General features: G+C 33.4%; 12 protein-coding genes, 1 non-coding gene and 1 pseudogene across 29 annotated transcripts; 7 read left to right on the top strand and 7 right to left on the bottom strand.

Moving 5' to 3' along the window:
- The first annotated feature begins 6,492 nt into the window (after positions 1–6,492).
- LOC110632014 (coatomer subunit beta'-2) lies at positions 6,493–23,899 on the top strand. 4 transcript variants are annotated; one of them, XM_058148893.1, is made up of 25 exons: positions 6,493–6,736; positions 7,317–7,337; positions 7,451–7,512; positions 7,665–7,719; positions 8,797–8,833; positions 8,946–9,271; positions 9,368–9,499; positions 9,602–9,750; positions 10,340–10,408; positions 11,244–11,394; positions 11,506–11,571; positions 12,155–12,343; positions 12,431–12,571; positions 12,668–12,742; positions 12,864–13,040; positions 13,148–13,239; positions 13,316–13,432; positions 13,874–13,988; positions 14,060–14,131; positions 14,548–14,744; positions 14,827–14,920; positions 21,381–21,487; positions 21,744–21,867; positions 22,024–22,241; positions 23,634–23,899. In XM_058148893.1, exons 1-24 carry the CDS (start codon positions 6,734–6,736, stop codon positions 22,195–22,197), a joined length of 2,745 nt encoding a protein of 914 aa, XP_058004876.1. In that variant the 5' UTR covers positions 6,493–6,733; the 3' UTR covers positions 22,198–22,241; positions 23,634–23,899. The 4 variants fall into 4 exon arrangements, 3 of the variants coding, with proteins under 3 accessions (XP_058004876.1, XP_058004877.1, XP_058004875.1); XM_058148894.1 differs by lacking the exon at positions 23,634–23,899 and adding an exon at positions 23,091–23,576 and having other exon boundaries at positions 22,024–22,165; XM_058148892.1 differs by lacking the exon at positions 23,634–23,899 and adding an exon at positions 23,091–23,576.
- Positions 23,900–24,992: 1,093 nt separating this feature from the next.
- Positions 24,993–28,782, top strand: LOC110631986 (nuclear pore complex protein NUP50A). The gene is made up of 2 exons (XM_058148891.1): positions 24,993–25,221; positions 27,127–28,782. Exon 2 carries the CDS (start codon positions 27,190–27,192, stop codon positions 28,483–28,485), a length of 1,296 nt encoding a protein of 431 aa, XP_058004874.1. The 5' UTR covers positions 24,993–25,221; positions 27,127–27,189; the 3' UTR covers positions 28,486–28,782.
- Positions 28,783–32,200: 3,418 nt separating this feature from the next.
- Positions 32,201–53,500, bottom strand: LOC110631990 (uncharacterized). Its single transcript, XM_021780060.2, has 16 exons — positions 53,343–53,500; positions 52,190–52,404; positions 51,476–51,612; positions 51,281–51,391; positions 51,067–51,168; positions 50,781–50,889; positions 50,503–50,703; positions 49,727–49,895; positions 49,480–49,561; positions 49,297–49,390; positions 48,726–48,822; positions 48,503–48,596; positions 36,200–36,272; positions 33,976–34,149; positions 33,761–33,883; positions 32,201–32,535 (listed from the first exon to the last, which is right to left on the bottom strand). Exons 1-16 carry the CDS (start codon positions 53,353–53,355, stop codon positions 32,365–32,367), a joined length of 1,965 nt encoding a protein of 654 aa, XP_021635752.2. The 5' UTR covers positions 53,356–53,500; the 3' UTR covers positions 32,201–32,364.
- An 8,587-nt stretch (positions 53,501–62,087) lies between these two features.
- On the top strand, positions 62,088–68,384 carry LOC110631972 (protein MLN51 homolog). Its single transcript, XM_021780027.2, has 11 exons — positions 62,088–63,106; positions 64,347–64,449; positions 64,546–65,590; positions 65,947–66,061; positions 66,451–66,573; positions 67,041–67,102; positions 67,211–67,253; positions 67,362–67,438; positions 67,516–67,594; positions 67,841–67,929; positions 68,023–68,384. The coding sequence occupies exons 1-8, from the start codon at positions 62,565–62,567 to the stop codon at positions 67,402–67,404; spliced, it is 2,076 nt and encodes a 691-aa protein (XP_021635719.2). The 5' UTR covers positions 62,088–62,564; the 3' UTR covers positions 67,405–67,438; positions 67,516–67,594; positions 67,841–67,929; positions 68,023–68,384.
- A 5,981-nt stretch (positions 68,385–74,365) lies between these two features.
- Positions 74,366–80,159, top strand: LOC110631988 (uncharacterized). Its single transcript, XM_058148890.1, has 5 exons — positions 74,366–74,519; positions 75,429–76,530; positions 77,821–78,683; positions 79,392–79,448; positions 79,687–80,159. Exons 2-5 carry the CDS (start codon positions 75,531–75,533, stop codon positions 79,930–79,932), a joined length of 2,166 nt encoding a protein of 721 aa, XP_058004873.1. The 5' UTR covers positions 74,366–74,519; positions 75,429–75,530; the 3' UTR covers positions 79,933–80,159.
- A 1,313-nt stretch (positions 80,160–81,472) lies between these two features.
- Positions 81,473–82,947, bottom strand: LOC110632028 (F-box/kelch-repeat protein At1g80440). Its single transcript, XM_021780118.2, has one exon. It carries the CDS (start codon positions 82,690–82,692, stop codon positions 81,628–81,630), a length of 1,065 nt encoding a protein of 354 aa, XP_021635810.2. The 5' UTR covers positions 82,693–82,947; the 3' UTR covers positions 81,473–81,627.
- A 6,666-nt stretch (positions 82,948–89,613) lies between these two features.
- On the bottom strand, positions 89,614–98,459 carry LOC110631991 (centromere protein C). 12 transcript variants are annotated; one of them, XM_021780063.2, is made up of 13 exons: positions 98,211–98,459; positions 97,202–97,407; positions 97,018–97,106; positions 96,820–96,922; positions 96,178–96,410; positions 95,247–96,040; positions 95,051–95,150; positions 93,693–93,802; positions 92,278–92,389; positions 91,751–91,857; positions 90,831–90,909; positions 90,603–90,710; positions 89,614–90,120 (listed from the first exon to the last, which is right to left on the bottom strand). In XM_021780063.2, the coding sequence occupies exons 1-13, from the start codon at positions 98,346–98,348 to the stop codon at positions 89,993–89,995; spliced, it is 2,307 nt and encodes a 768-aa protein (XP_021635755.2). In that variant the 5' UTR covers positions 98,349–98,459; the 3' UTR covers positions 89,614–89,992. The 12 variants fall into 12 exon arrangements, with proteins under 12 accessions (XP_021635755.2, XP_058004870.1, XP_021635759.2 ...); XM_058148887.1 differs by having other exon boundaries at positions 90,831–90,906; positions 91,751–91,848; XM_021780067.2 differs by having other exon boundaries at positions 92,278–92,386.
- A 1,971-nt stretch (positions 98,460–100,430) lies between these two features.
- On the bottom strand, positions 100,431–100,512 carry TRNAS-AGA (transfer RNA serine (anticodon AGA)). Its single transcript has one exon. It is a non-coding gene; the product is annotated as a tRNA-Ser (tRNA).
- A 125-nt stretch (positions 100,513–100,637) lies between these two features.
- On the top strand, positions 100,638–105,755 carry LOC110631970 (DNA-repair protein XRCC1-like). Of its 2 annotated transcripts, none has more exons than XM_058148880.1 (8): positions 100,638–100,750; positions 101,349–101,647; positions 101,727–101,915; positions 102,552–102,663; positions 103,501–103,586; positions 103,788–103,898; positions 104,393–104,479; positions 105,326–105,755. In XM_058148880.1, exons 2-8 carry the CDS (start codon positions 101,420–101,422, stop codon positions 105,662–105,664), a joined length of 1,152 nt encoding a protein of 383 aa, XP_058004863.1. In that variant the 5' UTR covers positions 100,638–100,750; positions 101,349–101,419; the 3' UTR covers positions 105,665–105,755. The 2 variants fall into 2 exon arrangements, with proteins under 2 accessions (XP_058004863.1, XP_058004862.1); XM_058148879.1 differs by having other exon boundaries at positions 101,304–101,647.
- A 1,574-nt stretch (positions 105,756–107,329) lies between these two features.
- LOC110631982 (N-terminal acetyltransferase A complex auxiliary subunit NAA15) lies at positions 107,330–124,463 on the top strand. 2 transcript variants are annotated; one of them, XM_058148877.1, is made up of 26 exons: positions 107,330–107,547; positions 109,166–109,244; positions 110,621–110,703; positions 110,809–110,958; positions 111,488–111,603; positions 111,867–111,972; positions 113,340–113,411; positions 113,482–113,597; positions 113,879–114,011; positions 114,629–114,706; positions 114,792–114,845; positions 114,942–115,036; positions 116,908–116,962; positions 117,037–117,132; positions 117,346–117,474; positions 117,596–117,678; positions 117,771–118,001; positions 119,212–119,344; positions 119,427–119,534; positions 119,667–119,798; positions 121,095–121,151; positions 121,323–121,420; positions 121,553–121,611; positions 121,704–121,815; positions 121,969–122,069; positions 123,690–124,463. In XM_058148877.1, exons 1-26 carry the CDS (start codon positions 107,497–107,499, stop codon positions 123,890–123,892), a joined length of 2,730 nt encoding a protein of 909 aa, XP_058004860.1. In that variant the 5' UTR covers positions 107,330–107,496; the 3' UTR covers positions 123,893–124,463. The 2 variants fall into 2 exon arrangements, with proteins under 2 accessions (XP_058004860.1, XP_058004861.1); XM_058148878.1 differs by having other exon boundaries at positions 107,331–107,547; positions 114,966–115,036.
- Positions 124,464–125,103: 640 nt separating this feature from the next.
- Positions 125,104–128,992, bottom strand: LOC110632008 (E3 ubiquitin-protein ligase At1g63170). Its single transcript, XM_021780087.2, is given in 5 exon segments — positions 125,104–125,391; positions 125,394–125,544; positions 125,786–126,074; positions 126,150–126,275; positions 127,167–128,992. Coding segments are annotated over 5 exon segments (1,278 nt in total). The 5' UTR covers positions 127,823–128,992; the 3' UTR covers positions 125,104–125,335.
- A 1,319-nt stretch (positions 128,993–130,311) lies between these two features.
- LOC110631997 (palmitoyl-acyl carrier protein thioesterase, chloroplastic-like) lies at positions 130,312–131,998 on the top strand (annotated as a pseudogene).
- A 2,195-nt stretch (positions 131,999–134,193) lies between these two features.
- LOC110631967 (senescence-specific cysteine protease SAG39-like) lies at positions 134,194–135,534 on the bottom strand. Its single transcript, XM_021780021.2, has 2 exons — positions 135,098–135,534; positions 134,194–134,988 (listed from the first exon to the last, which is right to left on the bottom strand). Exons 1-2 carry the CDS (start codon positions 135,531–135,533, stop codon positions 134,396–134,398), a joined length of 1,029 nt encoding a protein of 342 aa, XP_021635713.2. The 5' UTR covers position 135,534; the 3' UTR covers positions 134,194–134,395.
- Positions 135,535–137,001: 1,467 nt separating this feature from the next.
- Positions 137,002–138,410, bottom strand: LOC110631968 (senescence-specific cysteine protease SAG39-like). Its single transcript, XM_021780022.2, has 2 exons — positions 137,908–138,410; positions 137,002–137,761 (listed from the first exon to the last, which is right to left on the bottom strand). The coding sequence occupies exons 1-2, from the start codon at positions 138,341–138,343 to the stop codon at positions 137,169–137,171; spliced, it is 1,029 nt and encodes a 342-aa protein (XP_021635714.1). The 5' UTR covers positions 138,344–138,410; the 3' UTR covers positions 137,002–137,168.
- Between the last annotated feature and the right edge of the window lie 4,295 nt (positions 138,411–142,705).

Raw genomic sequence — 142,705 nt, 5'->3', positions numbered from 1 at the left:
CACCAGGTATGTGGAAATACACATTTTCGTTCCTGCAGTCTAAAGTGGCATAATGAGTTGCCAACTAATCCATTCCCAAAATTACATCAAAATCCATTACTGGTAGAGGAACCAAGTCTGCTGGGAGGATTCTTCCATCTACTACTACTGGACTACCCGGAAAAATCATATTTATATCTATGTTGTCACTAAGCGGGGTAGCTATAGACAAAGGGCATTCTAAAGTGGTAGGGTTCCTACCCAATCTCATGGCAAACACTGAAGAGACAAATGAGTGCGTAGCACCCGGTTCTATCAAAACACGAGCCTCATAGGAACTGACTAGAAGAATACCTGCCACAACTACATTGGAAGCCTGAGCATCCCGGTGGGTCAGGGTGAAAACCCGAGCTTGACCCCTACCCTGCATTGCAGAACCCTGATATTGACTTCTACCTCCTGATCTACCTCTAAATCTATGTCCTCCTTATCCTCGGCCCTATTGGTCACTGAGCTGACTGCCTGCCATGCTAGAAGCACTAGGATATAACTGACGAAGAACATTTGCAAAAGAACCCTGTGACCCCATCTGTGGCTCGCTGAACACTGGACATTCTCTAGCAAAGTGACCCAGCTGGCCACATCGGAAATATACTCCTGAACCCATCATACAAGGTTCTGAATGTCCTATTCCACACTATGTGCAAGGTGCAAAGGAGGATCCTAAACCAGACCCAACACTGCTATAACCCAAACTGTGACCACTACTGGATTCGTATCCTGGTCTGAATCCTCAAGATTTGTGTTTAAAACCACCCTTCTTGTTGCTTCTACCTCTTCCTCTGTAGTGACCTTGGTCGCCACTATCCATAGTACCCGTGTAGGGAACACCTGAAGAACCTTTTGCTCTATTCTTCTTTGCCCTTCCACTGTCATCTCCTGTGTAGCTAATCTCAATCTGTCGTGCTTGATCAACTACCATATCAAAAAACTGATCAGACATCATGGCTAGGTTTGCATACCTCCTGTCCAACCCCTTTAGGAACCTTTTTACCTTCATACTTTTTGTAGCCACTGCTGTAGGGGCATACCTACTCAGTTCTAAAAATTTTGTAGCATATTCATCTACATATCTGCCATTCTGCCTTAAGGCCTCAAAGGCCCACTACTTTTGATCTCTGAAACTTTCTGGCACAAACCTGTTGATAAACAGTTCCACAAACTGGGTCTGAGACAACCCCTCAATACGAGGTAGTACGTAGTTTGTCATCCACTATCTTGGCAGTTGCCCCAATACATGCTGCACACATCCTATAAGCCACCTATCAATCAACTGCAACTCCATGCCTGCCTATTTGCAGGAATCCAAAAACTGATGGGCATCGTCTGACACATCATAAGTACCAGGCACCAACTTCTTGAAAATAATTATTTGTTTGTAAGGTTCCCCTCTTGGTGCGGTAGACTGCTGCTGTTGGGGAGGGTGGACCATATACTGTGCCATCATTTCGATGGTTCTCTGCAATCCGGCTAAGGTAGCTACCATTGGGTCCATTGGACCCTGAGCCATAAAAGACTGATCCTGAACTGGTGGCAACTGCTCTTCTACTTGAGCAGCTCTAGGCCTCTTACCCCGCCTCCTCGGGCAGGCACCTCATCCTGTGCCGATACCTCGTCAGGCACATCCGGTTCTGGTGCAATGGTAGATCTTCTACTTCTACCCATTTTTCCTGAAATTCAGCATTATTAGCCCACAAAATTTCAAAACGGCATGTTACACAGCTCTATAGACTTATATTTACACACAATTATATAAAGAAGAAACTAGAAGCAAAGATGACAATGCAAGACGAATGTGGACCTTATTCTCTGCATGTGACTCCTATTAGACTCTTCTCAACACCTTAGACAAATATTTCCCTATGAATCTGGAGCCTAAGCTCTGATACCACTTTGTCACGACCCAACCTATGGGCCGGACCGGCACTAGGACCTGAGCCATCCTAAAGCCCCCGAGGCCCGTAGTAAGTCTAACTATTCCTCAACCCAACTCTAAGGCTCATTTGGGCCCAATTTCAAGAATTCAACCGGACAGAGTCTGGCCATAAAATGGACCATTTAATGGAGAGTTTTTGACTCGCCCGACCTGTAAACACAATATATAATAAATTGGGGAGCTCAGCTCACCCTCCACATAATCAAATGGTCATAACTCAAATGGGAGCTTAGCTCCCTCATCCAATCTCATCATGCATACAGTTAATAATTTTACAAGTTCAACATAACTTTTATAATACAGGCCCAAAATAAAATAAGTGCTTCTAACACATGCGGAGTTTAAAAATTTAACTCAATTGTACAAAATACATTAAATACTATCAATGGACCTGCGAAGAAGAAGAGTAGGTTAGCCACAACAAATAATCCTCCTGTAGCCTGAAAAAATAGATAAACAGGAGTGAGCGTTTGACTCAGAGAGTAAAATATCAATTTTAACCATAATCTCTATAGCTATCTAAAGCTAATGCACTCTGTGGAGTGAAATGCAACATCGTCAAAATTTTCATATCATAACAGCAAAAATGTAATTTGGAGCACTCACACACCCAACACTGTCAAACAATACATATGTGGGAGCTAATCCCCTATACAGCCCTCTTAATCCAACCTATGCCAGCGGTGTTTCTCAAGCCGGAATTTCGCTTAATAAACCAAATGCGGAGTCCCAGTGAATGTCTCTCAAGTCGTGTCTATCCCGAAGTACCGAGTCCCAGCGAGTGTCTCTCAAGTCGTGTCTACCCGTCCTGTCCATATCCAATACCATACCACAAATACGCCACTCACACACACTGCTCCAAATTACCACAAACAACATCCATGGCACTTCAACAATTATGAATACAATATAAAATGTGCCTAGTGTTTAACTACATAGATACATATTTATAAGTGATGCATGGGCATATTTAAACATATAATAATATCGAAATTATAATTAAAATTAATATTTTACTCACAGACTTAACCGAAGTCACTGTGGCGGCTGGGCGGAGGAGGAAGGCTAACTTGGCTCACCTGACAATTTTATTACAATTATTTAATAAATTTGACTCAATACAAACTAAGAAAAGACCAAAGATGTCCTGAGTCGTGTTGAAAATCCGGCAGAGTATCCCCTATACCTAGGACCTACCCAACTTGCAAAAGGGCTTAAAACGCACTTCTATATCCACAAACCACATACTTACAACTCAATCACATCACACAGCGCCTCCTGGACCCATCCAAATAGTCAACAATCACAATATGAAAAATTACAGTTTAGTTCTTATAATTAACCTTTTTGAAAAAACTACCCAAATGAGCTCTAAAAATTCTAAAACTTTGCCCCGCGGTCTTTAGCAATATTACTAAGCTAATGCAAAAGGAATTATAATTTTCTAAGCTAGCACGAATATTCTATGGATTTTTAATTCAATTCAAGCACTAGATAATTAAGAAAAAGTAAGGTTCGGGTTTACCTATGCTGATTCTGACCCTGGGAACCCGCTCGGGACGTCTGACAAAGGTGGGGTAGCCAAAATTTTGACCTAATTCTAAGACTTTTTCGATAGCCTGTCTGCCTGGCTCGAAATTTACAGACCTGGACAACCTTTGAATTTCCACGAATTGAAGGTACCTACATGAAGCGCACAACACGGGGGTTAGTGTATAATTTTTACGGAATTTTCTAAACTCATTTAGTGCTCGAAAAAACACTACGAAGTTTCGCAGGACCCACCAAAAATAGTATCGAAAAATTTTGAAATTGGTATTGCCGCGAACTCTCAAAGAGTGGAGCGCTCTGGTACTTTTGGTTTTCTTGTGGGGTTCACGGTTTGCGAGAAAAATAGCCCAAAAGTCGAAATGGGCTAAAACTTTCCGGACAAAAATTGGGCAAACCGCTCGATAGATTTTGGTGTTCCTGGTGTCTATGGAAAAGTCTCGAGGTGTAGAAGAGTTTTGACACAAGACCCGATCTAATCGGTGACCGGATCAGCCGGATTTTGGCTGGAAAGGAGAAACGCCGCGCTGCTTGAATGGGAGGTTTCGCGCGACTTTTCTGGCAGCCTGGAGCATTGGCCGGCGGGGTGGAGGGGCTGGGGCAGCGAGCCGGTGAGTGGGGAGAGCTGGGGTGGCGGCGGTGCGATGTGAGGAGGTGAGAGGAGAGAGATAATGTAACGATCGGGCTCCAACCACTAGAGGAATTATCCGCTTTGGCCGTAAGCCTCACGGTTTTGTCCCATAGGTGGAATGGAGAACTTCCCAGGAGGTCACCCATCCTGGGATTTCTCTCAAGCGAGCACGCTTAACCCTGGAGTTATTCCAACTCTCCAGGCCATTCCACCAAAAGGTGCCTCTAGTGATTAGTTCCCCCATCTTATATATCATTACTTTTTGAACCCAAGACCATCTCCGTGCTTTGCCGATGTGGGATTTGCCTAAGGGACCTTTCTCCCCCCCCTTTCAGGACTCAGCGTCCTCGCTGAGGTTTGCCCCACCATCGCCCAAGAGGACACGCGGGTGGCTCTGATACCAATTGTAACGATCGGGTTCCAACCACTTGAGGAATTGTCTGCTTTGGCCGTAAGCCTCACGGTTTTGTCCCATAGGTGGAATGGAGAACTTTCAAAGAGGTCACCCATTCTAGGATTTCTCTCAAGCGAGCACGCTTAACCCTGGAGTTCTTCCAACTCTCCAGGCCATTCCACTAAAAGGTGCCTCTAGTGATTAATTCCCCCATCTTATATATCATTACTTTTTGAACCCAAGACTATCTCCGTGCTTTGCCAATGTGAGATTTGCCTAAGAACTGTGAAGCTTACGACCAAAGCAGACAATTCCTCTAATGGTTAGAGCCCGATCATTACAATTGGTATCAGAGCCGCTTGTGTGTTCTCTTGGGCGATGGTGGGGCAAATCTCAGCGAGGACGCTGAGTCTTGAAAGGGGGGGGGGGGGAAAGGTCCCTTAGGCAAATCTTATATTGGCAAAGCACGGAGATGGTCTTGGGTTCAAAAAGTAATGATATATAAAATGGGAGAAATAATTACTAAAGGCGCCTTTTGGTGGAATGGCCTGGAGATTTGGAAGAACTTCAGAGTTAAACGTGCTCGCTTAAGAGAAATCCTAGGATGGGTGATCTCCTGGGAAGTTCTCCATTCCACCTATGGGACAAAATCGTGAGGCTTATGGCCAAAGTGGACAATTCCTCTAGTGGTTGGAGCCCGATTGTTACAAAAAATAGGAGAGGAAGGAGGAGTATCGGGCGCGCGGGCGACTAAGGAAGAAGAAAAAAAATGGCAGGTCCGATTCGACCGGTCCGATCCGGTTCGGTTCGATTCTGCCAGTCCGATTCAGGATACAAAATTTTGAATTTTTACTCTGCCTTGGGTTCGAAAACGAGGCCCAAAAATTTCGAAAAAATTCTAGAATACTTAGAAAAATTCTTAGAGTCCAAATATATTTTTAGTTTTGCCACGTGGTCTTTAAATTAATTTTTAAAAATCATCAAAGTTTTATATTTTCGAAAAATCGAACCCGATTTCTAAAATCCGAAAAATTTTAAATAATTTCCTAAAATTTAAATAAAATAAAATATTAATATTTACCCATAAAATAATAAATTTAAAAATTAAGAATGTTACATTAACAAAACTAATTATTTAATCTATATATTTCAAAGATTTAGTATTTAATATCTGTATCTTATTTCTATTAAATTTTTCGATTCATCTATCAAAAAAATTTTGTTAGTTAATAAATGTCAATTAAGTTGCTATTTTATCCTTATATTTTAGAAAAATTAACTAGTTGATACATGTATTTTAAAAGATACATTTTCAAAAATATATTCATAAATGAAAAGATAATTTTTATTGTATGAAGACTAAATTTGAATATGCATTTTCTAAAAATTATTCAAGTATTTTCATTTAATTTCTTATGTATTATTTTTATATTTTTTATATTAAAAAATATTTTTTTTAATTATCACATTGATTTTTTAGAGATTTAGAAAAATTGATTAAACTTTTTACATAAATAATTTATACCATTTTCTATAAAAAGTTGAAAGAGAAATAAGGGTTTAAGTATAAAAAAATAACCAAAAAACTAAAGAATTAATCAAACTAAATTATAAGATTAGTTGTATTTTTTAAAATACATTAATAAATTAATTAGTTTCATTAATATAAAAATTAAATAATAATTTAAATAATATTAAAAAATTAAATAATTTAACGGATTAAAATTATAAATTTTAAATAATTAATTTCGTCTTTTTCTTAAAAGGAAGCAAATTAATTAAAAAACTTAAAAAAAGAAAAGTTTTGTCCAGCCATGAACGGCCCCAAAGCTCCAGCCTGGCAGACACCTCATTGCCACAGCCACTCCTCTTTCCATGCTGAGGTTGTTCACCAGACCTCCCTAACAAAATCTAATCTGCTCAATCGCCATATCATCAATAACAGCAGGCATCGATCTTATTGTATGACAGCATCCACTACATTCCTACCCAGGCAGTGGCACTTCCGTAATTCTGTCCCTTAATTACAAAGCATTTCTCTCTCGCTTTCTCTCGCACATTAACAAGAGGTCTTGCGAATACAAAGCCAAAGACCCTCCTCTGATCTTCCTTCCCTCGCTCTGTCTCTCTCTCTCCCTCTATCATTCTTTAACACCGGGATCTCTAGCTCTTACGATTTGCAAAAATGGTGAGTTCATGATCTACTGTCGTTTCCTTATGCACTTCCAGTATGAGTTGTAGTATGATTTAGATCTGGTTGGAATCTGCATTGATTTGATACTGTGGCATAGTTGTGAATCTAATTGTAAGGGTTTATAACCTCTAATCACGTAATTGGGCGCTGCTTTTGGTTTATTGAATTCAATGGGTGTCTGCGGAATCAGTTACTCTCTGAATGGTTGAGGAGAATGCTCTTTCGTTTCTTAGCAACCAAGCAGAGTGTGAAGGATTTGATACACCTAAGATCTGGTGTTTGTTGCGCGCGAATTTAAATTTGGCTGTTTGTTAAGCAAACTTTACTTTTATTGAATGTCGATAGTTTGAGTGAATTGGGAGGTACGTTTGGTTGCTGAGAAAGTAAATGAATATTTGGAATCTGGTAATGGTTTTGGTTTTTACTAGCTGTTTAGAGATTCCAGATTTTGTTACACTTCCGCTAGTTTTCTCAGACGCCAAATGGTGATTTTGTTTATGGACTAATTTGAGATCTGGAGTTTGATTTGGAACTGATGGTTTTTTCTTTGCCTTGGTTTTGTTTTGTGTAACAGCCTCTCAGACTTGAAATAAAGGTATTGTTATTCATTTTCTTTGATTTGGTTTCATTTTGTTTGGCAGATCTCATTACTCGTTGTGGTTGTTCCTAACTTTTGTGTGTGATATTCTTGTTTGACATTTCAATTAGAGGAAACTTGCTCAAAGATCAGAAAGAGTAAAATCTGTGGATCTACATCCTACTGAACCATGGTAAACTATACGTTTCTTTTATAGGTTTTCTTTACTTGAATTTTCTGTTGCTTGGGAGCATATGATAATTTATGGGATAAAAAACCTTGAGAAGAGAGAGTTGGTGAAGATTTTTAGTATTGAAATGCTATTTGTTATGATTTTTACTGCAGGATTCTAGTGAGTTTGTATTCAGGGACTGTTTGTATTTGGAACTACCAGTCACAGGTATGCACGTTAACAATGTTAATTCCTAAGAGAGGAAAGGGGATCTTGCATTAGTATATTATGAAGATTTTGTATGATATTCTCTTGCATTGTTTGCATTGCGATGAAAAAAAATTGTGCATAAGTTTAAATTCCTGGATTGAAATTTTCAAGTTTCATGAGTTTTATCATTGATGTGAAAAGTGACTTCAATTAGCAATGAGCTTTATTGTTGTCTCAAGAGCACTTTTGCCATATGAGTGTGGAAGTAGGCCAGTATTTCTATTGGAAAATAGGTTCCAAGTCCATGCCCCGAGTGCTTATTACTTCTTGGGTTTTAATTGCTATCTTATTAGGTTCAGCCAGAGTGTTAATAATTCTCAGATCTTAGTGTTTGCTTTTTGTTTTACAAAGAAGAGAAGCTAGGAAGGAATATGGTACTATGTTTTAATGAGTGTTGTAGCATGTTGCTGTGTAATTAGGTTAGTTACCATGTCATAACGTTTTAAATTGTTTGGTATTGGAACTGTTTTTCCCAGTTGAAACAGCGGTGATGAATGAGGAGTAGGAAATTGTATTGCAGAATGAGAGAAATGATAGTTTTGTAATGTATTGCAAATAAGTTGCATTTCTGTAATTGGTATCCTTTACCCAAATGTGAAAGCGGTTATTATTTTGAATTGGTCATCAAGTGGTCATCATTTGAATTGGTATTCTATAATGAGAAGTGATGATGAGTTAGGCTTAGGAAAATTTGAGGCCTTTTAATGGCACTCTCATGTGTCTTTAATCTTGCCACCCTGTCTTTGATCCCCCTCAATAATTTTATGATTCTTGATGATGAAGTGAGAGAACTAAGATCATGTAGTGGCATATCTTTATTTGCTCCACACCTAAAAATTGTGAGAGCCCAACAAAGTCTTTTTCTGCTGTATACCAAGGAAAGAAGATTGTCATATCAGAATAAGAAATATTAATGTTTGTTTGTGGGAGTTATCCTTATTAAAACCTTTTGGAGCTATTCTTTCTTTCTTTCTCCAAGAAAAGATTCAAGATTTTGGATTTCTTCTAACTTACCTCTTCTTGATCCTCTTCTAGACCATGGCAAAATCTTTTGAGGTCACTGAGTTACCAGGTATAGATATTCTAATCTATATGAGACCACCTTTTGTACTTCTCTTTCAGTAGAATTTTCTTCCTGTTAAAATGTTTTCCATGATCTAAAGTGCATGGTATCTGTTTTGCAGTTAGGTCAGCAAAGTTTATTGCACGAAAGCAATGGGTTGTTGCTGGAGCTGATGACATGTTTATTCGCGTATACAACTACAATACAATGGATAAGATTAAAGTGTTTGAGGCGCATACAGATTACATCAGATGTGTGGCTGTCCATCCTACCCTTCCATATGTGCTGTCATCATCTGATGATATGCTCATAAAGCTTTGGGATTGGGAGAAAGGTTGGGTATGCACTCAGATATTTGAGGGACATTCCCATTATGTGATGCAAGTGACATTTAATCCAAAAGATACAAATACTTTTGCGAGTGCATCCCTTGATCACACCATAAAGGTATAAAGGTTGTTTTCTGTTGGTAACTTTCTGGAAAACCATTTTCTGCATCAACTGGCATGCTTATTATCTTTTATTCCTTTTTTCCATTGATAGATTTGGAATCTTGGCTCACCCGACCCAAATTTTACACTGGATGCCCATCAGAAAGGAGTAAATTGTGTTGATTACTTTACTGGTGGTGATAAACCTTATCTAATCTCAGGTTCTGATGATCACACTGCTAAGGTTGGCCTTCAACTTTTTATTTCTTTAGTTATATAATGATTTTTTGATTTTATATAATTTCCTTGATTTTGGAATGTCAATAAATAATTCCTGTATGAACAGGTGTGGGATTATCAGACCAAAAGTTGTGTCCAGACACTAGAAGGCCACACTCACAATGTTTCTGCAGTATGTTTTCATCCCGAACTTCCTATAATAATAACAGGTTCTGAGGATGGGACAGTTCGCATATGGCATTCAACAACTTACAGGTAACCTTAGTTCTGCAAACATGTTAGTTTTTATTGTTTATGTGCTCATAGACTTACCCCTTTTCTTTGTCATAAAATGAAACTAGAATTTTAACTTTTACAGCCTATTCCAGTATCAGATCTCTTTTCAGAGTTTTTTTTGGCATTTCCAGAAGACTTAACAAACAGTTTATGTAGAAATTATTGGACCAATTATGTTTTCCAGGGTCATATGTATCTGAATTTCTGGTTCATAAGCTAGTCAACTAGCTCCAGGATTTAACGATCAACTTCACATTTTATCCTGCCATAATTTCGAATCTCAGTTGAAGGTTCAGTTTTGCACTCAGCTATTCAAGGTGATAAAGGGCCAAATCAGGGTGCACTTTTGACGAGCAATCATTAATGAATCTAGGATCCAGACATTTTTTTTTTTTTAAAGAACACCAAAGTCATCTATTCCGTTTATAGTTTTTTCGTTACCTTATTTGTCTTTTGTGTAAACCTGCCCTTTTTCTTAATCCTTGTAATATGTATAATTGTTTGAGTTATGGATTTTTTTTCTTACACTTGATTTTTAGACCTTGAGATGTGTTTCATTGTCTTGCAGGCTTGAGAACACATTGAATTATGGTCTTGAAAGAGTCTGGGCCATTGGATACATGAGAGGCTCACGCCGGTAAGTGTCTTGCAGATGCCTGCCACTACAATTACTGCACTAATGGTGGTTTTTATTGTTGTGGTGTTGTTATTCGCTTGACCCATTGTCTATTTCTAAATCTCTTAATTATATTAGTCCTCTAGTAATAGTTATTAGATATTATTGTCAATTGTTATTGTTGTTAACTTGTTATTCCTTCAATCTCTTTTTTTGTACTTGGGAAATGCCTTAATTACATTCCATATTCTTTATTGGGTATCCCAATGGCCAAAATCTTATTGATGGCTGAAATTTCAAAAATTGATTTTGCATTTTTGTTGCAAGCAAACTGCTAAATGTAGTTGGTAAACAAATTAACAAAATACTCCATTGAGTAAAAGCTGGACTAGCTGGACTTGACTAAGTAAATTGGTTTTCAAATAATATGCTTTCCACAGAGCATATGCATTCCAAAGTGGACTCAAATTAGCATACTAAGGATTTGTTGTGTGTGCTTTTTCTTTTGTTGCTGCTGTTTTTATCTTAAGTTGGAAATCCTAGGATAAATTTATTATTAGATATATGCTACAGTCGTTTAGACTTTGGATAGATCGACATGGTCTCCTTTTTTTTTTATAATTTTCAAATCTATCACTTATTTATTAAAAGCATGTAAAAATTCAAAGTATCTTAAATTACGCCCCTTCTGTCCCCTTCATTAAATGAAAATCCATCTAGTTGAGGCAAGTTTGTAGGTGATCAAATATGATCATTGTGCAAAAGTGATTGGATAGCTTTTTAATTATACATTTTTCTCTTTGTTTATTGTTTACTATTGGCTAAATGGAGGATGGTTGTAAATCTTGCTGTGCAGTGTTGTGATTGGTTACGATGAAGGAACCATTATGGTCAAAATTGGCCGAGAAGAACCCGTAGCTAGTATGGATAACAGTGGGAAGATTATATGGGCCAAGCATAATGAAATTCAAACTGTTAACATTAAGAGCGTGGGAGCAGATTTTGAGGTCTGTACTCTACTAAACCATTTCCTGCTTTGCTACGTGGCATCAAACCTTAAAATTAAGGGTTTTATCATATATGACACATTAAAATTTTTCTTGGTTTCTGTGCTTTAGGTTACTGATGGAGAAAGATTGCCTTTGGCTGTCAAGGAGTTGGGAACATGTGATCTTTATCCACAAGTAAGTAAGAATTTTCTGGTCTCATTTTCATGCTCCATGCCTAGCAATCCCTCATGGTAATTGGGGCTACGTCTTTTGAGGCCACAATTAATGTTGTGCATCTCAACGAGTTTCATGGTAGCCTATTTGTGTGAAAGTCTTTACTTTGAAAGAGTTATTATTTTTCTAAGTTTAAGCCAGTTCTGCTTTTGTGGAGGTTTTGATTAGATACTCATATTTGTTTTTCTCCCTAAGGAGGAAAATATCAGTGAACTATAACTCATTCTGGATGAATGATAGATGGAATAAAAATATGTCCCTTGCATACTTTTCTTGTTTCCTATTTATTGATCAGACTATTCTGTTTAAGTTTTTAGTTTACCTTTTTCTGATATATTTAATTTTGGGGGAACCCCGTAACTTTTGGCGAGTCCATGTTATTCTAAATCAATTCATGACCACCGTTTTTCATATTCTAATTGAGTTGATTTCGGGTCTGTGTTATGGATTTAGCTATGAACCTTGTTTTTTTTTGGAGTAATAGTCTGTCGAGAACTTCAGACAGTTACTAAGTGATTTGTGTTTTATTTCATTTTGTCCCCAGAGTTTAAAGCACAATCCCAATGGGAGATTTGTTGTTGTCTGTGGAGATGGTGAGTACATCATATATACAGCTTTAGCCTGGAGAAACAGATCATTTGGTTCAGCATTGGAATTTGTTTGGTCGTCGGATGGTGAATATGCTGTTAGAGAAAGTACCTCAAAGATCAAAATTTTCAGTAAAAATTTCCAGGTCTTTACACATGATTCTAGTTATTTAGATTAATACATTCTATCCTGTGTGGAAAGTATGGAGTTAAATGAAGGTGGTTTATTTCAGGAAAAGAGGAGTGTCCGACCAACATTTTCTGCTGAGCATATTTATGGAGGGACTTTGTTGGCAATGTGTGCAAATGACTTCATTTGTTTTTATGATTGGGCTGAATGCAGGTTGATTAGGCGAATTGATGTTACTGTCAAAGTAAGAACAAATATTCTTTAACATCTTGAATTTATTGTTTTAGTTAAAATGCTCGCTCATTGAATAGATTTTGTTACTTGTTTCCAAATATTTCAGAATCTTTATTGGGCTGATAGTGGTGATTTGGTGGCAATTGCTAGTGATACGTCATTCTACATCCTCAAATACAACGTGAGTTCCATACTAGAATTTTCTTTTTATTTTTTATTTTTTATTTTTTTTATTTATGGATTGTTCTTGCGCTTCACTGAATGCATACTTTATATAACTATATTGATGTTTAATGTTACAGCGCGACCTAGTTTCATCTTATTTAGATAGTGGAAGACCTGTTGATGAACAAGGTGTTGAGGATGCCTTTGAGCTTCTCCATGAAACCAATGAACGTGTCAGGACTGGCTTATGGGTTGGGGATTGCTTTATATACAACAACTCTTCCTGGAGACTTAACTATTGTGTTGGAGGAGAGGTATTTTGTTTGCTTCATCCTTTGTCTAAATGTTTTTATATACCTAGGTATTAGCTCATTTGTTGGATTTGGTGGTGCTGCCTTGCTAACTGATGCTTTTGATTTAGGTAACCACCATGTATCATTTGGACCGCCCAATGTACTTGTTGGGATATCTTGCTAATCAGAGTCGGGTGTATCTAATAGACAAAGAATTCAAGTAGGTGGTTGCTGGGTATCAGTTTTTGGAAGTTTGACGAGCCATGCTTAATTATGAACCTTTTTCTGTCATGCAGTGTTATGGGGTACACTCTACTTCTTAGCTTAATTGAGTACAAGACTCTAGTGATGCGTGGGGACCTGGATAGAGCCAATGAAATTTTACCTTTAATTCCTAAAGAGCATCATAATAGGTAACCTTTTCCCAATTGTAAAATAATGGCAAATGGATGTTTTCCTTTGTTTTTTTAAAGAGTGAGTGTGATTGTACGGGGTGATCGTTGGAAATCACTCCCTATATATTTGTTTGGTTGATTTCTGGTATAAATACAGCATGCTTGGGTAATATTCCATAGAAAATTTTGACTATATTACTTGGTTGATTTCATTTTGACTATATTACTTTAAGCTCTTTCTTAAGTTTCCTTTGTGATTTTGAGTCCTAAACTTTAGCTTTTCTACTGATTTGAGTGAAGTATTGCACAAGTTTCACATATTAGTCTATTGTTATCTTGGAACTTTAGAATCACAGTATGCTTGATATATTGTTACTTGAGTATGAAGCAGTGAAGTTTGGATTTTGATTTTTATTTATTTATTTTTTGTATTATTTGCTTTTGACTTTTGATTGCTAGTGTGGCTCGTTTCTTGGAATCACGAGGTATGATAGAGGATGCTTTGGAGGTAGCTACAGATCCTGATTACAAATTTGAGCTAGCTATACAGCTTGGCAGATTGGAGATTGCAAAGGTAATTTCACGGATTGCTATTTTGGTGTGGTGGGAGTACATGTAATCATTCACATCTTTTTTTTTTTTTAGGAAATTGCCACTGAAGTGCAGAGTGAGTCAAAGTGGAAGCAGTTGGGAGAATTAGCTATGTCTACTGGAAAGGTATTATATTTATTGATCTTTTAATTATGTGATTGGACCATGGCCCTTGCTACAGTAAATCATATTCTCATTGCTTTTCCTAGTTATGCTGGGGTGGCAACATGAATTTGTGAAATGTGCTCTTTTCCCTGTCTTTGAAGTTAAAATCTTCTCTTTTAAATTCTAAAGTTCATTGAAATAAATGATGAACATTTATTATTAGTATTGGATTATACACAGTTTTTTTGATTTAAGCATGTTAAAAGTGGTGCTGTGGTTCTTATATTTGATGTTAGATTCTGGTGAATTTTATTTTGTAATTTTCCCATTTGTTGCTTATTTTATTCCCTAGATCCAATTTCAGGAATCATTCTTGTGTACATATTTTCACTTATTTTTAATTTTATAATATCTTATTCTTTGTTTTGTAATCACAGTTAGAAATGGCTGAGGAATGTATGAAGCGCGCAACAGACTTGAGTGGTTTGTTGCTTTTATATTCTTCTTTAGGAGATGCTGAAGGGATGTCAAAACTTGCATCGCTTGCAAAAGAGCAAGGGAAGAACAATGTTGCATTCCTTTGTTTGTTTATGTTGGGCAAATTGGAAGATTGCCTCCAGCTTTTGGTGGAAAGGTTTGTTCTTTCATTTACTTTCACATGGGAAAACAGAGATAGATGTGATTGTAATTGTAGATACTAAAGCATCTTCCTGCAGTAATCGAATACCTGAGGCCGCTTTGATGGCACGATCCTATCTTCCAAGCAAGGTTTCAGAGATTGTAGCAATTTGGAGAAAAGATCTCAACAAGGTATCTTCGCATTCAAGTTTGGTTTAGTTATAACGCCTTCAGGTTACCAGATCTTGTGATGTGATCCTCTTTTCCTCTTTTCTCTAATTCTATCAAAGTAAGGCGTTTCTCCTATTGCTTGTTGAATGGTATTACTGCATGTTTAATTACTTGATGTAGAACAAAAGGAAAGAATCAAAAATAAAGAAAAACTCGAGGACCAATTCTTGAAAAAAAGAGAACTAATTCTCAAGATATTATTAAGCTTATAGAAATTGTCATAGCAAAACTTCTAATAATGAACAACCTAGGTCTTATTTATAGAATTAGGAATCCCAATCACATTAGGATTTTAGAACCCTAATTCAATCCTAATTAGGAATTGAAGAATTCCAATTTAATTAGGAACCTAATCTTATTAGGATACACAATCATAAAATCTTTGAAATTTTTATTTTCTATATTTTTTCCTAAAGTAGGTGCTCCTAAAATCTTTAGAAGCATATTTTGCATCATTCCTTCTTGGTTGAAAAGAACTCGACTCTATAGAGTTGACTTGCAAATAAGCATCCAAGAGAGAAGGATCTAGGGTTTGGAATTCCTCTTGTGTGATCCAAGTAACATCAGAATCAGGATGGCCTTGCCACTGGACAAGAAATCTACGAAATCCACCTTGTGAGGAAGTAACGAACTCATCATCAAGCATGGTGTCAATGATATCTCTAGGGTAAGGAAGTGATGGCGACTTTGGCACAAGCTGACCTGCAGAAACACTAGAAGGCAAAATAGGAGGCTCAAAGGTACCTCAATAAGGTGACAAGTCCTTCACATTGAAAACAAGACTAATATTCATGTCTTTAGGTAAGTCAAGTAAATATGCATTAGATCCAAGATTTTGGAAAACGGAGAAAGGGCCAATGGCTCGAGCATGAAGTTTCTTTAGAGAATTTTTAGGAAATCTTTTAGGGCGAATACGAACCATGACATAATCACTAACATTGAATTCGTTATTTCTATGATGCACATTAGCAACAAGTTTGTAACTTTCATTACTTAAAGTAATCTTTCGCCTAATCTCAGCATGCAAATCATGAATACGTTGATCAAAAGATTCAGCAGGTAGTGAAACATGAATATCAGGTGGAAGAGGAACAAGGTCAACTGGGTTACGGGGAGAATAGCCATGAACAATCTCAAAAGGGCTTTTACCTGTGGAGCGATATATTGAATTGTTATAGGTAAACTCCCCAATAAAAGGAACTAAATCCCAATTACCTTGCTTTTCTCCTACAAGACACCTAAGCAAATAATCCAAGCTACGATTCACAACTTCAATTTAACCATCTGTTTGAAGATGGAAAGCTGAAGAAAATTTTAATTTAGTGCCAAACAATTTCCAAAGTGTCTTCCACAAGTAACTTACAAACTTAACATCCCGATCAGACACTATAGAAGAAGGTAAACCATGCAATTTGACAACTTTCCTAAAGAACAATGCAACTACAGGTGAAGCATCATATGTTTTGTTACATGGAATGAAATGCGTCATTTTAGAAAACCTATCCACAACTACTAAGATAGAATCATGCCTTCGAGTTGTTTTAGGTAACCCCAGAACAAAATCCATACTCACATATTTCCAAAGGGTATGTGGAACATGGAGAGGAGTGTACAAATCTGTGTTATGTTTCTTAGCCTTAGCTAACTAACAAGTGAGACATTGTGAGACAATCCTAGCAACATCTCTCTTTAATTAAGGCCAATGGAACATATCCTTAACAAGAGCAATGGTCTTATCTTTTCCTAAATGTCCTACTAGCCCACCTACATGTAATTCCAATACTAAAAATTCTCTAAGTGAAGTACGAGGAGTGCTCAATTTAGTGGCCTTAAATAAATAACCATCATGAATAACAAAATTAACAAAATCACGACGATTACTTGTATTCACTTCTTGAAAAATAAGACCAAAATCAAGACAAGTATCATAATCATCTTTCATTCTTTCAAATCTAATGACATGTGCACTCATTTCATGAAGAACAATTGCTATACAACTAAGTGCATCAGCTGCTTTGTTCTCAACAGCAGAACAATGTTTAAGAACAAGGGCATACTCATTAAGAAACTCAACCCACCTAGCATTTCTAGAATTCAATTTCTTTTATGAGTTCAAATACCTCAATGCTTAGTGGTTAGAAAACAAAACAAACTCTTATGACAATAAATAATATCGCCAATGATGAAGAGACTAAACTATAACATAAAACTCCCTATCATAAGTGGAATACTTTTGTTTAGCCTCACTTAGTTTTTCACTAAAGTATGCTATAGGATGACCTTGACTCAAGACAACTCCAATGCTAACACCTGAAGCATCACAAAAGCAACTTCAAAAACTTTATCAAAATTAGGATGCCCTAAAGAACATATCCTTAACAAGAGCAATGGTCTTATCTTTTCCTAAATGTCCTACTAGCCCACCTACATGTAATTCCAATACTAAAAATTCTCTAAGTGAAGTACGAGGAGTGCACAATTTAGTGGCCTTAAATAAATAACCATCATGAATAACAAAATTAACAAAATCACGACGATTACTTGTATTCACTTCTTGAAAAATAAGACCAAAATCAAGACAAGTATCATAATCATCTTTCATTCTTTCAAATCTAATGACATGTGCACTCATTTCATGAAGAACAATTGCCATACAACTAAGTGCATCAGCTGCTTTGTTCTCAACGGCAGAACAATGTTTAAGAACAAGGGCATACTCATTAAGAAACTCAACCCACCTAGCATTTCTAGAATTCAATTTCTTTTATGAGTTCAAATACCTCAATGCTTAGTGGTTAGAAAACAAAACAAACTCTTATGACAATAAATAATATCGCCAATGATGAAGAGACTAAACTATAACATAAAACTCCCTATCATAAGTGGAATACTTTTGTTTAGCCTCACTTAGTTTTTCACTAAAGTATGCTATAGGATGACCTTGACTCAAGACAACTCCAATGCTAACACCTGAAGCATCACAAAAGCAACTTCAAAAACTTTATCAAAATTAGGATGCCCTAAAACAAGTGCTTCAATTGTTTTCAACTTAATTTCATCAAAGGCTTTAGCAGCAGCTTTAGTCCAATTAAACTCACCTTTCTTAAGACAATCAGTAATAGGAGCTATGATTGAACTAAATCCTCTAATGAACCTTCTATAAAAAGTAGCCAATCCATGAAAACTACGTACCTTAGGGTGGAGACCATTCTCTAATGACTCTTACTTTTTCAGGATCAACTGCTATACCTAGTGCAAACATAGAAAAACCTAAGAAAAACATTTTAGATTGCATAAAAGAACACTTCTTAAGGTTAATATACAATTTTGCTTCCTTAAGAGTCTCAAATACCTGTCGAAGATAATTCAAATGCTCTTCTTTAGATTTACTATAGATCAAAATATCATCAAAATAAACTACCAAAAACTTACCAATGAAAGATTGTAAAACATGATTCATAACGCATAAAAGTACTAGGTGCATTAGATAATCCAAAAGGCATCACTAACCATTTATACAATCCTTCTTTTTAAAAGCATTTTTCCATTCATCACCTGGTCTAATCTTGATTTGATGATACCCACTATGCAAGTCAATTTTAGAGAACACTCAAGATCCTGCAAACAAGTCCAATATATCCTCAAGTCTAGGAATTGAGAACCTATATTTAATAGTGATCTTGTTTATGGCTCTACTATCCACACACATTCTCTAGGAACCATCTTTATTACTATTAAGAGTGTAGGAACATCCCTTTGTCAAAAGTTCTTCAACTTGCCTATTTAACTTAGCTCACTCCATGGGGTTCATCCTATAATGAGGAAGGAGAATTAATTAGGAATAACAATCATAGTCTAAAATTACTGAAAAATAGAAAATTAACTCTACGTATAGAGCTTACAGCCTTAATCAAATTAGGAATAGAAATCCAACTTTAATTAGGAATACTAAATAAGATAAATTAGGAAATAATAGACCTAATAATAATAAAATTCCTAAACAATAAAAACTCTTCAAATTTTCTAATTCTATAATAATTAAAATTCCTAAATAAAATTCTATGTTTCCTATTCTGCATTATTCTCCCCTGGTTGAAGAAAACTCTACCTTGAGTTCTAAAGTGTTGAAGGATCAAGAATCAAGTAAGCAGAACACACAGTACGATCTTCTTGGATAGTAGTTTTGTATTCTTAGAAAGATTTGGGCTGATAAAATCAATTAAAACAACTGTTGAAATGCTCTTTAACACAATAGGATCTTCAATTTTCATTGATATCTCCATAGAATCTTCTTCATTCCCCCAATATATCTTGCTCAAGCTTTGGTTGAGTAGTTTTATCAATTTCTTACTTTGGAAAAGGCTCTTCAACATGTGAATGCTCAAGACTTGAATATTTGGATTCTTCAATCTCATGCTCTTCAACCTTTGTTTCTCTAGGTTGCTTTTTTTGTTCGTCGTTCTCATCTTTAAGCTGCTCGTCAAATTTTTCCTCTTGTTCATCTTCAATGTCAAGCTTCTTTTCTTGATTTACAATTTGAATTTCTTTTTTAAGTTCTTGCACAGCTACCGATAACTTATTAAGCTCTTTGTTTGATAACTCATCAACTTGTACTTCTATTTTTGATAACTAATCAAGCTGTGTTTTCAATTTTTTCACACTTGAAATAACAAGTTCTTTCTTGAATTCTTCAAGCTCTCTTTCCTTAATTTGTAAGAATTGTGGTAAATTTTCAAATTCCCTTTCTTTATCTAGTAAAATTTGTCTAACTTCTCGATATTCACCATGTAAGAAAGAACACCTTTCATGATCACATCTATAACTATGGTTATCTATCCAATGACATAGAAATAGTAATTGACCCTTATGAAATCCAATGTCATAATTAATTTCTTTGAGAACATTTTTGTAGTAATTAATCTCCTCTTCTAGCCTTTCAATATAAGTTTTTATAGCATTTGAAGTAAGAAAACATACCTTACTTGAAGAAAAAAAAAAAACTCAAAATTCAGCTTTTAAGAATTGTTTTTGCTGAAAACGAGCTACAAAATCAAATGCAGGATGTCGAACTTAGCAAGGAAAGGAACTCTTAAAATTTTGCTGATGTGGCATTAATGACGTGGTAGTGATGGTAAGTGATGTGGCGTTGAAGTGATAAGCTAATGTGGCTATCTGATGTAGGTTGTTGCTGGGGCCAAATCCATTACTTGTAGGCTCACAATAGAGCTGGGTGAGCTTGTTGGCTGTGGAAGCTGATCCAAATACTCGATCCATTGGGTTAAAGCTCTAGGGGCATCAGACTAAAGTTCTGACAATGCGAAGAGACAGATTGGCTGACGGCGAGTTGTTGGGTTCTTTTGGTTTTTGAATTTTTTTTTCAATAGACAGTGAAATAATGCAGAAATTAAAAGCAAACGGAAAAAAAAGGAAGGTGGCATTTTTGGGGGATGCGTGTTTGCTCTCTTTCTCGAAGGCTTGGGACAGATTGAAAGTTTCAAGTTTTGCTAGGAACAAGCGACAATAGGATTCAAGGGCCAGTGGAGTTGATTGAAGTTTAGCTCTAATACCAAAATTGACGTAGAACAAAAGGAAAGAATCAAAAACAAAGAAAATCAAGGACTAATCATTAAAGAAAAGAGAACTAATTCTCAAGATATTATTAAGCTTATAGAAATTGTCATAACAAAACTTCTAATAATGAAAAACCTAGGTTTTATTTATAGAATTAGGAATCCCAAAATTGATTGAAGTTTAGCTCTAATACCAAAATTGACGTAGAACAAAAGGAAAGAATCAAAAACAAAGAAAATCAAGGACTAATCATTAAAGAAAAGAGAACTAATTCTCAAGATATTATTAAGGTTATAGAAATTGTCATAACAAAACTTCTAATAATGAAAAACCTAGGTTTTATTTGTAGAATTAGGAATCCCAATCACTTTAGAATTTTAGAACCCTAATTCAATCCTAATTAGGAATTGAAGAATCCCAATTTAATTAGGAACCTAATCTAATTAGGATATACAATCATAAAATCTCTAAAATTTTTATTTTCTATATTTTTTTCCCTAAAGTAGATACTCCTAAAATCTTTAGAAGTATATTCTGCATCTTGAATGCTTGAGCAGAATAACAAAATCTTCAACATCTTCGAACTATTTTTCTTTCTATAACTCTAGTTATGGAATAAATCTCGGATGTTCAGCTAATTTATTTGCCTTCTTTTGGTAATGCTTATCCACCATTCTGTCACTGTAATAGAAGTGTTCAGTTAAGAATGTGACATGCATTCTGGGAGCTGTAATTTTAAGCACTCTACCAGTGTAAAAACTGAGAGCATTAATAAAACTTGTTTATACTTGTTAATTTTTTATGCCGATATTGCTTTGAGTTTCTCACTGCAATTAATGTCGTTTTACAGGTTAACCCAAAAGCTGCAGAATCTTTGGCTGATCCTGATGAGTATCCAAATATGTTTGATGATTGGCAAGTGGCTCTAGCTGTTGAATCTAAAGTTACAGAGACAAGGTATTGATGTGGATTCATATTTTTATGTCCATCAGTTAGGCACACAGGTTTACTTAATGTATATGATGAATAACCAAATAACTTCAGCTGAACAAAACCCCCTCTGTTTCTTTTCATGTTCAAATTTTCTTCCTTTAGATCATTGGTTAATCGTAACTGTAGAACTTGCTAGCTGAACACATAATTTGGATTAAGATGTTATCTTTGTATGGTGCTTTGATTTACTTTATTAATTTCTCTGATAATTGCTTTGAAGGGGTGTATATCCTCCTGCAGAGGAGTACATCGGCCATGCTGATAAATCTCAAATGACCCTTGTTGAGGCTTTCAGAAAATTGCAAGTAGAAGAACCTCTTGAAAATGGAGACTATGATCATGAGGTATATATATATATACATAGCTTGGCTTCCAGTTATTGAAAGTATGTTTAGTTTACTGTATGGATGATGTATGATGTGCACAACGAAATGAATATAGTCTACTTTAACGTGACTGTAGCTTTTGAGGAGTTCAAGGCTGTGTCTTTCTCTTCACAGGCTGCAGAACAAAATGGAGATGAGCAGATAAATGAGGAACATAATGGAGAAGAAGGGAGCCAAGAGGAGGCTGTTGTGGTGGATGCTGATTCTACAGATGGTGCAGTTCTTGTCAACGGAAACGAGGCTGAGGAAGAGTGGGGTATGAATAATGAAGGAACCCCGTCAGCCTAAAAGCAGTTGGTTGGGGCACTGTGAAAATCCAAATTTTGTCTCTGGTGATTAATTGATTCTAAAGTGCTATCTCTAACACATTTTCACAAGTTATTTTTAGTACCACCACCACCACTACTACCACCACCTATTGTTAACAGCTATTTTCCCATGTGCTATTGATGGTAGGGACAGGCACATATGCTGTCAAAACAAATTAAAAATCTTAGTAGTCGGAGGTATTAATTTCAACTAACGACCAGGTCTTATGGGACCTGGTCACCATTAACACCTGTCTGGAGGCTGAACTTGGATAATTTTAGGTTTTTATTTGTTTACTGTTTTATTTGTCCTTCAATTTGAAGTATTAAATCATCGAAACTCACATTCAAGTATCCGCTAAGTGTTTTAGGTTTAAGTGAAAGGTCATGGTAACTATTGTTCCATTGGATTGAACATCTCATACTTGAGACTTTATTTTACAAGTTTAATAGTTTTTTAGAAGCATTGGATCAGGTAACCCCTTGCTGTTAGATTTTGACTATTGAATTGTTGTCAACTTCGTACAATCTCAATATTCTATCAACTCTGTTCACAGCCAAAGAAATATGCTCTTTAGCAGCTTGTGTCTGTCATTGCAGAATGTTTGAATTTTTTATTGTGTCAAACTTGAAACTTGATTTTTAATTTGTCCTAAATAAAACAAAATAAAAGTAAATAGAACCAGAAATGAAAATAAAATGTTTGTCCTCAGTCATCCTGGATATTTTAATTCTTTGAATAAATATAGTTTGAGACTGACAGTGATTGTTTACTTAGCCTAAAAATTGTTTACTTAGCCTAAAAATCTTTGCAATTACATTTGTTTTATAATATCTTGCTTCTTACATTCTACGCCTCACTTTTGTTGGCAGTGCTTACACCACATCACTAGGTCCACTTCAAGACAATTGGCTCCCGCTGTATTAGTCCCTTACTCAAAAGTGAGAAAAGCTTCCTTAGATAGGGTGGCTAGGTTTGGGTAGTGACGAGCACAATTTGAATTGAGCATCAGTGAATGCAACCACTCTGTATTTGTTGGAAAATACTGGAGAAATTCAACAGGAAGTGTGACATTCCCGGACGTTGGACATTGTGACCGTCATATATAATTGAAATTTTGTATACCATTAGGTGTGACTTTTGATGATTATGCCATAAGCCCCATTTGTACCTGAGGTGTTTATTTTATTTTATTTTATTGTACAATTAGCCATAAACCTCCACATACTTGGGTGCACACAAAAAATAGGGTTGTCATTTATTTTTTTATTGAGCATTTTAAATATGGATGGAATTTATTACTTTATTTTCGCTTGATGTTCATTATATGGTGAAATATTGTAGAATTTGATTGAAAAGCTGCGGTTTTTGAATGATTTTCCCCTCTTTTCCTCTCCTTTTATTTTTGTGTGCAGAAACCGGGTTTCTGCTGGAGGCTAGAAAGAGGTTATATAGGGACCAATTGTCTCTTTCCTGGTGGTTTGGCTTTGTGGTGCGTTGATTATGCTTTGCTACTTGAGATATGGTAATGAATGCTTCGATTGTGGTGCACTGCATAGTATATAACTTTGAATTTTGCCATGGATGTTGAAATTGTACTGATAAGGTGTATACTTATTAACTTTGGATGTGGGCTATGCACTATTATAATCGTGAATTGAAAATTGCATTTTCTTAGCAAGGTCAATGTGTTGACGGAGCCAGTCTTTGAAATATAAGCTGTTCCTTGCAATGCTATGAGCGGGATTAATTGTTGAATTGTGCTAGATATTGATTGTAGGTCTTTGATTCGCTAGGACTTTAAACTCTGTATGTCAATGAAACGGGAACTATCTTGGATCTAGTAAAATAAATTTTAAAAGTTGAAAGGTGATTGCAAGATGAATGAGTTGTCCGTCAAAACAAAAGCGTGAAAAGTCATATTCGAGTAAAAGTTGGTACGAAAAAAGTGTACAAATAAATTGGTTAATTGTGCATCGATTTTAAAATAAATATGTAGTTTAGAAATTATTAATTTTGAGCTTCTTTTAGAATTATTAATTTTGAGCTTATAATAGCTATTTTTGTGATTTTAATAAAATTGAAGTGATTCTGGTTTATTAGAAGTTCCCCCCGACGGCTTTCAACTTTTATGCACATTCTCGCATCAGAATAAATTGGGCTGTGCGACAAGGAACTGTAAGAACATGTGCTGTCTTTTCATTATTGGGCCTTTTCACGCTGTGAACGGCCTTCTGCGGCCTGTACGGGCATGTTTACAAATAGTTATTATTGTGATTCTCTCTTATATTTTCTTTAAGAAAGCGAGTACTAAGTATAATTTCTTTTCTAAATTTTCATTCAAGAGAGAAAACTAAATCCCAGATTACCATATACAAAAATTTAGTAGGAAGCATCATTTCGACTGCATGGTAATAATGAGATATATTTCTCATTCGACTATTCGAATATAAAAATTATAAAATTTTGTTAAGTCATTTCATTTTTTAATAAAATAATGTTGCTTTATAATAAAACCAAATTATAATGAAATACATCATAAACAAATATCTATTAATAAGATAAAAAAAATATATGGAGTTCAAAAAATCAATAGCCTATTAATAATTAATTTTTCTGAAAAAACAAAACCAAAGGTCCAAAGGACACTCCATAGTCATACAAATATGACTCGAAGGCCCAAACCAATCATTAGGCCCAAGGACACACGTGTTGAGATTTACGCAAATTCCATTTTCAGGTCACTATCCAATTGTCATTGCAGCACCCTATACACGTGCCTTTGTGCTTTGCTCATTGAGCTGAAAAGCAAAGCGCGAAACCCTTAGCAGTGCTCTCTGTAATCCATACACCCCATTCCCTCAAAAATCCCAAAAATTAAATAATGAAATAAACTATTCCTAATAATAACAAGAACCATTTTATCTTTGGATCTCTCTCATCACCTCCCCCTTCCTCTTCCTCTCTTTCTAGGGTTTTGCTTCAGCTCGTCTTTGGCTCCCTGTAAGTCCTAAATCCACTTTGATTCTATACTTTCTATGTCTATTTTGTTCAATTGCATCTTTATTTTCTTCTTAGGGATGATTTTTTCTATTCGTTTCTTAATGTTTTGTGTATTAATGGGTCATGCGTGTAAGGTACTTTGGCGTTGGGAATTTGTTCTTTTTTGTTCATATGCTTTGTTTCCTACTTCCTGAAACTGTTCATTTAGCTTAGATAATTAGGATTTATTTGCTTTTGCATTCTTTGGTTTCTAGGGGAAAATGTTGGAAGAATTGAAGGCAACTGAGAAGGTTATGAAATTTTATGCATTATTTTTTATGTGGTTTTGGATAGCAAATGAAGGAAGCACTTATTTCAAATAATTTTGTTTTAAACCCCTCTGGGTGATGAACCATGAGATTTTAACAAGTGTTCTCATTTTTAGGGTTTCAAATTATTTCCAGGAAAATTCAGTGTGTTTGTTAGTCTTTTGTTTTTCTTTTTCTTTTGGTATCTCTGGGAGTTACTGCTATTTCTCTTTTATACTTGGAATTAATAGCAGTTGAGGGCTTCTCCTTCCCTCCCTTCCTCTTTTCTTTTTCCCGTCGTCTTGTTTTGTATTATTTTGATTCTGATGCTCACTTTTGGTGAACATATTTTACAACCTCCCCCTTTTCTGCTAGATGGCTGCCTCTTCTTTTAAATATGAGATTATTATCTAATGTTGAGCTGCTTTTTTTGGCTGCATATTTCTGATATTCCTTGGGTTTTCCATCATCATTTGAGATCCCCTCCTTTCTTTTTTTTTTTTTTTAAAAAAAAAACACTATCTATGGGTGTTGGGGAAACTAGTTAAATCTGGGCCATTGATGAATTTTACACATCTAATGTCAAGATAAAGAGGAAGAGCGATGAGACATAAGGATTTAGCGGCTTATATATTTGGAAGAATAATGTGGAAGGTGTAGCATAACATGGCTTGGAGGATATTTCATAGGTGTTCGATGGCCTAATTAATGTTATTGATATTTGGGTCAATATTTTCTTTTTAATTTTTACCAGCTAGACTTGAACTGAAAAAGAGAGTTCCGACTGTGCTATAAAGAGATAATCCTTGGTTGAGTGTAATAAATGGACAACGTATTGAAAGCAAAATTTTACCAACTTTTACCTGGTTCTGTTTTTTTGGGATGGAAAATCAATAAGAAATTGCTAGGCATAAATTCTTGAGAGGCCATCTCAGTTTTCCTGTTGCGTGTGATGTTCATAATTAGAATTTTAGAGCATGGCTTACATCCCCTGACAAGGAGAAGCAAGAATATTGGGTTACATTCAGGAGTTAAATTATGGTATTTGCTTTCTATGATCTTTGTTACAGGTTGTATCTTCAAAATAAAACAGAATTTTTCTTTAATGATCGATTGGTGTGAACATCAACAATTCAAAAGCCATTTCTACTCCTTGAAAGATTTTGATTGACCAATATATCGGCATCTGACAAGAGTTGCTGCTTTTAGCTTCTCTGATTTCTAGTAATCCAGTGTTACTCACTAAGAGTTTTAGTCAGTTGATGTACTAGAATTTGATATGCCGTGTGCTTGGAAGATTTCATTCCATTTTATTTTAATTACCTTGAAAATACAGACGTAGTTTTTCTCATATATATTTGAATATCACTTGCTTTAGAAAAAGAAGATTGCTTTAAGACTTCTTTCAAAGAGACCATGTTGATTCTTTTCCTATGATGGAACATTTTAGGGGATTACATCATACATATTTAGTCTACAGCATTTTGTAGGCATTCTCAGCACTCTTCACCAATGTTTCCTCTTTCCTTTATACAGAAAACTGTTAGTTATCAAAAGATGAGCTTGTTTTCATATTGGTAATCATGTATTTGAGAATGTAAGTTCTATGGGTATGCAGATATCACATTTACTCCATCTCGTTGGGACAAGTGGTCAAAAAGTTTTTTGAGTTTGTTCATCAATGGGTGATGCAGAACATGCACTTCCACCTTCAAAGAAGAGAGCTGCTGGAAGGGAGATCTCAAGAGACAACCCTGGTCTTGATGATGAGGAAGATTCTGCAGAGCAAGAGACTGGAACTTTCAAGAAGGCAAGTGATGAGGTGCTGGCTAGCAGACGAATTGTGAAAGTTCGCCGCAATCAGACCTCATCAACCCCTTCATCTAATCCATTTGCTGGGATTCAGCTGGTCCCTCCTACTGAACCAACAACAACCCCTGCTGTGGCAACAGCTGAAGTAGTTGCTGCTAGTGAGAAAGTTTCAGAAGATGGGAAAACTGATGCTGGTGAAGAAACTGAAGGGCGTAAAGATGAGACTGGTAAGGAGTCAGAAAGCAAGGTTGAAGAGCCAGTAGCTGAAACTGCTGCAAAGGTGGAGATCACGGAGGATAAGGAGAATAATAATGTAGTCAATGAGGCAACTGAATCCAAGGTTGATAATGAAAAGCCAGCAGAAGATGATAAGACTGAGAATGAAAAAGCAGTGGGTGGAGAAGAGACAGAGAGTAAAAAAGCAGCAGAAGGTGACAAGACTGAAAGTGAAGTGAAGGATAATGGTAGTGAAAACATAGATCCAAGTTCTGAAAGCACACGTTTGAGTTCATTCCAACAGCTTTCAAGTAGCCAAAACGCTTTCACAGGACTTGCTGGAACTGGGTTTTCCACTTCTACATTCACCTTTGGTTCGAGCACTGGTACCGGTTCTCTGTTTGGGCAGAAAAATGACCAGCCTTCATTTGGTTTTGGTCTTTCTAATAATGGTAGTTCTTCAATCTTCAACACAACAGGGTCTTCTGCTGTCTCAAAGAATGAGGGAACTGGTTTTCCATCTATGCATGAGGTTCCAGTTGAGACAGGAGAAGAGAATGAGAAAGTAGTTTTCTCTGCTGATTCAATTTTATTCGAGTTTTTTAATGGTGCCTGGAAGGAGCGCGGAAAGGGGGAACTCAAGGTGAATGTCTCTACTGCTGGGACAGAAAGAGCCAGACTCCTTATGAGAGCTAGGGGTAATTACAGGTTAATTCTGAATGCAAGTCTTTACCCTGACATGAAGCTCACAAACATGGACAAGCGAGGTGTCACTTTTGCTTGCATGAATAGTACTGGTGAAAGTAAGGATGGTCTTTCTACATTTGCACTGAAGTTCAAGGATGCCTCCATAGTAGAAGAGTTCCGAGCAGCTGTTGCAGCAAATAAAGTTAAAACGGCTACAGATCTAAAGACACCAGAGAATTCACCCAAGGCTTCGGATGAGTGAGAGGATCGCTGCATCAATACACAGAATTCTTGTCCTTGGGCTGCTGTTTCCTTTTCTTTGCGGCAAAAGAGAAGAGCCTTGTTTTGGAGTCATGCTTGAGCCTATGTAGCAGATCCTTTTTTATTATTTAACTTCAGTCTAGCCCTCAGGAGAATGTTATTAGTTTTATTTTGGGTCAATCCCAGGTTCGGACTGCATAATTTGTAGCTCAAGAGAGTTGGAATGTTTGACAATTTTATAGTTGCTCCCTTTAATAAGGGATATATATAATATCAAATTGCATAAGTTGCATGTTGATATTATCGCATCATAGCTTACCTTACATATCTTGTGTGCAAAGTTGTTTACAATGGGGTCTTATGCTCTGCATATGACACTAATTTCAATAACATCTGAATGCTTTCTTTTGCATTGATGAATTATGGTTGTTTTAATTATATATGTCCTGGCGTGGTTTGATTGATATTTTCAGTTGTATGGAGGCGCCATAGTTGTGCAGTTGTAATTGTAAAGGGACAAGGAAAGGGGGAGCATTCCTTGTGTAAAGACAATGCCTTGTTGGATGATTAATGATTATTGAGGTTGATGTGCTCCTCACCTATGTTGTTATTATTATTATCTAAAATAATTAGGATTTGCAGTTAAAATGCCTTAATCTGCGGAAGCTTCTAGGCTTGAGTGAGAACAATCACCTCTTTAATTCTACAGTTGTTTTAGGCTTGTTTAGTGCTTTAAAATGAACCGGTTAATTCAATTTGATTTTAAATTTAATTTAAAATTAATTAAATTAATTTTAAATTGAACCAATCAATTTATTCAAACCGTGCATTTCTCCCTTCTATAAAATCTGAGTACCATTGAATCGGAAAGGGAGGCCTGCTTTATTCACGCGCGCTATTATTTTGTCTCAAGTCCCCTGGCCGCCTCTAGCTATAGGATTCAGTCCCCCTAAAGAAAATGGATGCGTTCTGGAAAAAACATATATATATATTCTATTTTGTGACTTTTCTCCCAAAATTTTATATTCTAAGCTCTATCATAATTTTATAGCCTTTTGGGAATATATCCCCATATTTTTCTGTGATAAGAATTCCAAATAGACAGTAAATATCAAAATTTTAAATTACCTTATTTTATTATGAGATAAATGCAATATTATATTAGTGAATGACAGTTATATTATTTCAATTTAATAATTCAATCATAGTAAAGAATTGTAAGATTGTGGGAGTAAGGGATAAATTCTTGTAGTATAAACGATCATTCCCACTAGTATTTTAAAATTAAAATCTAGACAACAATCTAGAGGTGTTAATTCAAGGAATAAGACAACTCAAAAGTAAATATGCAATTGAGACGGGTTTTTTTTTTCATAAAATAGAAGAGAGAATTTTTACTAAATGAAAATAAAATAAAAATTTAAGTGTAAAATTTTATATTACTATAATTTTGTATAAAAAATTTAAAATAAATTATTTATATAAAATATAATAGTAATTATTTTAATTTGAAGGAACTAACAAAATATTTAAATTGGACATTTGAAGGAAAGCATGCTCCACTTAATAGTAATTTATCACTGTTCAATTTCATAGTCTTTCTATATCTTCATGAAGAGAAAATTTGTATTTCCTATTATTGTACTCTTATCTAAATAATAAAATAAAATACTTAACAATTGAGAAAAAAAATTATCACAATTGAGAAAATAACAAATTTTTAGGAGGAGAAAATATCAAATTCTTAGAAAAGATAAGAAAATAAATCCTTCCAAATGAGAAAATAAAACTTAAATGTATCACTAAGAATAGTCTAAGGATAAAAAATTTTGTTCTAAAATAATATAGATATGACATTATTAAGAACATTACAAGATAAATATTTAAAAAAAAAAAAAACTCAAAAAGGAAAAGAAGAAAAATTTTTATTAGTAAAAATACTCACCGGTGCTTACTCCAAAAAGTTTATAAAGTAAAGGAGAAAATGAAAGAGGTAGAGAATTTATGGATAATTTTGTCAAAAAAAAAAAAAAAGCACTTGACTAATGTTTGTAGTTGATCATTAAATTTATCTAGATTTTATGTTTGCTTTTATTGCCTCCAAGTGATTGTGTCTGTTATAAGACATTGACGTATTCTTATTTTACTAAATGTATGTTGGTCACCATTTCAATTATGAAATAGAATGCAACAATTATTTTACTTTAAATTCAATATATATTTTTTGTTTCCTTATATATATATATATATATATATATATATATATATATATATATATATATATTATGGAGGATGATGAGTCTGAAAGACCAAGAGGCCGCATTTTGAAGACCAGGAAGACCAAGCTTCCTTCATAATAGGTAACGAAAATGAAGTTTTATATCAATAAGAGGTGGTATATTATTTACGATTGGAGGGGAATTACTTTATAATTCAAAATAAATTTTTATAAAAAAAAAATAAAATTAAAAATTTATGTTTTTATTTAAAGTACATTACTTTCATTTTTCAAAAAATTTAAATTGATTTTTAACTAAAAATAAAAAAAAATCACTTTTTTTTTTAAATTTCATTGATTCTTATGAAAAAAATTAACTAAAAAGTAGAAATTTACTTTTTTATAACTTTTTTTGTTTTAAAAAAATTAATAATTAAGTATAACATTTACAATATTATTATAATATTATATCATATATAAAAAATTAAATTATAAATATGTATAACGAGAATTATAACATCTCATATATATTATAAAAAAATTAATTAATAATAATAAATATATTTAATGAAATTTAGTGTTACAACAGTTAAAAAAACTGAATTATATATTCATGGTTAATTTGATTCAAGATTGGTCTTTTTATTAGGCTCTGAAGACTTGTATTTCAAGCATTACCAAATCAAATTCCTTTTGCTTACCAATGTACTTTTTGGTGGGATTCTAAAACATATGTACAATCAACATTTGGGTTATATTATAAGGCAGAGTGCTACCATAAATAAGGCAAATGAATAAATGTACTCTTGCCCATAAAAAAATAATTAAAAATGAAAAAAGATAATTCTCCCTCAAATAGCCCCACATTCCATAGAACATTTGAGATTTGAGGTTATCCTAAAAATAAATTAGTGCATATCTATAATATTGAACTTAGGGCTACCAACTCTATCTATAAATGTAGCATTGTGCTAGTGAACTAATCCAAGGGTGAAACAAGAAAATAGGTTCTAGCAGATGTGAAATTTAGAATTTTCATTGTTGTATGAATAGAAAATGCACATATTCACATATGCTTCTGTAATTTTTAATTTATTTTGTTGCGTTAAACGATTATCAAAATTTATATATACTTTTAAACTCTTTTAATAATGATAATAACAATAATAATAAGCTTTAAAACAGTCATTTGAATATTCTAAAATTTTCCTTGAGAGTTATACACTTGCAGTCTCAATTAAACATAATGATATACTTAAATTAACATAGAAAACGTGATGAATTCGTCGTAATTGACCTTCTGAATCAAAAGTTTATACATTATTATCACAATAAATTTGGATCACTAAGTTTAAGGAGAGAAATCAATATTGTTCGTTAATAGACGACCAATAAACCAGAATAAGTGGAGAGAGAAAAAAAAAATACAACCATAATGAACAACAATTCCCTGCACATAATTATATATATATATATATATACACACACACACACTCTCTTTAATAACAAGAACAATTTCATAATTTCTTCAAAAACAAAATTTCATAATTAAGAGTAATTTTGTAACTGTGTGTGCAACTATTTCATCTTTTGGGAATAAAAAAAGATTGTATAAACAAACATATGACTACAAACCAAGTGAACTTGCTGGGAACGTAACGACTATTCGTGGATTGGTCGGCAAGTGTTGAAAATCTCGCCTCTCATCACATCAATTGGCATGTGCTCAAGTGTGTAACGTTCAGGACCTAGATACACGCCCGTCTTCTCCAATAGAGAAAGCCCTTTATCTCTTCCATATCTTGAAGTGTAAAACTTCAGGTATTCAATGTCCTAATAGGGTAGGGGCGTCCATCAAAACATGAAACATGGATCACAGACCAAGCTAACAACACTAAATAACAAAGATAAAAAAAGAAATTGCTGGCATCAACAAATTTAACAAACATAACGAATATGAGATTCAAATTGTACTGCAAATAATATTTGACTAATTGTCCAAAAACCAAAGTGTAAATGAAAATACACACATACATCCAAGTTATTGATTGTGACAACTTGTTGAAAACTGCAAAGGAAAATGTACCTAAAAAAATAGTTAAATTTGGGACTCAAAATCCTAAGAGTAGATTTAGAAGAGACTTTTTCCTAATTTAAGTAAAATAAATATCTCTCAATAGGATGAAAAATTATTTCCTAGATAGACTAAAACTCTTATTGTGTTATTCCTAAATTGAGTCGGATTCCTAATTAGATTAAGATTAAAAGGACTAATATTATAAATAGAAAAATTATGAAGAGTTTATTTAGCTCTTGCCTATAGAAAGAGGTTTTTGCCTATTATGAAGAAGGGCACTTGCCCATTACAATCTCATGAAGGGAGAGGTTTCGGCCTAAAATAAAATTAAAAAAAAAGACATAATTCAAGAGGATAATATTATTGTCCATTGCAGTCCCATATAAGAAAACATGTTTCGGCCTAAGGTAGAGAAAGGATAAAAATTCAAAGAGGAGGAATTTCTGTCAATTAATAAAAAGAAAGGATAAAGAGTTTAAGAGGAAGAAACTCTTATACTAATTATTGAGGACACCGCCTGTGGTGTATATTGTACTTAAAATAATAAGTATATTTGATTATGTCCAAAGAATATTAAGGGTAACTAACAAATGTATTTATTATAAGCAATTATATAATGAGAGTTCTTTTAGGTGCAATTAGATTAATAGATAGATAGGTAATTGTTGATTTATTTATTGATAGTGTAAGATAACATGTCCGTGAATGTAGCCTTATGTTGAGAAGGTGAACTACGAAAATATTGATATTTTATGTATTTATTTATTTGTAGATTGCATGCTTCCACGGTACAACACAAAAAAAAAATAAAAAAAAATAAAAAAAAAAAACTAAATTGTTCTTGTGTACAATGAGAACATGCATGCAAATGAAGCATTTTGGTGGAGACTTGAAATCTATGAGAACTAGTAATGCATTCATGGCAAGAGCAAACCATGTAGTACTCTTACTATAAACAAAAGAATTTAAAATTTGCCTCACCTGTAAGCCACTAAGAATGCGCTCTAGTCTAAGTGAAGCAACTGGTTGACTGGAAGATGAAAACACCTCACCAGGATAGAACAAAACCCCATCACCAGGAGGTAGACCGCGCCTAAATCTTATCTGCTCACAAACACAAACTTCATTACCAAAAATAAATAAATAGATACAAGAAACATTCAAATTTGTAAAGGAATCAGAGGCCTGGTAAGTACCTCTGCACTAGGAACTGTAGCCTTCTCGTAGCAGTTGGCACCCCAATATAGAAACCCAGTTCCACCTTCTTTCCATACACGCCACATTACAGCACGATGCTGAGTACCACGCATCCCTAGATGCCAATTAGGATGAGGATCAGAGGGGCCCATACACACATATGTCCACCATTCCTGCAGGATTAATAAGCTCAATTCCTTTGATGTAACCATTAATTGTGCTTAAAATCAGTAAATACATCCAAATTCTAAAACATGTAACTTTCTCTAACACTATGTTTGGATAAATTTTAGGAAATGATGAAAATAAAATAAGAAAAATATTTTTTATTTTTTATTCTTTATTTTCCCTCCTTGTGTTTGGATGAGTGAAAAATAAGGAAGGGAAAGTAAAAGTTGACACTAAAGTCTAGTTTTTTTTTTTCTTTGATTTCTTATTTTCTCTCCAATTTGGAGAGAAAATAACTAGATGAAAATAAGATTTATTTTTCCTTCCCTCCTTTATTGGCCTTCTCTTATCCAAACAAAAAAAAAATGTCTTTTCAAAATTATTTTCTCCTACTTATTTTCCTTCCTCTCCCTTTTTCACCTATCCAAACATAGTGTAAAAAAGTAAGAATCAGATTGAATTACAGAATTATATCCGTCAGAATATAATATGAATCAATACCATAAAAACTGAAACTCTATTCAGAATATTTCTTTATCTTTTTTAATTACTATTATCAAGAAACCACTCATCCTAAAAGTTTAAGCTTTTAAATGAGAATTCTAAGAATAGTTATATATCTCTCTATTACACCACCACAAGCGAAAGCTCACTAGGCTTAAAGTGTGAACAAGCACAGACCTACTAAGTTTAAGCTTTTAGGTTGAGTGGTTTCTTGATATAGTGTCAGAACCTCTCAAACCCAAAGGTCTAGATTCGAATCTCAACCACTCAACCTAAAACCTAGATGAAGATTTTAAACATAGTTTTATGTCTCTCTGTTAACCATAAAGGATTAATATTTCTAAATAAAACAGCAAACCAAAATATACACAATATTATGCACATCAGAATTAGTAGTTAGGATCCATCAAATATCAGATTCAATAATTATTTTACTATTTTCTAACCGAGTAACTATTGAACTACAAGAACAATATAAATTCAGAAGAGTAAAGCGATCATTGGCCAAAAGGCAACAACAACAGGATCATAGTTATTAAAGGCGCGCCTCAGGCGCCCCTCAGACTGAAGACTCACAAGGCTCCAGTCCTAGCGCCTCTATAGGAGAAAGGCGGGCTACATTTACCAGGCCCTCGCCTTATGTGCCTAGGCATGCACCTTGTTCTAGGCGCAAGGCTAGAAAGACGCGCCTTTTTTATTTCTACATTTAGCGAGTACTTCCATTGACAAAAAGCACTACCACCCAACTCGAAATTTATTGATCTAGAAGTTTTCAAAATTAGTATCGTTGGTGATAACTAGTCACTAAAATCTCAACTAACATACTCAGGATTACAAAGCTCTCATATTTTCATTATCAACAATACTACTTATTATCTTTTTCAAAAAAAAAAGTTAATACTTCTTTAGTTCTTAAAGGTAAGGGAAATGATGAATATATTGATTTTGAAGATGAATATTAAGAGGATGAAGCTGTAGAAAAAGATGAAGAAGATATGGTTACTTTATAATTTCTTAACTTTAGTTATGAAAGATTAAAAGACTATTAAAGTTTTAATAATTTAGTACTTGAATGTTTATTGGTTATTATTATTTTTAGTTTTATGTTATTTAAAGTTTAATGGAATATTCATATTTATTTTACTCTTTTTTTTTTTTTTTTTGTGCCTCATCTCACTCAAGCATGCGCCTAGGCTGCAAGACCCCTTGGCGCCTTAGTGCGCCTTGAGCCTTTAATAACTATGAACAGGATCATCCATAAAGTGGTCAATTCTCAAAATGCTAGACCAGATGTATCACTTTGCTTAATGACAAGCTCTACGGATACTAACTCATCCTCAAACATCAAAATGAAATGTTTCAGGCCTTATATACCAGGAGCAGATGATAGAACAAACATCTAGCAGTCTACAATTCATTGAAAGCTGAACTTCAGAAACAGTTAAATCCAAAATATATCATTTACTTGATCACTATAGACCAGAAGATATTTTGTAGTTTGAAGTTTGAACAAATTTCTTCAAAGGGGCAACAGCCTTAAGTAAATATTACCTCACCGTTCTCTGGCTGCAATTCAGAGATAATATCCTTGACCAGATCCTCCCGATTACCAAGCACCCACTCACTGGGAAAAAATTTAAAAAAAAAAAAAAAAAAACAAATTAAATAACATTTTGGTGAAATGTCTGCAAGTCATGTAAACAAGCCCCCCATAAGTTCAATTTAAGCACTACAACCATGGATTTAAATTGGGTGTTTGCATTCGTAGTCACAGTTGTAGGTAATGGAAACAAGTCTATAAGGACCATCACATAAAGGTAATGGCTTATCGTCATACAATTTTTTTTTTTTTTTAAATTGCAAAGTTCATGAAATTAATAGATATTTAAAAATATAACTAAATCTAAGATACGCAAATAAATACATCAAACAAAGATATTAATTCCATCATTAGCATTAATCAATTTGAAACTAAAATATCTAAGTAGCTATTAAAGAACTAACCTTATCACCACCAAATGAGTGTCTAGAAGGTTTTTAATTATCTTGACTTTAATTTTGAGAGCTTTGATCATCAAACCCCAATAAAGCCTAAAACTTTATTTGATGTTATTTTCCAACTACTAAAATAATTATGAAAATAGCTAAAAATTAGAAGGGGGAAAAAAAGACAATCTTTAGATCGAGCAAACTAATATTTCATACTATAAATTTCATAAACAACCTAACACAACCGTAATTTTCTTCAACAAATGATCAAAAACATCCCCAACAAAAACAAATAACTCACCCTTAGCAAAATATGGATGTAGAAGTGTGATTAATTATTGTCTTTCACTTCAAAAAACCTTCACTAATTGATGATCTTAGCTCAAGAAATGCGGATTTGTAAAAGATGAAAATTTGAGAGAAACAGAAGGTAAAGTGTAGAAACCAAAGAAAAAATTAAAAAAAAAAAAAGCTATCTGCCTCTCTGCTCCAAAATAGAAAGGACTTTGTGTTCACGTGACTAACGGCCGTTACCCATCACTTAACAGCCCATAATAACCATTAGCAATACTTTTTTTTCCCAATTAGTTAACATAACAATAACACCCCTTAAAAACTTGTATTTAACGGCTGTTACATTATGTAATGTCCGTTATTTAAGACCATGGCTACAACTGAAACTAGTGTAATGTACAGATTGATATAAATTCCTATGATCAAGGAATCCCTAGAATAGGCATGTACAAATTGATGTAAATCCCTATAATCAAAGAATCCATTGATTACTGAAATTGTATAATTCTTCCCTAAAAGGGACTTTAATTGTATATATATACAATTATAACTTAAGAGGATTAAATAAAGCTAATTTTTCCTCGAAATCTCATTTCTTTCTTCTTCTCTATTTCTCTAAATTCTCATGGCATCAGAGCCTAAAAAGGCCTGATTTTGTCTTCTACTGTTCTTTTTTTTTGTCCCTGTTAATTTAAAAAAAAATGCCTAAAAAAGGTAACACTTCCTCATACTCTGTCACTCTGATTGGGGCTGCCTCTAATGAGTATCTACAGCACCATGCAACAAAATAGCAGACATTGTCCTAATCTACTGCCGTCTAACATGGTAACACATTTGCTCATTTGACACAATCTTCATCTAATGAGTCATGGATTTTTGATTCTGGAGCCTCAGATCATATTTTTGGCAACCAAACTCTTTTACCTATTCTTAATTTTTTTTTCAGACTTTGCTGATATTATCCTACCTAATGGATCAAAAACTATAGTTAACGGAATAGGTAAGGCTCACCCTCTTCCTTCCTTACTTTTAAATTCAGTTTTATTTGCGCCTAAATGTCCATATAATTTGATATCCATTAGCTAGTTAACTAAACAACTAAACTGTATTCTGTTCTTATGCAGGACCGAGCTACTGGAAAAATGATTGATGTAGGCCGTGAGTTACAAGGACTATATTATCTCCCCAACTCAAAGTCTCCAATTGCCTTTACTTCTAATGCCACTCCTGATCTTCTTAATAATCGTCTGGGTCACCCAAATATCTCCAAACTCCAGAAACTAGTTCCTTCTCTTTCCCACTTATCCTCTTTAAATTATGAGTCTTGCCAACTAGGCAAAAAAACTCATTCTTCTTTTCCCAAAAAATTAATAATCGGGCTACATCCATGTTTGACATTGTTCATTCAGATATATAGAGTCCAAGTCGAGTCAGTTCACATCTAGGTTTTTATTATTTTGTCACCTTTATTAATGACGATTCTTGTTGTACTTGATTATTTTTAATGAAGAATCGTTCTGAGTTATTTTCTATCTTTTAAAAATTTTATGCTGAGACACGTACTCAATTTGATATTTCTATTAAAGTGTTGCAAAGTGATAATGCACGAGAATATTTTTCTCTTCCTTTTCAAACTGTTATGGAAAGTCAATCACTATATTATTTCTTTGTATATTCTGTATTCTGTATTCCTATTTAGGATTTCTCATTTACGATTTCTTCCTAATTAGTAGAATACAATTATAAGAATCAATTGTATATATATAACCGTATACAGATTAATTGAAATCAAGGAGAATCATCTCTTTCTACATGGTATCAGAGTAGGTCATCTATCTAGGGTGACTATTTGTTCTCACCACCCAGCTCAGGAGAGACCTTGGCCGCCGACCGGCCGTTTCGACTCCAATCAACATCACCAGCGTCGCCTCAACTCCCTCATTCTACCACTATGTGCGGTTGCCTGATCCAGTATACCATTAAAGGACTTCTGAGGTTTGGCTCTCAGATCCTATTTTGGTATTTACTTGATTTGTGATTTTGGGTTATTTTGCTGTTGCAAGCACTTTGGATTAACATTTCGATTAGTTTTCTCTGTCTCAACAAATGGCAGAAAATAAGAATGTTATTTCTTATGTGATTCCGGTGATGACTAAGATCACGGAACACAAACTTAATGGTTCGAATTACTTGGAGTGGAGTAAGACTATTAGGGTCTATTTGCGTAGCATTGATAAGGATGATCACCTTACTAAAGATCCACCTACGGATGATACACGACAAACTTGGCTAAGGGAGGATGCTCGGTTGTTTTTGCAGCTTCGGAACTCGATTCACAATGAGGTAATTAGTTTAATTAATCATTGTGAATTTGTTAAGGAATTGATGGATTACTTAGATTTTCTGTATTCTGGTAAAGGGAATATCTCCCGTATTTATGATGTTTGTAAGGCATTCTACCGTGGTGAGAAAAAGGATAAGTCTCTCACGGCTTATTTTATGGATTTTAAACGGGTATATAAGGAACTTAATGTATTGTTACCTTTTAATCCTGATGTGAAAGTTCAGCAGGCCCAACGAGAGCAACTGGCTGTTATGAGTTTTCTTGCAGGCCTCCCTTCAGAGTATGAGACTGCTAAATCTCAGATTCTCTCCAGTTCTGAGATTTCCTCTTTGCATGAAACGTTCACACGGGTCCTTCGTACATAGAGTACCCAATCTTCACAGCTTGCCAGTAGTGCTCTTATTAGCCGTAATCCAAATAATAAAAGAGGAAGTAGAGGAGGAATTACAGGCAACAGAAGTAATCAGCGTAATGGAGAGGCTAGTTCTAATCAGGACTCAAGAGGAGTCATTTGTTATTATTGCCATGAGCTTGGCCATACAAAATATAATTGTCTGCAACTTCAGAGGAAAAATCAGCGATCACAGATGGCAAATATGGCAGCAGAGAATTCTACAGTATCTTCCTCTGAGAAAACTATTTTGGTATCTGCAGAGGATTTTGCCTGATTTTCCCAAAGATCGTGCATCTCTAAAGCCTACTAGTTTCCTCACATCGCGATCGAGTCGTAAATCTATTACATGCCTTGTATCTTCCTCATCCAAATGGGTTATTGATTCAGTGCATGCGATCACATGACAGGTAATTCTAGTCTTCTATCTGCTTTTCAGTCTAATCTCACTTCCTCTACTGTTACTTTAGCTGATGGTTCTACTTCTTGTGTCATGGGTTCTGAAACTGCGAACCTGTCTTCATCAATTTCTTTGTCAACTGTTTTGTGTCTACCAAAATTCTCTTTTAATCTACTTTCTGTTAGTAAACTTACTCGTACCTTAAATTGTTCTGTTTCCTTTTTTCCTAACCAGTGTTTGTTTCAGGATCTTACAACGAAGCAGATTATTGGTAGAGGACGTGAGTCAGGTGGTCTCTACATTCTGAAAAATCATGTACCACGGTCGTTTGTTTGCTCCAGTACCTTAACACCTCTTGAAGCTCATTGTAGATTGGGTCATCCTTCTTTGTCAACCATGAAAAAGCTATGTCCTCAGTTTCAGTCTTTATCAGTACTAGAATAAAAGTCGTGTCAGTTTGCAAAACATCATCATTTGCCTTCTGTGTCTAGAGTCAATAAACGGGCTTCATCCCCTTTTGAGTTAGTTCATTCTGATGTTTGGAGTCCTTGTTCTGTTACTTCTAAAACTGGATTTCGTTATTTTGTTACTTTGTTGATGATTACTCTCGTGTTATCTGGTTATATTTAATGAAGAATCGTTCTGAGTTGTTTTCTATCTTTGTGCCTTTTGTAATGAAATCAAAACTCAATTTAATATTTCTGTGCGCATATTAAGAAGTGACAATGCCAAAGAATACTTTTCAGCACAATTTCAGTCTTATATGACACAAAATGGCATTCTTCATCAGTCTCCCTATGTGGATACACCATCCCAAAATAGTGTGGCCGAAAGAAAAAATCAGCATCTTCTTGAGGTAACTCGTGCTCTTCTTTTTCAGATGAAAGTTCCTAAACACTTTTGGGCGGATGCAATTTCTACGGCATGTTTTTTTATCAATCGTATGTCGTCTTCTGTCCTTAATGGGAATATTCCTTATACTGCTTTGTTTCCTACCAAATCTTTGTTCCCTGTTGAACCCCGTATTTTTTGTTGTACCTGTTTTGTGCGTGATTTTCATCCACAAGTTACTAAATTGGATCCAAAGTCTCTCAAATGTGTCTTTCCCGGCTGCAAAAAGGGTACTACTGTTTCTCTCCTACTCTTAATCGTTATCTTGTTTCTACAGATGTCACATTTTTTGAGTCCACTCCATTTTTTCCTCGATCATCTGTGTATGAGAGTCAGGGAGAGGAGGATGATCTCTTAATATATACTGTCCAACCAATGTCTAGTCCTTTCCAACAGCCTGTTCCTTCTGTCTCTAGACCTACTCGACCTCCCGTTGTTCATGTTTATTCCAGAAGATTGGAGATTCTTGACTCAGATCCTCCACCAGGCACCAGCTACTTCGTTGGGAGATCCTGTACCTCAGATTGATCATGATTCTGATCTAGACTTACCCATTGCTCTTCGTAAAGGTAAACGTTCATGTACTTACCCTATCTCTTCTTTTGTTTCTTATAATCAATCGTCTTCTTGTTCTCGATGTTTTGTTACTTCTTTAGACTGTTCCTATCCCTAATACTGTTAGTGAGGCACTGTCTCATCTTGGCTGGTGTGCTACTATGAAAGAGGAAATGGAGGCTTTAGGTGCTAATGGTACATGGGAACTGTTGCCTTTGCCCACTGGTAAGAAAGCTATTGATTGCAAATGAGTATTTGCAGTAAAGGTAAATCCTAATGGTTCTGTGGCTAGGTTAAAGCACGCCTTGTAGCAAAAGGATATGTTCAGACATATGGGATTGATTACTCTGACACTTTTTCTCCTGTAGCTAAACTTACTTCTGTTCGCTTGTTTATCTCTTTAGCAGCTACATATGATTGGCCCCTGCACCAATTAGATATCAAGAATGTTTTCCTTCATAGTGATCTTTAGGAGGAGGTGTATATGGAGCAACCACCTGGGTTTGTCGCTCAAGGGGAGTTTGGTAAAGTTTTTAGGCTTCGGAAGTCTCTTTATGGCTTGAAACAAAGTCCTAAGGCCTGGTTTGGGAGATTCAGTGAAGCAGTACAGGAATTTGGTATGCAAAAGAGTAAGTGTGATCACTCAGTATTTTATAGGCAATCTGAGGCTGGTCTAATTCTCCTGGTAGTCTATGTGGATAACATTGTCATCACTGGGAGTGACTCTGCAGGTATTTCATCTCTTAAAACCTTCCTCCAAACCCAGTTTCAGACCAAAGACTTGGGATTGTTAAAGTATTTCTTGGGTATTGAAGTTATGAGAAGTAATAAGGGTATTTTCTTGTCTCAAAGAAAATATGTCCTCAATTTATTGACAGAGACAGGAAAATTAGGTGCTAAGCCTTGTAGTGCAACAATGACTCTAAATTTGCAACTGTTAGCAGGGGATAGTGAGTTGTTTGAAGATCCAGAAAGATACAGGAGATTGGTAGGAAAATTGAACTAACTTACAGTCACTCGTCCTGAAATTGCTTATGCCGTTAGTGTGGTAAGTCAGTTTATGTCTTCCCCAACTGTTGCTCATTGGGAAGCCTTGGGATAAATCTTGTGTTATCTGAAGGGCACTCCAGGAAGAGGTTTGTTATATGGTAATCATGGGCATTTGAATGTTGAATGTTTTTCAGATGCTGACTGGGCTGGATCTAAGGTTGATAGGAGGCCAACTACTGGATATTGCGTTTTTGTTGGAGGAAATTTGTTATCTTGGAGAAGCAAGAAGCAGAGTGTAGTTTCTCGATCTAGTGCTGAATCTGAATACAGAGCCATGGCACAATCAGTATGTGAGGTAATGTGGATACTTCAATTACTAGATAAGACAAGTTTTAAGACCTGCCTGCCTGCGAAATTGTGGTGTGATAATCAAGCTGCTCTCCATATTGCTTCTAATTCGGTGTTTCATGAGCAGACCAAACATATTGAGATTGATTGTCACTTTGTTCGTGAAAAGATTCAACAACAGATCATCTCAACATGACACATCAAAACTGGATAGCAGTTAGGAGATATTTTCACAAAAGCTCTGAATGGAGCTAGGATTGACTACATTTGTAACAAGTTAGGCATGATTAACATCTATGCTCCAACTTGAGAGGGAGTTTTATGGAAAGTCAATCACTATATTATTTCTTCGTATATTCTGTATTCTGTATTCCTATTTAGGATTTCTTATTTAGGATTTCTTCCTAATTAGTAGAACACAATTATAAGAATCAATTGTATATATATACACCCATGTACAGATTAATTGAAATCAAGGAGAATCACCTCTTTCTACACAAACCTTTATGTCTTCTCAAGGTATCATTCATCAGTCTTCTTGCGCCCATGCTCCTCAACAAAATGGTGTAGCTAAGCATAAAAATAGACATCTAATTGAAACAGCTCGTACTTTGCTCCGTCATCATCATGTATCTCTTTGTTTTTTGGGGAATGCTATCCTTACTACTTGCTATTTGATTAGTCGTATGCCTCTTATTTTGTAGCATCAGAGTCCTCGTTCAGTTCTCTATACAGATCAAAATCTTTTTCCTCTTTCATTGCGTGTATTTGGTTGTACCAGTTTTGTTCACAGCCTCATCCCAAGAAAAGACAAACTTTAACCAAAATCTATCAAATGTATTTTCCTAGGATACTCTCGTCTTCAAGAAAGCTACAAATGCTATGATCCAACTACCAATAAATATCTCGTTTCAACAGATGTAACCTTTTTCGAGACTTCTCCATATTTTTCACCAAATACCATTAACCACACTTCCATTTCCACAGCTATTCCTATTCCTATTCTTCCTGATCAAAAGTCCTCTCCTCCACTTCGGGTTTACTCAAGACGACCTCAATCAAATCCTCTGCCTACTAACCCAATTGATGTTTCTTCTTATGATACAGGTCCACACACTATTTCCAGTGACTCATTGCCTGCTCCAACACCATCTCCTGCACCAGTCGAGCCCATAACAAATGATGCTACCCTTCCTATTGCCCTTCAAAAAGGTACTTGATCCTCTCACAATCCTCATCCCATTTATAATTTCTTGAGTTATCATCATTTTTCACCTTCACATCAAGCTTTTGTTACTAATTTATCCACTGTCCCAATACCTAAGACTGTGGTAGAAGCAATGTCTCATGATGGTTCGCGGCAAGCTATGATTGAGGAAATGGCTACTCTTCATGATAATGGTACTTAGGAGATAGTTCCCTTACCACATGGCAAAACTACAGTTAGATGTCGTTGGGTGTTTACAGTAAAGGTAGGACCAGATGGGAAAATTGAACGTCTCAAAACTCGACTGGTTGCCAAGACTATATGCTCAGATATTTGGCCTTGATTATGGTGATAATTTTTCTCCTATAGTGAAGATTGCTTCTATTCGTCTTCTTATCTCTATGGCTGCCATATTTCATTGGCCTCTTCAGCAGTTGGACATTAAAAATGCCTTCTTACATGGCAAACTTGCTAAAGAAGTATATATAGAGCAACCACCAGGATTTGTTGCTCAGGGGGAGTTTGGATTAGTATGTTGGTCTCTTTATGGTTTGAAATAATCCCGAGAGCATGGTTTGGTCAATTTAGTACTGCTATTCAACAATTTGGGATGCATCAAAGTGAAGCAAATCATTCAGTTTTCTATCGACATTCTTCTCATGGCAATTGTATTTATTTAATAGTTTATATTGATGATATTGTCATATCAGGCAATGATCATGAAGGCATTGCCCGAATTAAATAGCACTTGACCAGTCATTTCCAAACCAAAGATTTGGGAAAGTTGAAATATTTTCTAGGCATTGAGGTAGCTCAATCTAGCAGCGGTATTGTTGTTTCACAAAGAAAATATACATTGGATATATTGAAGGAAACTGGCATGCTAGAATGTAAACTTGTTAATACTCCCATGGACCCAAATGTTAAGCTTGTTCCTAGACAGAGGAAGGCTCTGAAAGATCCTGGTTAGCATCGAAGACTTGTTGGAAAGTTAAATTATCTCACAATCACTCGACCAGATACTCTTTCGCAATAAGTGTGGTTAGCCAGTTCCTATAAGCTCCTTGTGATAGTCACTGGAACAAAGTAGTTTGAATTCTCAAGTATATTAAATGAGCCTCAGGACAGGGTCTGTCATATGAAGATTGGGGACATAAACAAATTGTAAGGTATTTTGATGTAGACTAGGCAGGATCTCTTTCAAATAAAAGATCAACTTCGAGTATTGCGTTCTAATTGGAGGGAATCTAATATCTTGGAAGTAAGAAACAAGATGTAATGACCAGGTCAAGTGCAGAAGTAGAGTATCGAGCTATGGCTTTGGCTACATGCGAGCTTATATGGTTAAAGCAACTTCTACAAGAGTTAAAATGTGGAGATGATGGACAAATGAAGCTGATTTGTGACAATCAAACTACACTAAATATGCTTCTAATCCTGTGTTTCATGAGAAGACAAAGCACATAGAGATAGTTGTCATTTTATTAAACAAAAGATAGAATCTGAATGTATTGCAATTAGTTTTGTCAGTTCAAATCACGAGTTAGCAAACATTCTCACTAAATCTCTCCGAAGGCCTAGAATTGAGTATATTTGTAACAAGCTAGGAGCATACAATATGTAAGCTTTAGCTTGAGGAGGAGTGTTAGAATAGGAAAGTACAAATTAATGTAAATCCCCATAATCAAGGAATCCCTAGAATAGGAATGTAGAGATTAATGTAAATCCCTATAATCAAGGAATCCCTTGATTACTAAAATTGTGTAATTCTTTCCTAAAAGGGACTCTAATTATATATTTATATAGTCATAGCTTGAAAGGATTAAATAAAGCTAATTTTTCCTCAAAATCTCCTTTTCTTTCTTCTTCTCTATTTCTCTAAATTCTCAACTAGTTAAAAGAAAGCCAAATGCAATTTTAGTAAGATGTCTGAACGGTGTTGATAAGCCAAATATAGCATAAAAACTAGGGTAAATTACAATCAAGTTTCTTATTTTACAGGTTTACTTATGATTATACATTAGGACAATTTTTGAATCTATTGGTAAACAAAATTGTTGAAATAACTAAAAATTATTGTACTAACAAATTTTTTTATCATGCTACACCATCAATTGTTAATTCTTGAATTTATTTGTTATACTCAACTCAACTCAACTAAGCCTTCATCCCAAAAATTTGGGATCGGCTATATGGATTCGCTTTCTCCACCCTAAATGATTTTGGGTTAAATCCTCAGAAATGTGTAATGCTTCTAGGTCATGTTGTACTACTCTCCTCCAAGTCAATTTAGGTCTACCCTTTTTTTTCTTTCTATCCTCTAACCTAATGTGCTCTACTTGTCTAACTGGAGCCTCCGTATGTCTACGCTTCACATGACCAAACCACCTCAATCTCCCTTCTCTCAACTTATCTTCAATTGGCACTACTCCTACCTTTTCTCTAATACTCTAATTACGGACTTTATCTAGCCTAGTATGGCCACTCATCCACCTTAACATTCTCATCTCTGCAACTCTTATCTTAGACGCATACGACTCTTTCAGTGCTCAACACTTACTACCATATAACATAGCCGATCGTATGGCTGTACGGTAAAATTTTCCTTTCAACTTATTGGGAATCTTACGATCACATAAAACTCCCATGGCACGTCTCCACTTCAACCATCCGGCTTTAATCCTATGACTAACATCCTCCTCACATCCCCCATCTACTGGAAGGACTAAGCCTAGATATTTAAAATGATTACTTTGGAACAGTACCACTCCATTCAAACTAACTCCTTCCCTATCATCAGTTTGGCCTTCACTGAACTTACAATGCATTTATTCTGTCTTCGTTCTACTTAACTTAAAACCCTTTGACTCTAGAGTACTTCTCCAAAACTCTAGCTTTCTATTGACTCCTTCTCGTGTCTCATCTATCAGAACAATATCATCCGCAAACATCATGCACCAAGGAATACTCTCTTGTATATATTTCGTCAATTCATCTAAAACTAATGTAAAAAAGTAAGGGCTTATGGCTGATCCTTAGTGTAATCCAATTGAGATCGGAAAATCTCGTGTCCCCTCCCACTGTGTACACAATAGTAGTTGCTCATTCATACATATCTTTCAACACTTGTATGTACCTAATAGATACCCTCTTTTGTTCTAACATATTCCATAAGACATCTCTTGGAACACTATCATAAGCCTTCTCCAAATCAATAAAAACCATGTGTAGATCTTTCTTCACATCTCTATATTTCTCCATCAAGCTTCTAATGAGAAAGATCGCTTCCATAGTTGAACGACCAGGCATGAAACCAAATTGATTGAGAGAGATAGAAGTATCATGACGTAGTCGATGCTCCACAACTCTCTCCCACAACTTCATAGTATGGCTCATGAGTTTAATTCCCCTATAGTTTGAGCAACTCTGTATGTCTCCCTTATTTTTAAAAATAGGTACTAAAATGCTCATCCTCCATTCATCAGGCATTTTCTTTGAGTTTAGAATCTTATTATATAATTTAGTTAACCATACCACTCCCATATCTCCCAAACACTTCCACACTTCAATTGATATTTCATCGGGTCTACAGGCTTTACCCACTTTCATTCTCTTAAGTGCTTCCTTTACTTCTAAAGATCTAATCCTTTTAGTATAATTCACATTCTTTTCTATTGTTCTATAATCTATATTCACGCTATTACCATTTTGACTATTATTAAAGAGAACATTAAAATAATTTCTCCATCTTTCTTTAATGTCCTCATCTTTCACCAACACTTTTCCTTCTTTATCCTTAATGCACCTAACTTAATTGAAATCTTGACATTTCCTTTCTCTCCTCCTTGCTAATCTATAAATATCTTTCTCCCCTTCTTTCGTTCCAAGTTTCTCATATAACTTTTCAAAGGCCTGTGTTCTTGCTTGACTAACTGCCTTTTTTGCCTCTTTCTTTGCTATCTTGTACTGTTCATATGCCTCATTATTATCACATTTAGTTAATTTCTTATACCATTCCCTTTTTCTCTTCACTGCCTTTTGTACTTCCTCATTCCACCACCATCTCTCTTTTGAGGGTGGTCCATGTCCTCTATACTCGAAAGGAAAACCTCAAGGAATTGGATGTAATTTACCCTAAAGCAAGCTTCATAAAGGTACCAGCACAACTATCAATATGACAATAAGATGTTATCGTTTGCTAGTTGTGTGAGTTACAAATTGTTGTAACATAGCGCTCTCATGATTATCCAAAGAGAAGAAAATAGATTATTTAAGGGCTTATAATGTGGATAACTGATGCTCTCTTGATTAGTTAAAACAAAAAAGCAGCCATGATTCATTTAGAACATTATAACCCCCTCTTCACCAGAACCATATAAACACACCAAAAAAAAGAACAGAAGAAGAAAAAAGGGGGCATGCAACAAAGCCATCAACAGCAATACCTTGTACAGTAAATTTGAGTGTGAGGGCGTAGGAACTTTGGAACTTTTACAAACGCCTCAAAAGGTGTAGGTGCAAGTGGTGCATCACTAGGTCCTACATTAAAGAAAAGAAACGTGTGAAAACATCACCATGATAAGCTAATGGCTGAACAAATCCATGAAAAGATAGAACGACAGCACAGCACACAGCCAGTAAATGAATCAGGGAGGAAGTGAAGCATACCACAATAATAAGTAGTTAAAACACGGGCATCAGGAGCATAAGCATGGATCTCACTGGCCATGTTGCGGACTGAGTCATATTGCTCCAAATTCAATGGCTGCCATAACGTAAATTGGTATTAGATAAATTGGATATGAAGATTACCATAATGGAAATCAATGCAACAGTTAAAGAATTAAAATGTTTAGAATTGTGTAAACATGTTGCATAGACAGTGAAACATTGATTACTGTATTCCCAGCAGACTTGCAAAGACTCTAAAAACAGAGGAAAATCTCTGGATGACACCATTTTGTTAATGATAGTCCTAAATTGAATTGATGTATCTACCTAGGTGCCATAGACCAAAAAAGATAAGGTTAACACATTATGTTTTCTTGTCTTGTCAACAAGTATAATATCACGAAAAATTAGAGAACAATTTTCCTCCCAATTTGGAACAATTCTCTTTTTCATTTTTTTTCCTGATAAGACAACGGCATTTATTAGAAACAAAAAGAACAAATGCCAACAACGGTAGAAATAAGTACAAAAACATCCACCCCAACTGGACTAGAAAGAATGTTTCTACCTCATCCCACAAGTAAAAATAGGCTTTCTTCCAATGAGACTTTGTCCTCAAGATCTCAATTTCTTTCTGCAAGTAATCCTTCGCTGCATCATTACTGTTGCACATCAAAAAAACAGCAGAAGGTCATCAGCTCTAGATGTTAATATACCTGACAGAAGCGAGCATGGACAACTGATTGTATACCCAGACACTGCTTGATTGTATGGTACAGCATATGCTGCCAATCTTGGGTCAGACAAATATTCATCTGATTTCCAGTGATCAGCTGCAAGGGCAAAAAGGAAAAGAATATATAGATTCAGCAACTAATGTTTGGCATCTCTCTTGGCAGTTGAAGACCACACATTAACAATCCCAATATGAGGAACCATAAGCATTTCCAAAGCTGCACAGTAGATTTTGTCACTCTTAGCTTTCCTCATTAAGTTACCTGGCCATGGGCAGGTGTAAGTCAAAACACGCATACTGTCTCCCCATCTGCAAAAGTATGGGCTTATTCTATACTGAAGAAGCCACTTGAAATGCTGTTCCAACGCTTCATACCATTCATCACTTCCATGCTCAACACCAAAACGATCCTCAATTACAGTATCTGATATCTAAGAATATGGTTAAAGAAGCAGACACTTTAAATCTTCTGGCATTGCCTATGCCCATGTAACATTTCAACATATATAGAATATGTCCCACGAAAAAATTTGCTACACATGATGCCAGTGCCCATGGGAAGGTCCTAATTGGTTGAGGTTTTAGCATCCATCCAAAGTTATGAGCAATGTGGCTTCCATGTATCTCTTTCTCATTTGCAACATATTTTTTGTTTATCACAGTTCTTATCTCCTTTTATATGACAAAGCATACAAAATATGGTAGAATATGTAAGAGGGCATATCCTCCATAACTGTGAGCTGAACTTGGATTTGACTTTAGATCTGTCCAGCATAGTTCTACTTGGGCTGGCATGACTTAGTCAAGCATAACAGTTTGATGCACTTATGGCCTTGTTTCAGTTTATTTAGGTGCCCACCTTGTTTTTTTTGAGACCTCTTACTTTTTCCACGTCTCCTGGAAAGACTTGTGTCGAATTACAAAATGGTATCTTTTGAATTCTTTTTTATTTGCATTAAACCTAATTTGCAGTAAACCTTCAGCCAACATCTCCTATTTCACTTTTATAAATATTTAACTTCACGAAAATAAGGATACACCAAAAACAGCAGGAAGTGAAGGAGTTGCTGGAAGTATGAAATCCCATACAGTTAAACTTAACTTCACACGAACTGAGAGATTTGAAATGGCATCTTCATCCATCATATCAACTGGCCCATTATCTGAAAAGAATTCAGAAAATGATGCAGACAGAAGAATTTTTCTTAAAGATGTAGTTGCAGATTTCACTCTTTCTACCTGAAAAAGAATTGCTTATATGAACAGCTTGTAAGGACAATGAAAAAAGAAGATGAATGGCCAGTTCAGATATTTACCACTTCATCCAATGGTTTTCCTTCAATAGGCTCCACAGTGTCAAGACAGGCCCTAAGTCCTGTGTATAGTCGATGCTTCTCAGCTTTGCTCAAGCACTGTGATTGAGATCTGTTATGAATCAACGAATTATGAAAGCCAACTCCATGTAAATTGTACAATGAAATGATAAGAAGTACTGACCTCAAATGAAACCCAATACAAATACTAATAAACTTTATAAGACTAAACATACAGCACATAACTATTTAACTACTAGTGCTTCAAGAAAAAGAAAAGAGTCATTACTCTGACTCGGCTTTTATGGCAGTAACGATGAACTCCCCTTCATATTGACCTGGTGGCTGTACACTTGGAACATCTATGGAAACCCAAACAGCAGTTGTTTCTCTGCAATAAGGATAACAACATAACAAATTCACTCATAGGCAACAAGAACCAACTGACATTTTTTCAAAACACATCAAAGTAAGTGCTATGAAATAAATGAAAGAGGCAATACCCAGGAACTAGGCCTATCTGACAAACTGGATGATCTAAAGGCACAAGAGCATCTGGGACACCCAATATGGAAACCACTTTCCGAAACGTTATTGATTGTCCAACAACCAACCTGCCCATAACCATTATCATAAAAAAAATGGAGCTAGAAGAGTAAACCACTAAGCTACAAAAGGAACATCTTCAAGAAGCTCACCGATCACCAGATGGGGAGGATAAATCAGTACATTGAATCTGCACAATACCTGCATTACCAGAACTGCTCCAAGAAACTTTTGGGCGAATAGCAATTTGAACACTTTCTCTCTCATTCCTAGCTGCCAGAAGATTTACCTTCAAATTGAACAGATATTAGAAGCCAAGACACTGCAGCATCCATAAACAGCTATCTTACTTTTTAATTGAACCATAAAAATATATGTGCACATGATTGCAGAAAACACCATACAGATCCTCAACTTCTCCTCCCTCTAATCTGGTAGTGAAGCCAAAATCTGAATTTAATGATCGTCATGACCATTTCCATTTATGCAGTTTAACCAAAGAACACGATATATTAAAATATGGAACACATACAATCATGCATACAACAATTACACATCAGCATGTTTTCAGGACAACTAATGATTGGTGATCTATAGCAACTGTTAATATGCATGCATGAGCTATTAGCCAGTGGAATATGTAAACATCTGAATAAAAATTCCCAATAGAGGTGCGGCAAAGATTAAACATGTAAATTTTATAAATTTATGGTAAGACATGCATATTGTTTATTTAAATTAGAAGGGCAACTGAAGAACATGTTTGTATTCACACCACAAACTACCAAGATTGAATATTCATCCTTAAACCAATTTGTAAGCATAAGACACCTGGAAATTTATATAACAATAACAGTAACACTTACAGGCTCCAAATGTCTTGGCACCTCTTGTGGTCCAACATTCGCTGTGCTTGGCATGCACCACACATGCACCAAGTCTGCAGTTGGAACCTCTGAGGGATCAATTGATCCCTTGAGTGGATTTGAACCATGTAATCCTCCATCATTCCATCCATATGCTGTCCCTCCACCGGCAACACCTTCAACTGGTGGCACAATAACATCTTGAGGAGTTCCTCCTAAGTGTTTCATCATACGATATATCAAATAAGTAGAAGAATAAATGCATTAATGATTAATGTAATACGAAAATTCCTGAGCTGAAGGACACAGAAGAAAGTAAATGATAACAATAACATATGGATGCAGCCAAAAAAAAATTCCAATTTCTAAATTAATTCAGTGAAAAATAAACACCAATACAGAACAGAAAAGAATTAACAAAAATGAAAGAAACATGATTATAATCTACCATAATCGTGACTCAAACATAAGTGAGGTACTAAATTTGAAAGGGTTCATGCCTTCAAGCATTCACAACATTTACTTGTCTTACATGCAAAACTAAAACCCAAGACATAAAATCCACCAAAACCCAAAGCTAATTACCACGTCAAAAGCGAAAATCATCGAACTTAAGATTAAAATGAAGAATAATTTTTCTTTCCTAAATGTGTATTGTCCAATAGTTTCCTCGAACAGGAAAATCTCAACCTCAGAAATTAATTGATAATTCTATATCACTAAATTCAATAAGCTACTCGAGCAAATTACCTTAATAAAATGAACTTGTACACAATAATTCGGGAGCAAGAGAGAAGCACAGAGCAACAAAAACAAGCTAACAGAAACGAAGATTAAAAGTAAAAAGAATCTCACAAACTTTTATATATGATTGTATATCAGAAGTTAGCGCATCAAAGGCAAATTCAAACCGCTTGTTTGAAAAGAAAAATAATAACGAGAAAAAAAAATCGAATCTGACAACAAGACAGAAGCCCGTAACACCTGCTATATAAGCTACTCCTATTATTCTTTATTATCCGCTATTTTCTATGCAACCAAACAGCGAACAGACTATTAGCAAATTATCTTTGCTAATAGCAGCATAAACGCAGAAGTTCCAAAATGGCTTCAAAATCTATGAAAGGAGAGAGAGACGAGCTCAGGGACTAACCAGCGTTATCCATTTCGAGGCGGTGCTTGAAATTACAAAGATCTCGATGTTCCCTCCGCTGTCGTCTGGTTTTAGGCCGAGGTAAGAGAGCAAAGAGTTTCCTGACAGAGAAGATCGCTTTTGGAGAGTGGAGCTAGACAGCTAATCCAGGTACAACCCAAACTGTGGTTATATATAGCCTATAGAAATTGATGCTGCCACACCAAGCTTTCCTACTCCCACTTACAAGGACAGTAATGCCCTTCTCTGTCCGTAGCAACATCCTCCTACTCAAAAGGTTTGTTTTTTCGAAAAATTTTTAAATAAATGGCCTGCTAGCGTCATTAGCACATTATTTAATAATAATAATAATTATTATTATTATTATTATAAATAATAAAATATATAAAAAGGAATAGTAAAAGGAAAAAAAGGGATAATAATTGATTAAAAAAGATAATGAGAAATTATTCTTTAAATTTTTTTAATTAAATAAAACTTATCATTTTTATAATTAATAATAAGTTTTAAAAATATTATATACTCTTATATTTTTTTTATAACCGAGTTAAATAAGTTATTAACTTTAATTCACCTAATATTCTTCATTTTACATATTTATTACCCAAAAAAACCTTAATTACATCACTTATGTACTTTTAATATATCTAATAATCTCTTAAATCAAATTATTCTATAATAATTAAGTCCATTAAATCTTAATAAATGACTTAATAAAAAAAAATTTTCATTTTATTATATTTAAGGGTATATGAAACATTTCATATTTATTATGAAGTAGCCATATCCTTGCTTTGCAAAAAGATATTATTTTCATTATTGAATATGTAATTTTTATATAATTGTGTCACACAAAGTATATTTATCGAGTTGTGACATATTTTCTAAGTTTATTAAAATAATATATAAATTAAAAAATTAATTGTCAATAATTATGACATTATCAATTGGTTTTAAATGTAACTTTGTTTTAAGAGGGAAATTTCATTTTAAATGTTATTGAAAAAATAGTTTAAATAAAATTATTTTATTATTTTTAATATTTTTATAATTAAAATTTTTTAAATTTAATTATAAATTATTTTTAATATTTTATAATTAATATATTTAAAATATATATTTTTTTTTTCTTAATAATAATTTTAGCAGTCATTCCAAGTAGGTCCTAAGAATATTGATAATGAAATTCATCTCGGCCCGAAAAGGATATCCTGCTCGGTAAGAGCACTAAATTCCTCATAAGGTCGGTTCTCCATTACTGACCCACCACGCTACGCTTGCGCGCAGTGCTTAACATTTATAGGGCAGGCATTCGAACCCGGGACCTCAAGGGCAAACCCAGGCCGTTACGAGGCTCTGATACCACTCGGCCCGAAAAGGATATCCTACTCGGTAAGCGCACCAAATAAAATGTCATCAAGTATGATAAGAATTATTTTATCAAGCTTTTGCCTATTTTGAATTTTAATAAAATGTCATATGTAATTAAAAAAATAAAAAAATAAAAAGAAATTGTGTGTTTCATGGTATAAGCAATTAAAGGAATCAAGCAGTGCATAATCTATAAATATATATAAGTGGAATGAAGAGAACATTATGATTGTGAAAAATATCTTTAATATTTTTATTTTTTATAATATTATAAATTTTAATGCTACTTAAATATTAAGTATGATAAGAATTATTTTATCTATAATATTTTTATATAAAAATATAATTAACTAAAAAATTATTATTAATTAATAGTTGAAATAATAAAAGAGAAAAAAATTTAAGCTTTTCTTTAACTATAATTCTATTCTTACTTGAAAAGTAATGAAAAAATACTTGAAAATTTCTATCTGAATAAGATTTTATTCTAAGTCGATTTATCCAAATTGAATATTTCAGTAATATAATACAATTATATGGAAATAGAATTATTATTTATTTTATATAATTGCATTTTGATTGAGATAAGTGATAATAATACTAAAATAACGAAAAATATAAAAAAAATAAAATAAAAATAATAATATTGAGGACTGTTAGCTTCATATAAGAAATTAAACTCTATTTTAATTGATATTATTTATATATAAGGAAGATGGAATATTTTTAATAAATTCATCATTATAAAATTATTTGCTTGAAAATTTATTATTTTAATTTAGATAATAATATTAAATCTAATATGATTTAATATAGATTCCATTAGTGACATATAAAGACATAATATTAAATTAGTTAGACTTCAAATATAGATAAATCTCTCCCATAATTAGATTAAAAAACACTGTGAAATTAGAGACTTCTTAATCCTTAATAAGGAAAATATGTCAAATTTAAAAATTAATATGAAATTATTATTATTGATGGAAGTTATTATAATTATAATTATTGTTATTATTATGAATTAAAAAAATACAAAATATATATGCTTTATAAACTTATTTTCGATAAGTATGAATGCCTTCCAAGCTATACTTTTGCTTCACTAGAAAATCTTAAATACTAATAATCTATTTAGAAGGAGAAAACAAAGTAAGAGTTTTTAAAGTAAGGGTTTTTTATAATTTTTGAATTTTTATAATTTTGTTACTTGGGAAAAAGTTGATATTTTAAAAGTATTTGGATGTATTGAAAAGAAAATCTTCTCAACCTATTGATTTAATGGATTGAAAAATAAAGATTATTTTTTAGATTTTGAAAACCTTCAAAATTTTAACATTAAAAAGTCACAAATTGTTTTAAAATGTTCGTGATTTTTAAAGCTATATAAAAAAAACTTTATATTACATGCATTGCAAGTTCAGTGAAGGCTGAACTGATGATAGGGAATGAGTTAGTTTGGATGGAGTGGCGTTGTCCCAAAGTAATCACTTTAAATATATTGGCTCAGTCTTTCAAATAGATAGGGGATGCGAGAATGATGTTAGTCATAGGATTAAAGCCGAATGGTTGAAGTGGATACGTGCCATGGGAGTTTTATGTTATCGCAAGATTCCCAATAAGTTAAAAGTAAAATTTTACCGTACAGCCATGTAACACCCTCCCCGTAGCAACTCCGTACATTCTACTGTTCCGGTGACCGGTGTCGGTCCGGACAGCTAGAACTTCTGGAAAAATATTTAAACTAAAGTGAGGAACCATAATTACCTCAAATATTAATGAGAAAAATTTAGTAAAAATTTTAGAAATAAAATACAGTTAAGTCAAATGAGCCGGTGCCCAAGCGATGGGTAACCAGAGGTAAGTTGCGGTTCTCGCAACGAGGAGCCCTAGACCCGGGTAAAAATTCATAAAATAATTTTTGGGACTCCAGAGAAGGGTCATTGAGGTTCCTATGGCATTAGAATGCCAAGAAAATATTTAGAAAAATTTTTCAATCGATACAGACAATTTTGACCCGTTAAGCCAAACGGAAGGCATTTGGTCATTTCGCCTTCAAAGGTGATTTTTGGCCGACTTGTCCAGTTAAGTAAATAATTATTATGACTCAAAATATGAATAAATATTGCTAAAAATTAAATTGAAATGTGGTAGAAAAGAAAAGCAAAGAAAAATAGTGGAAATTAAGGATAATGACATCACATGATGTCATTATCTTACTCCTAACCAATCACCATCTAACAAGCAATCTTAAAACACTTAAAAGAGTCAAAAATAGACCAAAAATTTCTGGTTTCCTTCTTCATCTTCAACCAGCCAAAACGTGAGTTTCTTCCTCCATAGCTTTTATTTTTTTATACCTTCCAATCTTTGATTCCTTACCCTAAAACCCTTAGGTCTCTTCATTAAAACTTGTCCACACACCTTGTAGGAGTGTTTGGCAGCCAAGAAAAGCCAAGAAAGTGAAGGAATTGCTTGGGAAAATTCTGCCCTCCTAAGGTTAGTGCACATGTATACTCAAATCACCTTTATTCCATGTTAAAGCCTTAAAGTGAGCAAGAATTGGTAACTTAAGTGAATGAAATTTATACTTATGCATGCCTTCAATTTCGGCAGCCCTAAGAAGAAACAATAAGGGAGTGTTTTGATGGTTTTAATGGACTTAGCATGAATTGGAAATTATGTTAAGCTATATATCTACATAGATGTTGAACTAGTGTGTTAAATTGAGGTTTATGGGTAAATTGATTTGGACCTTAGGGTTTGGAAAGGTGAAAGTGTGACTTGGCTTAGGAAATTGTTAGGGCACATTGTAATGGTCAATTAGTGACCATTTTAGATGTGTTGACCATAAATGGGACTGAAAAATACTATGGCAAGGTGAGGTTGCAGGCTGCCCTATGGACAGCAGCATAGGGACTGAAAATTCAGTCCCTTTGCACAGCCATAACTTGGGCTGTGTTAGTCCAATTGGTGTTTGGCCAATTGGACATGAAACTAGGCTTATAATGGCACATTTTTGCTGAAGAAACCATGCCCAAAAGACCAAAGCAAGAGGACCAAAACTTGGCCCCAATCCGGAACCCTGAAACTGCCTCTGCAGAATTGACCAAATGAACAGTAACTGTTCATTTGGCCATAACTTACTGTAGATTTGGTCAATTGACCTGAAATTTTTACAGCAACAAGTTAAGACATAGACAAACAACTTTCATGAAGGAACCTACCCCAAATTATGGCCAGAACCCATCCAAACAAGTGGTTCCAGTCACTGTTCATGCACTGTAGATATGGTAATTTTCAGCAGAATGCATATCCGGACAGCTTGGGTTTTTGGGCCATATCTGGAGCTACAAAACTCCAAATGGAGTGATTCAAAAAAGGAAATTCAACTAGACAAAATAAGGAACAACTTTTATGTTTTACATTTCTTCAAATTCTAACAGTAACAGTGTCCAATGGAACAGTGAAGTTGACTCACCAAAACTAAAAATTCTGCTTGTGTTGGTTTAAACTTAGAAATGGTATTAACACTTAATGCCAACAAGTTTTGAATGCCAAATGTGGTATATTGGGAGTGCCAAAGTCAATGTACATATTTTCTATCCAAAAGTCAACATTTTTGTTGACCAATGAGGTGAATAGTGACACCAAAACCAAAAATTGACAATTTTGCCAAAATGATCTAAGCTTTGAGAAAGTGACCAAAACTAACAAGTTTTAAATGCAAAATGGGGTACATTGGGAGTGTTAAAACCAATGCACCTATGTTCTATGCAAAAGTCAACTTTTTGTTGACTATTGAAATGAATAGTGACATAAAAACTTGAAATTCAAATTAATTGAAGAATTCAAAAGTATCAAATGCCCTAGTAGGCCTAATGTGATTGGTTTGGATAGGTTGGCATGCCAATAGGGTTCTGATAGCAGTACTGCGTATGATATATGGCTTCATTGCCATTCTGTGATGTGATTGCATATGGCTATTATGATTATGATGTTTTACTTGGCTTTATGCATTATTGATTATATGGCTTATTAGCCATTCTGTTTTCACACCGGGAGACACATTGTGACCGATGGTGTGACGGCCCGAGGTACCTGGTGCTAGTTTACCCGTTTATCCAGTCCGGTCAATTTGTATAGGTTACTTGGGCATGGAAAAGTATAACTGTAATTGAACTGATTGTTAAAGAAAATACGAAAATTAAGTTTCAGGAATGATTACGATATAATACAAAGAAACTCAAGGTCATGAAGAAAATAAATAAACAAAATGCATGAAGAAGTTAATATCATAAAACGTAATTAGCCCTCGACTAAACATTAAGTTGGTAATTATTCAGTTCTTATGAACACAATGGCTAAGAAATTATGATTTTTATTTGCATATTATTTGTTTCTATTTTATTATTTGCACCACTAAGCTTTATGCTTAGCGCGTCGCTTTTGCAACGCGTAGTGCGAAAGATTGACAGAGGGCGATGACCACGCAGTTCGGTAAGGCAGTTCCACGATTCTGCATAGTGTATGTCACCTCACTTGTCGATGCATGCATTGGTAGGACGCTAGATGTCATTTTGGTATTTTGTAATTGATTTTATTTTCTCATATGTATTTGAACTTATGTAATATATTTTGATATTCATGTAAATAAGGTAAAGTGTGGTTGTAAATGGAAAAGTGAATGTTTATCTATGATATATGCATGGTATCATATGAGATGGATGAATGATTGAGAAATGAATGGTTAACAAATGTTGAGAACTGAAATTGAGAAATATTGATGAGATTTTGATATTGGAGTTTGGAAATGATTGAATGTGAATATTGGAAGTGTTTTTAACAGGTTCCGAAGAACGGTTTTCTCCATTTTTAGCCGGTACTCCGCCGGATTTTCTTTAAAATTTTCGGAACCTCAAATAAATTATAATTTCGATAAATGGCTTAAATAAATTATATTTCACAAGCTATATTCAAAAGGAAGAATAAAAATGAATTAAGATAAAATAGAGTGCTCGGCACACTGAGTGGCATAACTTGTTCGGCTACACTGTAGTCGGGTAAGGGGTGTCACAAGCCATACAACCGGCCATGTTATATGGTAGTGAGTATTGGGCACTAAAGGAGTCGTATGTGTCTAAGATAAGAGTTGCGGAGATGAGAATGTTAAGGTGGATGAGTAGCCATACTAAACTAGATAAATTCTATAATGAGAGTATTGGATAAAAGATAGGAGTGGTGCCAATTAAGGATAAGTTGAGAGAAGGGAGATTGAGGTGGTTTGGTCATGTGAAGTGTAGACATACAGAAGCTCCAGTTAGACAATAAGAACACATTAGGTTAGAAGATATAAAAAAAAGAAGGGATAAACCTAAACTGACTTAGAATAAAGTAGTACAATATGACATAGAAGCATTATACATTTATGAGCATTTAATCCAAAATCGTTTAGAGTGAAGAAAAAGAATCTATATAGTCGACTCCAAATTTTTGGGATAAAGGCTTAGTTGAGTTGAGTTGAGTTGAGTTTATTACATTATAAAACCTCATCCCAAATCAAGGGTAAATGAGACAACTTTTCTAGATTCTATAATACCATTTAAGAAAAACACCTTTACTCATTTTACTTTAGTTCACCTTTATTCATTTTGCTTTTGTTCCAAAAATCTTGAAGTTCTAAAATTATTTATGCACTAAGCCATTTAACCCACTAAGCAGAGTTGACCTCCCAGTTTCCTCAACAAAGGCACAATGCTCAAATGTACATTGTTAAGAGAGTTTTATCACAGAACTCTCAAGCACTTATAATTCAAATAGGATGACCTTCCCAGTTATAATGTAAAAGAATATTTCAGAGGTGCAAAATAAACATAGCAAATGAAGCCCTCTTAATGTATAGAGCAAACTCATTTGAACCAAAAAGACACATAGTAACAGAAACACATATAATTGAAACTCCCTAACAACATCGCCTAGTCTTCTACTATCACCAATCTATCCAGTATAAGCAAAATAAACCAAGTGCACTAGGTATTTGAATAGATGGGCCATCATCGAAGCACAAACTTGCATACAAACCGATCCAAACACAAATAACACAAAACCCATTTATAAACTAACTAAGTTGGGGGAGGGCTGTCCCACATAACTAGGCTCGAGAACAAAAATCAAAAGTCTTCCCCTACCCAAGAAGAAACTTGGTGAGCCCGAGCAAACCAAGAACAAATAAAACTTAAGTTGAGAGAAACTTTCTCTCTATTATAAAAAGAGGGAAAAGTGATTGATTTATTGTGCAATGTTGGGCAAGTATGATAGCACATTGTGTTGTTTGTGAATAGTATTGACTTTGGTCTCTACTTAGCATTTTTGGTGGTTGGCAACCTTAGATGGTCAATGGTAACATGCTTATTATCATTTTCATGATCTTCCTTGTAATTTTAGTGTTCTAGATTGATGATGAGTTTGTATTGTAGGTCAAATTTTAGATGGGTTTGAGTTGTTTGAGTTGGGCTTATTGCCAACTTTCAGTATGGGCTTCTCTTTTTCTTCAGGTATTCATCTAGTTTAGATTGTAACATCCCGCGTTTAGATATTTTTAATGCAATATTGTATTTAGAAAAAAAAAACCGATCCTAAATTACAAAAATTTAATTTTCTTCGAGCCCCTCTGACCTCTTCTTTGCATCATCTTTTGCATCCGTTTTTATTTTGCTTTCATTCCTCAATAATTACATCTTTGATTGTCCCGCTTTTCATCTTGCTTCCCTTATTTGAGTCTTCACTTTTTTTCAATGCTTGGCCCTTGTTGGTCGCTAATAACCTTTTGGTTCTCAATATCACCGCACCCTCACTCCTCGGTCCTATATTGCGTCTCGATGGTCGCCTCAGCTATATGAGCATTTGAACTCGTGTTTGTGGATTTATGCAAATTTAGTATTTAGTTGATGAATATTGACAATAAATTTAGGATTTAGATTTTATTTAATTTTCCTTAAATTGTATTTTATTTTTTTATTTAATTTAAAATTAAATTAATCGATTTCGCACGACCTGAAATTGCATACAATCGTGGCAACGCCCGTTGGCCTCAACTCTACAGTTTAGATTCAAGATTCTCTTTTGAGTAACAGAACTTACATACATGTGACTTGCAACGTCAGCACGTCTTACGTGTTAGGATCCAACGTAACAGCTACTACCCATTTCACGTGTCGTCCATGACCTAGCCAATCAAAAAACAAGTGGAAATCTTAATTTCCTAAATTACCCTCACTTTTAACTGTTTAATTCCTCAAATACCCTCATTCCTAAAGTAATAGACTTTCCTTCTCCTTGAAAATCTCTTATAGGATAAGTTTTCTTTCTCTTTCCTTTCCCTCGTTTTCTTATATTTATGACGCAAACACAAAAATCTCAAAGTTCTCCGTCTCTCATTAGGGTTTGCGCAAATCTGGACTGCTAGATCCAGAAGCGTGCATAACTCAGTAATTGAATGAAGTTTATGCTTTTAGGGGTTTCGATTTCTTCTCATTATCTCGAATTGGTGTTTGGTTTATTTGAGAAATTGAACTATTAGGGTTTTCATTGACCTGAATTTCTTAATTTGGCTTTTTTGGCTAGTGAGAAATTTAAGCTTTTTGGGGCGTCTGATTGCATAAGGTCTTCAATAATTTGTGTCTGTTGGGGGATTTTTTTCCGTTTGAGAATTGACTTGCAGCTTCTACCATTGGTGTTTGGTCTCTAAGAAATTTTTTTGGAGTTTCAGGGCTTAGGCTGGTTTTGATTAGTTCTAAATTGTCTCTAAATTGGCTTTTTTAGAGTAAAAGTTTTATTCTAGGTTTGGTTTTAATGGCGAAGGTGGGCGAAGAGGACGTTGAATATGAGAGCGATCCTGAGGAGGAAAAGCGCCTTCTGGGGATGAGAAGGCGTGAAGCGGCAAGTGACGATGAGGAAGGCGAAGGGGAAGAGAAGCCCAGAATGGATCGGAGGGCCCCCATTCATTCTGACGAATGCGATGGCCAGGGTGGGGCAGCAGAATACGATGATGATGAAGAGGAATTAGAAGGGGAAGATGTTGAAGAAGAGGTTTATGAAGATGAAGAAGCTTATGAGGATGAGGAAGAGGAAGATGAAATTGATGGGTTTGAGGAAGGGAAAGAAGGAAATGAGAGGAGAGGAGGAGGTGATGGTGGAGTGGAGGGTAAGGAAAAGGAAGTAGAGGGGAGGAAGGTGGAGGAGGGGTTAGAGATAAAAGCTGTGGAGAATCATGTGGAGGAAGAGGAGGAGGACGAAGAGGGGAAAAAGGAGAACGAACCGTTTGCAGTACCCACTGCTGGGGCTTTTTACATGCATGACGATCGGTTTAGGGACAATGCTGGTGGTCGACACAGGTATAAACATGAGTTTGGTTTTTCAGTAGAAGATTTTGGTTGGAAAGATTCTTATTTTTTTCCCACGCTGATATAGTTTGTGTTTTTAGATAAATATAGGCGTTATGCTTGGGGTGGCTAATTTTAAGTTTCATTGTGAACTGACATTCCCCAACATTTGCAAATATCAGTGTAGGACCTGATCCTATTTGGTATTAATCTCTAAATTATTTCTTTTTTGTTGGGATAATTCGAAGGGAACGTTTTCTGGTGATTATAGCATGTATTAAATTTGCAAATATAAGCGTAAAACCTGAGATCTATTTCCAAATTTCCCTGCTATGGCTTTGAATGAGGATAGTTAGAATGTAGGGGAAAAAAAGAATTGTCTTACAATCAGATATCATGGAATGGTTTTTGTTTTTGAGGGAGATATCATGCTATGGTTAACCAATGGGTTTGTAAGGCTTCTGTTCCAAATTAAGTGCTGCGTGGATTTTAATAAAGAAAAAGAAGTTTGAAGTGTTTTTTCCTGTGCGTGAGCATGTCCACCTAGTTTGCCTTTTCAAGTGTAGATGGCTTGTGGAGGTTGTGTTCTTGGCGTATCAATGTTTAAATATCCTCTTTCAATTGCTATTATCTTTAAATTTTAAGCATTTTCTTGATAAATTAGTTCACGTGTATCTCTTCATTGAATCAATAAATAGTTCTAGTGGGATATCAGGTTTCCATTCTGCATTTGAGGAGAAAATACAGATTTTTTTGGTTAAGCAGTGCGCTTTTTTTTTTATTTTACTTTTATTTTTTATATTGTGGACGACTTCATGCAGGTTGAATCTGAATGTGCACAATTAATATTTCTTATATTCCATGAATTTTGTTAGCAATACTGTTACATTTATATGTGCAGGCCTAAATATATGCATTTATGTCGCAGTCAGGTTTTTGCATTGGAACTGCAATAGGGTTATGGTTTTCTTGATCCCTTTGCATGCTTTTGTTGTATTTGATGGTTTGAGATAAAACACTATTGTGGTGGATACTTTTCTGACTTGGTATGGATAAAAAAAAAATAAGTGACAAAAATGGGTTGAAATGTTGTTTACATCTAGCTGTTGTGTCATTGCTTTGTCAAGTTAATTTTTAATGTTATGCTTCGCTTTCCATGTGGCCACGGTGCTAATGTTTCCCTCTCATATTACCTGCTATCTGTCCATTTATTAAACAAGTATTTTTAAAATCAACATCATACTTGGTTTAGGCGAACATATGGTGGAAGGAAGTTGTGGGAGTCCAAAGACGACAAGAAATGGGGGCATGACAAGTTTGAGGAGATGAATTTGCCGGAAAGGCGTTATGAACAGGTGAACATATACATGTGTGTGTGTGTGTGTGTGTGTGTGTATTATTCTCTCCCATTTCTTCTCTCATTCTTAGGCTTTCCTTGAAAATAACATCAGGGAAGGAGGGGTTCTAAAGGTAATTTTCGAGGTCGTGGTGGGAAAATTCGAGCTCCAGACCGTGTATTTGCACGAAGGAACAAATCAAAGACATTCAGCAATGGGAACAATCAGAACCAGGCACCTATAGGTGTGAGGGGGAGGGGGCCAAGAAAGTATGAACCTACATGGAAGACCAGCAGCCAGGCACCTCCAGCACAAAACAAACAGCCTGAGAAGTCATTTGATAGAACTTCACATGGTAACTCCAGTAGAGTTTTTACACCAACACCAAATAAAGAATCTGGTCAAGTGCCTCCTGCTAGAAAACATTCAAGCTTGAGTTCTGCTTCTCCTCCTTTTTATCCTTCTGGATCTTCAAATAAAGATATCCCTTTGACTCAGAAAAGGGAAGTACAAGCTGGAAGTACAAGCAGGAATATTCGTATTGATGAAAGTTTTTCAATGCAGCAAACCAGTGCATTGATTCAGGGGAAGAATATAGCTGATTCTGTTGGAATCGACAAACTTTATGTTGATGATTCTGTTCCTTCAACAGCTGGTAAGTCCTTGAACACTATTCAAATGTCACCTGGATCTTCATTGGTCAATAGCATGCAATCCTCTCAATCCAGAAATCAAGGAAGGGGTGTAACTATTTCAAGTCAGATGACTTATCAGTCAGCCCCTGTGCAAAATCAAGTCAACAGAGTCTCATCTCCAACACAGCCCCATTCTGTTCAGCGGAGTACTGTCCAAAATCGTGCCCAACCTTCTGTTCAAGCTCCTGGTCAGCAGTTGGGACAGCGTCCTGGTAGTGGATCTCAAGCTTCTTCACCACCAAAAACAGCTTTGTCAATAAATTCTTATGATTCTGGAGAATCAGAAACTAATTCAGAAACAAGTAAATCTAGAAGTGCATTGGTTGGAAAGGGAAAGGGAAGCATTCAAGGGAGTGGAAGAGGCTCTTTTATGTATGGTGGGGCGCAGGTTATGGGAGCCTCAGGGAATATGGGTGTTGGTCATGGTGATCAGAACTTCCCTGCAACTCCAGCCTTCTTGCCAGGTATAGTTTATGGATCACATTTTTCCTGTTTAGTTGAATTAGAGAATTCTAAAATATTGGAAAGTTAGAGCTTCCACTTATGTTGTACATTCAGGTTAGTGCATTTGTTTTGTATATTTGGTACAAGATTTTCTTCTTTGTTTTTATTACAGTTCATTAGATTATTCAAGATCTTCTTTTTGTTTTATAAATTGTTTAAAGCTTTCCCTTTGCATTTTTGTTTTAAGGTGTAGGAAAGAGCTTTGCCATAGCTTGCTGATAACTGTATTTGTGCCTGTGTTATTTAAGAAACTAAAAATTTTGAGTATAATATTTGTGCTTTGGATCATTTCTGATCATGAGTGATTGGCATGCAGTTATGCAATTTGGGGGTCAGCATCCTGGTGGTATTGGAGTTCCTGCTGTTGGCATGGCGTTTCCTGGATATGTTGCTCAACCTCAACTTGGTTTAGGAAATTCTGAAATGACATGGTATAATAATTTTTTTCCCTTTCAGCTAGTACACTATTCTATTTAGGGATTCTGGCTTTTCCTTAAAATCTTTTATGCTCAATAAAAGTGATCTCTTTTTTCATTTACAAGTAACCAATTGATGCTTTTTGTGTATTCATTTTTTCCATTGGCATAATCTGACTTATTATAATTCATCTTTTCAAACTTCCTTTTTACTTTCTTTAAAGTTGTAGTTGCTTGCATGATATCCATTTAGATACCAGTCTTGCAAAGAAGTTAATATCTAGATAAGAATGATCATATGGTGGATGTGATTGCTTAGTAAAATCCCTTACAGTTTTTTTTACTCAAGCACTTTCTTTTCCTGTCTAAATGATAATAACGGTGGTGATATTTATGATATTTAGGCTACCAGTTTTGGCTGGTGCTGCGGGTGCTTTAGGGGCTACTTATTGTTCACCTTATATTGCTGTTGATGGGGCTTATCATGCTCGCCCATCCGGACAGACATCTTCTGTGGGTTCTTCGAGGTTAGTATGCTGTTGTTCGTGTTGTTTATATAGAATGTTTCAATCATCTATTGCCTTTATGGTTCATTGGTATGAATACTGTTCAATAATGCTCTGCTTGAAGTGTATCATCACTGGTATTTTTACTGTTTGTCCTCTAAGCTTAATCATGATATGAGATAGGTAGATGCGCATGCATGCATACATACATATATTACCAGCCCTTGAGCCAGTTGTCAATTATGAAACCCTATTACACCACTTTCATTTTTGACCTATTATATCCTGATACTTTTTCCTCTTTTTGCTCTATTACACCATCAATTATGAGCATATTTAATTTCCATGGCTTCTCCATGGGACGTGTTAATTTTTTTTATTTGCCTCTGAAAGTTGGCATGCTAGTCCTGGCTGAAGTTGAGGCTTTATTGACATATTATTTGTCCAAGCTTGATGGTTTTTAATTTTTTTATTTTTTTTTGGTGCAGCAAAGATAACAACAATACTAACAAGTCCAATAATGAATGGAAACTTACTTCTCAGACACCCGGTTAGATAGTGTCTTTCTTTTTATGCTTTTGTACTTCAATCTTGTTGACTTAGTTCACAACATGTTTATTATATTCTTATAGGGAAACTAATTTGTCTTCTCCTGCAGAACTTGTGAATGATGAGTTTGGGCAAAGACAAAAGCCTCGCAGGCAAGTGGAACTTTATGTGCTCTTGCCAAGGGGACTTGCCCCTTTTTATTTCTGTCAGTATTATTTACCTAGTTAATTTTTTGAATTATTTCCTTTTTCTATTTGTAGATACTCAGAGATGGATTTTAAGCAGCCAAGTCCAAGTACTTAGATAAGAAGGACCATATTTGAATAAGCAGATAAAGGTTAAGTTCAGCTCAATCAAGATTTCATGTTAATTGAAGTTTTCAAGATCCTTAGTTGTGGTTTTGTGGTGATGCAGGCCCTTGATCAGGCCCTTTTTGTTCTCCAGCTTTTGTTCTGGAGTGCTTTGGGCCGCATTATGTTCCTGGATATTTTAGGTAACTACATTTTGGCCTCTTGACCATTTTAAGGAAATATCCCTTTTCATTTTTTTTTTCATTTTAATTGTTTTACCAGGATCATGTTCCTTGAGGAATTTGATGCTGTTTAAATTTAATTTTGTTATATTTTAATAGTTAGGAGAAACTGGAAACCTGAAACTCTATTAGTATTTGATCAAATGCAATGCACCTTTATTCGTTATTTGGTCAAACACCAACTCATTTGCTGTTTGAATGTTGCAGTTATACGTAACAAACACCTGCTCATGCTGCAGTCAATTTGAGAACATAATTGTGGCTTGACAGGTGGTAGTTTCTTGTTTAAATGTGAGGTATGAACATCAGAGAAAGATCCCTTTGATGTGTTGGTTTCTGAAGGAAAGTTGGACAAACTGATATTCTGCCAATGTTTTTGTTATTTTCAGGTTTTCTTGTGCTTTGGTTTTTCAGTGAAGCTTGAGAGAAATGTATGTGGGCTTCGTCAAAAACTATATACTAAAAAATTTGAAAAAGAACAAGAACTATTGTGCAGAAGCTATTTGGTCGGTGACGTTGAGTTTTCCTATTTATATTAGTGGATGGTGTGTGAGTTTTCCATCCGGCTTTGATGACCTTAACTTTGTGGTTGAGTCTGGTTTCAAGAGTACCTTTTAATGTGGGATTTTTATTTAGATGACAGCCTACTTGCTGAAATACGGCAGGGTAGAGAATTTATTTGTTCAGTGGACATGTATTGTGTTTACAGATGCTTTTTAAAGTTATGGAATGGGGTATGATTTATGTGGTACTCTTGTTCATGTTATGAAGAAATTGAGGCAATAAATTTTCTGTGCCATATTAATATTTTACTTGAGTTTGATTGAAAGACAGGAACTTGATTATTTTTGCTATGCCTCAGCATCTGTTTAAGCAGTCTGGTGTCGCCTGTTGAGGGAAGATGGGCAGTCGCAGATGTTAGTTTGAATTTGGAGCTTTCTGAGGTGTTTGTGACCTATAAATTCAATCAATGATGCATTGCGGATCAACTCATCCGGATAAGGGGGTTAGAATGGTATTTTCACATCTTAATTACATTAATAAGAAATTAATTAAATAATTGCTATTATGTAATGACATGAATGCCCTCTATTGTGAACAGGGGTAACTTTTGAAAGATGGAATTTGAAAGTCAGTTTATATTTTGATTATAGAGCTATATTCAATGGCTATTAGTGTTGAACTAATATATTCCAGCACTCATCATCTATTCATATCAAGTAAATATAATCTAAGAACAAATATGCAAATTACGTTTTTTATACTAGCTTTTCATTTTCTGAAAAGTTTGAGCATTAGTAAACTTGCTTCCCTATCATTTTAACTTGTAATTTCGCATCATCCATAAAGGCAAATAAGATAGAAAAATAAAAACGGATGATGTTTATTAATTAATATTAATAAAATAAAATATTAATTTTATAATTAATATAAATTATTATTAGGATTAGAATATCTAATTAAATATTATTTTATTACAAGTCCATCCAAATCTTAATCCAAGAAAAAAAAACCAAGTGAAAAATTAGCTGCATTAGCGGACATCCAATACATATTAAATTTTATTAACAATAACAATAAAAATAATAATTATTAAGAATGTAATTAAAATTATTAAGAATACATTTATTATTATTTTATATGTTAAAATTTAATATATATATTCAAATTTTATAAAATGGTAGGGTATGCATTCAATTGGTTTGATATGTTTGAGCTTGAAATAATTTTGTCCTTTTTCATATTACTATATCTTTAAAGTAGTATGTGAAATAAAAAATTTTTGATATCGCACCATATAGTTGAATTTATCAAGTAGATTCATTGATATATTCAATAAATGAAAAAAAAAAAAAAACAATGGGTCATGATTTATCGAACAAGAGCAAAACTCTTAACAAGAACCGGATTTTTTCATGTTGTCTTGTCTTAAATAGGTCATGATTTTAACATAAAAATCTTGCTCTATTAGCCAAAAAAGAAAGGAGAGGAAAGAGAGAAGGAGATGGCGGTTATGGTTTATGCAGAAAAGAGAAGAAAGTAAATGAACAGAGAAGAGAAGCATTAGGTTAAGTTTTGTGAGATAGCATGTTTGTCTTATTGACTTGTAAATTTAATATATTTTGATTCGGTTAGATTTTTTTTTTTTGTAAATTATTTCTCTAAAAATCGAATCAAATCAAATGACTTAATAAATTGAACCAAAATTTTTAATCGGTTTTCGATCAGTTACTTCAATTTAAATCGAATTATACTAATCCCTAATAAATACGCTAATAAATAGTATACAACTTTTACACACAATTCAAATAAGAGATATAAAATATCTAATCATATTTTAATTATAGATATAAAATGAATCCTATCGTATGATTATATTAGTTATACATATATTAACTTTATATAATTAATATATTGTACTGTAATTTATACTAATTCAATATAAAATTGCTTTTTATAATTCAATTTGAGATTAAATAGCATATGACATTTATAAATTGAAGCATATATTGCAATAATGAATTATAAATTTTATTTAATTCAATTAGATAGTATATGACTCTACATTTATGAATTAAAACCATATGTTATAAATAATTAACTATGCATACATTTGCTTCATATAATTAATATGTTGCACCATAATTGTAACACCCTTACTGTGGTAATTTCATACATTCTACTGTTTCGGTGATTAGTGTCGGCCCGGATAGCTAGAACGTCTGGAAAAATATTTAAATTAAAGTAAGTAACCATAATTAACTCAAATATTAATAAGAAAAATTTAGGAAAAATTTTAAAAATAAAATACAATCAAGTTAAATGAGCCGGTGCCTTAGTGAAGGGTAACCCAGTGGGAAGTTGCGGTTCTCGCAACTAGGAGCCCTAGACTCGGGGGAAAATTCATAAAATAATTTTTGGGACTCCAGAGAAGAGTCATTGAGGGTTCTATGGCATTAGAATGCTAAGAAAATGTTTAGAAAAATTTTTCAATCGGTACAGACAATTTTAGTCTGTTAAGCCAAACGGAGGGCATTTTGGTTATTTCACCTTCAGAGTTAATTTTTTGTCGACTTGTCCAGTTAATTAAATAATTATTATGACATAAAATGTAAATAAATATTGCTAAAAATTAAATTGAAAATGAGTAGATAAGAAAAGAAAAGAAAATGAGATTAAAAACCACTAACTTAAGTAATAAAAGAAGATAAAGGGAAAAAAAAAAGTCATCAGCCTTCTCCAAACCAACCTAGTCGTCTCCCTCTCCTCCATAGCCATTTCCTCCATGAACGCTCACCAAGCTTCATAACTCACTAAATCTCACCTGAAACCACTACTTAGCTTCACAAAAATTTGATCTTGCAACTTGGACATCATCTAGGCAGTCAAAAGAGGAAGGAAAAAGCAAGTTTGATTAACTTGAAATTCAGCTTCAACAAGGTTAGTGTCCAACTCTTACCATTTTTGGTTTAGTTCATGTTTAATAGCATGAATTGTGTAGGAATTATAAGAAAATAAAATAAACATATGTGTGTGTGCACCCTGCAAATTTCGGCAGCTAGGGTTGGTTAAGGTTTGGTGACTTTGCTTGATAGCAAAGTGATGATGAGTAGCCCTTGGTATTAAATGAGTGATTGAACATAGTTGTGTAAGTGAAATGCAAAGATTATGCATGTATGAACATGAAAAATTGGACATTTGAACACCATTAGGGTTTGCTCATACAATGGTATGTTAACCTTGTAATGGTCAATTAGTGACCATTTGAATGTGTGTGAGAAGGAATTGAAGTGAGTAAGGGTGTTGGAGTTGAAATGAGGTGTGCTGCCCTTGGTAACCAGCAGGACTAAGTGTGAGTCCAGCAGGTTTGGGCAACTATAAATGGAGTTGTAAAGGTTCAATTGATACAAGGCCAATTGGATATGAAACTAGACACATAATGGCACAACTTTGGTGAAGAAACCCTGCCCAGAAAACCAAATCAAGTTGACCACAAAATTGTCCTAATCCGAGTAACTTGCATTCTGTTTGGGCAAAATGACCAAATGAACAGTATCTATTCATTTGGTCATAACTCAGTGTAGAAAGGTCTAATTGACCTGAAATTTCACCAGCAGAAAGCTGAGACATAGACCTACAACTTTCATGAAGAAACCAAATCCAAATTTTGATCATAACATGTTCAAAAATTGACCTGCAGTCAGTGCACAAAACACTGTAGATTTGGTTCTATCCAGAAAATTCTGGAAATTTGCAATCTGGCCAGTTATGGTATTTAGGCCATAACTTGAGCTACAAAATTCCAAATGGAGTGATTAAAAAAAAAGAAATATAACTAGACATAATAAGGAACAACTTTCATGAAGACAACTTTGCCAAATTCCCACTGTACAAGTGACCAATGGAACAGTAAATATAATGCTTGAAATTTGAAAATTGTGAATAACTAACACTAAGGTTAGAAATGGTATTGGCAACCAATACCAACAACTTTAGAATGCAAAATGTGGTATGTTGGGAGTATTAGAACCAATGTACCTATTATCTATGCAAAAGTCAACATTTTAGTTGACTAATGAAATTAATAGTAACACCTAAACTTAAATTTCAAGAATTGAAAATTTTAAAAGTGTAACATGCCCTAGTACACCTAGCAAGATTGGTTTGGATAGGTTGGCATGTCAATAGAGTTTAGTTAGTAGTACTGCACATGGCATTATGCCATTCTGTGATTTTATGGCTTTTAGCCATTCTGATATTGTGATGATACTTGGCCTTGTGCCTAATGTTATTACAGCTTATTAGTTGTTCTGTTGCATGCCGGGAGATACATATGTGATCGATGGTGTAACGGCCTGAGGTACTTGATACCCAGTGCCAGTTTACTCGTTTATCCAGTCCAGTCATCCAGTATAGGTTACTTGGGCAACCAAAAATGAAAGTGGATAAATTTAATGAAATAATGAATATAACAAGTACAAAATAAGTAAGATTATAAATACTTATTGAAAATTTGTCAACAATGAGACATCAATACATTCGCTGCATATTTATTTCCTTTTATTTCTTTTTATTCTGTTATTAGCACCACTAAGAATTATTGCTTAGCGCGTTACTTTTTGCCACGTGTAGGTTCTGGAGAGACCGATAGAGAGCCCAATAGACCACAGACTGGGTGAGACCATCTGCAGCTCTGCATAGTGTCCGTGTCACCTCACCATCTTCAGTGCATTGGTAGGACACTATGTTTCATTTTGGTATATTGTAATTAACTTTTATCTTCTCATGTGTAATTGAGACTTATGTAATGTATTTTGGTATTAATGTAAAAATAAAAATTGTGCTTATGAATGAAAAATTGAGTATTTATTTATGACTTGTATATGAATATCACGAGGAATGAATGAATGAGAAATAGAATTGTTGTTGAAAAATATTGAGACTTTGTTGATGAAATGGAGTTTGGGAATGATTGAAAACATATTGGAAGTGTTTTTCACAGGTTCCGAATAATTGTTTTCTCCATTTTTAGCCGGTACTCTGCTGGATTTTCTATAAAATTTACGGAACCTCAAATAAATTTATGTTTCAATAAATGACTTAAATGAATGATATTTAACAAATTATACCTCATAACTATGAAAAAAATAAATAAATAAAAAAATAAAAAATAATTGAAATAAAAATAGGATGTTCCGATACACGGTGTGACATATTTTAGTCGGCTATACTGTAGATATGTAAGGGGTGTCACAATAATGCATGCTAATTCTATATAAAATTGCTTTTTTATAATTCAATTAGAGATTAAATATTATATTGCATTCATAAATTAAAGCATGTATTGTGGTAATGAATTATAAATTATATTTTATTTAATTAGATAGTATGTGGCTCTATATTTATGAATTGAATCATATATTATTATTATATTAGTTATGCATACACTTGCTTCATATAATTAATACATTGCACTATAATATATCCTAATTATCTATAAAATTGCTCCTTGTAATTTAATTAGATATTAAATAGTATATAATATTTATAAATTGAAGCATATATTGCAATAATTAAGTATAAATCATATTTAATTTAATTAGATAATATATGGTTCTACATTTATAAATTTAAATCATACCTTATATAAAGTTCTGTTAGAGAAAAAATACTAAACGATTTTTATATATAATTTAATTAGAGATATAAAATCTATATATATATATATATTTTTTTTTTTTCTTAATATAATCAAAGGTATTTAATTAGCACCACTGAATAGACCATTCCCAATGCTTGGATGAGGTTAGCATTCAATAATTTAACCTTATCCAAAACGATTCCTCTTTTATTAATTAAAACAGGCCGTATGCCAAAACAACTCTAAAATAACATAGGTGCACTCTATCGGTTTATGTAAATATACAAATGGGCTATCAACAGTATCATTGACACACGGTGTTCTATCTACGTCATAATCTCAACAGATCAGCGGCCAAGATCGAACCGTGTGACGCGCCGACAAGCACAGTGGGACCAGTAATAACACTGTAGAAAATCCTTCCATTTTGATTCCAAAAATAAGGTACGGCAAATCTGAATCTGCCACGAGTGCAAATAACACGATGACCTACGTAGCAGAGCTGCGGGCTACCGTAGCCAATTTTCCGAATTACACGTGTTGGCGGCACGTTCGGTCCGTCTTTGGCAAAATATACGTATTTTAGACATCCCTCCCAAAAATCTATCAGGCTCTCCTTTAATTCTGCAAGCACTTCTTTCTCTCTCTCTCTCTCTCTCTCTCTCTCTCTCTCTTTCTTTCTGAAAGCTCGTCAAAGAAGAATCAAGAACTGAAATCTTCAGATTCTAACTCAAAAGATCGAAAGTAATTTCTTTTTTCTTTGACTGTCTCTTTCAGCTTCTGCGTTAACTTAGTTTTTTATTAAATCTTTGGCATTAATAGTTCTAATGTCTATTTCTTAAGAAATTTGTTCATCTTAGGGTTTGATACATTGAGCTTAGAGTTATTCTTAAATTTGGGAAAAGAAAGTGAAAGATGTCAAAGATTGAAGATTCGTTTTCTTGTTGAGTATCTTGAGTTGCTGGAACTCTTTTGGGTTTCTACAAGCTCAGTTTGGTTGCTGAGAAAATGTAGGTAATTGAATGAAAGAACTGAGTTATAAAATGCTTTTATGGGATCGGAGCTAACGAAGGAACTTTGACGATAATTCAATATTCTAAATTTCTAATAAAGTTTAACTAATCCAGAAATGTTTCTTTATCCCCATATTTTCTTTATAGTTTGTTCTTATGGCGGCTTTTAGTTTCTGATAAAGTGTGTGGAAAGGGAAGAAACTGAGGAGATTTTCTGTGGTAAAATCCACCGAGCTCTTTGTCTTCAGAATTAACTAGGAATGCTGAGTTCTTTGATACCTTAAGATTTCTTTGGTTGCAGAACAAACATAGGAAAGAAAAGGAACTGAGATTCTTGAATTTATTGATTTAGACATTATATGGCTATCATTTCACTCAAACAAGTGGTGTTTTTCCATATTTTGTCAGCAGCCAGGCAGACCGTTTCATAGCTTTTGGTTTCTTCTCTTTCAATGTAGTTCTCCATTACTTAGACTTCAGCTTGGTTGCTGAGAAAAATGACATAAAATGTTGAAAAATGACAGAAAATGTGAGAAAATGTCCTCGTATTTTTTCATAAAGAAAATAAAGGTTTATACTTACATTTTCATGTATTGTTTCTATACGATGAAAATATAGACTTACTAATTTCTTCTTTCAGGTAAATCTGAAGAGGGGGTAGTTCTTGCTGATTTGGGTAATAAATATCTCACATGCAATGTGGGTTGATATTTTTTCTGTTGTGATATAGTTGAAAGAGTAAATGGAGGAAGTAATAAACAGAGGGGATTTGCATGTAAAAGTTGTTAGGCAATCATCATTAAGGCCAGGAGGCAACATGAAGTCCACATTGTCAGGGAGATCAACTCCTAATAACTCTCCAACGTTTCGGAGATTGCATTCCAGCCGAACTCCACGAAGAGAGGGTAGAAGTGTTGGAGGCAGTGTGCAGTGGTTTCGAAGCAATCGATTAGTGTACTGGTTACTTCTGATTACTCTGTGGGCTTACCTTGGGTTTTATGTACAATCAAGGTGGGCTCATGGTGATAACAAGGAGGAATTTCTGGGGTTTGGAGGTAAAACTAGGAGTGGAATTCCAGACACTGAACAGAATACGCGACAAGATTTGCTTGCCAATGATAGTTCTATGGCCGTAAATAATGGGACTAACAAGATTCAGATAGAAGAGCATAGAAGGATAGGTGTTGTTTTGGCCAAGAGTGGGAACAAAGTTTCTTCTAAGCATAATAAAGTTTCTTCTTCAAGGAAGAGGAGTAAGAGGGCAGGGCGCAGGTTGCGCAGTAAAGCACGTCGCAAACAAAAGACAACAATAGAGGCTGGAAGCAATGATGTAGAGGTACAGGAACCAGACATCCCCCAGAAGAATACTTCTTATGGTTTTCTTGTTGGCCCATTTGGGTCATCAGAGGATAGAGTTTTGGAATGGAGTCCTGAGAAGCGAACAGGAACCTGTGACAGGAAAGGGAATTTTGCACGTCTTGTATGGTCTAGGAAATTTGTATTGATATTCCATGAGCTCTCAATGACTGGGGCTCCACTTTCAATGATGGAGTTGGCAACAGAGTTTCTGAGCTGTGGAGCCACAGTTTCTGCTGTAGTTCTTAGCAAAAAGGGTGGTTTGATGCCAGAGCTTGCCAGGAGAGGGATCAAAGTGCTTGAGGATAGAGCTGACCTTAGCTTCAAAACTGCCATGAAGGCAGATCTTGTGATTGCAGGATCTGCAGTCTGTGCATCATGGATAGGTAAGAGCCCCCTTTGCTACCATTTGTTCTGATTGTTCTTAGGATTAGGAAAGACATTACTTACGCTTATTACATTTTTTTTTAAAACAAAAAAATTGGGGTTTTTTCTTTTGGGAAAGGAAGGGGAAAATAGGGTTGGAGGGGGGGGGGGGGGGTGTGGTGTTGTTGGCAGTCGGTGGCAGTGCTACTTGAATATTGTTTGACATCAAGATTTTGGAGGCCATGGAGCAGAACACTCTTGCACGATGAAATAAAAGTTTGTGATGTCTTCATTGCTAGTTGCAGGTTATTTTAACTGCTACTGACCAGTGCAGGATATAATGTTTTCTCCTTTCAACTAAAATCTTTTGATAATAGGCCTGTGCATTGTGCCCATGGTAAATATTAGCAGAATGAGTACCAAGTATTTTTATGTTATATTTTTGTACATTTTTTTCCTTTCGCTGATGATGGTTGAGTTTAACTTCAATAATTTCAGAGTACATAGGAATTGAATTATATTCAGTGTAAAGAAAGTATATTCCTTATGCCTCCTTCATTCCCCCTACTGTATTTGACTGAGTTAATTAGATGTACCATCATTGTTTATGCAAACATGATCTTTTATGGCTTATGAAAAGAGAGGTGGAATTATACTGTACACTGTGTTGCCTATCAAAGAATTGAATCGCATATGCATATGATTTGGATGATTCAGATATTTCCTGTGTTCTGTTGGGTGTCTTCTTTTCAGCATTCTATAATTGTATTAGCAAGTTAAATAGATTGTACTTATTTGTGTTTGATTGGACACAGTAACTGTCATGGTAGAGATGGAGTGCTACAATTGTATAATGTAACAAATGTTGTTCAAAATGAGGGAATGATTAAGCCTGTTTACTGTTGAAATAGATTTGCTTGTCCTGACAAGCTGCCAAGGCAGTGCACTATAACTTGTTAGCTCAGTTTCTCTAGAACTTCTATGTGGAAATATGGCAAGTCTGGAATCTGACGGTGTGATTATTCTGATTCATATGTTAGTTTTCACTGTGCTTACTGTATGTGCCTTATCGAACACTTTTCTTGTACAGCTTATTCCAGTCTTTCTTCTGAAAGCCAAGATTATAAATCTATTTTTTTTTTCTTGTATAATTAATTTCTGCTGCTAAGAAACAAAAGCTGGTCTTTACCATTGGTGTGATTGTTTCTGAAACTAAGCTAGGGAAGCTGGTCTAGTTTTTCTATGTCAGTGTTGAAAATTTTAGCAAATACAGAAGTTGCTATAACCTTAAATGCTATTTTTGGTTTCAGATCAATATATTGCTCATTTCCCAGCTGGCGGAAGTCAAATTGCTTGGTGGATTATGGAAAATCGACGAGAGTACTTTGATCGGTCAAAAATTGTCCTTGACCGAGTGAAGATGCTGGTTTTTCTTTCTGAATCTCAGACCAAACAATGGCTATCTTGGTGTGAGGAAGAAAAGGTTAAGTTGAGATCTCCACCTGCAATTGTTCAACTTTCTATTAATGATGAACTAGCTTTTGTAGCTGGTATTCCATGTTCACTAAATACTCCATCTTCTAGCCCTGAGAAGATGCTGGAGAAGGGGAGGTTGCTACGAGATTCTGTTAGAAAAGAGATGGGATTGACAGATAATGATGTGCTTGTAATGTCTCTCAGCAGTATAAACGCTGGGAAGGGTCAACTCTTACTACTTGAATCAGCGCAGCTGTTGATTGAGAAAGAACCATTGCAAAAAATAAGAACTGCAGTGGTTATGGATGGTGACCGATCCACCTTAGCTGCGAAACATCACATAAGAGCCTTGTTACAGGAGTCAAGAGATACTGATAAATTTTCAGATAGCCAGTCCAGCAAGTCCTCTATCTCATCAAATGAACCTAATAAGAAAGGGTCACAGCTATCCCGTCTCTTGAACAGAAGGCGGAAAAGAAGGAAAGTTTTGTCTAATCTTGAAGGAGCACAAGAACAGCATCTTAAAGTTCTTATTGGTTCTGTTGGTTCTAAGAGTAATAAGGTGCTTTATGTTAAAGAAATGTTGAGATATGTGTCTGAGCATTCAAACTTGTCGAAGTCAGTGATTTGGACTCCAGCAACTACACGTGTTGCTTCACTTTACTCTGCAGCAGATATTTATGTTATAAATTCTCAGGTAGTCCAAATTCACAGCCTTCTATTGATTTTTGTCTGCATGTGCAACCCCTCACGTTTTCCATATTAAAAAAACTCAAAATTCTGAGGATTGTGTCTCGTGGTGAATTTTTGTGCATTATGCTTAGCAATGCTTAATCCTGAGAACTTCACTATGGCATCTTAGGTTCTGTTCTGTTCAAAATTTCCTTCGAAGATTTAACCACATTAAAGTTCAGCATTATATAACTCAATTCAACTCAACTAAACCTTTATCCCAAAAAGTTCAGCATTATATGTGCTCATTTTTTCGTATAACAGTACTATAGCAGCTAATTTTGTTCATAAAGTGAAAATGTTGTTTGTCATTGGCCTTGAATACATATTATGGATTATTTTATTATTGATACCATGTGAAATTACTGAAAAGTCTAGAATCAAATAGCGATGCTTCAACTGCCTTTCTGAAGTTGATTATTTCCAAGTATTATCTGAGGCTGTCTTCTTATTATTATAGTAGTAATATTGCTATGTATGAGATTTGGAAACAATCAAATTTATGAAACAAGGTAATATCTATCAATTGATCCATTGGTATTTCTGATGCTAGTTAATTGTCTAGTTCAGTCACAATTGAGTTCGTTTTTGAATCAAGATATGCTTATTACTGATCTACAAGATCATTTTGTGCTATCATAAAGCATGTAATAATTTGTGGGTTCATTCACAGGGGCTCGGAGAAACCTTTGGGAGAGTGACAATTGAAGCAATGGCATTTGGTCTTCCGGTATTCACTTCCTAACACACATTAGTGCTTATTACTGTCGTCTTACTAATGGCTGACGGTGTCTTGTTGTTGAGAACCATTAACACATCAATACTGTCCTTAAATAGATTTGAGTAATGGTGACGCTGATACCATTTAAGTTTACACTGCATGTGTTTCATGTGTTTTTCCTTCATGGATTAAAAAGTGCAAGAAGAGAAGTCTTAATAATTTGATTACTTATCCATTTATGTTGCAGGTGCTTGGAACAGATGCTGGAGGCACAAAAGAAATCGTTGAGCACAATGTAACAGGACTTCTTCACCCAGTTGGGCGTCCAGGAACTCATATCCTTGCACAAAACCTCCAATATTTGCTAAAAAATCCATTTTTAAGACAGCAAATGGGGATGAAGGGAAGGAAAAAGGTAGAGAGAATGTATTTGAAGCGGCACTTGTACAAGAAATTTGTAGAGGTTCTCTACAAGTGCATGAGAGTCAAATAACAACTACATGGACTCATTCTTTAATTGGTTTCAATTTGAAGGAAGCTGTGAGTATGAATACAAAATTGTATTCTCAAGAAACGCATTGTTTCTCTATTGATTAGAAGCTGTAGCCATTTTACTTTGAATTTGGAGCACTGAAGTTTATTTGGTGTACATATTATTCTTGCTTGTATTCCATCAAAATGAACCGCATGAAATAGATGTGTGGTGTTTTCGAGTGCTAATTTTTTGGAATTTTAATTGCCTACAGAACCCATTATCCTCGTATTTCACTATTATTGATTTAATTTGAAATTTATTTATTTTTAATAAATTCATGAATAATTTCCTTCTTTCTTTCTTTATATTTAAAATAATGAAAATTATATTTATGTCATGTTATAGATTTTAACTATATTGCTGTCTTTAAGTCAATAGTTCACATGAATTGGGATGGACATTATTGGTTGGAAAATGGAAATTAAAATGGGAAAGCATTAATTGACATGGATCCATCAAGCAAGAAATCGAGAAAGGGACATCCCAAAGAGAAAAAAGACCTTCTAAACCACGTGCCAAATGATTCTAAAGATTTCCAAGGGCCACAGGCCCATGTGTAGAAAAATTCAGCACAAAGTATTTTTCCATTAAATGAGTTGATGGTTTAATAATATTTTTAAATTTTATATAAAAGTATTGAAGTAATATATTATATAAAAACTGTTTATAAATATATAATTATTTTTTAATATTTTGAAATATTAAGTAGATGGTAAAAAATAAATAAAAAAAATTAATTTATTAAATTTATTATAATATTATAGAATCATATATATATATTGAAATTATTAACACATTATTATCAAGTTAGTTTTTTTTTATTTTAATTTTAAAGACAATTTATAAAGTTTTGAGTTCAACTCTTTTTATTAACACTAAATAAAAAATATTTATTATATTTATTATTTGAATTGATTAGGTCAATCAAATCACATCAATTTAATGGCTTAACAAGACTAATTCACTAATCCAATTGACTAATTCAGTTTGAATTTAATAACTATAATACAAAATATCATTATCCATAATAATGCAAACTAAGGTAATTTAAGTTTTTTTTTTTATTTTTTCTATTTTTAAAGGTATCATGTAACTTATTAATCTTTTTATTTATTTCTATTAAATAAATATATAATAATAGTAATAATAATGATAATGACGACGATATTAAGAGAAAGTGAGAAACCTCTCTTAAAACATCAACGAAAAGGTAAGTTTTGGATAGCCAGAAACCAATAGCAATCGACGCATGAAAGGGCACAAGGAAAATGACCGCCTCACAAATTTCTTGCCCACTGGAAGGATTGGAAAGTGCAACTTTGACACTCAATCCAGTGTGCTGAACCAAAGCCACCAGAGCTTGAATTTATAATCCATACTGGCTGTTGATTAATTAGCAATTAAGCAGCCAGATTAAGAAAATCTGAGGAGACAGAAGAATCAAGCATAAAGCCCAATAAGAAAGACTTGTTTGTGTGCTATGATTTGAGATTGGATGGATGAAAATTCAAAACTGAATCTATTAAGCGAGTGATATTAAGCCAGCAAACAAAATCTTGCATTACATTGGAACGGAAATACTCTTGTATTTACAACTCCAAAACACACGTCCTGCGTTTTAATTTAGGTACACTTCTGTACTCCAGGCTAGTATTAAATCTCCAGGTAGCAACCTGCTTGAACATGACCAGAGTACTGCTCAATTGTTTCCATTTTTGTCCACCTGTATTCCTTCAAATCCAACACATGTGCCACGTGGGGCTCACCAAATCCTGCAGACCCAATCACTAATAACTTGCCTTGCCATGTTCCCACATAAGCAATGTTGCACATATCACTTGGAAGCTTGGAAACTGCTTGCCACATGGTGCCTTTCAATGCCAACACATTACCACCATGACACATGTATAGCGCATCATCACCACTTGTACATGTTCTAGGACAAATGGCAGCTTCTAAGAAACTCTCTTGAATATGACTCCATTTCCACGCGGCGACATCAAACACCTCAGCATCTCTCTCGAATCTGCCTTGCATTTCAGTGCAATATCCTCCAATAACCTGGAGCTTGCCACCGTGGAAAACTGCCTTACACTCGTCTCGTTCTCTTGCCATGTCAGGCAATGCATTCCAGTCATCTTTTGCCACGTCATATGCCAGTCCAGATCTCAGTGCATTTTTCTCACCATCATGTCCACCAACGACAAACACCGTCCGATCAGAATCAGATGCACACCCGAAAAAAGATCGCCGAACACCTGGCATATCCGACCCACGACGCCACGTAGCCGAAACAAAATTGAAAACAAAAACTGAAGGGGAAACTTCCCAAGTCACCGGATCCAGCCCACCCAAAACAACAATATCAGACCCAACACTCATCACCTGGCAAAACAACGGCAAGCAATCGGAAAACCCAGGAATTGGAGGCAATTCACACCAATCACCAGTATCCAGCTCAAGAAGAGTAAGGCGATAAACCGGGGTAATCCGATATTTCACAACCTTGGAACCTTCCTTTGGTTCAACTCGAGCTTGAGCCATAACAACAAGCTTCTGAATATTACAAGTATCTTTCCTGCGCCGGTGAAATTCCGGCAACTCAAGCTGAGTTCTCCAGCCTTTGCAGACCGATACAACGGTGGAGAACTGCTTGTACATGACACGAACAAGACAATCACGAGCGACATCATCAGGGAGACCAGGAATCAGCTCCATGAAAAAAAAAAAAGAGAAAGAAATAATTGATTTTGAATCGAGATTCAGGGAGATCGTTTTAAAGAAGGGTTTATGGAAAGCAGAGATTTCAGGGGTTTTCTTTATATAGAGAGAGAACAGTTACAGACTGTTATTGAAGATAAGCTCTGTTAATGGTGGGGTTCTGGAAACCTGGGGGTGGTAAACCAATAAAGACAGGCTGATAGGCCGTTGGAATTAAGAAACAATCTGTTGTTAGTTTGCAATTTAAAGGATTTTCTTATTCCCTCTAATTTCTTTTTATATATATATATATATATATATATATATATATATATATATATATATAAAATATAATATGGGTTTATTTTTATTTCTTTTTTCTTTTTTTTTGCAATGGAAATTATCTGTTGTGGAAGATTCCTAATTTGGATCGTTTGATACTGTAGTGGACTTTTTCTTAATTTTGGAATTAGTAAAAGTAATAAAGTAGCGCGAAGAGAGTGAGAACTCTAAATTTTTAATAATTAATTTATAAATTATTTTAATATTATTAAATTAAATTTTATTAATATATTTTTATACTATATAAAATTCTCTCTTAATAAAGGAAATTTATTTAATTTTGCAATAAATAAAATTCCTTGAACTGTGACCGATATAAAATTTGATATTCATTCTCCTATAAAAAGTAAATTTACTTAAAAGGATTAATTAAAAATATATGATTTTTGGATTATTTGGCGATAAATAAAATTATTAATTTGTTTTAAATAAATTACTTTTTTGTAAATATAAATTAGATTATTTTAATGCGAGAGTGAAATCGACAATCGACGAGCGCTGCAAGTTTGAAAAACAGTATCCTGGCATTTGGCAGTTTTGGGATTGTCATGTGCAATGCCACTTTATCTGCTTACACGTGTCACAGCATGAGCCTTTGACGATCTCTCTGCATTATTATATCCTTATCTTTTTTTTAACAAAAAAGTAAAAATATTTTTATCCTTATCCCGTTTTATTGACATAACAATCAGACATTATCATTATAAATTTGTCAATATTCATTATGATCATGTGAACTTTGTTTTTTTGATGTAAAATAATAATAAATATATGAATATTTCCCAAATCGTTTATTAAAGTAAATAATTAATAAAATCTAAAATTTTAATTTAATTAAAATATTTATTAAAATTTATCAACTAAACTAATTCTCGATGGCACCCATTCATTATTATTATTGATACAGGAGAAAGATGAATGTTTCACAAAGTTTGAGATCAGGAACAAGGAAGTTGGAGTTTGACACGGAAATAGCCTGATTGGCTAGAATTAAAGTTGATCTACAATTTGTATGAGCTTTATCCTTGAATGGTGCCTTAAGTTTGCGCATTGATATCACGTTACGCTTTCAGAGTACTTGACGGGTGTAAACTATTCGATTTTGAACCGAATCAAATTGATAAAATTAAAATTTAAAATTAAAAAATTTTAAAAATTAAATTAAACTGATTAATAAAAAAAATTAAATTAAATCAAATCGATAAATTTTGATTTAATTTTAAATCGATTAAATTAAATTTTATAAAATTTTATATTTTTAATATTAAATCTCAATAATAAAAATATAAAAATAAAAAAATTAGAAATCAAAACTAAAAAATCTTAGGGTTCGATTCAGTTTGATTTTTTTTTAGTTTTTTATGAAAATAATCAATCCGAACTGATTAATTAAAATTATCAAAAATTATAAATCAAATCAAACCGATTGAATTTTAAAACCAAACCGATTGAACCGAATTGACTTGATTCATTTCAATTTTTCTATTTAAACCGAAATCTGCTCACCACTAGAAATACCCGAGAATATATCATTTTTATTTTTTTTATTTAATATATTAATTATAATTTATATTTTATTTTTTACTTGATTTAACTTTTTAAATAATAAATTATTATTATTATTATTAAATTATTTTTATTTAATTTTTTCTTAATTAATTTAATTTAAATAATTTTCACCGAATTTAGTAGTACACTTTTTACTTCATTTTGGTGTATTCAATTAAAAATAACTTTCTTTACAAAATTAATTTAAATTTCACTGTTTCAATTAATCAGATCATTTGTGTTACATCAGTCAATTTTAATATAATGTTTTAGAATTATCACTTAAATATCTTTCTTCAAAAATTTTCCTTTTTGTTTTTTCAAAAAATTATTTAAAAAAGTAATTTTTTAGGAGATTTTTAAAATATTTTTTTTCATAGTTTTTTAGAAATGTTGTTTATTTAAAATATTTAAAAAAAATTTCTTGAAATTTTATTTTAAAAATTAAAATAATTGGAAAAAAAATTTTAAACAAAATTTCTTTTCATAAAAAAGTTCATCTTTTGTTAATGATCGAAATTATTTTATAAGAAAAGTGTCATAATATAATATAATTTACTAATGAATATAATATATAAATACATAATTTTTATTTATTAAATATATTTAATAAATATTTATTAATATTTTATATAATTACAATTATAAAATTGATGAAAATTAATATTAGAAAAGTGCCATGCAATGACTTTAAGGGAAAGCTTAGTGTGCTATATATATATATATACATATTACCATAATTATAAATTTTGATAATTTTTCTTTTTATTAAATACTCATAAAAATTATTTTTGCCAACTATATATACTTATACATGTAAGGTAAACTAAGGTAAATAGATTATGAGCTAATTATTAGATATACTGAAAGTATTGAAAAATAGTATTTATTTAAATATAATAAAATAATTTTTTTTATTTTTATTCTATATAAATATTTTTATATAATTCATTTATTTTTTAAAAAATAAATAAAAATAAAAATAAAAACTAATTTGTGCACATGAAGTTGGTCGGCTTAACATGTAAGGAAGGGTGGGGCTTATAAGCCGTGTTGTGTCGCTGGAAAGGGGTGGCAGTGAGCAACTTTCACAAGTATCAAAATGAACTGAACTCCTTTTTCTTTTTAAGATAAAAAAGAGAGTCTAGACAGCAACACGGACCTAAGTTAACACAGCAACATGGACCCAAATTTTAATGAAGGGCAATTAATAATTGGTTGTTTGCAATTGGTTGCATGATTTAACAATTCAACCAAATGGTTTACATTTTTCATTCTCTCCACCGCCACCCAGTTGAGGTTCATTACTTCATTTATGAAAGCTTAGCTTCCAGTCAAACACAACCTCTTCCTTTCACATGCATGCAATTTAAGGCCCATTTGAGGAAATTACGTTTTTAAATACATTAATTAAAGAATATTAAAAAATAATTAAAAATTAAATTTAATTAATTTTAATAATAAAAATATTAAAATAATAACATAACTTTTTTTAAATTATTTTTTTAATAACATCTAAAATTACACTTTTATTTAAAAAAGTAATATCAACCTTTAAAATCCAATGTTAAACACACTCAGTACTAGCACATGATACACTTCTTAAGCTGGAGGATTACATATAAACCACATATACATACTTTTCACGTCATCGTGACACGTGGAACGATCTTCTCAATTGGGTTTGAGGTGTGTAAAAGCTGGAATTCAAATAAAACGTGTTGTCCTGCGTATATCTTTATCTTTTTGAACAAGAACTGTATACTTTTGACAAGAGATGGATTCTTCTGCCTGTAAAAGAAAATTATTTGAAAAGATAGCAAAGGAATGATTTTCAACCACAATAATATTTATATATTTTTCAAGAATTCCTAAACCAACACTGTATATGTTATTGGTAAGTAAAACTGAAGACTGGGAAATTTCAAATAGAAGATTTCTTCTATAACTGTCATAGAAGCTTTCAACAGTTTCATTCTGGAGAAAAAAATAATAATACAATCAAATCAAATTGAAACTGTATTTGGAATTTAATATGGGCTTTTACCCCTTCAACTTATTTTTATATAATGGTCAAAAAAATTTTCAAAAGTTTTGAATTTCACTTTAACTTTTTTTTTTTTTAACTACTGCTATTAATCTGATAATTATTATACGCGATTATTTAATTTTATGAATATTTTTATAAGAATCATTAAATTTTAATATATATATATTTTAAAAATTTATTAAATTTCAATTTGATTTTATAAAAGTCAATATAACTTGAAATTAAAGGCTTTTAGATTAATCTGTTGACTTATCAATTATTTTACAAATAAAATTATCTAACTAGTGATTGCTAATAGAGAAAAAACAGAGGAAAGTAAGGGATTCGATGATGAGGCAAGAGTAGCTGAATACGTTTTATGCTTCTTATTTTATTAGTTTCTTAAAACAAAATGAAAATAAGAAATTAATTAAATAAAATGATTTTATTTGTAAAATAAAATAAGATGATTTTAAAACAAAATGAAAATAAGAAACTAATAAAATAAGATGATTTTATTTGCATCTTATTTTCATTTTATTTTAAAAAACTAATAAAATAAGATAATTTTATTTATAAAATAGCTAATATGTCAGCACATTAACTTGAAAATTTTTAATTTTCAATCATAATAACTTTTACAAGCTAAATTAAAATTTAATGAATGTTAAAAAATAAATTAAAATTCATTAATTTTTATAAAAATATTCATAAAGTTGAATGATCGATATCTTCATATATTAATCACGCCTGTAAAAATTAATAGAATTGTCACCCTAGCTATATTAATCCTTCAAATTTACAAAATAATCAGATATAATTGTTAAACGACGTTGATAACTGAGGTGTAATTTTATTAATTTCTAATGGTGTAATTAACCACAATGTATAATTACATTACTCCAATAATTGAGAGTGTAATTATTTAAAAAAAATTAAATTATAAAAATATATAAAGTTTTGAATTTTTTTTTTGTCCGTTTCCTCTTTATGTTTTTTTCTTTTACGATAACCCTTCAACTACTTGACAATTGTTGCCATTCCATCTAATATATTAATCAAATTCAAATCGAAATATGAAAGTCGGTCCACTTATTAATTAAATATAGTATTGTATTGGCGTAAGAAAGAATTCAGTGGGAAAAATTTCCATCCCAATTTATAAAAGAAAAAAAAAATTAGGGTTTGAAGAGGAGAATTATTACAAAAGCAAAAGACAAGAGGATTAGAAGATTCCATGGAAATTGATTAGTAATATAATGTGGAAAATAAAACCTTGAAAAATTTTTAATGACATTAGTGATGAGGTGTATGCCTAAACCTCTCCAAGCCAATTACTCAAATTTTGTTTTTATCTATAATTTTAATTTCAATAAAAATATAATTACATTTTTAACATAAGCAGACGGCCGGATTCAGACAGCAAAGCCGCAGATCATGGAAATTTTGCCCTATTGTCTGATCTGCGGCTAGACATTTGTTTCACAATGAAAAATTTTACAAGTTGAAACCCTAACTACTGTTTTTCTTAACTTTATAAAAACGTTACATAAAATTTCTGTGTAAATGGCTTGGCTATTCATGGGTGTAGAAGACGAGATCAAACGTCATATGGCTGCGGCTAAGCATTGCCGTGGAGTGCAAAAGGGGGAAGAAAATGCAACTTGACATTTTCAATTCATATGGCTGCTTCTTCATTGAGGATTCAAGATGCCATTAATTAATGTCTTCCAAATTATTCTTTTAATTAAATCGTCACCTTTGGAAACTTGTAGACGCGTTCCCATCCTATTTTCAGGACAAAAGTTTCTGATCTTTTTTAGATGAATTTAAATTCTGTTTATTTTATAAAAAATAAAAATATTTTCAGCATTTTTCGGCGTTTGAAATACTCAAAGAAAATTAATCAATAAAATTTTTTTTTTAATCAAAGAGAAAATTAAATAATTTTTAAGGAAAATAATTTATTTTTTTAAAAGAAGAAGTTATTTTTTATTTTCTAGATTTTGATAATCTTATTGAAATTTAAAAATACTTATATATATGTAAAATTAATATATATCATTAATTTAACATGATAATCGAATAATGAAAAATATTTTTTATGATAAAATACATTTTATAAATATTTTTTATATATGAATTATTTTTCATAAAATAAACATATCCTTAGTACACTCACACTAAATCTTCTTTTATAAATTCTTGAATTACATCCTTAAAAATAATTTGTGAACCTTATATAATCGTAAGAGAAATGTATATACTTTGAACACTAGCGCACTGAGTGATTTCAAAGGGGAAGAAACCGATAACTTTCTAATTTGGAAGTCATGGCCAAGCAAAGTAATTGGCTTCTTTTCTTGACCCACAAGTGATTCCTTCTCTCAAAAAGTGCAAGTGGGTAAGCAAATGTGGAAGAGAGTTGGAGAGACTTGCACTGATCTAGATTCAAGAGGTAAGATACCGCAATTTACGGATAACCAAAGAGTCACATCGTCTTGACAAAGAAAAAATAAAAAAGTCATCGCCACACAGAGAGAGAGAGAGAGAGAGAGAGAGACCGGTCAAATTTCTGAGATAAATGGAATAGCACGTCAATAAACCCAAGTCCCTGGCAGGCATTAGGCAAAGCCAGAACAAGCCATTTTGTGAGGGTATGGCGTGAAAGAAGTCTTCATTTACATGCAGACATGAGTAGCAGCAAGTCCAATGGGATGAACACCTCCCACTGTAGAAAGATTATTTCAGATTGCAATTTAAACTCTTTGTTGGACATGGTTTGTGTTCCCCACAGTTTATTAGCGTGTAAACATCACATCTGTTAATAAAGCAAACAAAAGCCTTCTCTAAGGATTTCACCAGAGAAAAAGATTCAAGACAAGTTGTTTTTAGCCCATGTTTCGCAAGGATTCAATGTTTTAATATATGATTGCAACACCAGAACTTTTATAATACAAGGAACCATTGTGGAGGTAGTAATAATTGTAGTTCGCGGAGAAATTTGAAAACAATAATAATGACCAAAATAACAATAGCAAATATATTTAACTCACAATTATTTCACATGCAAAAGTAGAAACACACCCGGATAGAGTACCAACTTTACATATTATCAGATTAGATGTCACAAATCTTGTTCAACTTTGCTGCTTTAGGATGGGTCTATGAAACGAAACATTTTGTTAGTACACCAAACGCACAAGATGTGTGAAAGAAACGATCTTCGAACACCCACATCATGAACATCCAGTCGAGTGAGGGAGTTACAACAGATTCAGATAGCTGAGCATGCAAATTACTGCTGGGAAATGTAGCTACAACTTCATGGAAAGGACAATCGGTTGTTGCACATTCACGTAGTCCACTCAGTCCATAAACACAACAATATTACTCATCTCAATACAGAGCAGCTTGTTCAACCAAATCCTTGTAATCATCAGAGACAAAAGATTTCACCTTCATAGTGGGTTTTCCATTATCTTTTTGTGGAGACTCGTATTTTATCCCAATTATAGTTGCCAAACCTGCAACAAAGATACAATTCAATTAAACTTTCGAATATTCGGGGAACTTAATCACAGAAGAACATCCATAATGGTTCTATACAAAAGCGTTTACAAATGAAATTCATAAAAAATTTTGGGGCACAAGCACATGCGTCTCAAAATTTAAGGCGTCTCAAAAGATACTATGAGTTTATTATTAAGTAATTCCACTTAGAATCAATCGTTAAAATTATTTTATCACAGGTTTTGATAAAAGCTTTCATCTGAAAAGATTAACAACAGCAGGGCACACATCTTCAAACATCTCAGTTACATGTGTACTTATATGGGAAATAGAAGCAAAAGGTCCATTCCATCATTGATCCATTTACAATGCCAAAGAAAACCAATATCTAAAAGATTGGAGTAGAAAGATTTCAAAGCAGTCCAAGTAAATATTACACATAATCATACTCAATAAAATTACTTGTGTTGATAAATCCACAGAAGAAAGTACTCACTCGTATGAATGCGCCCATATAAAAATCTTTCCCCTTTCCAATACTCCAAAGGTCTTGACCTGATCCTGGTGCTTCTTCTTACTCCAGTTTCCCATGACATCCCACAACCTACAAAAGCATTGATAAAGTCTTCCAACTCAATAGCTTTGAAACACAAACATACAGTTGCATGTAGCAGTGGTGGCAACAACACAGTAAATGTTGTAAAGTTAAAGAAATAGTAAGAACCTGCAAGGCTTTGCCTCTTAGACAGAATTTTACTCTTGTGTTCTTTGCTTGTTTGTGGTTTTGCTTTGATTTCCTTCTGCTGCACAAAAGACAATAGCCACAAATTTCACACAGAACCATATATGACCATATGAAAGAGAAGCTTACAATAACAGCTCATAATTCCTAAACCTAAGTTTCTTGTACTAATCATTATTTCTTTTGTTATAAGCTTTAAGTTACCTGAACATAAAAGAAACCATCTCAAATTCTCAATATGATAACAGATGTCCTACATCTATTATAGTCACAGAGAGATTTGACAAGCTCTCGAATGCTCTCATTCCAGTTTTATGGAAAGCCAGACAGAATTAAGATTGATCAAGACATTTAAAATTTATCTAAACATTAAACTGCACTCAGTTGAGATCATGCCTTCAGCTAATGGATCATATAGTAAAGACTTCAATCATTTATAATTTGTGCATGCCAATCAACATCTACATGAGTTAATGACAGCTAACAGCAGAGGTTACACAGGGCAACATTATTCGATATGTAACCTCTTTTTGGCAGAATTCAGTTACCTGGAAATACATTTAATCTGATTGATACAATTTCTTACAAAAGCTTGCAATATAGAGAAGTTCAATCTAGAAAGTAAAACATTATTATTTCTAGTTACCACTTTTCATTTGAAAGCGGTGCATTGAGTTTTTTGTCAACATGTCCCATTTAAATGAGAAATCTAAATAAATTATTAGGTCCAACGGTTACAGTAAGAACAAGATGATAAAAATATAGTAAAGAAATTAAAGACCTCATCTTGCTGGTATGTTCCTAAATTCAGTACATTTCAACAACTCAAAATGTAACCAAAACTCTTAATAATATAGACCTCAACACCAAATCAAATCGAATGAGCAAGAAGAAATATGAACCTTATTGCGCTGCACTGGAGAAGTAGCTTGGGTTTGTTCATGAGCAGCATCTTGGACTTGATCTGCAGTGCTGCCCTCACATTCAGTGGACCCTTCAACTGCTCGGTTTTCAACCATTGCAGAAAAAGAAATGAAAATGGCACAAAATCACATCAATAACAAATTGACAACAATTAAATTTGCAGTGCACAAGATATTCTGCTGCAACAAATGACAAAATACTGTTACCTGAGCACATTAGAAACTTATGGTTGACAAATCTTAAATGCTTACAATTTCAGATTTCATAATGCCATTTTACAGATCATTGTTCATGATCTGTTGATACCATAAAGCAGGTCAGCATGGTTTGTTTATCAGACAATCCTATGTTTCTCTAAAGGTGAAATGGTACTTTTCATCATAAGTTCTTAATTGCAAGGCAACACATGAAAACAACACATCAAAATATTCCAGCATGATAACTAGGAAGAAACACAGAGAAAGAAGACAATATAGAGTGGAAGACTTGATGCAACAATAAGCACCTGCAAGACCTTGCCTTCTGGAGTGAGCTTTATTATGTTGTCGTTTGCGTGGACCTAGTTTTGCTTTGCTCTGCTTCTGCATTAATACCACAAAAGATTTTTGAAATTTCTGCTGATAAAAACAGAACAATATGGTGTAAGAGAAGAGAGAGGGGGTTGGGGATCAATTATTAGGGAAGAGATTAAAGAGTATGAAAAGCACAAAAAAGGAATTTGTTGACAAGGTGTGCGTATATAATTAACAAACAATGTCATCTCTATCCATTCAGAAATTAAACCAACAGAATTGTGACAGTAAACAACCAAACAATTTATTCTACTATTGATCATTTCAATTGTTCTCATGCTCAAGGAGTTACTTGACCATAAATAACAGTCTTGCATGAAAAAACAATTTATGCCATAGTTGCACATATTACACTCAAACTGGCAGACATGTTTATGGCCATAAAAAGAAATTATAAGGAAACCTCCTAAAGTTGGAGAAGTCCTTTCATCAAGTACTACAACAATATATATAGTATTTTAGCCACATGTAGCTAAAAATCAAATTTCCCTCATGGAGATTACATAAGATCTGGATTGTTTTAATTCCATTTTCTAGAAAGCCAGACAGGATTAGAACAAAAAATACAAATATAAGAAATTAAGAACCATTTAAATATCAAAACCTCCATCAGTTCAAACAATGCCTTCAGCTAATAGAGCAAATAGAGATAACCTCAACCACTTGTCAACAATCTGTGACAGGTATCAAAACAACAGCATGTTTTACGTAACTGCTACTACAGACTAGATGCAATACCATGTACAAAATGGGCACGCCTTCACTCAGTGTGGAAGTGGAAGCTCTCACTTACTTCAGTTGCCTTGCAGTAAAAGTTGGCTAATGGCTGTTGCTATAGACTTTTAAAATGGAGAATTTCAAGTTGGAATGTTTTGCATTAGTTGGAATTATTTGATATCTCAATTTTCTTTTTAGACATTTTAACTTGAATGAGGTGTGGTGCAAGTTGTCTACATAAAATAGATAGTACAGATGTTTAACAAAAAGACTGAAGGACATAAAAATCCTTAACGGAGGAAACAATGGTAAAATAACAATAAAAATAGTAATTAATTAATGAAAGACCTCATCCTGCTCACAGAAATATATGATTCCCAACCTTGATGAATGTCACCGACAAATATGACAGATGTGTTTAACAAGAAGAATAAAGGACATCAAATCGCTTAACAGAGCAAGAAATGGTAAAATAATAATAATAGTAATTAATTAATTAAAGACCTCATCTTGCACACTGAAATGCAACATTCCTAACTTTGATGAATGCCACCAACAAATGTACAACCAAAATTTTAAGTACATAGACAACAAATGTCAAATTGAATAAAGAATGAACAGAAATATAAACCTTATTATGCTGTTCTGGAATAGCCTCTTGGATTTGTTCTGTAGCACCATCTTGAACGTCAACACATCCATCTTCTACATGTTTGTTGCCCATTGCAAGATTTGATTCACCTACCAGAAAAAATAAAACACAAAAGCAGATGTTGAAATAACCAATGTCATGTAATGGAAAAAGTTGAGAACAATCAAATTCCAAGTACAGGAGCAAAGTATACAGTGCCTACACATCTTAATCCAGTACAGCCTCACAAATTTGCGGTGGAAGCTTGTTAACTCATCAATAAAAACATAAATCTCCAAATTCCAAAAATGTCATTTTACAGAAATAGTGTTTAATAATCTGTTGAGAACTAAAGCAGGTCAACATGGTTCACTTTACAAATACACATTCAACTTCTTATCTTTGCATAATGTTTAGAACTACAACTTTCCATGTAATGAACTGATTGCTACACCCTCATCTAGTTCTTTATAAACATGAGAAAGCAATCAAACGTTTATTATCCTATTCTCAGCCTTGACTATGAACCATCTGAAAATAATGCAACTGTTATAAGGTATTTATCAAGTGAAAGGAATGTATTAGGCTAGAGAAAGGGAAGAGTGAGCATCAATATAGGGTTGAGCAACCTTGTTACTAAATAAGCATCCACTCATCAGATAGTTCAATTTCTTTACAAGCATCTAGTCTATCAAGACTAATGAGGGATGTAAATTTGAGAAACTCTCCAAGTAGTTTCACCCCCTCATAGTGCCTGTTGTTGCTGCTTATTATGCAAGTGAATGATAAAAAAAAATTGATCAGGGGAGAAAAACTAATTGATGACCTCATTATGTATTTAGTTTCTATTAGAAAACCTTCAAACAGAAAAACCTGCCATTTCCCTGCCATTTCCAGATCTCTTCTTTCATACTAATTGCCATTTGTTTATGCTTTTGGGGTGTCACATGATTGCTCATATAAGCTATAGCTTTCCCCCTTCCTTATGCGTGTATGTGTGACAATTAATACACACACACACACATATATATGCCATTCTGCCCCCTTGAAAGGTTATGTGTTGGTTTATATTAGTCTTATTCTACTATTGTGGTTAACACAAGGAACATGCATTATGCCAGGTCATTCTCAAGAATTTCCCAACTCTAGATTAGAAGGTGTCAGACCTAAATGTTCTAGAAGAGGCAACATAATAATTGATGGAAATGCAAAGATGCGGAAATAGTGAAAACCACCAAGTAAAATTACTACATCTAAATATTTCATGCAGCCATGAGAAATTACTCGGGCATTTAACTTCTTGTAAATTGCATCTAAGCAGAACATCTCATCTAGTAAGCACAGAGAAATTACTATACCAAAATTATCCTGAGTGCTGTTTGATGTTTCCACAGGAAAGTCATCTGTTTTTTGATCAAGCTGTCCAGAAGCCACAGCTTCCTGCATCACATCTTCCACCTGTAATGTTGCAGAACCTCACAGGATAACATTCCAGATGAAGACTTCCAAAATTATGCAAAATATTAAAATGCAAACAAGTAAAAGAAAACTCACTATGTCCTTCACTTCATTACTCACTATGTCTTCCACTTCATTGGCTCCATTTGCCTGAAGATCTAAAACAGCATCAGCTTGACTTAAGTTCTCATTTATGACTTCGTCATCCATACAAGCATTATTATCCTCAAACTCAAAACCAGATTCCACAGGGCCTATCTCATGGCCAGAGGTAAGTCTAGGAGAATTTTCATTCAAACGTTTCTCAAAAAAACTGGAAAAGTCTCCAGTTGCCACAGTTGAACTCCTATCAACAATTGGACCATCTTCATTGGAGTTCAACTCACCAGTAAAGAGCAAAGTCTTTTCCACATCAACTAGATCAGAATGTTTATTGATGTTTTCAACAGGAGAAGCATTTCTTTCTGATGGGTGCTCAATATCAACAGTTGAAAATGGATCGCTTGATGGATTTGACTGAAATATACGTCTATTCAATAATGATAAAAAAGCCAGTGGACTTTTTGGTGGAGTGGGTGAACCAAAACTAGGAACCAAACTTTCTACATTTTGCGGCTTCACTGGAGTAATATTTCTTGTTCCTTTCAACAAGTTGTTTATGTCTGATAATACATTCCTATGCTTTGACAGGTTTACTCCAGATGCCTTAAAATCAATCCTTTGAATATCCTGCAGCTCAGGAAGGTTTAACTTCTCTATGTGAAAAGGTTTAATCTGCAAGCGGTCCTGCAACAGATTCATTGCGCCATCCCCTTCTAACTCTTCATAATCATGAGCAAGCAATTCATCCAGAAGTTTATTTACCCTTTTCTCAGTCTTGACTATTGAACCTATTTGGAAGTAATTAATTATGCTATCAGACATTTTTCAGGTAAAGGAATGCAATCTTTTATAACTAATAGGCCAAGCCTTCGAGGGAGAAAGAGAACTGGTTTATAACAATGTTCCTGAATCAGCATTCACTCACCAGCTAGTTCCATTTCTTCCAATGCAACACTTGCAGGTTCTGTTTGTTGTGATGCATCATTTGTTGGTTCCAATTGTTGTGATGCTGCATTTTCTGGTTCTGTTAGATGGTATGCAATGTCTGGATTTGCTTTTTCTTGTTGTGGACCATAATTCGAGAAAATATCTTCTTCAGAGTTTTCTTGGGAGGGCACGGTTGGATAGAGATGTTTGTATTTTGCTGTCCTAGATCTCCTGAGATATGGAAAGACATGATATTAAGAAGATAAAAAAATTAAAGGAAAACCCATTTTCAAACCCTTGAACTTTTCAATATTTGTCTAGTGAGTTCCTATTTTTTAATTGTGTTATGGAGCCCACGAACTCTCCAATTCACAAAAAATGAGAACTTATCTAACAATTTTTCATTAAAAAAAAAGGAGGACAATTTGTTAGTGGTGGTTTAAAAATTACATTGCTCGATTGACCATATCCTTCAATTGGAAAGTTCAAAAGCCTAATAGCACACTGTTGAAAAATAGGGGATCAATAGACAAAACTCAAAAGTTCAAGTGCTTCACCAAACTAAAAATTCAATAAACACACACACTAACAAGAAAAAAGGCAAATCCAGAAATAGACAATAACAAAACAATGATCGTACCCTGGAATTCCCGGTCGTTGAGACTGCGGGACCATGAATACATTGTACTGATCAGAATCTGTAAAAGAGTGGCCTGTCTGTTTGGCTATTTCTTTTTTAGCATCTAGAAAACAACCACAACATAGTGTAAGCTAGTCTTAAGATACAAACAACTGGTTGCCACATGGATTCTTACAGATAACAATAATTGCAACTCACTTTCAAGCCTTTCGTATGCCAAGAAGAATTCCTCTGGGTCTTTCAGTTTATCAAAGTCCAAAGTTGGTTCCAAATTCACAGTAGGTTGACTGTCAAATGAAGAACGACATGATTCACTTATATTCAGTACCTTTATTAACTTTACTTTCTATTTTATCATTTTCACAAGTGAATAAGCTTTCACCTTATATTAGGAAGCAAAGAAAATCGAGGACGCTTACGACCTAACCCTGGCCTTTGTCCCCGGGGATATTTCACAGCCTTTTCAGCAACAACATCATTTTTGTCTTCCAATGCTGTATCACTGGTCATTTTTGCATTTGGAACTTCCATAGTATTATCTAAAATAGTTTTTGCCTGCTCTATAAGCTTACCAGGATTTCGTACAGGCTGACAATCAAACATAGCATAAGTTAATAAATGCAAAAATTTTAGGGGGAAAAATCAATTCACAATTGTCATCCTTTAACTTAGTTAAATGGAAAAACTGGCCTTTTCAATTATTCCCAAATAATGAAGATAATCGGCATAATATTCCCCATTCCATTGTATTTTCTTAACAGCCAATCAAAACCTAAACTATGAGCTTATAAATTAACATCTGAAGAGGGGGTTCAATTTCTCAGAAACATTCAATTCCATATAGAATTACTATCCCATGGGACATGGAACAGTACGTTAGGTAAAGCTAAACATAAACCCCAAAACCAAAACCAATAAATCTAAAATTTCCTGAGTAGAGATAACTGAAGCAGAAAAAAAAAAATGTAGCTATCAGCAAAAAAAATCTATAAAAATCCAAGGAAATTCATGCTAGGGTAAATTAATAGAAATTTTTTACTCACTTTCACTTCAACTGAAGCAAAGCACTAATTTCTCAGTACTAAATAAGCCCTATGGAGGGGGGAAAAACTAAAATAGCAAAGAAGTGAAAATCTACAATTTTACTAAGAAATAAACATCTAAAACCGCAAAGTCCATCGCATTGAAGGGCAATCTGACAGACCTAAAAATGAAGCATAGCTTAGAAAATATATATATATATATCTTTAAAAAAAACAGTATAGAGCTCTAAAAAAAATATGAAAAAAAATGAGGATTCCATGCAATTTTCAATTGAAACAGAACAATCGCTAAAAATTGAGCTCAAAGGTAAAAAAGAGAAGAGAAAGCAGATACAGAGAGGGAAATACCAGCGATTTGAGGAAATTGTGAATGGAATGAGGATCGTCGGGGTCGAGGGGCTGAGGAGGATTAGGAAGAGACGCGAATGTTCGAGGGAAGAGAGACAATCCCCTGTATCCTTCTAGCGGATCCTCCAGATCCGCCATTGTATTATTTGCTCCTTTCCAATAAACCGTAGAGGGCTTCAGGAGAGAACCAATTCTAACAGAGTAAAGGAAGCGCCCAAGCGGGAAGGCCGTGTGCCCGCTGCGCAGTGGGTTTTTGAATTTTTTTTTTTTTCTTGAAGAAGTTTAATTTTGGTGCTTTGGACGTTAGACACGTGTCCAAGATTTTTCCCCTCCAATTTAAGTTTATTTTTAACTTCCATTTAACTTAAATAAATTATTCTTTTAAACTGTAATTATATTGAAATAAACTGTTATTATATTTACATTAAATATATTTATTTTTATTTTATTTTATAATTTAAATTTAATAATTAAATTCAAAATTAAAAATAAATTAAATTATTATTTTTAATTATATAAGTGTGAAATATTTAATTAATATATATATTTCTTTTATTTTTTTATTTTAAGTACACAATTTTTTTTATTCAGACTAAGAGTGATATTAAATAAAACATTTTAAATAATAATAACTCTAAAATTCAAATCTCTAATTAAAGTTCACTTGAAATCAAATATTGGTATCATCAAATTTAATATCAAAATCAGTCAAGGATTTATATATTTAAATCAAATTAAAACTATATTGAGTCAATTTTTTTTCTCTCCAAATTTTAAATTAGATCATACTAAAATTTAAAATTTAATCTAATAGCTTGATTTGGTTTGCCACTAATTTCTTTAAACAAAATTCTAAAATTTTTTCTCTGTTAAATTACTTTAATTCAATGACCTATAATTGGTTTTTTTTTAATTTTAAATTAATTAAAATTAATTATATAATTTTTTATCATTTAATTTTATTAGATACTAAATTTACATAAATTATATTTATTTTAAATCGAATTAAAATCACTTTTCAATCAAAATCATGAGAAGTTGACTCTTCAATTTAATTAGAAAATTGAATCAAAACAGAAGCATAGAGATAATTGGTGTATTTATATATTTGAAATAATTTTATTTTTTATTATTTGATTTAGAACTTACTAATGTGAATTTCTTTTTTTTTTTTATATCATTGTAAAATATGCTAATTTATTAAAAAATAAAAAGGATTTATTATTTTTGAGAATGACTACAACAACAAAAGGAATTTTTTTTTAATTATAAAGAGTTAGTACCGGTGGAAAATTTTTTTATACCTATAGTAAATTATAATTCAGTTTGTGAAATTTGATAAAATTTACGATTTAATTTTTATTTTGTCAAATTTAATAAAATTTATAACTTAATTCATGTCATTATAATTTTAATTAAATTATTATTCATTTTAGTAAAAGTGATTAAAAAATTTTAAATTCTATTTTTAATTTAAAAATAATTTAGTTATTGATATTTTATTTTATTAATAATTTATTCCTTAATATTAGTCAAATCTATATATTAATTTATATAATTTTAAAACTAAATAATTTAGTTATTAACATTTTAAATGAATTTTTACTATTAGAATTATAGTTAATTTCTCATTAAATTTAATAAAATAATAAAATATTTTTAACTCTATTTTAAATTTTAAAATAATTTTATCATTTAAATTTTATTTTAATAATAATTTCTGTTTATATTTATTTTTTTTATTTTTATTCACAACAATATAACATAGTATATAAAATATTTATCAATTATATATATAATTATTTATATATTATTAAATAATAATAATATAAATAAAACTTTATAAAATTTTAAGGCTTATTAATAAATAATTACAATATTTAAAAATTAATTTATAAAATATATAGATAATTTTATAATTAATTAAATTTTTAATGATCTTAAAGTAATTAATTCATATTCTAATAATTTAAATTTAAAATTTTTAATTTAATGAAATTTATATTTTAAAAATGTATAAATTAAATTATTAATAAAATAAAAATTTAGAAACTAAATTATTTAAAAAATAAAATTTTAAATAAAATCTTAAAAATTAAATTATTTTCATATTAAAAATAAAGACATTTTTATAAAAATTAAGAATAATTTAACAAAATTCTAATAAAAGTGATTAAACGCAAAGTCTATTAATCATTGGAAACAGAGCAAAACTGAAAACGTGAACGGCAGGATTCGAACCTGCGCGGGCAGAGCCCACATGATTTCTAGTCATGCCCGATAACCACTCCGGCACGTCCACGACTTTGCGTCCGTTTCTACAATTTCAATTAAAATATTTTTAAAGTTGCGAGCTAAAAAGACAACTCTGCGCGCTCTTGGAAGGAAAGAAATATTTCCCTTCGTTTTTTCTCCAGGCAACCTTTATATGCATTCCTCGATTAACAATTGCATAGCCACCTGGGACTAGGGAGTTGGCGACAATAAAAGGAAAGAAGAAGAAGAAGAAGAAGAAGAAGAAGAAGCTAATAGGAGTTCAGGTATGATGGTTTAGTTTAGTTTTCAATTTGTACTTGTTGGTGGCTTGGCGGTTGGGTGCTAGAATTTTTGCCACAACTTGACAATGCAAATTGTTTTCCCTTGTTTGAAATGCAAGAATTCAATTCAGTTGATTTTTTTTTTAATTAATTCTCATGTTGGGAACTAAAGAATTCTTTAAACTTAAAAAAATTTTCATTTAAAAAAAATAGAATTGTAGTGTGAGAATTCAATTGAATTCTTTTCTTGTAAATAATTTATTTTAAATAAAACATTTATGTAGATAAATTACTGTTAATTCATGATAATCATTTATTATTGGTAGAATTTAGCATCGAAACTTGAAATTACGTTGTGTTGTTTTGGACTTCTGGTTGCCATAAAATTCCAAGTTTGAAGAGCATATCTAATGATTAATGCTTGATTGATGGGATATTTCAGTATCTTGATATCATCGATGAAGGATTTGATTTAGTTTGCCTTTTGATTCTAATTTCTGTGACTTGTTAGTTTTGGTTCAAAATTACTGTAATCCTTTGTTAATGGTCTATTCAGGTGGTGATTGTACTTGCTGAATGCAGTATATTTCTGGGATTGTAGGTTTAATTGAAGCAATAGTGGATCTCCGGAATAGGTTTTTAGTTTGAGGCCTTTTTCAGGAGTGTTTTGACATGTCTAATTCAAAGATAAGTCAAATAGAGTGTGGTAACAAGCGAAATCTTCCTTCTTGGATGAGTTCAAGAGAGAATGGGAGTAAATCTAGTGAAAAGAAGCCAACTAAATCTGGTAAAAATGAGGAAAGCGAAGAACATAAAAACAGTAGCCCTTCCAAGGGAACCATCATTGGCAGAAAATCTGGGGGCCCCACTTCAATTGCAAAGAACTTTTCCAAACTGTTGGTATAACATAATACTTATGTTTTATTGATTATCTTTTCAATATTTTGATGGTTATGGCATGAACTTTTTATTCGGACAGGAAGGAGTGGTATTTGTGTTGTCAGGGTTTGTTAATCCAGACCGTGCAACATTGCGGTCTCAAGCTCTGGAAATGGGAGCAGAGTATAGACCAGACTGGAGTTCAGAGTGCACACTCTTGGTTTGCGCATATTCAAATACTCCTAAGTTTCGGCAAGTTGAGGCAGATTGTGGCACGATTGTTAAAAAGGTTTCTCTCTCATTTTTGGACTTGTTATCACAAATAAATGAACTTCAAGGAAAATTACAAATAGTTGGATTTAAAGGAAAGATTTAACATAATTGACAGACCATTTAGATTGTCAGTTAGAAGGTTTCATTAAGTGTGAGTCAAAGTATCTTTTATGGCTGGTTTGTTCATAACTTTAAATTTTCTTCATTCTTGTAAAAACATTGTGATGGCATAGATCTAATAGAATAAAACTTTTTCAAATTCAAATAAATGTGATAATGGTTATCCTCATTTCCACATTCTTTCGACAAAACAGAACATCAGAAAGTGTTTTTTAGTGGCATGGCTTCTGTCATTGTTCCTGTCATTCTTAACTATCTAAGAATCTGGTTATCGAAGCAGACAAATTCAGAGTTACTTTAAAATTATAAAAGGCAAAGCTTCTTGTGATTTTTTGCAATATAGATGATTGGTTAAGTCTGCATGTTGCTTTCTTTGTATTTAGTCCTAGCAATGTTGTGTTCCTTATTTATATTGTGAGTGAATGTACCCTATAGGCAATTACCATTCTGAGCTTTTCTTGCTGTTACAATTGGTTATGAATGTCTACTCATGTCTAGTGATTATCTGATGTTAATTAGTTTGTTGCCATAGGAATGGATATTAGATTGTTACAATCAGAAGAAGCTTGTTGATATAGATAGTTACTTGATGAATGTTGGGAAACCATGGCGCAAAAACAATGTCACTTTTGAAAGTAGTAGAGGTAATATATCTTCTTTTTTTTTTTTTTCTTCTCTGGATACAAAGTGCTATTACCTATCCCAACATAATGAATATTCTTAACATACTGTATTTATTCCTTGGATTTACCTTGTCCCTCGTATACCTATTTGTTTGGCAATGTCATATTTAAGACCAAACATAGCCACACCTGACCCCCCTTCACAGCCTGGGCAAAGGCCAATTATCATTTTTGCTTTTTCAGGTATGACATTGGTTGTGAATGTTGTAAATGATGATACATGCATTTCTAACTCTAATGTTTAAATAAGTTGTATTGGATTATTTGCTTAGTAATTGGTATTATCATAAAATCTTAACGTTTTGGATTTTGTGCAGTGAAAACTACTGTACTACTATGTTTTGTGCATGTTGCCAGCCATGTAAATTTATGAATAAGAGATATGCTATCCATCCTTTGACACGTGGATCAATTTTTTCTTTTCTTTTTTCCTTTTGAAGCTCTGAAGAATTCTATGAAAGGTTATAGAGCATATCTTAATGCTCAGTGCCAAAACATTAATTGGATTGGCATGCTCTACAATTTTCTGATTTTATTTATGTCGACAATAGATGCACTGTGTGTTCCTGGGGGTCATGAGTATTTACTGTTTAGTGATTAATCTGTGAATTTATACCATTCTTTTATCAAGGTCTGAAGAAATATATCCTTTCTTAGCCACATCTGATGATCTGCTTCTTGACCAGTAATCAATATTCAAAGTGCTTTCATTTGATAATTTAAAGTATATATATAATATTTCCTCCCCTTTTAGTCTTGATAAGAAGTCGATATTCTGAATACAAAGAATGCTTGCAGATCAAAAGTCATCCTCACCTAGAAAATCTGAGAAACAAGTTGAAAGAGGATCACATTCAAAACCAACTGCCTCTGCATCCTCAAAGGTTATTTTGAATAAATTAGTGTACCAATGGGTTCTAGTATTTTTCTCCCAACATTATAGTGGAAAATTATTCAATGGCACTATCCCATCCTCTCATCACAGGATACTAAATCTTTGTATACTTATAAAAGTTATATTCGTTCTCTTTCCATAATTCCTACATCTGCCAATAGTGATTTGTTCTTGTGCGATATGTTAGCAGAGTAGAGACTCTAATCTTGCTAAAGAGCACTTCTCTTCTTCGAAAGTGAAGGAATGGGCTATTGATGATCTGAAGAGAACCATCTCATGGCTGGAGAGTCAGGAGGAAAAGGTAAGTGGCACCTGATGGTTTATTTACTGTGTCTGATGCCCTGGTTCCTCTCTATTCTCAGATGATGTTGATTGCCGTCTTTCAATTGTGTTGTTCTGCTAGTAACTCTTATGAACATGGCAAAATCATCCAGAATCTAACTCTGTGGATGTGAACTCATTTTTTGAGTGTTGTTAACCCTATGTCTTTTCCGTCGCATAAATCTTATTTGGTGACTTTTCATGCTGCATGCTATGGTTTACTGTAGTTCTGTAGGTAAGAAGGAAGAGGAGAAGATATACTGCAATTGACATGTTATGCATCATGATCAGCAATTTTTTCTGTTTACAAATTTTCGCTCTTGTTATTGGTTCTTTAAGCAACCCACAAGATGTAGAATCCTAATTATCTTGCTTTTATTGTGTGGGAGATGTGCACTATTTATGGTATGAAACTTTTTTTTTGTGGTCCCCCTCCCCTCCCTCTTTTCTCTCCTCCTCCTCCTCTTTAAACAGCCTGAGCCAAGTGAAATAAAAGACATAGCTGCTGGAGGGATCATAATTTGTTTACAAGATGCCATAGATGCCCTTGAACAGAATCAGGTATATGGTTCTTATAGAGGCCATGTTTCTCTTTAAAGATGCAGGAAGCTATTATTGCTTTAATTTATTTCTCTTTCCATGAAAAGTACTTGAGATGCTATTAGTGAGCGGAGAGACTTAACTAGAGCAAATCTAGTTAATTGACTATTAGCTGTATACTTCAATTAGGAAAGGTATTTTGCCTTTTGCTTCCGTTTCTATCTGCGATTCATACATATTTGTAATCTTTTTGGAAGAAAGCATCAGGAAGTGTATATAGAAGGATCTCACTTTTGCAAACACCTATCTTTTGGCAGATCATTGGCTTTTTCTTAGCTTTTGCAGTCTCATTTACATAGATTTTATTCCTAAGTTCTTGATACTGCTAGCATCTTGTTTTTTCAATATTTGCAACTTTTTGAAAGAGAAAATTATAAGAGAGCATGTCTAAAAGCATCTCACTTTTGCAGATCATTTTCTTAGGTTTTGCATATCATTTACATAAATTTATCGTTGAGTTCTTCATACATCAATTCTTGTATGCCTCATTTTGGTGTTGTCCCCCACTTTAACTATTTGAAGATTTGGGCTTATTGACTCTTTTGCCCTTCATACTAGCAATGGAGGATTCTTTGTTCTCCTCCGCTATAATGGAACATGATTTGTGAAGTCCAATTACACCTGCTTCAGTTGCTTATATGGCCTATAATTGACATTCAGTTGCTGTTGAGGAACCAGCCAGAAGTTATCATTATAATTTTGTATGAGAACTTGTCTACTGTTTTCTGGAAGGTTTAACCATATTTTCCTGTTGGATAATGCTACAAATGCTGCTTCTAAATTGATTATTCACTTAAATCTTCTTAGGATGTCCGAAAAATAGCCGAACAATGGAATGTTATTCCTCATGCGGTTGAGGAACTGATTAAACTTGCAGATGGTGCCTCTCTTTCAAAGGAAGATCTCTGCAGACAGGCTAAGGCGTGCAAACAAATGTACGATGCAGAACTTACTAATGTTGATGATGATTCAAAGCTGAAGAAGAAAAGGCTACAGACTGATGAAACAGAGAGGGGTGGCAATGGAAGATCCAATGCCATCTCTGGAGTTGCAGCAGACTATGACAGTGACGAAACAATTGAAATGACAGAGGAGGAAATTGACCTTGCTTATAGTAATGTTGTCTCTAAGATTTGTGAACTATAATGCTTTTTTGTAGAAGTTCAAGAAAATTCTAAATTTTAAGTCATCCAGGACCTCTTTTTTAGAGCAATCCAGCACCCTATTGTTGGCTTAATCAGTATTGCTTACACAATATTATTCACATTAGGACCATTCATTAGTTTTTCATGGCCATGATTAAATTTAATCATTCTCTAAATAATTCTGTGTTAATTTACTAGTTAATAACTCATTATTTTGGACCATTAGGTAAACGGTTAGAAAATATAAATAATATTTAAAATAAAGAGTATGCATTATTAAAAGTAAAAAATAATAATAATCATAATTTCTTGTCATAATCTTTTTTTATTATGAAGCAAACTTTATATATTTATCAAAAGTAGTATTTATTATTTTAATTTTTTGAAATAAAAATTAATGTATCATAAAATAATTATTAATTTATGAAATGAAATTTAAATATCTAAAATAATATTTTCCTGGAAAAATCTAAACGAAAAAAAGAGAAACAGTCCTGTGATAATCCATCAAATTTCGTGGAAAAGCTCCATCAAGGCGTTGTTCGATGTTCTTTAATAATAAATAAATAAGTAAAGCTTACTTGGAAAATCAGTAAAGCATTATTTTTAAAATAATTAATATTCATACCCTCTATTTTAACAAAATTAATATTTTGACCTTTTCTTTTTAAAAAATAAATAAATAAATTTATTATTTTTAGTTTATTAACCTTTAGTCTTTTGATCATTTTATGTATTAGTATGAATATCATGCAATTTTTATAATTTTAAAAAATATATTTATATAATTTTTAATTAATTAATATATATTTTTAAAATAGAGATTTATTTGTTAATTTTATTAAAATAAAAAGATTAAGAGTAATTTTCTTTTTTAATTGTCACGGGCGCACGTGCATCAGAAGTGAAAAACTTCTACAGTAACAGGACTAGATATTTAAGGGAAAATTTGATTTACTTGTTGGGTATAGTTGATAGCTGATAAACATTTAAACAGGTAAATTATAGTGTTTGATAAGTTTAAAAAAATAAAGCATGGGCAACTGATACCCATCGGATGGGCAACTGATATCCATCGGTTGTAATTTCTATCAGCTCTATTTTTATAGTTATTTTTTATCAGCTGATAACTGATTTTATTTTATTTTTTATTTTGATCATATTATCCCTTTTATTTAACTTAAAAAATAATATTATTAATATTTTTATTTTTTTATTTATAATTTTAACATATTAATTAACATATTTCAATTTTATTAAAATATTTTTTTATTAATAATATAAAATATTTATTTATATCTAAAAACTTAAAATTAATTATAAATTTTTTTATTAACAATAATAATTATTTTATTTATATTTTTAAAATTATTTAATTATTTAAAAAAAATTATTTAATTATTTAAAAAAAATATATTTTTTTTATTTTAATAATAAAATAAATAATATAATATAATAAATTAATAATCATATATTTAATTTAATAATAAAATAAATTATATAATATATATTCTTATTAATTATTCTATAATAATAATAACAATTAAATATAATTTTATCAAATATTTAATATAAAATAATTAACACCGCTATCAGCGATCAATTATTATTTAACTGTTAAAACAAACAGCCCCCTGAGTCTTTAACAGCTGCTCGACTCGCTTTGGCCTTGTTACTCACAGTAGGGTTGCAGCATATAAACGCTAGCACTCTTCTCTCTCATCTTCTCTCGTTCGTCTTATTTCGCAGCCCTCTGGTACATAAAAAAGCCTTCACAAAACCCTTCTCTCTCTCTCTCTCTGTGTGTGTGTGTGCTATTCTCATTCATTAACAATGGGGGCTTCTCTGCCTCCCAAAGAGGCCAACCTCTTCAAGCTCATCGTTGTAAGTCCCGATTCTCTTTCTTTGTTTGTGCCTATAGGTGTATCTATAGGTTTGGTTTGTTCTTTGCTATTGTGAATTGCGCTTAGATCATAGTTCAGTTGCAGCTGCTGATTCTTTTGTTTTTACTCAGTCGGATTGTGCTCTGTTTGTTTGCTCTGAAACCATAGAAATTGAATGATTGAAAAAATTTGGGATTGTGTTTTATTTTTTATTTTTGGAATAATCCACTCATGAAATGGTACAGTTGTAGCAATTTTGTAAGATGCAAGCTGAAATTTACTTACGGTTTTGTCGAGTAAGAATGTGTCAATTGGAAGTTTTAATGGGTTTTTGGATCCATTGAGTCGATCATTTGCTGGGTAATTAAAAGTTTTGACTTGAATAAATTTTATTGTGAAGTTCGATTTTTTGAGGTGTTGGAGTGGTGGTTTTATGTGTTTTGTTTTTGTTGATGAAAGAATCCGAGATGAAATGGCAATTTGCCTGTGGGACATTTTTGTCTCTTTGGCATCAAGTGAAAAATATGCATTTACGGATATGAAATATATATCCATGCTTTTATTACTAAATACATATATTGGCACTTAATTTAAGTGTAACTATTAGCTTGATAAGGTTAGTCACTTTCAAATTTGTTATGTGAATTGTACTTTTCTTTTTATTTGATTTGGTTTCTGAAAATCTCATAGCTTAGGAAATAGACAGGTAATTCTATCTACTGTCCCTTAAATTTCGGGATGTTTCAATTTCATCTCTTAACTTGAATTTTGTTAGAATAAAACCACTCAACTTTAATTTGCATTTTTAAGAAAGTCCCTTTAACTTGCAAAAGCCAGTTTATACGGTAAAAAAGAAAAAAAGAAATAATCATTTTGTGCTCTCCCTCCCAAAAAGGAAATCACTATTTTGCCTCTCTCTCCCAAGAGGATGAAGTGGGTTAGGGAAAGGGAATTTAGGTAATTTTTTTTAACCTGTAAACTGGCTATTGCAGATTAGAGGAACTATTTTGAAACAAAAATTAAAGTTGAGTGGCGGAATTGAAACAACCGTTAAAGTTGAGGAAATGGTGGGTAAAGATTACTCAGAGTAGACTATAGTACCAATGAACCAAACCCATTAGTACGTATATGCTGTATTTTGAGTATGCACTCATGGACATAAATGTATGGGTACAAACAGTTGTTTGTTTAAAATGGATTGCCCATGACCATGTTGGTATCAATTTTTCATAACAATAATCAATTATTCCCTATTAAATCTGTTTTCTTAGAAGGTATCATTTGAGCCTTTTTCACACACAAAAAATTTTATCCTTTTATGCTTCTATGTGGTGTCTGATGTACCAGTTATTTTAAGCTATCACTGCCCTCGTCATCTCATAATGATGACTATAGATCTAATTATTGTTTTTATTTTTTAACATATGGAATTATTATTTTACCTATGTTAATCTTCAGTGTTTTAATGGCATGTGTAATTTTCTTTAGTTCTTATTGTCCTCTAGATTATTTTGGTGACCTAATTTATCCACATTGTTAACCTGGTGGGTCATTTACAATTACCATTTATTGAATGTTGACTTTTATTTATTTATTTAAATTTCTCTTATTCATTGCAGAAATCATATGAAACTAAACAGTACAAGAAGGGACTGAAGGCAGCTGATGCTATATTAAAAAAGTTTCCAGATCATGGAGGTTTTTTGTTCTTCATTTAAATTTTGAATTTGCTTATTTTCCCGGAAAATGAAACTTGATGTTGTTGGTTAACATTTAAATTATTTTGGTCTGAATTCACACATGCTTCCCTAGATTTTTCCCGCTTTTGAAGTCATTATTCACCTAGGTGGAATACTTAAAGCTCTGCCTTCGAAATTCAAATTTCTCTTTTTATTTCCTTTATTGAACGACCTTATGAGTGGAAGAGGATGTGATACTTCCTGAGGGAGAAACAATTGAAGATGATATTATATATTGAAAGAAAAAAAAAACAATCTAGGCCATGAAGAGATAAATTAATTTAATTCACATCTTTAATGGAATTTTGGAAATTTCATTAAGTTTGGAATGATAAGAGGTGGAAATATGTTTTTAATGATTTACATGTTAATTGGCATTATAGTTGGCTGAAATTAAAGTACCAGTTGTTCATAATCAGCATCAAATTTTAAAGGATTCCTTTTATTTGTGCATGCTTGAATCTCAGTATAGAATAATGTGGCATAAATCTTAGATTGGATGGTCAAATTCACAATATAAGATGAGATCTGTTGGTACTGAACATGAAGAATATTTAACTCTTGTGATATGATTATGGTCTGCATGTCACTAATGGTAAAAAATATGATTATAGCTGGGGATATAGCTCAAATTTTCTTAATTGTATTTTGTTCATATATGTGTGTCCTATGATGGTTGTGAGGATTCATTTAGCTTTACCCCCTGTTTGGATGTGGGGAAAGTGGGAGGGAAGGAAGATAAGGGGGAATTCCCACTTTCCCTTGTTTGGAAAGGGAGGGGAAAATAGATGGAGGAGGAAAAATAAGTATTATTTTCCCCTATTTATTTTCTCCCCAATTTGGAGAGAAAATGCTAAAAAGTGGGAATTTTGCATTGAAATATGTGCAATTATATATTTATCATTATTTTAATTTTTTATTTTTGTCCTTATGGGGTAAAAAATTAAATACAATTTAAAATAAGGGTAAAATGGTAATTTCAACAATTTCTTTTTACTGCTTCGCTTTCCAAACAAAGAAAAATAAATTTATTTTCCTTTTATCCAAACACAAAGGGGGGAAAATTTTTTTTTTTTTTCCCTATGTTATTTTCCTTCCTCTCCCATAAACTATCCAAACAGAAGCTTAGTGAAATAGCATTTGCGCGTGCAATATTCATAATTCATGCCTTTCTCTAAATTGAAATTTTACATATCCAATTTCAAAAAAAAAAAGGAAATTTCACATACCTTTTCCACCATTAGAAAATCCTGATTATTGTAATGCTTATACTTTTTAATCATACTTGACTTTCATGTCAATTTTTATTAATCATAGTGTTTCTTTTTTTACCAGAAACTTTATCAATGAAGGGTTTGACCTTAAATTGCATGGATCGTAAATCTGAAGCATATGAACTTGTCCGGCTTGGCTTAAAGGTTGAGTTGATATCTCTAATAATTATAGCACTTTATATTGTTTATTTTTCTCATATTGTTATTTGTTGATATGGTATTGGGCTTATTTTTGTGTGTCTAATGCAGAATGACCTAAAAAGTCATGTTTGCTGGCATGTTTATGGTCTCCTCTATCGGTCTGATAGAGAATATAGGGAGGCTATCAAATGCTATCGAAATGCATTGAAAATAGATCCAGACAATATTGAAATACTGAGGGACTTGTCTCTCTTGCAGGTATGTAGATATTGATCTTTTACTTTTTGTTGCCTAGGGATAAATAATGAGGTTATTTGATAACTATACCCAAGGGAAAATTTGAACTAAGCTGAAGCTGAAGTTTGTGCACAAGAAATTTCAACAACTCCACTTGGGACTGCATTCTATGCTTCCCATCCCTTGTGCTTCCTAAACTTTCATTTATACATGCACGCACTTGTGCTACATTTCTTTATGTAGTCCTAAGGGCCTGGAGAAGCTGGAAAATTAGCGATTATTACTTAGCAATGGAACAGTCTTGTGAAAGATGGTCCATCTTGCTGCCTATGCACTGAAATATTGAACAGCTTTTTCCATAATTCTTCTGTTCATCAGAAGATTACCCCTTCAGATGTACCCTGTCAGGCATTGCAGTAGTGCTCTATAATTTTGCAGCGCTAACTTCATTTTAGCAGTTTGTTTCTCTCTGTCGTTAGCCTTTCCTGTTTTTCTGGTCTGCTTCAACATATTTATAGATTTTTCTTTCCATTTTCTCTTGATGTTGCAGGCACAAATGCGGGATTTGACGGGTTTTGTTGAGACTAGACAGCAGCTTCTAACCTTGAAACCAAATCATCGCATGAATTGGATTGGTTTTACTGTTGCTCACCATTTAAACTCAAAGTACAGTTTGATCTTTGTATTCAGGAAATTTTTTCCTCTAGATTCTTTTTATCATAAGAAATCATCTCTGAGATCTTGTAATAACTTTTTAATTTGTTTTTTGACATGTTAAAAAAATATAGGAATATGGTCTATGGAGTACAGAAATGATTTTTTTTTTGACAAATTCCCACTTCTAGTTGCAGTTAACATTTCTTTCTCCGCTCTATCAGAAAGTTTTTTCCCCTCCTGATGCAAAGATATATTATCTTGCTTTTTATTAGTGCTTCAAAGGCAGTTGAAATTCTGGAAGCATATGAAGGGACACTAGAGGATGATTATCCTCCAGACAATGAACGGTGTGAGCACGGGGAAATGCTTTTATACAAGGTATTATCATGAATTTCACTCACACAGCTTATATTCACTCATGCATCTTTTCACTTGTCAGGTGTTTCATGTTAGAATTCTCTGTTGTGAATTTCCTCTGTTCTTATCTGTTAAATGAAATCCAGAATGGCAGTTTTAATGACTGCAATGATAGCATTAAGAATGGTTTCCTGTTCCAGTCTGTTATGAGTTAGGCTGTTCTAGTCTGGCATAACTAAATCTGTAGAAGCTGGGAGATTTGATTTGAGGGTGAAGCTTAATATTGATAATTTTCTTTTGCCCAATGTGGTGTTGATATTGCACAGTGCAGTTGCGCAAATGACGTCCTGTTTATTTGCTATGCTCTTTGTCCTGGCAAAACTGTGATGTGCATAGATGCAATCTTTTGCTGAAACGATAATGTTTGCACATTTATTAAGTAATTTATCTCAAGCTTTGGCTTGTTAGCTTTAGTTTCTTGGAATGTTGAAGAAATTGGCTGAAGCAAAACCATGTCATTTATTAATATTACAAGGAATGCTCAGCTTCTAGTTTTCTTATTTGCACTGTGATGTGCATTTACTTCATTGTGGGTTTAACTATGTGTGTAGATTTGAGAGCCTGGTGTTTGATTTTACTCATTTTCTTGAGCTGCTAGTATGGGCTGATTCTAAGGGCAGCCTAACTATTGGCTAAACTGATGCATGTCTTGGACTGAGTAACTTGCTTGGACTTTTTTTTCCCTTGGCCTAATTTATTTATTTATAAATTTCAATGCATGTTGCCTGAAGTTTTCAAGTGCTTGACAATTATCATTCTTGGGTATTGGAAACTTGAACTTCAAGCATGTTAGATTTGAATAAAGTTTCTTTTTCTCTGTAATGGGAGGTTTGTTAGTCAATTTCCTAAATCGCTCTATGTGAATACAGAACTTAAAATTGAATTTGGCAGATGGGATGACACAGGTTGAATAGGTAAGATGAGTTGGCTAATATTGTGGCTTTAATTATGAAAGAACAGTGCAAAAAATTACATTGATGGAATGGAATTTGGATCGGAGAAGCGTATTTGCAACTCAAACATATTCTTTCATGCACATATTTTAACACAAATCGCTTTCACTTGAGTTTGAAGAAGTCATTTTTCACTTCTAAGCTTACTGCCTTTCACACTGATTCTTGTGCAATTTTTTTGTCAATTACCACAGATAACTCAAATAGTATGGATTTTTTTTTTCTTTTTTAAAGTATTGAGTTCCTGCCTTTCCTTGTTAGGACTGACCATATGAGCTAGTGGTGCTTGTGAAATTCCCTTTTTCAAGGTGCAATTGTTAGACATCTCAGCAGTTTATTGATGGTTATATATCTGCCATTTTCTTTTACCTCCAGATCTCTTTGTTAGAGGAATGTGGCTCTCTTGAGAGAGCTCTTGAGGAATTGCACAAGAAAGGGTCAAAAATTGTAAGTACGTGATAGTTAACCTTAATAACTCTGAACAGATGCTGATAATTAGTGCTTGATATGGACTCAGGTTGATAAGTTGGCATACAAAGAACAGGAAGTTTCTCTACTGGTGAAGCTTGGTCGCCTTGAAGAGGCAGCTGAGTTATACAGGGTGTTACTTGCCATGAATCCTGACAATTACAGGTATTTTTTGAACTTTTTTTTCCATGTGGAAGGCAAATATCCATCTAATAGAATTGGTTGGTGTCTGATAAATGTATGAATTTGTTAAGGATACACATGTTGGAATGGTGATCATTCATGGCATTTGTTGACTTGAAAAGATGCTCTCTCTCTCTCTCTCTCTCTCTCTCTCTCTCTCTCTCTCTCTCTCTCTCTCATTTGGTGTGCTTATGTTAATATTGGTATATTTGTCTGCTTTTTAGGAAGAATCTAATGTTTTTACTTTCTTTCCCTCTGTTCAGATATTATGAAGGTCTGCAAAAATGTGTTGGGCTGTATTCAGAAAATGGCCGCTATTCTGCTGATGAAATTGATAAGTTGGATGGCTTGTACAAATCTCTTGGGCAGCAGTATACTTGGTCATCTGCTGTTAAGGTGGCACATTTTTTCACTTTTTTTTTTCTAGTGATATTTATTGTTCTTTCTTTATTTAGTGTAAGAATCTTTATGTTTAACCTGTTACATTTCAAAACCTCTTGCTCTTCTCCATCTTTTTGAACTCTACTTCTGTTCTAGCACACTTCACCCTAATTCTCAAGGCCATATGTAAAAGTTATGTGGTATCAAGCAAATAATGTTGATGATCTTCGGAGGGTGGTCAGTGAAAGATGAATTGAAACGGAGGCATTTGAGTGTTACAGAAACAAATACATGTGTCCTTGAAACTGTTAGAATTTGTCCACACCCCCTTTCTCACTGCTGGGTGCAAAACTCTCTGGTTATGCTTGAAGTAGACCTTTTGCACCTCATCCTTGATGTTTTATGGTGTATTTGAGAAATGCTTATCTATATTTTTATGGAAGTAGGATACCTGGTGTTAGATGACTATTATGCTATTGTTTTTATTATTTATATTTTTTGTTATCTTTCCTAACACCCCTCAACCAAAGGATAATAATAATAAAAATGATGAATTTATGTACATATATATGTACGAAGTTTGTTGTGAATTTTCCTGGCTTACTCTGTGCACTCTCTCCTCCATATTTCAGAGAATACCGCTTGATTTTCTCCAAGGAGACAAGTTTTATGAAGCTGCAGACAATTATATTAGGCCCCTCCTTACCAAGGTATTGATAGTTATATTTTGAACAAAATCCCACTTTTATTCTATTTTTGGGATAGAATTATCCATTGTCCTCCTGTTGCTTTCAGGGTGTTCCTTCATTATTCTCGGATCTTTCTCCCTTGTATGACCATGCTGGCAAGGTGGATTTCTCTGTCTCTGTCTCTGTCTCTGTCTCTGTCTCTGTCTCTGTGTGTGTGTGTGTGTGTGTGTGTATAATTTTTGGGTGTTTTTTTCAGCTTCATTTTGCTGTGATGATACAGGCAGACATACTGGAAAAACTTATTCTTGAGTTGGAGCATTCAATTAGATTGACTGGGAGATACCCGAGGAGGTAATTTGTTCTTTGACTATTATATGCTTATAAAGATGATATTTATCATTTCTGATGTTGAAACCTAAAATTGAAAAAACAATAGGAAAAATCCCCAGGATATCTTAGATTGCTTCTGTTTCTTTTGTTCTGACTTTCATATTAGTACCCTATATGCTTATTAACTGTTTGGAACAATTTTATTATGAGTAAATAGAGTTGTGGAGCATTGACTACGTCATGATATTTCTATCTCTCTTAATCAATTTGGCTTCATGCCCGGTCGTTCAACTATGGAAGCGATCTTTCTCATTAGAAGCTTGATGGAGAAATATAGAGATGTGAAGAAAGATCTACACATGGTTTTTATTGACTTGGAGAAGGCTCATGATAGTGTTCCAAGAGATGTCTTATGGAATGTGTTAGAACAAAAGAGGGTATCTATTAGGTACATACAAGTGTTGAAAGATATGTATGAAGGAGCAACTACTATTGTGCGCACAGTGGGAGGGGACATAAGAGATTTTTCGATCTCAATTGGATTACACCAAGGATTAGCTGTAAGCCCTTACCTTTTTACATTAGTTTTAGATGAATTGACGAAACATATAGTATTCCTTGGTGCATGATGTTTGCGGATGATATTGTTCTGATAGATGAGACGCGAGAAGGAGCCATTAGAAAGCTAGAGTTTTGGAGAAGTGCTCTAGAGTCAAAGGGCTTTAAGTTAAATAGAACAAAGACAGAATATATGCATTGCAAGTTCAGGGAAGGCCAAACTGGTGATAGGGAAGGAGTTAGTTTGGATGGAGTGGTACTGTCCCAAAGTAATCACTTTAAATATCTCGGCTCAGTCCTTCAAGTAGATGGGGGATGTGAGGAGGATGTTAGTCATAGGATTAAAGCTGGATGGTTGAAGTGGAGACGTGCCACGGGAGATTTATGTGATCTCAAGATTTCCAATAAGTTGAAAGGAAAATTTTACCGTACATCCATACGACCGGCTATGTTATATGGTAGTGAGTGTTGGGCACTGAAGGAGTCGTATGCGTTTAAGATAAGAGTTGCAGATATGAGAATGTTACGGTGGATGAGTAGCCATACTAGACTAGATAAAGTCCGTAACAAGAGTATTAGAGAAAAGGTAGGAGTGGTGCCAATTAAGGATAAGTTGAGAAAAGGGAGATTGAGGTGGTTTGGTCATGTGAAGTGTAGACATACGGAGACTCTAGTTAGACAAGTAGAGCACATTAGGTTAGAGGATAGAAAGAAAAAAAGGGGTAGACCTAAATTGACTTGGAGGAGAGTAGTACAACATGACCTAGAAGTATTACACATTTCTGAATATTTAACCCAAAATCGTTTAGAGTGGAGAAAGCGAATTCATATAGCCAATCCCAAATTTTTGGAATAAAGGCTTAGTTGAATTGAGTTGAGTTGTAAATAGAGTTATAGAGAATTTCCTTCTTTGTTTTATTAGCAAAGAAAGGGCAAAGAAATATAAGGGCATTGATGTTCTTGGGTTGACAAGTCATGTATCTGTCATTTCTGGTTTTCAAGATCTGTTTTGTAAACCAAATACGTCTTAAGCCAGATTTAATATGTGATACTAGTAATCCTCATGTTGTAACATATAATTGAAAAAGAGAGCAATAACCATGGAAACAATTCTAAAGTAAATCATCTTGCAGTTAGAATTTCCCTCTTTTTTGTTTTCTTGTCTGTTTTCATTTTCTTCGTTTATGGGGATATAAAATAAGCCATAATGGATCTGAGTGAAGAGAAATGTGTCGTATTGGTATTTAATATCCTACAATATCATTTTTGTTTCAAGCTTAATATTTTTCAAAGTTCCATTGAAATTCTCTTGCCTTTTTTCATATTGAGTGCAGGACAGACAAAGAACCTCCTTCAACACTTATGTGGACATTATTTTTCTTGGCTCAGGTTCGTTCGCTTGGCACGTTTAAGTTATTATCTGTGTTTTCTAGAATTTTCTCTGAGTTTTTGTTACAATGCAGCATTATGACAGGCGGAGACAATATGAAATTGCTCTAACCAAAATTGATGAGGCTATAGAACACACTCCAACTGTGATTGATTTGTACTCGGTCAAGGTTTGTTCGCTTCATCCATCCACTGGAGGTTTTTGTGTTCAAGGTTCATACAATCAATTTGATTGTATCTGTATCTATTTAGATTTTTGATGCTGGAATGTCTGGTATTTTCTTGTTTATAAGTTCATATAGTAGTCATGTGTCTATCTTGGCCCTTTTCATTTCTTTGTTGCCACTTGTTGTCCTATCTAAAACTTGTGTGTTTGATCCCAGAGCCGGATTTTGAAGCATGCTGGTGATTTGGCAGCAGCTTCAGCATTGGCAGATGAAGCAAGATGCATGGATCTTGCTGATCGCTATATAAATAGTGAATGTGTCAAACGTATGCTGCAGGCTGATCAGGTTTTGAAGCTGTATATTTGTTGGAGTTAAAGTCTCACATGCTATTATTAGTTATTGATGCTTTATCCTTTGGAGATTTTTTTCTGTTCGTTTGTTGCTTACGTGAAACTTTTTCTTGAAGGTGGTTTTGGCAGAAAAAACTGCTCTGTTATTTACCAAAGATGGGGATCAGCATAATAACCTTCATGACATGCAGTGCATGTGGTGTGTCTCTGTTTACTCCTGACACTGACTTCTGTATAGTTGATATTTTGGTTTCTACCTGCTTAGTGTTGAATGATATTCCATGGTGAAAGGTATGAACTTGCTTCTGGTGAGAGTTACTTCCGCCAAGGTGATCTTGGACGGGCTCTGAAGAAATTTTTAGCTGTGGAGAAGCACTACGCTGATATTACTGAGGATCAATTTGACTTCCATTCCTATTGCTTAAGGAAAATGACTTTACGTGCCTATGTGGCAATGCTTAAATTTCAAGATAGGTTACATTCGAATGCATATTTTCATAAAGCAGCTGCCGGAGCTATCAGGTTGAGCATTTTTTTGAGAGCCATGAAGTAGATTTTTATATCTATGTTCTAATAGTGTGCTTTTCCCCATCAGTATGTGGATATGAAGGTGAACACCCTTGCGTCACCATGTAAATGTGGTGAACATGCTGCTTTTGTTATCTAATTCTATTTTTGTTGGTTGCCCTGAGGGAAGACCTGGCCAGGGGTCGGTTAGGAACCGGACCGGTCCAACCTGGAACCAAAATTGGTCAAAATCTCTTTGACCAAACTGGCCTTGAACTGAACCAGAATCTTCTTGTTCAGCTCAAAACCAGGTTTTTTCTATTTAAAAAATAAAAAAACTTTGAAAAAGATTTCAACTGTTGGATCTGATCAAACTAGAATCGATTCAGAACTAAAACTGGAACTGCCAGTTCTGACCTGGTAGTCACCTCTATCTGAGGGTTTTTTTTTTTTTTTTTTTTTTTTTTTCCCTCTTTTTGTCCATTGTGTTGGGAGGATGATCAAGTGGGATTGGTTCTTGGCGAGTATTTCACAGTTCATTCTGTAATATAATGGTTGGTCTTGCCTCATCTAGGCCAGTGGTTGCCTTTTCTTGCAATGTCCTGTGGGCAGCTAGCTGGTGGGGTTGTGATAGTTGGCTTCTTTCAATTACATCCTTGTGTCTTTAATTGATTTTTCTGTCTTATCTGGATTAAGAGGACATTATGATGTATGAAAAGTGGAAATCGTGTTTCTGGTAAAATCTTTGCTGTTTTTTAAGTGCATAAAAGAAGGAATTAGAGTCTCAAATAAGAAATCAGATGATTGGAGGTTTGATGTCAACTGAATCTGGTTCAGGAATGATGCTCCTATTTGAATTGTGTTGGAAGTTCCATTGCATCAAAGATGTGTGGTGGTTTTCCAAAAAGGTGCATTGTGTTTATTTGTCAGTTTGAAGTTAGTTATGGATTGATGTCAAACATTGCCTTTGGATGTGAGGATTACCCTGGCAGTTTCGTGCCAAATTTTGTTTTGCAGTTGGATTGTGCTAACCATATACCATCATATTTTTCTTGTGGTAAATAATGGTTCTCATTTAACTGCATCATAGTTTTCTATTGCCTTTTTGACATGTCATTTGATTTTATTTTGATTTGCACATCATCTTTCGCTTGATGTCTAACTTCTTTTTTTATTTAATCTTTATTTCGTCTGCATATTCATGGGTTTAAATTTTTTGGTACAGATGTTACATAAAATTGCATGATTCTCCCTCTAAGTTGGCAACTGAAGAGGATGATGAAATGTCAAAGTTGCTGCCTTCTCAGAAAAAGAAAAAGAGACAAAAACTGAAAAGGGCAGAAGCTCGAGCTAAGAGAGTATGTTAATTTGCTTGTGGACTGTAGTGGATTGCTCTGGTTGAATATTTTTATGTTTTATTTTATATTTTTCTTTTTCCAGGAGGCAGAGGTAAAGAACGAAGAATCAAGTGCTAGTGGTGTCTCTAAGTCAGGAAAGCGACATGTCAAACCTGCAGATCCAGATCCAAATGGGGAAAAGTTATTGCAGGTTCCTTCTGCTTTATTTTTTCCAAGCTTTAGATGCCTGACTGCCTTAAAGCTTGCGATGGTTACATTATTTGTTTCTTTCATTGCTGATGAGTTGTGCTGTCTGATTTGGATGACTTGTGTTGTCTCATAGGTTGAAGATCCATTATTGGAAGCTACAAAGTACTTGAAACTGCTTCAGAAGAACTCATCTGACTCTTTGGAGACTCACTTGCTTTCGTTTGAAGTAAATATGAGAAAGCAAAAAATTTTGCTTGCTCTACAGGTATTCTTTTTATCCAAAGTTGTTACAACCTACAACTAATGCCTCTTTGCTATGTTGACTGTTTTTACTTTGGCATCTGCATTGAAGTTTAGGAATAATATCTGTAGGCCATATGGTGTAAGGCAGAGTCTCTATGCAATGATAAACAAGAAGATAAGATACTGAGGCTCTGTTTGTTCCAAAAAAAACAAATTTCCTGGAGAACATTTTCCGGCCGTTTTGACATCTAGGAAAATTTGTTAATGGAAAATATTTTCCTGGGCAAAGGCCATCGGCTTTGTTTGCTTTGGAGAAAATAACTTTTGTGGAAATTCTTTTTGAGGAAAACGTTTTTTAAGAAAACGTATTTTATGTTTTTTGGCTGCAATATTGAAATCAGTTTAAGATTGCTATTCTAGATTTTGAATTATATTAGAAATTATATGGTTGTTTATTATTTTACTGAAGATGTTTATACTATGAAGATTTATATATTTTTCTATTTATTGTTGACTATGAGAAAAAGGACAAAAATGGTAAATTAAGCTTGTCGCTGGTGATTGGTTCAGTCATTAGTAATGACCAGTGATGATCAATAGTAGTGGATAGATTAATGGGCATATTTTAATGTGGATCCTTCATGGATTTCTTCCCATTTAATAGATTTTCAAAATTGGAAAATGATTATCTTTTTTGAAAAATGAAGTCATTTTCCTCTGAAAATGACTTAATTTTCCCTTACCAAGAAAAATTTTTCTGTTGATCAATTTTTGTAGTCACCCAATGGCTATTAAATGTGGAAAATGTTTTTCAGGAAAATGAAAATGACTTTCTGTTTTCAAGAGAATGTCATTTTCGTGAGTTTTACAAACTCATAAAAAGTGAAGTAACTTGTAAGTGAACAATAGAGGCTAATGCTCCTTAGATAATAATAATATCACATATCATTCTTGATAGGACATTGTTGGTTTTTGGCATCAAGCACAGCACGCCATTTTTTTTGTGTAATTTTCTCTCATATTTTCAGCTCTAAATAATATTAATATTTTCCAATGAACTCCAAATAGCAGAAAAGAATTATCAAATGATCTTTGATATTGCAATCAAATAACAGAGAAGAAGTCATTTTCTTGGAAAGTATTTTTCTTGAAACTGTTCCGCTAAACAAATGGGGCTTTATTCTACTGTAGTTTTCCCTCATTTGAAGATAACAAGTTCTATGAGGAATTAATTTAATGGTTTGAAAATATGTATTTAATGCACTTAATTGCAACCTTCTTTGCTAAATGTGATGACCTAATTTTTGTTTACTTGTAGGCTGTAAAGCAATTGCTAAGGTTGGATGCTGAAAACCCTGATTCTCATCGCTGCTTGGTGCGTAACATCTTTTTATAGAATTAGTCAATAACTCCTATCATCATCATCGTTGTTATTATTATTATTATTATTATTGAGATGCATATACTTTCTGTTCATAAAATGAATGTACTGCCAGTCAGATGAGGGTTCTTTACTAGTGTTGATTGGGAAACTTGTGTGCTGCAGATAAGATTTTTCCATAAAGTGGGATCAATGACTGCTCCAGTGATGGATACAGAGAAACTTATTTGGCGTGTCTTGGAAGCAGAACGACCATCAATCAGGTTCTTTTGAAATTAATCTTCTTCCCTTTTGTGTGTGTGTGTGTGTGTGTGTGTGTGTGTTTATGCTTTTTCCTCTGGAATGGTGCTGATTGTTTGCTTGGTTGTGCATTAAATGCTTTGTTTGTTTTGTAGTGAATTGCATGAGAAATCTCTGATTGAGGCAAACAAGTTTTTCCTTGAAAAACACAAAGGTCATCTTCCTCTTTATGCCACATATTTGCACAAATATATGGCCAATCAATCATCTGTAGTGTTTTTATGCTTAGTTTCTTGGTTTTCTCAGATTCTTTGATGCATAGAGCTGCAGTTGCAGAGATGCAATATGTTTTAGAACCTAACAAGAAATCCGATGCTATTAAATTAATTGAAGATTCAGCCAACAACCTTGTGCCAGTGTAATGCTTCTCAGAATTTGAGTTCTTATTTTCTAAATCGTCTTACTGCATTTTGGCTTGGTACCTTGAGTAGTGTATCTTTATTAGAGACTAAAGGCTGAATCTTTTTCTTTCTATTTTTTCTAAATTTTTTTTTCATCATTTCACTCTCAGAAATGGAGCACTCGGACCGGTCAAGGGATGGAAGCTCAAAGACTGCATTGCAGTCCACAAACTACTAGAAACAGCTCTCACTGACCATGATGCTGCATCAAGTAAGAATCAAAATTTACCATGGATAAATATTATATGGATATTTAAATTGACAGCAATGGTGCCAAAATCTGAAATATTGGTATGAAGCAGCTGGAAAATGCTTTGTATATAAATAAATCTCACAAAGCGTTCATGCAAATGTTTGTGGGTGGCTTTCCCTTCATGTATGATGTATCTTGTCATTGGCAAAATCTTCTTATTAACTTATACTATCACCTTAGCCACAATTTCGTCCTTTGGCAAGTTAGTGCTTAATTCATGAGATGCAGCATTGCCACATGGGGTATCATGTTAATTTGTAAGGTTTCTTTGTCGTGTTACTCTTCACACTGCCTATTTGACAGCTGTAATGGTGGTATAAATTTGTCTATTTATTATTATTTTTTTGTTTTCATTTTCTTAAAGTGATTTTAGTGTTTTATTTCTCCTTGCAGCATTAAAGCCTAAGAACCCTGGTGTGTGCATTATTATTTTTATGCTGGAAATATGTGTACTGTTGTGCAATGACTGGTCTCCTAGTCATTGGTTTGTGTTGTGCCTTTGGCGTCTTCTAAATTCATCAAAAAAAAAAAAAAAAAGAAAAAAAAAGAAAAGATTGATTAGCCTTAGATGAATATGATTCTTCCTCCCTCCCCAAGCATCCCCTCTCCCTTCTTCTTCTTCACTTCCATATGATATGCTTTGTCTTTGACTTAATGGAATCAAGTAATGCAGGATGCATATTTTGAAAATCATATATATATATATATATATATATTTCATTAGCTTAATGGTCTAAGGTATCCTGAATGCTGTGCCTTTTCAATTATCTCCCATGCTTTTAGTTTAATGAACGTGTTTTTGTTTCAATATCCAGCGGGTCTAGGGTGTGTTCCATTGTGGTGCTGAGTTGTACTTTTGACATGAACAATAAGTATCGACTCAGATGATGGGGCCTCTCTTGAGCCTTAAGAGCCACTAAATGGTGTTTTTTTTCCGAAATATGCATCTCAAAGATCATTTTAAGTAGCTTCATATGAGGAAATTTTACAAAATGACACATTGAATGATTCTTAGGGCTTAGGAGGGATCTACTTCCAAATTAGTAAGTTATGTCTATGCATGTCTTTCATCTCAACAAATTTTTAGCATGGGCATGCGCCGTAAACACTTTGTATACAATTGAAATAAAATTATTAACTTAGGAATCTGATTGATGAAATTAAAAATATAAATTAAAAAGGGTAATGCAGTGCACGAAACATCTCTCACTTGTGGGTTTTGGGGAGAGTTGATATATGTAGCCTTACCCTTACTTTGTAGAGAGGCTGTTTCTGAGGTTTGAACCTATGACCTTTAGGTCACAAATTATGCAACATTAAGAATATATGAAGACCATTAGCCCTTCTTTGTTACATAGTTTGGACATCCATAATTACATCCCATTTGTATTCCAAGCTCAATTTTTAGTTCGACTCATTAGTTGTCAAACCAGCTCATGCTAAAATTGTTACCTCTTATTGAGTCTTTAAGGGAAGCGGTGAGAAAATGATTTCCCAATCTTTATCTGCCATGGATGCACATTTAAAAAAATGGTAGCTTTTTTTTTCTACATATTAAAAATTTTTCATCTTTTGCAGGGTGGAAGGTGCGCTGTGTCGATTACTTCCCCTACTCTACATACTTTGAAGGCAAATGCAGCTCTGCCATGCCCAATTCAGTGTACAATCAGATAGGCAAGAACCATGAGAATGGTAGTGCAAGCCTTCCTGGAGGTGGCAAAATTGCAGATTCCGTTGCATCAAATGGAAAGCTGGAGGCTTTTAAGGAGCTCACCATCTGAATATGATTCCATTGCAGATTCATGCAGTAGCTAACACGCAATAGCATTATGATTTAGCGGGTAAATCAGATAACCAAACAGCAGCAGCAAAGTACTTTTAGAAGATATTTGGTTTGCTGCTCCCTCAGGGGAATCATTTGGAGGTTATATGCAAGTGATATCAATCCCCTCTACTGTTGCTTTGAGATCAAGTTTTCTATTTTCAGCAGTTCCAACAAGCCCAATTGTTAAATGCATTCATTTGCAAATGTGTATAACTTTATTGTGTCGTAGGGCTTTATTTTCTTTTTATTCACTCACTTCTCTAGGTGAGATGGTAGACAAGGGTGGTTCTATGCGTCTTTGCCAACTCTCTGAGGTTATTTATTTTTACCTTTTAGGTCAGGGGAGCACTACAGAAATTTTTATTTTTTTTATTTTTTTGAGTACTGGTCCTACATCTGGTCAGCATAGAACAATTTCTTGTAGAGCTGATCTCCAGAGCTTGTTGTACTTTTGCCCATTCCATTAACTGTTATTTCATGTATAAACACTACATATTATGAAAAATTTTGCTACAAGATTCATACAATAGCACAGTTGTGATCATTTTTGCTGCTCGTTTTGGATATGAGAATTTCTTGTAGGCCTTCTTTGGACTTAAATGAGATTGTTCAAATCCTTGGAGTCGTTGATTGAGATCCTCTAATTGTGTAAAACATGGTAAGTAACGTTTGCATAGTTTCAACCATTGGATCCAAAATCAAAATGGTTTAAGTTCATTATCGTGCCTGTGTGGTCTTCGCATAAGCAGTTCATGCTGTGCTGCTTGTGTATAACAAGCCGACCAGAAGCACGGCTAACACGGCAGTACTACTGTTCTTTGTATAAAGGTATTTGATTATGATGGATTCCATTTGATTAGTCATGCAAAGATATCTTCGTTTATTTTTGACACTTGACATTGTTGATGGAGACGTTGCCAATAATTGCATGCCTCGTCAGTTATCCAAAATTCTGAAGAGCATTTTCATAATAATTTTTTTTTTGCCATTATAGGCAATCAGATATTCTACTGATAAAGCGTTAATTGCATCTTCCAGCACTCGATCACTTGATTATTATCTCAACAACACAGGCATATTGTGCTACCTGTGCGGCAACTGCCATCAATGTAGGCATCTAATTCAAATCATGCAATTGATCTGGATAATGGCAACATTTGCGAAGTGAAGAACATCTTTTTTATTCATCCAAGAAAGGGCTAAATCAGGTTGAAAAGCAAGATGCTTTCTTGTCCTGCTGATTTAGAATTAATAATGCTAGGGCTTAAAAAAAAAAAAAAAAAAAAAAAACCTGCCGTTGCCCTTTTCATCTCTGTGAAACAAAATTTAGTTTTTTTGGGAGCGAGTGCATTTGAGGTGTCTATCCTAGGTATGCAAAATTCAATTGCTGATCAATCCATTACCTACTATTCTCTTTTGCTCTAGTGTTGGCTGGGTCTCTGGCTAATGGTGGAGACCACTGCTCTCACCAAGGTCGCTTTTACACAGGGGACACAATGCATTGATCTTGAACCATTTGTCGACACAGTCCACATGGAAGACATGGGAGCAAGGTAGCTCCCTCAGCTCATCATCATCGATGTATTTATTCAAGCATATACAGCAAAGCTATAACATTATCAAAGAGGGAAATGAGCATATTAGTTTTGAAGTACTTGCCCGAAAGCAAAATATTGGGCCTATTTCTCTCATCTAGAACAAATATGTTTGTACTGTCTCCAACCATAAAAAAAGGGAAACTGTAACCTTTTCCATTTCAAAGAAAAGAGAAGACTTACTAAGCTAGCATGAGAACATTTTCTAACATCAACTCTATAATGAGTACCTACATGCCTACCATTTAACTTACGGCATCTTCTCCCGATATTGCACGCTCCTTTTTGGTCCCTGCAGCCAAGACTCCACCTTCACCAGTCCCTGCATTGTCATGATCATTGACATTCTCACTCTTTTGTAACTTGAACTTGTAGGTTGGCAAACTATTGATAGATTCAACTGTGGCTCCTTTAGTTTGAGAAAAATCCTCCCGAATTTCAAGGAGAGACATTATGCAAGGCAAGCAGCAACAAATTGTTGCACATAGTATGAATGGCATGGCATATCCTATACAGCTAAAAGTAAGGAACACTATACATAATCTGCAAGGAAGCCAAGAAACACTTGCAAGAACATGGAATCAAAATAGAACACGAGCAAACATCAAAAAATCATACTTGTACAATTTCGGAGCATCATTGGGAGTAGAATGACCTCCAAATATCCACACATTGCCCACAACAAACCACACTGCAAAGAAGCAATCCAAGGCCATCTTGAAATGGTTCATTAATCCATTGAGCCTGCAAATCAGAAACCAAATTTCAGTCAATGACGACATTTACAATTTACAAATGGGATTATTTGCGTTCTACCACCTTGACTTTGACTGCTTGATAGGTTATTTCACACAAATTTATGATCTTAATTTAGTGTCTATTCTGCCACAGTTACAGTACACTCCCTCCACTTTTCAATTTTGGGAACCCAAAACTAATATTCAGTTCTCTATCAGGTTAACTAGTATTCTGGTTGCAGGATAATAAATAGCAATCTAATATCTGTTGCTTTAGGATTCTCATTTTGATTAGAAAGCAAATAGGACTTGCTTATGCTTAGGTGATCATAATTCCAAAACACCCTCAAAATTCTCTTGAAACAATGTCCAAACAACACAGGTCAAACTTCAAACTGCAGCTGCAATGTTAGCTGTGTTTGCAAGAAATGGATAGCAAGGAGGATAACAAGAGAGAGATTGAAAACCCTACATGCTACACCAGGAGGGATAGTTTGACAGATAAACTTAGACCCAAAGTGAACATCACTAAATTCTAATCTGAAGCTTCAAAACAAAAGGCATACTACTGTAAAATAAACATTACAGCTGCTGTTTGTAGTATTTGATCCCACACCAATGCAAATTAAGTTATATTAACCTCAGTGACAGATTGGTTAACAAATAGAGGGAAAAGACAAAAATATGAAATTAGCTAAGACTTTGTATTTTCCAAAAATCTGAAAATGCACTAAAAGTAAGTATTTTCCCTTCTTGTTGCTTGACTCACCGTTACTACTTCATCAATTTCACCAAACATACCACAAAACAGCAATTAAAAAAATGGAACAAGACAATTATAGTTAACCAGAAAAAAAAAAATGAAATGGCCAACAATTATAAATGAATAAGACATTACCGTGCACCTAATTGTCTAGCAGCTTGACCATTAATTGTGGTTGATTCAGTAGAAGAAAAGTTCTCCTCATCTGAAGCTTGAGTAACAGAAATGACTGCATAAGATGAGTCAGAAAGACTGTCTTGGGAAGAGCCTTGATGTGACTGAACAGAATCTTGTTGGGAACTCTGGTAGCAGTTACGAAAACGCCAGTAAAGAATGGGAAGTCTTGCAACACAACCAGATGCATAACCCACAACCCATGCAAATAATGGGGCTTGTGGATTTTCATCTCTCGACAGCGATACAACAACAATAGAGGCTATAATCTGACCCACAGTGACAAATAGCTCAATGGAAATCCAGAGCGCAGAGTTCAATGGGCTCCTGCGCCGATGGTCATAGCCATCCCTTCTCCTTGTAAATGCTGAACTTCTAGAGTTTAATTCATTTAAGGAAGATGAAGAAATTTGATGAGTGGGGCCACTTGCACCACCTGATGATCTATCTTCATGCTGAGGTAAGTCAATTTCAGGAGGCCGACCATCATGAGATGAGCTTGATGAAGCATCATCATTTCTTGTTAAGTCGATTATGTGCTTGGTCACTTTGGGTGTTGCTATTTGGTTTAGAAGAAGTGTCATCCATCTAAGTTTGACAACCAACTTAGAAGGCATGAAATCATCAGCTGGAAATATAAAAGTTTCCAAATTTTTGCAAATTTTCTTCAAATCATTACTGAATTTATCTGTTTCTCAATGGGCTTAACAAGGACAATAACACTTGGCACTGCAAAATCTTTTTAGATTAGATTTTTTGTTTTTCTATAAATACAAGCTGTCACAAAAACAGAACTAGCGTAAGTTTCTCAAGAACAACATCACCACCATAGATAATTTAGATAACTATCATGATGCTGCAAAAGTGAGAACCCGAGCAGGCTTGGCTCACCAAAGACAGAAAAAGGAGAAGACAATAATCAGACAAAGCAGCAGTTACACCATATAAATGAAACTCTTTTAACTCAAGACAAATAAACTAACTTCAAAATTATTTCATGGCATCGCCACAGTAAACGAAACATTCCCTCTTTAACTAACAAAACACACTCCGATAAAGCATCAAATATTAAGAATATTTTGTGCAGAAAACCTAAATCCACAAACAAATTCACAGAAAATTGAATTCAAAAAATTGTCTCATACATGGAATGCAATAAAAATGCAAAATTTAATCTGGAACACTGCAAATTGGCCATACTCATTACATTTTCAAGTAAGTCCTGATTTTGTTAAGCAAGTAGAATGCTGATCAACACAAAACTGCACTAACACTCCAAAACGGTAACACCCACCAAATATATAATCCATTTAAAGCAAATCGCAGATCAGATGCATAAACAAGCCTTAAAAAATAAAACCCATAAATCAAAACATCATTATAATAATATCATCAAGACAAAGTCAGCTACAAATTAGAATTCTTTAAGACCTTGACTTGAATATACCAATAAAATATCAAGGATCACTCCTAACAAGAAGTTTAAATCCACTAATAATTTCTCAAAATCAACGATTAAGTCATTCTTTACAACTAATAAATCAGCTTAGATGGGAAAGAGCAAAATTTGAGATATTGCACCAGATTTATAAAATGACGCAAAGGATTAAGAAGCTTAGACAAAAAGTGCTGAAGAAAAGGCATTGACGCTCGGTCTCTTTTATTTTATTTTCTCTTATTTTCTGGAGAAAATCTGGCGTCAAACTTTTCTACTCCATTTGCTGACGCTAACTCTATCTGAGAGAGGGAGAGAAACGTTTCTTTTTTTCTTGTAGTTTTCCTTCCTCTTCTTGGTGCTGTGAAGAGAGCTAGTGTCAGATTTGGATTTGGTAGTATAGTAGGGGAATCTAGGACCGTTCGATTTGTCGAAGATTAGATCATCAAGGTGGGGTCCATTCAATCGTTTGATCCAACGGTTGATATCAATTAAACTTTGATAACTAAATTTTTAAGGACTAATATGAGATTTTTGCCATACATCAAGTACTTAGCTGTAAATTACGCTTCTTAAAATAAGAGAATTACTATTTAGGATCTCAGTCATTAGTTACTGCAAGCACTCAATAATTATTTTATATAATTAGACAAAATTAGCAAAGTATAAGAAAATTCAAAAAAAAAATTCTTAAATTAATATGTAAAAATTAGAAAAAAAAATAAAAAAATTTGATTAAATAAGAAGGACTAATTTTATTGAATTTGGAGTCAATTAATTTTACAACTCACTTTAATCAACATCAGTCAAATCTCTGGTTTTATTTTTAAGAATCTTTATTAGTAAAGATAAAATTGTTTAAAAATAACAAATATAAAACTCTTTCAGTTATCTAAATATAATTAGAATAAGTTTATTTTATATGAAAATTTATTAAATACTTATTTTATTAGAATTATGTTGAATTTCAATTATTATTTTTAAAATGTTATTTTTTTAAATCTTTTAACTCCATATCAACTCATTTGTAATTTATTTTATATTATAATGTGTTATTGCACAGTTTAGTCATATTTATTATGAATATTATTATAATTATTTTTTTTGCTATTAAATAATTTTCATTCCTATTTTTTTGTAAAATAATAATTAAAATTCAATTATATTTAAATAAAGAAAAATGAATGATTATATGAATCATTACTATGCTTCATAAGCAACTTGATAAAGAATGTAGTTACAGCAGTAAAAGAAAGTGCAAAAGAGGGCAATCATCCATGAAATTTGCTAGAATTAGAAAATTTTTTTTTTTAAATAATTAGATTTGCTATTAAAAAATGTATTTTTAAATAATTCTAAAATAATTAAATAATTTTTTTAACATTCAAACTGATGCTTTTAAAAGGTAACTTTATTTTCCAACTATAATATCAAACCAGCCTTAATTTATTTATTTATTTTTCATTATTCAACAATCACTATTTAATTTCTTTATTTTAAAAATTACATTAATTAGTTTTTCATGATCGTGAGAGGTAAAACATGTGCATCGGGTGCACCTATTAATCTCTCAAGAGTCATTCAGCATTCTACATGCATTAAGAGTGAATTATCACAGGTCACAGTTTACATATATGTTACCTCAAGTTAATTGAAGCTTAGCAGAAAAAAATGGCTACAACTGGTAGTGGATTCTTGCTAGTTAAACTGCACGTCCAAGGCCCGGCCTTTCAAAAGAAAAAAAATCAACCAAATGAAAAAAATTATCAAGGATGAGATGCGTATGGCTTCACCATCATCAAGAAAGAAGATTATTTCCTAGGAATATGGTGTTTGGAGGAAGAATTTTGCTTGTGTCAATACGAACATTAATGAGAAAGCAGAAATTTAATTCTTGGAAATCAAACAGTACTGTTGCCACTGGTGGAAGTGGAAGCTTGGAGCAAGATGGCCTCGTTTACAGGCAAAACATTTTGATTAGATCATTTGAAATAGGCTTTGACAGAAAACTATCCTTGGCTGCCTTGACCAATTATTTACAGGTTAAAATTGTTTTGAACATTTTCTTCTACATAAATTCTATAATTAATCTTGAATGTTTGTTTTGGTGTGTAGGACACTGCAATTGACCATGGTAGAGTTATAGGGCTTTTGGCAGATGGTTTTGGTTCAACACCAGAAATGAGTAGACAGGATTTAATGTGGGTAGTCTCCACTTTGCAGATAGTAGTGAATAGCTATCCTTCCTGGTAATTTCTGTTTCTGCAGCTTAATTAATTTCATACCATTGTTTCTTTTAGTTTATTGCAGCTTTCTGAACTGCAGCAAACCTGGAGTGTATCTTTCTAAACCCTTCTTTTAACATTAAGTGCTTCATAATTAATTATATTCTATCCTCATAATCATCCATTAATACTGTTTATCCACTGCAAGGCTTGATGTTGTTCAAGCAGACACTTGGCTTTATCCATCAGGACAAAATAGTTTAGGTCGTGATTGGATTGTTCGTGATGGTAGGACAGGAAATACTTTGGCTCAAGCAACCAGGTTGAATTTCTTTTCTTGATTATCAGTCGAAAGATGATTTTCTTTAGTCCTTATTTGGTTAACTCCCTAAACTTGCATTTCCCCCTGTTCTTTGAAAAATTGATATCTGCAGTCTAAGTGTGTTAATGAATAAGAAAACAAGTTATCCAAGCTTAAAAAGGAAATCAGAGAAGAGATAGCTCCTCATTTTAGGTATTATGATCCTATCATTACTAAGGATGGCAGAAAATTGCCGCAACTCGATGTTAATACAGCAGATTATGCTCGTACAGGTTTAACAGTAAGTCATCTATATGAACTTTCTCCATACTTCAATAATTGCTTTTGCAGTTTTTCAATGCTTGCCTTCTTTAACTTATTGACTGTATTTACCTCAACTACAGCCTGAATGGGATCAGCTTGATCTCAATCAGCATGTGAACCATGTTCAGTACCTTAACTGGATTCTTGAGGTAGGCAGTTTTCTTTCATTCTTCCTTTTTTTTGTCTTTTTCTCACAATTGAATGAGAATTTTCCGTTCTTGTCTTTCAGAATGTTCCCCGCTCTTTCGTAGAACATCACAAGCTTTCTGCCAGAACTTCGGAGTACCGGAAGGAGTGCAACACAGATAGCGTACTGCAGTCTCTAGCTAAAATTGTTAAAAATGGCGTCTATCATAATAATAATAGTAATAATGTGATAGAGTTGGAGCACTTGATCCTCCTGGACAATGGATCCGAAATTGCTAGGGGAAGGACCATTTGGAAGCCAAGAGAGATTCCAGCAGAAACTGCCAGCCAGCATAAGGAATACTGCATTAGTACTTCATAACAGATCTATACAGCTCCACCGGTATTTTATATGGCCCGGAACGTGAATTTGGACTCTCTTGTACTTTAATAATTGAGCTCCAACTTGTTGATTTATTGAGCCTTTATTATGTAAACCTTCATTTCGTTTATCTCTCACCATCGCGTGAGATTATATTTTCTAACAAAACTCATTAATATAACTCTATTCGTCAATTACAAAATCTATCTATATATAATAGATAAAAATGTGGTGGGGTGAGGGGGGAGAATATTAGGGGGAAATATTAGCCTAATTCAAATTGCCCTTCATTATTTTTAATACTTATAATTATATTTTATTTGTATTAAATTCTACTTAATTAAATTTTTATTATAATATAATTAAAATAAAATTTTATAAAAATACCTTCATCATTTATATTATTAACAAAAATAGAAAGGCATTTTATTTTTATAAAACACCTTTTAATAAATTTTGATAGATTTCTATTTTTATTTTATAATTATTTATGTAAAAATATTTTAATACAATTATATTTGAATTTATGTAACAAAAAGAAAAAAAATAATTTTTGTTAGCCAAATATATAAATTCTTTTATTAATATTTTTGAAGTTTTTTTAATTTAATTTCTTATAAGTTCATTAAAAAAATATATTTCATATAAAATGAAAATATATTTTTTAATTATAGATATATTTCTAAAATTTTTTATCATTGCATTAATATATAAGTTAGTTCTAGTTAAAATTAATTAATAAGTCCTATGTAAACAATATATATATATATATGCAATAACAGAAAAATGTTATTAAAAAATTTATATTCATTGACTTATAAAAATATATTTAATTAGTATGTAATGTAGAATAAAATTATGAGAATCTAAAGTTTTTAAATAATATATATGCATAAAAGAAATTATATGTATGGGAAAAATATCTAAATAGATAAATATATATTATTTAAAAAATTAATAATTAACATAATATTTAAGTTTAATTATAAAATTAATATAATTACTAGGATGATTAGAATTTATTATACTATTTTTTTTATTTTAAAATGATACATTATTAAAAGTTTAAAAATATTAATATGTGTACATATAAAAAAATATAATAATTTTTAAATTTTTTTAATACTATAATCTTATCCTAACTTAATAAAAAGTAAATATGTATAGAATATAAGAATTAAGAATTATACTTTGAATATTAAATTATTATTTCAACTTAATAAATTTAAATTTAAATATAAACACAAATTGATGTTTTGATTCAAAAATAGTTCAATTTTTATATAAATTTAAGCATTACATCATTTAATAGAATTTTTATTTATTTTGATTCAATATTTTCTTTTATTAAAATTTTATGTTTACTTCTAGAAAAATAATTATAAAAAATTTAATTTAAAAATACATTATAAATTAATTTAACAAAATGTTTTACTATAAATCAAATAATTGTCTATATATTTTGTTACCATAGTCATTTCAATTAAAAATAATAATATACTAATGTCAGTATTTTTTATTCTATTAGTATTGATTTATTATTTATAAATAATTTATTAATATTAATATATTTATTAATTTTATTTTTAAAATTTTTCTCCCATTATAAAAAACTATAAAATTATGTAAAATATTATATATGATATAAAAATTAATAATATTGATACTTATTGATATGGGTAGATATTTGTACACTTAGAATTCCCAGGAATGTCCATATGTTATTGAATTTTTATCTAATGGGAGAGCAGGAGATTAGTTGGTAAATATAGTGGTCTCTCAAATTGATGATAAGTAAATATAATAATGTATTACAGCAGTTTGTTGCTTCCATAATGATACTGCAAGGTATTATTTGTTTGATTTTTGAAAAGTAAAAGGTGAAGGAGTGGAGATGTGAAACAAATTGCAATGGATAGAGCATAAAGCTTCAAAAGATAGATAGTTCCACCAATTAGGGCGTAATATGATTAATCTTTCTTCATCTTTAAACTATAGAAAGTAGAGAAATCTCAAATTCGAGTCTCTTTAATTACCTATTTTAAGATAATTCAATTTTATAGTGAAAAATTAAATAATTAACTCTCATTACATGACCTATCAATTGTTATTCGATCCATTAAGTCTCCATTAAATCTAAAAAAAATTAGATAGGTCCAGAATAACAAACTAAACAGTATATTATATTTCAAATTTTGTCTTTTTTAATTTACTGTTTGTCGCTTTAATGTGTGATTACAAAGACGTAAATACAATCCGTTCCATTTCCAAAGCAAAAGCCTTCATATAGATATAAATTGCAATACAAGAGTCCGTTTAACATTAAGAAACAAGATAGTGTGTAGGAGAACCCTTGATGAAGATTCCCATCATTATGCAGATGAAGATTCCCATCATTTATGCAGTTGGATAAGAAGGCTGCATGGCAATTCCACAAAGGCCTTCCTTAGCATCAATATCTCTTTCCATTCTTATGTATCCATTTTCACCCCAGCTAGTTCCCCATGAGTTCTTGACTAGCCAATACTTGGTTCCATCATCAGTTGTCCCATATCCCACCGCAGTAACACCATGATCCAACTCAGTTCCACAATCTCCGGTGAATACCCCACTCGAATAATGTTGAAAGGCAGATTCACCCGCATCAATGGCAACAGAGACTGGTTGGTTTGCCACTGCCTTGAGTAGTGCCTCCTCATCGTCGGCAGGCACATCTTCGTAACCGGTGATCTTGGCAGCATGATCTGATGCCTTCGTGGAGTTGCAATTTCCATCAACTCCCTGGTAAGGGTAATTTGCTTCAGTGGTAAGGCCATTGTTTTGGATAATGAATTCAAAGGCATCATCCATAAGACCACCCTCACAACCTTGGTCCATTCCACTTGTGTCACAATCAACCAATTCTTGTTCTGAAAGAGAGATCAACTTCCCAGTTGAGAGTTTTGTGATCCCTTCCATTGCTGCCACTGCAGAAAAAGCCCAACAACATCCTGCAATTTGCATACCATTCACATAAGAGCAGAGGTTTCGACTAGTATACAAATGAACTGAAAATGTACAAAATTATTAGTGTTTACATGACAAGTTCATGTGACTTACCACATTGACCTTGGTCTTTGATGGGGGTAACGGCTCCCTTGGTTCTCCAGTCCAGGCTAGATACAACTGCAGTGACATTTTCATACCTGAACGACTTTGTTCTGGATGAGCTTGGATGATAAGACATCCTGTATCCATTATGTGAGGCACGAAATTCCTCATTAGTGAGATCTGTAAATTCATTGATCCCTAGCTTGAAAGGCTTATTCGCAGCCTTGTTGAAAGATTCAATGAACTCCACATTCTCCTTGAATATCTTGAAGCGTTTCTCCTTCTCTGTGCTGTCTTCATACGCACGTCCATATTGAGCCATCCACATCTCATGCCTCTCCTCCATTGAAGCTTCAAAGAATGAGAGAGACCAGCCTTGGGAAGCCCAAAGCCCCACTGCAAATACTGCCAAGAAGATTAGTTTGTTTCCAAGTAGTAGAGCCATTGCACCAACAGAATGAAAAAAAAACAATGTAGGCGATTGTTGAAAGTTTTTAAAGGATATGATATGTGTATTTAATTGAGTACATGTAATATATTTGATACTGGAGATATTTATAGGTCCTGAATAGGCTTCTTCATGTTGTTTCTGAAGCTGCATTCCTCATGATTACCTGGTGAAACAGGCAAGTCGTAAGGATTTGTGAAATTATATCCGCGGACGCTGCGTCAATTTAAGTCACTTTTGTATTGTTCTGAGAAGCAGCAGAGTTCATTTAACTAATTATTAATTATGCTATTTAGACAAATGTTCAAATGTTATATATATATATATGTGTGTGTGTGTGTGTTTGTGTATAATTTTATTCATTTGGCTTTGACGGGGACTCGAACTCTTCCAATGTCCTGTCTCATCCATAACATGTATCTTAAAAAATGTTTTTGAGTGATTAAGGGCCTTCGGTGAAAATGGATTTGGTTCACAATGGACAATTTAAGAGCAAAAGAACTTGCAGAAAGAAATAACATTTGAATGTAAATGACAGAAATTTTATCTGCTAAATGTTGTTTTGGAGTTCTCTTTTGTCCGTCCCCTGCTTCATTCTTGACCATGGGCCCTTAGCATGTCTATGATTGACCTCATATTTAACTCAAACAGAGGTGTCCTACACTTGATCTGTTTGAGTTGTGCTGGTGCAAAAATTTTGAAGAAGAATAATTAATTTATTAGTTTCGAAGCCAGTCTATTAATGATTTACTAGCAAACCATTAGCATCAAACAAAATGGTTCTGAATGGAGAATTATTCATTTTGAGCATACAGTACAGAGATTCAACAGAAAAATCCAAACCCACTTTTAGAATTCAATTTGAGAAGCCTAATATGATATTTGCAACGTCATTTTATCAAGTCTTACCCCATTACTTTGGTCACCATAGTGGTCTCAACAGTTTATGAAGTAACTGTTCCATAAACGAAAACAGAATCAGATGGCATTTATTTGTCTTTATTCTAGGTAGTTTACACTGAACACTAACCATAATTCCTAGGATTTCTTACATAGCCACCAGCTTTTCTTGGCTAATTTTTAAATTGAGTTTTGTTGTTCTACAGATTGTACAGTGATTTCTTTAAAATTACATTTCGAAGTTACATATTCAATTACCTCCTCAACTTCAACTACTAGGAGAATGTTCAGCATTAAGGTTGAAACTACTTTTTTTGGAAAAGTAGATGTTGGAAAAAGTAATTTTCAAATAGTTGTTTTTCTCTTTTGAAATTATTATGACTAAAACATGTTAAATTAAAATCTGAAGGTCTCTAATAAAAATTTTTAAGATAGTGTTCTTCTCAATAGTAACTCATACAACAATGTCAAACATGACCGTAAACCTATTAGCAATTTGTAGTTTAAAGTTTATGACTGGCATGCAACTTTGATGCCTGAACTTGGGGTATAAGTAGAAGTAAGATTGAAAGATGGAATCACCACCCATTTAATTACCATAGCAAACCTTTATATACATACAAACTGCAAGTTCAATACGAGAGTTTACAGAATAAAATAGTAGCACACAAAATAGCTTATATTTTTAAGATTTAGATCTTTAAGGTCCACCCACCTATACTTCGCTGCCATTTATGCAGTTGGATAGGAAGGCTCCATGGCTATTCCACAAAGGCCTTCCTTAGCATCAATGTCTCTTTCCATTCTTATGTATCCATCCTCACCCCATGAAGTTCCCCAAGAGTTCTTCACTAACCAATACTTGGTACCATCATCACTTGTCCCATACCCCACTGCAGTAACACCATGGTCTAGTTCAGTTCCACAATCTCCTGTAAAGACCCCATTTGAGTAGAATTGGAAGGCAGATCCACTGGCATCAATGGCAACAGAAACTGGATGGTTAGCTACCGCCTTCAATAGTGCCTCCTCGCTGTTGGTGGGCACATCTTCATAACCAGTAATTTTGGCTGCATGATTAGATGCCTTCCCTGTGTTGCAAGTGCCATCCTCTCCTTTGTAGGGGTAATTGGCTTCAGTAGTTAGGCCTCCATTTTGTATTATGAATTCAAATGCATCATCCATAAGGCCACCTTCGCAGCCTTGATCTTCACCATTTGTGTCACAATCAACTAGTTCTTGCTCCGAAAGAGAGATCAACTTCCCTGCTGAGAGCTTTGTAATCCCTTCCATGGCTGCCACAGCAGAAAATGCCCAGCAACATCCTACAATATATTTTTGTACAAGTTAGTAAAAAAAAAAAAATATATATATATATATATATATATATATATATATATATATATATATATATATATATATATATATATATTAAAGACGAGGCAATACAAAATGTGCTAATGTGCCTTACCACATTGGCCCTGGTCCTTGATGGGGGTAACGGCTCCTTTCTTCCTCCAATCAATGGAGCTTGGCACTGCAGTGACATTTTCATACCTAAACGATGATGTTTCTGATGACTCAAGATTGGAAGACCTTTTGTATCCATTTCTAGACGCTCTGAACTCTTCATTGGTTAGGTCTGCAAATTCATTGATGTCTAGCTTGTAAGGCTTGTTCCCAGCATTGTTGAAGGATTCAATGAACTCCACATTCTCGTTGAATATATTAAAGCGTCTCTCCTTCTCTTCATTGTCTTTATAAACACGTCCGTATTTAGCCATCCACATTTCATGCTTCTCAGTCATGGTTGCATCCTTGAGCGAGCGTGACCAGGCTTGAGATGCCCAGATTCCCACTACCAAAAACGCCACAAAAATTAGTTTGTTTTCAAGAATTGCAGCCATTCTGCGAAGTGAATATAATATTGCTGTTCAGGATGATGATTAATGTGTTTGGCATACTAGTCCTTTGAGAACTCAAGGTATTTATACTTGTGCATTAACCTTTCCATAATATTTCTCCCAAATCGCATTCCCATATTACCTGGTGAATCTGGCAAGTTGTGTATGATATGGACAACTGAAGTTGGTTTCTTGACGTTGCTTCTTTCTATGAGCTTCACCTTCTATGTTACCTAGTGTTTGTATTGTTGTGAGAAATTGTATTTCCTGTTTATGGTGAGTTTATCAATCCAATTATTAAGCTGCATTCTTATTTGGCCTGTTAGGCGTTGGTGCGAGACTGATTAATTTTCTTTTGTATTGTATGAACAGATTTGGTTCACACCAGGCATGCATCAGCAAGTATAATAGTAGAAGAAAATATAGAAAGAGTCAATAATCCTAAATTTTATTTGTAATTTAAGAGTCTATCTATTTGCTTCAGCAGTAGTTGCGGTTAACTATGGTATGCAGTCCGAGATAGGCCTCTATCAATAGGTTGGTTCATCGAGATTACACATCGATTGCAAATGAATATATGTAAACTTATAAGAGCACGCCTTAATAATATTGTTATAATTTTATTAAGGAGCCTGTCCATTTCCTCATATTTATAATCAATGTGTATTCGATTGAAAGGGTAAAAGCTGATAGCTGAAAATCTTAATTTTAGCAGTTATAATTTTTAAAACTTCTGAAAGTTTATTCCAAAGTTATATTTATCAAACCATTAATTAGCTGTTAGAAGGCAGTAAAAGCCTAAAAGCTTCTTAAGGAAAATTGTATGGACACCGTCATACTGAGGCCTAAGGAGGCAATGGCGAGAAGAGAATACTGTGCTGGCAGGTTGTTAATTAGTTTTTTTGTCAAACACCATTTGTATATTATTTAAATGAATAATAATATGACTATATACTTATAATTTATTTAAAATATTTTAAGAATAACTTGTAAAAAAATTATAAAATATAAAAAAAATAAATATGAAGAACAAATATAAGGAATAAATAATAAGATACCAATAAAATGTATATAAATAAATTCTTATAAAATGAAGATTATTTTATGATATTTGTGTAAATTGTTCATTATTTTCTTTTAATACCTTAATTATTAAAATATCATTTGGTCTGAGAAAAAATTTTGATCGGATATTGTATCTTTTGTTTGCATTAGGAGGTGACTAATTTGATTTTTATGTGTGATATTGATTATATAGTTTATAGTTATGACTTTTAGTTTTTCTAATATTAATTAAATTGTATCTATTGTTATATTTTCTTATTATAAAGAATTAAGGATATAATTTATAATTATAATAGAAAATAAAAACATTGTTTTGGTATATATAATTTATAACTGTAACTCTTAATTTTCTTAGTATTAATTAAATTATAACTATTGTCATAAATTTTTTATTAAATGCCTTACAATTTATCAGTATTTACATGTTACAACATTTTGTCAATTGATTTTGTTAACTTGTTAGGAGGAATAAGAGTAAAATGGACACATAGGGAAAAATTTTAATAGTGTGACTTGTCATGCTGTAAAGTTCATTATATTTGTTTATTATATAAATTTTTAGAAAGTAAATTTTCTGAAAATATATTTTACGGAGGAATGTGAGTTAAAGTAGTCTTAGTTTGTTTAACATCATCTCTCACAATCATGTGGAATCCACTCTTAAACTTTTTTTCCGTGAGAGAGGAAGCAATACTTTTGTGCGCATTGCGAATATTCTATAATCTTCCCTCTTTATCTCTTCTCTTTCTCAGAAGAAAGCCAATTTCTTGGTGACAGGCCAGGATGGTTGGGGTGTGTAAGTCATAACTCATTTATATTGAAAGACTGCAGTTTTTCCAATACTGCAATGTAATTCTTCCTGTTTCTCTATCAATCCTTTGTCGAAGAGGTTTCGAAAGATATATAATATACTATCCTTTGAACTTCATTTCTTGCTGAACACAAGAAACCTCATCGGTCTAGCAATATGCTTGCGCAGTTATATTGTTGATTGCATACTTTCTCAGCAGAAGCTCAGCGAGCTCCACTCTTTTGGCCTCCTCATTTGAAAGGCACGAGAGTAAAAACTCAACACAAGTGTTAAGGATATGGAGGCAGCATCGATCCCCTTGCATAAAGGACTTGATAAACCTTTTTCCTCCAGCTTAGAAAAACCCTTTTTCAGCAATTCTTACGATTTCTTTGGTTGATAATCTCAGGATTAATTGCTACCTTCGTGCATGGTGTACCATTGATTGGCTTGACCATTGATTTCACGGCTCAATTTAAGCCCTTCACCACAAATTCTAATGAGCCCAAGACTTAATTAGATTTAATTGATTACGGATTTAATATATAAACACATGATTTCACCTATTTTACACAAAGGTTTCATCGTACACGTTAAGTTTTGAATTCACCATAAATCAAGTCTAGACTGATGAAAAAAATAATCTTGCTTATTTTTCTTGGGTTGGGCAACATCGTGATGAATTTGACCACATTGAATTTCACCGAGCTTCTGTTTCCGAATTCACCAAGCTTCTGTTTCCTCCAGACACGATTGAATTGATGGAGAAGAAATATCAAATCTTTTCGATCATTGAGATCAAGTCTATGATCCAAAAATGAAGTTCTAGTGTGTGTGTGTATATATATATATATATATATATATATATATATATGTATTTGATTGAATTAAATGTAAAAATTATCTAACATTTAATATATGATAAAATCAATAAAATTATGTAATTTGGAAAAAGTTATAAAAAATAAACAAAAATTATAGATAAAATGTACAGTATAAGTCATTGTATATCCTGAAAGAAAAAGAATTTGCATACTAAATTTCATTTCTAAGTAATATTACGTCTTCCAAAGGATTAAAGTAGTAGATTGGCTTCTTTAGACTTTAAATTAATAAAAATTGATATGGGACCTAAACCTAACCATTTGTATCATTGCATACCTCCATAGCATGATGGGCTAATTTAGTCTAAGTCTAAGCCATTATGATTAGTTCAAAAATCGATAATTAAAAATTTTAATTTTAACATTAACTGCTATTACATAACTCAAGCTATTGTAGCTAAAATTAATAATTGGGAGTTTAAACATCAAAGAGTTAGCTCCCAATCCCCAGCCATTCAGTCAATAACTCAATAATTGGGAGTATTAATAATTAAAAAAAAAAAAAACTCCCAATACCTCGTAGATTGCTGCAATTCTTTTTTAATGGGGAATTGAAAAATGAATATTTAAACATGAATTTAATAAGTGAGTAATATGTCTTCAGCCTGTGAACTAAATTAGGCCAGACTAAATTACTGCACTTTCAAAAAAATGGAAAATGGAGTCTTAAGAATTTGCTTCGGATGTAACCAAGAACTAGCAACCTATACAGATAGAATTGCTATACCCATAGCTTTTTTTCCTCTAGACAAAGAGTAGTTCTCTCTAAAATTTCTTTTCTACATATTGGGAATCTTTTCCTTTAAATCTTACAATAGATTTTTGATATCCTGTAGTAGCCAACAAGCTTTTTAAAACTCCCGCTGTGCTGTGGGTTTTTTTTTTAAATATATTTATTATATTAATATAATTATTAAAAAAATATTTTCTTGAAAATACATTTAATTCTACTTTACAAATTTATATAAAAAAAAATTATATTGCATATTATTTTTATGTAAATCATAATTCAAGTGAAATAAAAGTTTAATCATTCACTATATTATGTGTATATACTTTAATTTAAGATAAATTAATATTAATAATATAACATTTATTATTTACTTATTATAATACATAGAATAAAAATTATAATTTCATAAGAAAAAAATATTTAATTGTAAAGTCTAATTATAAAAGAAGATTGATGGGTGAAAATCATATCAAATATTAATAGAATTTTAAAAATATTTTATTAATATTATGGGTAATTTTATAAATTTATAGTGTTTTGATGTTAGTTTACTGTATATATTAAGTTTAATAGGTTTTAAGAATTTTAATAAGTTATCATTAATGTAACACCCCGAAATTTTAATTTTTATGAGCATTTTGGTATTTTAATTTTATTTAAATTTTAGGAATTTTTTTGAGATTTTTCGGATTTTAAAAATCGGGTTCGATTTTCCGAAAATATAAACTTTGATGATTTTTAAAAATTAATTTAAAGACCACGTGGCAAAACTAAAAATATATTTGGAGTCTACGTATTTTTCTGAGTTTTCTGGAATTTTTTTCGGAATTTTTGGACCTCGTTTTCGGTCCCGAGGCAGAGTAAAAAATTCAAAATTTTATATTTCGAATCGA

Source organism: Hevea brasiliensis, chromosome 6 (genome assembly GCF_030052815.1).
Source record: "Hevea brasiliensis isolate MT/VB/25A 57/8 chromosome 6, ASM3005281v1, whole genome shotgun sequence".
In the NCBI taxonomy this organism is placed as follows: Eukaryota; Viridiplantae; Streptophyta; class Magnoliopsida; order Malpighiales; family Euphorbiaceae; genus Hevea; species Hevea brasiliensis.
The sequence above is the reverse complement of the archived record's forward strand: the minus strand, read 5'-3'. Positions and strand labels throughout refer to the sequence as shown.

Coding starts and splice junctions, on each gene's coding strand:
- LOC110631988 (XM_058148890.1), top strand. CDS start 75,531: ATGGAGGAAGTAATAAACAGAGGGGATTTGCATGTAAAAGTTGTTAGG. Junction 76,531..77,820: donor AGTCTGTGCATCATGGATAG/GTAAGAGCCCCC, acceptor TTTTGGTTTCAG/ATCAATATATTGCTCATTTC. Junction 79,449..79,686: donor CAATGGCATTTGGTCTTCCG/GTATTCACTTCC, acceptor TTTATGTTGCAG/GTGCTTGGAACAGATGCTGG.
- LOC110631982 (XM_058148877.1), top strand. CDS start 107,497: ATGGGGGCTTCTCTGCCTCCCAAAGAGGCCAACCTCTTCAAGCTCATC. Junction 107,548..109,165: donor ACCTCTTCAAGCTCATCGTT/GTAAGTCCCGAT, acceptor TATTCATTGCAG/AAATCATATGAAACTAAACA. Junction 119,345..119,426: donor CAGAAGCTCGAGCTAAGAGA/GTATGTTAATTT, acceptor TTCTTTTTCCAG/GAGGCAGAGGTAAAGAACGA.
- LOC110631967 (XM_021780021.2), bottom strand. CDS start 135,533: ATGGCTCTACTACTTGGAAACAAACTAATCTTCTTGGCAGTATTTGCA. Junction 134,989..135,097: donor CAAAGACCAAGGTCAATGTG/GTAAGTCACATG, acceptor TGCAAATTGCAG/GATGTTGTTGGGCTTTTTCT.
- LOC110631991 (XM_058148881.1), bottom strand. CDS start 98,348: ATGGCGGATCTGGAGGATCCGCTAGAAGGATACAGGGGATTGTCTCTC. Junction 93,807..95,051: donor ACAGCACTCAGGATAATTTT/GGTATAGTAATT, acceptor TTATTTTTTCTG/GTAGGTGAATCAAATCTTGC. Junction 92,390..93,692: donor TTCCAGAACAGCATAATAAG/GTTTATATTTCT, acceptor TGTTTTTATCAG/CAGAAATTTCAAAAATCTTT.
- LOC110632028 (XM_021780118.2), bottom strand. CDS start 82,692: ATGGAGCTGATTCCTGGTCTCCCTGATGATGTCGCTCGTGATTGTCTT.
- LOC110631990 (XM_021780060.2), bottom strand. Junction 50,704..50,780: donor GAAAACCATTGGATGAAGTG/GTAAATATCTGA, acceptor ATTCTTTTTCAG/GTAGAAAGAGTGAAATCTGC. Junction 33,884..33,975: donor CTACAGTTCCTAGTGCAGAG/GTACTTACCAGG, acceptor GTTTGTGAGCAG/ATAAGATTTAGGCGCGGTCT.
- LOC110632014 (XM_058148893.1), top strand. Junction 7,513..7,664: donor CTACATCCTACTGAACCATG/GTAAACTATACG, acceptor TTTTTACTGCAG/GATTCTAGTGAGTTTGTATT. Junction 9,272..9,367: donor CCCTTGATCACACCATAAAG/GTATAAAGGTTG, acceptor TTCCATTGATAG/ATTTGGAATCTTGGCTCACC.
- LOC110631970 (XM_058148880.1), top strand. CDS start 101,420: ATGTCTAATTCAAAGATAAGTCAAATAGAGTGTGGTAACAAGCGAAAT. Junction 103,899..104,392: donor TGGAGAGTCAGGAGGAAAAG/GTAAGTGGCACC, acceptor CTCTTTAAACAG/CCTGAGCCAAGTGAAATAAA. Junction 104,480..105,325: donor ATGCCCTTGAACAGAATCAG/GTATATGGTTCT, acceptor AAATCTTCTTAG/GATGTCCGAAAAATAGCCGA.
- LOC110631972 (XM_021780027.2), top strand. CDS start 62,565: ATGGCGAAGGTGGGCGAAGAGGACGTTGAATATGAGAGCGATCCTGAG. Junction 63,107..64,346: donor AATGCTGGTGGTCGACACAG/GTATAAACATGA, acceptor TACTTGGTTTAG/GCGAACATATGGTGGAAGGA. Junction 65,591..65,946: donor AACTCCAGCCTTCTTGCCAG/GTATAGTTTATG, acceptor ATTGGCATGCAG/TTATGCAATTTGGGGGTCAG.
- LOC110631968 (XM_021780022.2), bottom strand. CDS start 138,343: ATGGCTGCAATTCTTGAAAACAAACTAATTTTTGTGGCGTTTTTGGTA. Junction 137,762..137,907: donor CAAGGACCAGGGCCAATGTG/GTAAGGCACATT, acceptor AATATATTGTAG/GATGTTGCTGGGCATTTTCT.
- LOC110631986 (XM_058148891.1), top strand. CDS start 27,190: ATGGGTGATGCAGAACATGCACTTCCACCTTCAAAGAAGAGAGCTGCT.